Source organism: Ovis canadensis, chromosome 9 (genome assembly GCF_042477335.2).
Source record: "Ovis canadensis isolate MfBH-ARS-UI-01 breed Bighorn chromosome 9, ARS-UI_OviCan_v2, whole genome shotgun sequence".
NCBI lineage: Eukaryota > Metazoa > Chordata > Mammalia > Artiodactyla > Bovidae > Ovis > Ovis canadensis.
Genome location: NC_091253.1, coordinates 17,058,538 through 17,202,716, shown reverse-complemented (window position 1 = coordinate 17,202,716; position 144,179 = coordinate 17,058,538). Strand labels below are relative to the sequence as shown.

General features: G+C 37.3%; 1 pseudogene; it reads right to left on the bottom strand.

Moving 5' to 3' along the window:
* Positions 1-123,777: 123,777 nt before the first annotated feature.
* LOC138446273 (actin-related protein 2/3 complex subunit 2 pseudogene) lies at positions 123,778-126,224 on the bottom strand (annotated as a pseudogene).
* Between the last annotated feature and the right edge of the window lie 17,955 nt (positions 126,225-144,179).

The following is a 144,179-nucleotide window of genomic DNA, read 5'->3' as shown; positions in this document are numbered from 1 at the left end:
CTGCTTTAACAGAGCCTTATCTCACAGTGTCAAAAAGGTAATCACCCAACTCCAGATCTCTCTAGGCATCCTGTCTCATCTAAATGGGGAAGGGAGAAAAGGTAAGAAACGCTTGTTAAGGTTACAACCCGGAGACCATGACCAGTAAAAGACTAAAATTTAATCATAACATTATAGGCCTTTAATTTATTCAAGCATTATTTTGCATTCTTTATCATACATATCATGTACATATTGTATTGTGGCAAATATATTCCTAAATGTCATGTTTGGGGATACTATTTTCAGGCCAGTGTATTCTCCTCAGTTCTGTCTCGTCTCAACAAAAATTTGAAGTGACGGACATTAGAGCCCTCGGCGCGTCATAGCTCTCAGACAGACCATGTTATAGCTCTTGTGTCTTGGACAGACCGTGTTATAGCTCTCAGGTCTCAAACAGACTGTGTTATAGCTCTTAGACAGATCATTGTTACAGCTCCGTGTTACAGCTCTATTTTATTTAGAAAATAAAGGAAAATACATCCTCGAGGCATGAGGGCATGCCGGCCAAAAAGATTCAAAGAGAAGTGAGAGAGACAGAGAAAGAGAGAGAGCGTGAGTGCATGCATACACAGGGGAGAGACCACCGACCCTTTGGCTCCTCTTTTTACATTCTTTTGCCTCCCCACTGGGCCCGCTCTATGTAAATTAGGCTAGCCAGGAGTGCTGTTTGTTCTACCTGAGGTCCTCACTCCAGTCCTCAGATCTTCCTTTGACTTTCCTTTGTTCTATTTTCATGGGCTTTCCTCTTCCTTGTCTTCTAGCCACAACCATTTTGGACTCCTGTTTCCTATTCTAACTACCTAACACTATCATAAATATTATTTTAAAATGACATTTTCCAATAGTTTGCTGGTGAGAATCCAAATGCATTTCTTCATTACTTTGCATTCTGAATCTCATATAAATTTTTAAATTCTAGCCACTATTTTTGTAGATTCCTTAGAGTTTTCCCTGTAAACAACCAGACTGTCTGTGAATAGTCAGTTAAAATCATATTTCTCCAAATGTTTTAAGTACATTTCTCTTGACTCATTTCGCTGTTTAGAGTTAGTATAATATTGAATAGAAGTTATGAGAATAAATATCCTCTCTCTTCTTCAACTTTAGAGGAAGAATAATCAGTCTTTCATACTATATATAATAATAGTGTAGGAGTTTTGGAGAGTCCTATAATGGATAGAGGATATTTCTCTACATTTCTGGTTTGCTAAGAATTTATATTATGAATGAATGTGGACTTTTGTTAAATGATTATCCTACATGTAATGAAATAATCATGACTGTTCATTATCCTGTTAATATCATGAATTCCATTTATTTTTGCATGATAAACCAATTTTGCATTTGGTTATGAGGTAGTGTCATTTTTATTTGCTATATTTGATTTCCTAATATTTTGTTAAGGATTTTTGAATCTATATTAATGAAAATATTGATCACAAAGATTTCTTTTCTTATTTTAATGTGTTTTTATTGTTTTAGCATCTGGGTAATACTGGCAACTGTAGCAGCAGTCCTCAAGAATCTCAAGTTTTCCTTGTAATGTCATGATTTTTCCTCTACTTCTTGGGAGCACTTCCAGAATCACTATTGGTGATTTGCATGAGTCCTGCAGTGTTGTCAAGGTTTAAGGTATTTCATTATGATGAAAAATATGGAAAATAGTGAGCACTATGCAATTTACTGGTGAAACAAACTGCTCAAATGAAGATCACTAGCATCACAGGGTGTTTCAATTGAATAGTGGTAAAACATAGGCTCACTGCAATGGCAAAAGGAGATTGTCACAAAATTATTATGGTAGTACAGTATTTACTGCAGTTATTTTAGTGTAGTTATAATTTAATACTGCATTTTTCCACTTAAATTTCTCTTAACTTTGAATGGCACCCTGTACAGTCTGTGTTTGTGTGTAAGCTTTAATAAATTAACCTTTTTATACTAGATTTTTATGTAATAAATTATAGAGTATAATTTGCATATATTTATCTACATATGTTTTATGAAATTCATGATATATCTAAATTTTTTCTTTTTAATTTTTAGGCTATGTCATTCACCTGTGATTTTTTTGAAACTGTCATAAATCTCCCCAAACTTTTCTAAGCTGATTTGAAATAATCCATATATAAGTGGACCAGCACCATTGAAACTCATATATTTCAAGAATATTATGCACCATGTTTTAAAGAAAGTTTTAAATATGCAAGAAATCTCCATGCATATTAAGCATACCATAATTGCAAATTCCTCTATTTTTCCCCCATGGGCCACAAACTCGGAATCTCTCCATTCTTCCAGTCTCTAAAACTGGGAATACCTTAATGCTCGGGAAACTGGAGTAGATAGAGATCTCCAGTCCTAGATCATTTCTTGAACCCTTTATCCTCCCATTTGTAAATTCTTAAAATTCCTAATTTCTTCCTCAAAAATATCAGATATAGGCATGACCAATAATAATACATATTATGCATGGTGTTTAGGGACCAAAAATGTCTCTCAGAGATCCTGTTTGAATACACTTTCGATGATGTACTTTTGTGGTGACAACTAGGAAATTTACTGAACTTTTCTGTGCTTCTGTTTCTTTTCTGTAATTATGAGTATAATGATAATGGTCCTTATCACACAGGGCTAGTGTATTATGTCAGCTAATATGTACAAAGTGAAAGTGAAATCTCTCAGTCGTGTCCGATTCTTTGTGACCCGTGGACTGTAGCCCACCAAGCTCCTCCATCCATGGGATTCTCCAGGCAAGAATACTGGAGTGGGTTGCCATTTCCTTCTCCAGGGGATCTTCCCAACCCAGGGATCGAAACCAGGTCTCCCACATTGCAGGCAGATGCTTTAACCTCTGCACCACCAGGGAAGCCCAATATGTACAAAGAACTTAGAAAATTGCAAAGTGCATAATAAGCATTATCGCTATTATTACAATGCAAAGACCAACTGTTCTTAGAAGTGAAATGAAGTGAATGTCGCTCAGTCATGTCTGATTCTTTGTGACCCTATGGAGACTAGTACCTCTGTCCATGGAATTCTCCAGGCAGGGATACTGGAGCGGGTAGCTGCTCCCTTCTCCAGGGGATCTTCCCAACCCAGGAATTGAACCCAGGTCTCCTGCATTACAGACAGATACTTTACCATCTGAGCCACCAGGTAAACCCTATTCTTAAATGTGATACAATTGTAAAAAACAAATACCTTTTCAAATAATCACATTTTATAACAGAATAAAACATAGAGCGAGTTTTAACAATAGCTTTTTCTATAGTTATATACCAATGCAATACATGTACACATAAAATATATGCATATATATATACATTATTTTGTATATTTGCTTGCATTTACACTATTAGAAAACTAAACTGTAGAAAATTGTTATAGTAAAATTCTTATTTTGCAATAAGGAGCTTATGATCTGAGCCATGGTCTTCTCCCAGTCTTGTTTGGCTGACTGTATAGATCTTCTCCATCTTTGGCTGCAAAGAATATAATTAACCTGATTTTGGTGTTGACCATCTGGTGATGTCCATTTGTAGAGTCATCTCCTGTGTTGGAAGAGGGTGTTTGCTGTGAACAATGCATTCTCTTGGAAAAACTCTTGTTAGCATTTTTCCTCCTTTATTTTATAGTTCAAGGCCAAATATACCTGTTACTCCAGGTATCTCTTCACCATTCAACTTCAACTTCTTCAGCTTGAGTGGTTGGGCATAGACTTGGATTACTGTGGTGTTGAATGGTTTGCCTTGGAAACAAACTGACGGCATCTTGTCATTTTTGAGATTTCACCCAAGTACTGCATTTCAGAATCTTTTGTTGACCATGTGGGCCGCTCCATTTCTTGTAAAGGATTCTTGCCCACAGTAGTAGATGTAATGGTCATCTGAATTAAATTCACCATGCCCATCTACTTTAGTTCACTGTTTCCTAAAATGTCAATGTTCACTTTGCCATCTGCTGTTTGACCACTTCCAATTTACCTTGATTCATGGACCTAACATTCCAGGTTCCTATGCAGTATTGCTTTTTACAACATGGGACTTTGCTTTCACCACCAGACACATCCGCAAGTGGACATCATTTCTGCTTTGGCTCAGTCTCTTCCTTCTTTCTGGAGCTATTTCTTTGCTCTTCCTCTGACCTGGGGAGCTCATCATTCATTGTCATAACTTTTACTTTTTCATACTGTTCAAGGGGTTCTCAAGGCAAAAATACTAAAGTGGTTTTCCATTCCCTTCTCCAGTGAACCATTATTTGCCAGAAATCTCCACCATGACCTACCCATTTTGGGTGACCCTGTGGGGCATGGCTCATAGTTTTGTTGAGTTACACAAGCTGTGATCTATTTGATCATTTTGGTTAATTTCCTGTGATTGTTCCTTTCATTCTGTCTGCCCTGTGATGGATGAAGCTAAGAACCTTGTGCCAACTTCCTAATAGGAGGAAGGATGGAGAGTAAACATGCTAGCTTGGCTAGGGCAAGTATATACTTCTTTAAATAAATCTTGTTTAATTGATTGGATTTTAAATGGCAACCCACTCCAATATTCTTGCCTGAAAATCCCATGGATGGAGGAGCCCAGTAGGCTAAAGTCCATGGGGTCACAAAGAGCTGGACATGACTGATCAACTTCACTTCAAATAATTTAAAGCAGAAGAAACCTTTTGAAAATACAGCTAATATATACTGAAGACAAAATGAAACTTGAACTGTATATAGTGAGTTAAATTTTAGCTTTGTATTTTCATAGATAAATGGAAACCTACCACTTTTCTCTTTCTAGATTTATGTTTAGAAAAATAGTACCTGAAATACTTCCATGGAAACATTCAGAGACATTCTTCATTTTTTTCTTTTCTTTTTTTTTTTTAATTGAGCTGCATAATATGACATTGTGTGGATATTCCATGGTGTATATTGATATAATTAATTACCCATTGATTTTCCTTTCTATTCATTTCCCCTTATACATTGTAGAATTGTGTTTTTATATTTTTTCTAGTATATCACTGGGATAAATTATTAGAAGTGAGGTTGCATAATCAAAGGCACATGCATATATGATGTTAGTACATATTGCTAAATCCTCCGCCTGGTTGAAATATTTTACATTCTCTGTAACAATGCATAAAACAGCTTGTTTACCTAATGTCTCAACAGCAAAGTGTGTGGTCAAACTTCTGGATTTTACTTATCTGTAAAATGGAAAATGTTCTCCTAAGTATAGTTTCTTTTTGCATGTATATTACTAAGGATGTTATTACTCAGTTACTAAGTCATGTCCAATTCGTTCTAACCTCATTAACTGTAGCACACCAAGCTTCCCTGTCTTTCACTGTCTCCTGAGGTTTGTTCAGACTCATGTCCATTGAGTCAGTGATGCCATCCAACAATCTTATGCTGTGTCACCCCCTTCTCCTCCTGCCATCTATCTTTCCCAGCATCAGGGTCTTTTCCAATGGTGAAGTTAAGACTATTTCTATTTCTTTTTCTGAAGACTGTTCATATTTCTTAACTGCATTAAGTTTTTAAGGATTTTACCTCCATTTTTAGAAATATAGTAAGAATACTTACCATTGGTCTCTAATATCAATAACAAATAATATTTTCCTTATGGTGTTCTTAGCTATCCAAAATTGCTTACATTTGTACAAATTCATCAATCTTTATTTTGTTGCAGTTAGATTTTGAATCATCAGTAGGAAAATTTTATCCCCCTCCTCAGATAAAAGTCCCTACGTTATCTCTTATTACATGAATATTTTGTATATTTGGATTTAAATCTCTGCTCAATTTGGAATTAATTTCGTGTAGATTTTAAGAAATTTATCCAATTATATATTTTTCCTATAATAAGCCAATTATACCTATAGAGTATGTTAAAAGATTATTTTTCTTGCAAATCAAATTAGCTAACTTCAATGTATATTACATTTGTATAAAGCTTGGTTTGTCTATAATTTTTTTTCTCTGTTGGTACTCTTGTTTGTTTTATTCACTAACATCATATTCTTTCTAGTTGTGGAGGTTTTAAATGTGTTTGCATGTATGGTAAGACAGCGCCCTCCCATTAGTGCTCCCTTCCAAGTTTTTTCCTGGCTATGCTTGCTTGCTTGTTTTTCAAGCTGATTGTTATAATGAATTTGTCTGACTTGATAAAATAAGCATACAAATACTAAAAATAAAAACTGGAAGACTGTTCTATACATCTGTGTCTCTTTTTTTGTCTCACATGGTCTTTTGGATTCTGTGGGAGAGAGTGAGGGTGGGATGATTTGAGAGAAGAGCTTTGAAACATGTATAATATCATATATGAAGGGAATCACCAGTCCAGGTTCATTGCATGATACTGGATGCTAGGGGCTGGTGCACTGAGACGACCCAGAGGGATGGTACAGGGAGGGAGGAGGGAGGGGGGTTCAGGATGGGAAACACGTGTATACCTGTGGTGGATTCATGTAGATGTATGGCAAAACCAATACAATATTGTAAAGTAATTAATCTCCAATTAAATTAAATAAATTTATATTTTAAAAATAAAATAAATAGTATATCCACCATAAAAAAAAACTGGAATTTTTATGGGTTTTGCATTAACTTATGAAGGAATGACATACTTTTGGTGCTTAATTTTCTTATTCAAGTGTATATTTTTCATTCTATTAAAATACTTGTCTTTCAGCAGTTGTTTTACAATATTTCTCATAAGATACGGCAATTTTCTAAAGTTTATGGTTAGGCCATCAGATTCTCATTTCCATTATTTTCCTGGTAGTGTTACTATCAGTGATTTGGACTCCTCTGCATGCACTTTGGGGCTCTTAGAGTTACTGTGCACTTATTTTTATTACCTAAGTCGAATATAATACTTTTTTTTTTTTACAATTTTATAAACAATTTTGGGTATTTTTGTTATTTTTATAGGATGATTTAGGAATATTCATAAACAGCACTGTTGCCACTGTCACTTTGTCTGGAATTCTAGACTATTTTTGAAGCTACATATTTTCTAATATTCCCTTTTACCAAATATATAAAAAATAATTTCATAGATTAAGTGATAATTATCCCAAAGACATCTAATTACAGAAGCATTACAACATATATAACCCTGCCCTCAGGTGCTTACTAATTAAGATAGACAATACAAACACATTCTGCAAGAAACAGAATAATTAAATTGGAAGCAAAACTTCCAATTTGCTTTGTCCAGCTGTCCCTCCTGTTATGTGATCTTTGGTGCAATTACTAATACCCACTTCAATGAAAGTAGATTTTGCCTTTCTCAGCCAAAATTTTCATTTAATCCAAAATTTTCCTGTGCAGAAGAGATATTGTGAATTATCTTACAGCATTAGCCTTTCTGAAATTCAATTATGTCATGTAAATTCAACCACAGGTGAGGAATTATTGTACAATCATATGGATTATTCATTTACAATTATCTGCTGGGAGAAGGTAGGGAGTGAGTGCTCCCTGGGGCAGAACATGTGGAGGTCACTATCCTTCAGGGCAACATGGTTTCTCTATTTATGATGGGCCTGGACAATTTTGAGACAATTGAATGCCAAAAGAGCAATGCAACTAATTTCAAGAGAAACTTCCCTGTCTCAAAATTTAGAGTTATATAATACAAAAATTAAGTTCTGATGCTAGCAAGATGATTGTTAATTCCATGATTACACAAGTTATTTTTTTTTCTCATAAAGAATACAAAAGGAAGTCAGTCTATGGAAGTTCCTTTTTCTTTCTGCTCAGGCATCCGTAGTGTATGACTTCCTTACCTGAAGTCACCAAGTTGTCGCAAGATGCTTACTGAAGTCTCAACCACTATTTCTGGTATCAAAAGAGCAAGATCAAATAGAACGATAAGGAAAATAAGGAACTTATCTATATCATACCCCCAATGCCTTTGACTTATGTTTCATTCACTACTACAGGCAAAGGAGGCTGCAAAATATAATTTTTTAACAGACACATAGATAGATGAAGTAAAATTGGTTCTATGTGACTAAGGAAGTGGAAGATAATTGGTATTGAGTAGGTAGCCATCTTTCTCTACCATGGAATTAGATTGAATTTACCATCTGCCTTGCTGCAATCTTTTTGGTCTGCAGAGAAGGAATCAATCGTAATACTTGTAAGCTAAATTTTGAAGAAAGCATTGTAGCAGTTTTATTTTACCTTTATCCTTCTCTATTGGTGTCAGTAAAGTGCCTTTAAAATCAGATTAAACAAAATATAACAGAAGCGTTTGTTCTTTGAATATTGTTCAACTGATATTAAAATGGCATGCTCATCTGAATTTTTTTTTAAAAAAGAAATATTGACATTCAAACCTTATATAAGTAGAAATATTTTATTTGTCCATATTTCAAAATATTTTAGCATTCTACTGCTTTTTGTTTAGGGAAGCAGTTCAGCAACCATGCAAAGTTTAGCACCCAAGGCAGATCAAGAGGAATGTGGCCATTCTTGTTAAATAGGGCACTGTTTGCTCTATGGAAAAAAGATGTATTACCAGGGTGGAATGATATATATATTTCTGCAACATCTTGTAACCACATTCCATTAGAAATGATTACCAGCATAAATGCTGCATGGTCTGAATTAGGTTCATATTTCTTTAGAGCAGAAGGGCAAGAAAGAGGCCAACTTCCAGGACAGCATGACCCGGTCTGCAGCTCTGCCTGACCTGTGTCAGGGGAAATCTCAATCAAAGCTGTAACAGCCGCCATGTTAGCCAGGCACTTCTCGCACTGTGACTCGTTGTTACAGCACTAGATCTAAAAATAACAACAGTTCATCACTGTCAGTGCATGAAAAATTGAATTTCATCAGAATTTAAAAGAATTGCAGACTAGAATGAAACCTTAGAGTCAAGTCTTGTGACTATAATATGTTTTTTCTATTGCAGCAAGTTGACAGCCATCTGACTCCTTCTCTTACCAGAGGGGAAGTGACAGAACAATAGTTTCAAAAATATTTATCCACTCTCATCACAAATGCCTCAATATGCATTCAACAGTATTTTAAGTTTATAATGGTTTGGAATACTTTATCACTTGACAATTGCTCTTTTGACCTTTTGGATTCAACTAACAATGACTGTGTCTTAATATTCTTCTTTCATGAAGAAGAGATTTAGTAAAAGTCTATAGCTAGATTCTATGTTTCAAACATATTGAAGTCATTAGTTTATGTAGGGATGGAAACTTACTATTAATGAACCCAAATTTTAATCTTAAGAAAGCATAGAACATTTTACAAATGAATCTTCAGTGTGATCCAATTTGACTCATAGCTGTGATGGGGAAAACACAATAGTTCAAAGGCCTGCATGGAAATTTCTTTGCAACGTAGATTCACCAACCTGAGATTTTATTAGCTGGCTACTAGAGTAAATCTGCTTTAATAGAATTAGAAACCAATCAACCTCAATAATAAAGATGATTAACATAAATTGTCAAGCCAAATTTTTTTAAATGAATAATTTAATAATACTGAAGTGGTATTTTCTATTCATAGAAATTAAGTATGAATTTTCTTTTCAGTCAGTGTAAGATAAGGGTTGATTTTTGTCAACAGAAGGGACCTTGAAATAAAGCAATCTTTTTGTTCTTGGGGATATCTTTCTAAAGAGAGAAAGAGGTAGAGAAAATTATATGAGTAGAGGCAGTTCATTTTTCCTGAAAGTTTATTTCATTTATTATCAGTTTTGCAGATTTATATGCATCTATAGAGAGATAATGTAAAATATATTTTAATATGTTGAGTGTGTTAATACATCTTTGAAAACCTCTGGCTTGGAGAACTGATAACATACATCTTGACTATGACCCTAGGATAAAGCAATACAACGGAAAAGATCGAAAGACATGCAAAGAACAAAATAAAAACTGAATAAAAGCTGGCTTATCACAAAGTGATTTTTTTGGAAACTAAAAATAGGTCTACAAAATAAAATAAATACGATACAATCAAGGGCAGAGGTCTATCAAATAAACTAGATAAAATAAAAAATTTGCTATTCTTCCTTATAAATATGAAATCATATCTCAGTTATTATGCACTTTGCTGCTGTGCTGTCCTCAGTCACTCAATCACATTCAATTCTTTGCAACCTGCTGGATTGTAGCCCCCCAGGGTCCTCTATTCATGGGATTTTCCAGGCAAGAATACTGGAGTGGGTTGCCATTCCCTTCTCCAGATCTTCCCTACCAAGGGATCAAACCTATGTCTCTTGCCTCTCCTGCACTAACAGAAAAATTCTTTACCACTGAGACACCTGGGAAGCCCCATCATGCAAAGTATGCTTAACATAAATTTTAAAAAAGTATATATATATATATATATATATATATATATATATATATATATGGAAGAAGATGCTGAAAAAATAAAAGTGTAACAGAAGGCAGATTAATACATTAGTGACTGTGAAACTCTGACTCTTATTATTAGAATCTTGGATGAGGTAATTTTATAAAAAGTTTAATAAGTAATTAAGCACTGTAGGTTTCTCCTAGGAAAATTATTGTAATAGAAGAAAAAGGCCGATCCAATTACAATCAGAAAAAATACCAAAATTACTTAAGTATCTATGACTGAGACTTTCACTTTCCCCTCTTTTATACTCTATCTTCACACTTGTGTAAATGGTATCATAAGTAATTGTACTGATGTCCAGAATAGTTGCTTATTATTAACAATAAATCAGTAAATAGTTCAATTACACTTTCATCTTGGGTCATTCAATTACTTCTTTTGTTTATAATACTTTGAGTTGTAAAATTCCATTCAGGTTTGCCATATTAAGAACTCTTGAACATAACCATTCTAGAGCAACTTAGCACCTAGATTAATGTCTGATGAGGTTTGTACCAGCTTGCTTTTGCTTTTATTTTGATTTCTTTTCCTCACAAGCTAGTCTCATCAAAATAAATATTGCTGAACTTCTTAGACCTATGTAGGAAGAAATAAAATTTCAGTATTCTATAGATTTAGAAATCAGAGAATTTCAGGGCCAAATTTAGGTTCTGATCCTTACTAGTTAAACTGAGTAAACTTTACTCATTCACTCAACAAATATACATTAAGGAGCAATAATTCAGATGCTATTTTGAGCTTAGAGTACCAAAGTGAATAAAACACTTAACTTCCTACTCCTATTGACCTTATAGAAGGACAAGGTAATATTTTAAAAATGCATTTTAAATAGTAATATGACTACTCAGATTGAAGAAGTGAAGTGAAGTCTCTCAGTCACGCCTGACTCTTTGTGACCTCATGGACTTTAGCCCACCAGGTTCCTCCATCCATGGAAATTTCCAGAGTCTTGGAGTGGGTTACCAATTCCTTCTCCAGGGGATCTTCCTGACCCAGGTATCAAACCCAGGTCTCCCACATTGCAGGCAGACACTTTACCATCTGAGCCACCAGGGAAGCCCAGCCCAGCTCAACTCAGATTGATAGAGCTATAATTATATAGGTTGTAGAAACTTTTTAGTAGAGACAGAAAGGAAGTAAAAGAGAAGTTACATATATCTAGGAAGAGATCTTCTAAGTAACAGTCATGTAATGTTTAGAGGGAGAAGAGTGAATGGCAGATGGGGTGAACAGAGGTCCTGTGGGGCTGGTACATGAGTGAGAGAAAGAAGGTGCAGGAGGCAAGAGAGTCAGAGAGGCAACTGAAAATCATCCTTTGGAACTTAAGCTATAAGTACTTTGGATTTTGAATTTAGCTACAATTTTTTATCTAACTGTTTAAAAATGATTACTAGTTACTTCTCTTAGTCAATTACTAGTGCATTAAAAAAAAAAAAAAAACAACTCCATAGACTGGATGGCTTAAAGAGCAGATATATAGTTTTCATAAATATGCAAAGGCTGGAGATGAGGGGAGCAGCATGGTCAGGTTCTTAGTGAGGGCTCTCTAACTGGTTTGTAGATGTCCCTCTCTCACTGTAACCTCACATGGCAGAAAGATGAAAGATGAGAGACGGGGGGGAGGAAGAGGGACAGAAAGTTAGGGAGAAAGAGATTCTTTGAGTCTTGGCCTCTGTATAAGGACATTACTTCTATCATGGGGGTCCCACCCTCACAAACTCATCTAAACCTAATTATCTCCCAAAGGCCCCACCTCCAAATGCTATTACATTGGGGATTAAGGCTAAACATATGGATTTTGGAAGTAGACAAATTTTCAATCCAAGGCAGTGTTATAAGCAGATTATGAGAGAGTAGAAAGAAGTAAGTTTCAATGGAATAAACTAATCAAGAATGACTTTAATTGTCTAAACTCTAGTCAGTAAAATATAGTGGTATTAGTTACATTACAGTAGAAGTAGCGAGAATAGCCCAGGTTCTAGACCTCTGTGGAAGGTCCAGCTGACAATCTTTGCTAATTTATTGGCTGTGGGATATGAGAAAAAAATTGACCTCAAGAAAGACTTAATTATCTTCTACAAGCATTAACTTCCTCAAGTACACAACGGAGAACTTACTAATTATAGCATAAGATTGTTGGGAAAATTAAGTATCAATGAATGAAAGTAATTAAGGCAATGATTATATATTATGATAACAATATATATCATGTAAAATGCTTATATTATTGTGGATAATAAGGAGCAGCTTTATATAAGCCCTGGCACAAACTTCTCTAGCAAAAGGCAAGCTCAAATTGTAGAACTCAGTCTTTCTATATCTATCTGGAAACTTTCTACCCCAAGTACTTGGTTTATGTGCCTTTACTGGCAGTTCTTTATAGGAAGTTCACCTTCTTTATTAGGTAAGAACAGTTTTAATTCATGCCATGTTAAATTATTTAAAAAGTTACCTGGTTTTTCTTCTTTCTCTTCCTGTGATTTTGGAGTTTTTACAAACCACTGATGTAAATATTCTGTGCAAGTGTCCATCGTACAATCCTTATGTGGAGAGCTGTTGTCAGAAGCAGTTTCAAACAGAACAGATGAGGGATGAAAAGTTAGGTCTTAAGCTTCCCTTGTCCACAGACATTCAGTTCACCATGAAACCAGAGAACAGGGTGTGACTGCTTAGAACATTGTTTTCTATCTCTCTTCCGTTTAGTGGTGACACACTCAGAAATTAATAGCATCAGACATCATACTAATCAACTGTATTTTGTTTCCAAATTATTCAGAAAGCAAATAGTAAGGAAAATGAAAAGTACTTAATTTGTTTAATTTTTTAATAAGATATTTTCAAATTTCTAAAGAGATTATTGAACTTGCTTGCATGAATATACCAATACTTATATTGTAAGCCATATTTATTCAATATATATTTCTTTTTATTTAATATTGTTTTATGCTTGAAATGACTATATATAATTTCTAATTATGTTTTATTTTGCAAGTGAATTTCTTATTCTTGATAGAAATCATCAAGGAGAAATTTTTAAAGGGAGAAAATAGTTTACTTAGTCTGAAAACAGGTTATTTGGCAATCTCTTGCAGATAAGACTGTTTATCACAGTTATATACATGGCTTTATGTGAACATATGAACTTCCATTTATAAAGGGAATGATGACATTTCAAAATGTGAGAAAAACAAATAAAAGTAATGAGTTTTATAAATGCAATTTTCCTTTCTAGAAAGAGGGTTATAGATGTTCAAATGCTGTGCTTTTTTTAAAATTAAAATTTTATTTATTCATTTGAGCAAATACCACTTTTAAAATATCTTTAAAATTTATCTATATTAAAGTAAATGTTATTTACATAAAATGAAATTGGCTTTCATCAACAACTGAAAGATGTACAGCCCAGGAGGATCACTTATATTTAGTTTTAATAAAAAGTGACATGTAATTATATAATAGCTTTTTGTGCTTGAAAGGCACATTTCATCTTTAAAATTTCAAAAACCACAAAGTATAATATAATGGTATATATACTACATCCACTGGCACTAAATCTTTGAAGAGACAAATGTTCTTGTGATTAAATAATTTAAGAAGAACTCTACAAAAGCATATTTTATTTCGGTAGTTCAAAAACTTCAAAACATTGTAATTTTATAACACTGCTTACTCACAGGAGACTATTGAATCATTATCATTTTTTTATTGCAAATCTTTTCCAAACTGATATTTGTATTCCTATATGAACTAGCTGTGATAAATAAATAGATAGATAGGAGAAATCTTAGGTGCCTGCCAAGGGTAGAATCATTCTTTGATTATGCTAAAGATTTAGTGATACATTACAATTTGTTGGTGACCTGACAGATAATTCCAAGTATGGATATGTGTGTGGTAATATAACACTTTAACTCACAGATTTCCAAGAGCTTAAAACAGAAAAAGAATGAAGACAATTGTAATAGAAAATTTAAACATATTGATAAATCTTGCAAGATTGTCACATTTATACATTTTTACTTACAATGAAAAAATTTGTTTCTACTTCTAAATCAATATTTTTGACTAATATAAAATTTCAAAAATTAACCTATGGCTGATTCTTGCTGATGTATGACAGAAAACCACAAAATTCTGAAAAGCAATTATCCTTCAATTAAAAAAATAAAGTGGCAAAAAAACCCACATTATTATATGAAATACTCAGCAAATCATTTAAACATACAGATAATCTACAATGTCTCATGAAGTATTCTGGAGACTCCAACTAGCAAAGAAGATATTTCTAGTCTCCAGAGGTCAAAGACAAAATTTTACAACTTAGTCTGTCATAACTGCATTAGATCTCAATCTAGCCCAATTTTAGTTTGATGATTAGCTTGTTCAAAGATTTTAGACCATGAATCCCTAACCCTGAGCTCATGAATAGAAATTAGGAGACCTGCAAGTCAAATGAGAAATATAACTTTTTTTCCTATTTTCACTAACCTCAAATTCATCTTATACATTACACTCAACTTTGATTGTAGATAATAAGCCAGAGTAGTGTTGGCTGTACGTGAGATATGATGCTGTCACTTCCATCAAAATTGTTAGAAGTGTTAGTTGCTCTGTTGTGTCCAACTGTTTGTGATCCCATGGATTGTAGGCTCCTCTGTCCATGGAATAGTCCAGGCAAGAATACCGGAGTGAGTTGCCATTCCCTTCTCTGGGGCATCTTCCTGACACAGGGATTGAACCAGTGTCTCCTGCTTTGCAGGCAGATTCTTTGCTTCCTGAGCCATCAGGAGATACCTGAAAATACCTTTAATACATACTGTTGCTTTAAAATTATAGCAATCATTATATCAATTGCTAGAGACTGTTGATATTTTAGCAAAAAAAATGCTATATATATTAAGTCAAGTTGCTTAGTCGTATCCGACTCTTTGCGTCCCCATGGACTTTAGCCTAACGGGCTCCTCCATCCATGGGATTTTCCAGGCAAGAATACTGGAGTGGGTTGCCATTTCCTTCTCCAGGGGAACTTCCCAACCCAGGGATCGAACCCAGGTCTCCCGCATTGTAGGCAGACGCTTTACCGTCTGAGCCACAAGGGAAGCCCGCTGTATATCAAATATTTGAAATTATTTTATCAGCTGCATTTCAGTATACTTTATATTCTTGTTTCTAATATGAATTTAAAAACTTTACTCTTAGTAGAGATATAGATATTTCACTGAAACTCCCACAGCAAAAAGATTGTTAAGAAATTCTGTGTTAGGTGAGTTGATAATGAATTCTGTTTCAGTTATCTTTGTCATTACTGATTTTCTGACTGTATGGTGTATCAATTAGAGAGCAAGGGACATTGAAATCTCCAGAAATAATTGTAAATTTCTGTATATCTGTTTTCAGTTCCGAAAACTTACTTACTGCATCATGCATTTTGACATTCTTTTGTTACATGTATGGGTTTCTCAGGTAGCTCAGATGGTAAAGAATCAGGGTTTGATCCTTGGGTCGGGAAGATCCCCTGGAGAAAGAAATGACTACTGACTCCATTATTCTTGCCTGGAGAATTCCATGGACAGAGAAGCCTGGTGGGTTGCAGTCCATGAGGTCGCAAAGAGTGTCACATGTATACATATTTGATTGTTTACATATTATCAGAAGTTGTGCTAAATCACTTCTGTTATGTCTGACTCTTTGTGACCCTATGGACTGTAGCCCACTAGGTTACTCTGTCTATGGGATTCTTTAGGAAAGGATTCTGGAGTGGGTTGCCATTTCCTTCTCCAGGGATCTTTCCCATCCAGGAATCGGACACAGGTTTCCTGCATGGCAGGTAGTTCTTTACTGACTGAGCTATGAGGGAATCCTTTATACCAGAAATTATTCCTTTTTATTATTGTATAGTATTTTACTTTATCCCAAACTATCATCCTTGTTTCAAAGTCAGTTTTATCTGAAATTTCTACTACTTTTATTTTCTTTAATTAATTTCAGCATAATATACTTTTTTCCATCCTTTTATCTTTTTACTTTTATCCTAAATCTTTATATTTAAAGTAGTTCTTTATGTGTAAAGGGGGTCTTTTATAGACAGCATATAGTTGGGATCTTTTTTCTAAAAATCTAATCTGACAATCTCTGTCATTTAACTTCTGTGTTTATGTAATTTACATTTAAAGGAATTATTGATATAGTTAGATTGGAATTTGCCATTTTGCTATTTTATTTTAGTTCTTCATTGCTTAAGACTTTTCTTTTTTATTTATTTTTTCTGCCTTTGCTTATTTTAAGTGAGCATCTCTGACAACTCCATTTAATCTCCTATCTGAACATTTCATTTCTAGTTTTTAAGAAGTATTTTGGTTTCTGCCTTGGATAGACATTTTACCTTGGATTTTGCCTTGGATTTCCAATAACGTATATCCATTTTCATATATCTTATACTTCTTCACATGTAGTGCAAATGAATTTTAACAGAATAAATCCAATTGTTCCCTCTTGTTCCTTATGATATTATCCCTTTTTGTTGTGCATTTTACTTTTACATATGGTATAAACAATTACCACATTGTCATAGTTGTTGCTGCAAGTAAGTCATGTTTAAGGCAATTAAGTATAAGAAAAAAATTAAAATTTATATTTTCCTTCACATATTACCTTTCTGTTCTTCTTGTTCTTAGTCACTCAGTTGAGTCCGACTCTTTGTGACCCCATGGACTGTAGCCCTCCAGGTATTTCTGTCCAAGGGGATTCTCCAGGCAAGAATACTAGAGTAGGTTGCCATGCCCTCTGATGTTCTTCTTTATATGTATACAGTTTTCTAAAACTGCATCAACTTTCTTCTACTTCAGGAACTTCCTTCAACATATTTTGTAGTACAGTTCAGTGTGTATTGTGTTCAATCATTAAGTCGTGTTTCATTATTTGCAACCCCATGGACTGCAGCACACCAGGCTTCCCTGTCCTTCACCACCTCCCATAATTTGCTCAAATTTATGTCCATTTAGTCAGTGATACTATCTAACCACCTCATTCTCTGCCACCCCTTTCTCCTTTTGCCTTCAATCTTCCCCAGCCTCAGGGTCTTTTCTAATGAGTCCTCTCTTTGAATCAGGCCACGAAAGTATTGGAACTTCAGCTTCTGCATCAGTATTCAGGGTTAATTTCCTTTAGGATTGACTAGTTTGATCTCCTTGCTGTCCATGTGACTCTCCAGAGTCTTCTCCAGCACCACAATTAGAAAGCATGAGTTCATAGGCACTCAACCTTCCTTATGCTCCAACTCTCATATCCACACATGACTCCTGGAAAAACCATAGCTTTGACCATACAGATCTTTGTCAGTAAAGTGATGTCTCTGCTTTTTAATATCCTATCTAGGTTTATCATAGCTTTTCTTCCAAGGAGCAAATGTGTTCTAATTTTGTGGCTGCAATCATCTTCCACAGTGATTTTGGAGCCCCCCAAAATAAAATCTGTCCCTGCTTCCAATTTTTCCCCTTTTGTTTACTATGAAGTGATGGAAGCAGATGTCATGATCTTAACTTTTTGAATGTTGAGTTTTAAACCAGTTTTTTCACTCTTCCCTTTTGCCATCTTCAAGGTCTCATTAGTTCCTCTTCACTTTTTGCCATTAGAGTGATATCATCGGCAAACTTGAGATTGTTTATATTTCTCCTGTCAATCTTGATTCCAGCCTGTGATTCATCCAGCCTGGAATTGTGCATGATGTACTTCACACAAAAATTAAATACAGCCTTGTCCTACACTTCCCAATTTTTTACCCTTCATGGATCACAGCCTTATTGTGATAAAGGGGCTTGTGTAACTCAGTGAAGCCTTGATGCATGCTGTGCAAGGCCATTCAGGATGGATGGATCGTAGTGGAGAGTTCTGATAAAGCATGGTCCACTGATGGAGGGAATGGCAGACCACTCCACTATTCTTGCTGTGAGAACCCTATGAACATTAACATATTGAAAATGTATACATTTCCTGATTGAAATTCCTATTACTATTACCTGAGAAAATCTTTATCTTTCCTTCATCTTTTAAAAAGATGTAATATTTTAAGGTTTACAGTTACAGAAGAGTTTATAAAATAATACAGAGAATTATATATATTTAACTTCAAGTTTCCCTATTATTAGCGTTTTATACCAGTATGGTGCATTTTTGTTAGAATTAATGTACAAATGCATTTATAGTATTATTAGCTAAAATGCAAAGTTTATTCAGATATTTACTGTCTTTATCTGACTTTTTTAAAGTTTTGGGATCTTGTCTAGAATATCACATTTCACTTAGTTGTTATATCTTCTTCGGTTTCTTTTGTCTGTAATAATTTCTCAGTTTGTCCTCATCTTTGATGGAATTGGCAGCTTAAGGAGTATTGATCAGGTATAATATATAATGATCTTTGTTGGAATTTATTGAACTTTTCCTCATGATTATAACTAGAATTATGGATATGTATTATTTATTGGAATTATATTTTTTAGCACTTTCTTACTTACTGGTATATTATAAGATTCTTCAGACTCATTTTATATATTTCTAACCCAAGTCCTAGAATCAGCTATTTCTCCAAGGAACAATTCCTTTTCTTAAGAGTATGGCATTAGAAGCCAATATCTAGCTAGTAAGTGTGTTCATTGTTACTGGTGTGCCAACATATTTAAGCCCTTTCAGCTAGTAGGAAATATATGTATGTATAATAATCCATCTACATATACTTATCTAAATATTTGTAAACATATGCATTTATATTACATTATACATGAGTTTAAGCTGAATATCCACTTCTAGTCTATTACCACATGGTTCATTCTGGCTTCCCATTGCTTGTCTGAGGATATCTATTTCAAGAGTGAGAAACTCAGCACTTGCCATTCATTCATGAAATTGTTCCGGAGAAGGCAATGACAACCCACTCCAGTACTCTTGCTTGGAAAATGCCATAGACAGAGGAGCCTGGTAGACTGCAGTCCATGGGGTTGCAAAGAGTTGGATACAGCTGAAAAGACTTCAGCAGCAGCAGCATGAAATTGTTCAATTCAAAGTATATATATATATATATATATATATATATATATATATATATGTATATATATATACAATTATGACATTACATATATATATGTAATATCAGAATTGTTTTTCTTTACCCACATGGAAAACAACTTGATCAACTTCATCATATTGGGTCAAGGGTAATACTATCAATAACACATGTATTTGTGTAATGAGTATTTTGCTTCTATACGGTTAGTTGTTCCTTTTTTCTTATGGACTTCATTAATTTTCAAAGCTACTTAAGCCAGCTTTTCCCTCTTCACCTACAGTGTGGTTCTTTCATAGATAGATAATCTAGTTAATTTCTCTTGTCTCAGTCTTCAACTTCTCAAACAATTTTTTTTTAATTTGCATATATGAAGTTTCAAAACTGTGTTGTAAAGTTCTATGGGTTTTGAAAAATGCATAATATCATGTATTTAACATCTTATTACAGAGAAGGCAATGGCACCCCACTCCAGTACTCTTTCCTGGAAAATCCCATGGATGGAGGAGCCTGGTGGGCTGCAGTCCATTGGGGTCGCTAAGAGTCGGACAGGACTGAGTGACCTCACTTTCACTTTTCACTTTCATGCATTGGAGAGGGCAATGGCAACCCACTCCAGTACTCTTTCCTGGAGAATCCCATGGATGGAAGAGTCTGGTGGGGTGCCATCTATGGGGTCACACAGAGTCAGGCACGACTGAAGTGACTTAGCAGTAGCAGCAGCAGCAGCAACATCTTATTATCATACAGAATAGTTTTCCTGCCCTAAAACTCTCCTGTCCTTCACTGAGTTTAAAACTTACCCTCTTGCCCTAAGTCTCTGAAAGTCAGTTATGTTTTTACTGAATCTTTGTTTCTTTCTTTTCTCCTTTATTAAAATGTCATATTAGTAGAATCATATATATTTTAAAACATTTTCTAATTAACTAGAGACTATAGTATATTTAGATTTCCTTAGTTTTCACCTAGTCTATATTTTTTCCCCAGGATCCCATCTAGGTTCCATTCCAACCTAATATTTCATTGTCTCTTTATGATCCTCTTGGCTCTGAAGATTTCTCAGACTTTCTTGGTTTTATGATCTTAAAATTTTGAGGTATACTGATCAAATAATTAAGTTGTCTCTTTATTGATTTTTTTTCCTGATGTTTTTCTTGCTATTATACTGAGTCCATGGGTTTTTTATTGCAAGTCCACATAGATAAAGTATGATATTTATTCCATCATATCATAGTATTTCATATAAATATTCATTATGATTGTTGATATTGACATTAATCATGTGGCTGAAGTAGTGTTTGTTTCTCTCACTGTAAAATTACATTTTTTGTTTCCATTTATACTCTTAGGAAGGAAGTCCATATCTACAGACCATACTTGACAAGAGCCAAGTTCGCCATCTTATGGAGTGGATCTAGATTAATTATTTGGCACTGTTCTGAATAGGAGGTCATTTTTTTCAAAACATTAATTTAGTCATAAATGTATGCTCATATTTATGATATATTTGGGTTATAGTGAAAGTGTTAAAGTGTTAGTTGCTCTGTTTAGAAAAAGTATTAAAGTATCTGACTCATTGTGACCTCGGGGATTGTAGACCATCACGTTCCTCTGTCCATGTAATTCTCCAGGCAGGAAAAATGGAGTGGGCAGCCATTCCCTTCTCTAGGGGATCTTCCTGACCCAGAGATTGGGCCCAGGTCTCCCTCATTGCAGACAGATACTTTGCTATCTGATCCATCTATATGCTCTTATTTATCATGATTTGGGTTATAATCCAGTAGAATATTCTACTGCTGAAAGTATTCCTGTCAGCCACTGGGAACTCTTTCACAGGTGGCTCCTGTGTCTCAACATATCCCCATTAGCGATTTCTTTTTGTGTACGTTTTACATTGTGACATTATTAGCTATTTCAAACTCCTTTTGTGTGTTTACTGCCCAGTCCTAGAATCCACAAATTCTTCAAGGAGTCCCAGTTATATTTATTGGAGAATGGTTTTAGAAACTAAGATCCAGGAGTAAGTGTGCTGCTTGCTTCTAGAGTGTTTATTTTAGATCCTATAAGGTGAGAAAGCAAGCCAGAATGTCTATATACATATAAAATATCCCCTTCTATGTAAAACATTTTGCATATATATTGTTAAATTCCTTCCCAAAGGATGTATCCAACTACAATCTATTACAAAATGAATCATTCTACCCTACTTTTATTTATCTGTAAGTTCTTACTGCAACTGTGAGGAATCACTTTCAAATATTGTCAAACCTTTTATTTAATGTTCATTTTCAGTATACATATAAAGTAGTATCCAAAAAAAATTAACCCATGTTTGTTGCTCAGTCTTCCAATCATGTCCGTCTCTTCATGACACAAGGACTGCTGTATGCCAGGCCTCCCTATCCCTCACCATCTCCCAGAGTTTGCCCAGGTTCATGTCCATTGCATTTGTGATGTCATCAGCCATCAGAGTATCCCATACTTCTTTGGAAAACAACTTTATAGACTAAAATTCTTCAGTTCAGTTCAGTTCAGTTCATTTCAGTCACTCAGTCATGTCCGACTCTTTCTGACCCCATGAATCGCAGCACACCAGGCCTCCCTGACCATTACCAACTCCCAGAGTTCACTCAAACTCATATCCATCGAGACAGTGATGCCATCCAGCCATCTCATCCTCTGTTGTCCCCTTCTCTTCCTGCCCCCAATCCCTCCTAGCAGGAAGGTCTTTTCCAATGAGTCAGTTCTTCACATGAGGTGGCCAAAGTATTGGAATTTCAGTTTTAACATCAGTCCTTCCAATGAACACCCAGGACTGATCTCCTTTAGGATGGACTGATTGGATCTCCTTGCCGTCCAAGGGACTCTCAGAGTCTTCTCCAACACCACAGTTCAAAAGCATCAATTCTTTGGCACTCAGCTTTCTTCTCAGTCCAACTTTCACATTCATACATGGCCACTGGAAAAACCATAGCCTTGACTAGACAGACCTTTCTTGACAAAGTAATATCTCTGCTTTTCAATATTCTAAGTTGGTCATTACTTTCCTTCCAGGAGTAAGCGTCTTTTAATTTCATGGCTGCAGTCACCAGCCCAAAAAATAAAGTCTGACACTGTTTTCACTGTTTCCACATCCATTGCCCATGAAGTGATGGGACCAGATGCCATGATCTTCGTTTTCTGAATGTTGAGCTTTAAGCCAACTTTTTCTCTCTCCTCTTTCACTTTCATCAAGAGGCTTCTTAGTTCCTCTTCACTTTCTGCCATAAGGGTGGTGTCATCTGCATATCTGAGGTTATTGATATTTCTCCTGGCAATCTTGATTCCAGCTTGTGCTTCTTCCAGCCCAGCGTTTCTCATAATGTACTCTGCATATAAGTTAAATAAGCAGGGTGACACTATATTGCCTTGGCGTACTCTTTTTCCAATTTGGAACCAGTCTGTTGTTCCATGTCCAGTTCTAACTGTCCCTTCCTGACCTGCATATAGGTTTCTTAAGAGGCAGGTCAGGTGATCTGGTATTCCCATCTCTGTTAGAATTTTCCTATGAGCAGTTAATTTTGTCTTTAATGTTCCAGACTTCATTCATTTGCAAAAATTCTTACAGCAGCACATTTCCTCAGCACATTCAGTAGGTTTCTTTCATATACTTGTAGTTCAGTTATGTTTTCTTGCCACATTTTCTTCTCTCTGCTCCTGGAGGATAGGGATAAGAGGCTTGTTCAAGCTTCCTGATGGGAGGAGCTGGCTGTGTGGAAAATTGGGTCTTGTTCCCATGGGCAGGGCCTTGCCTATAAATCTTTAATCCAATTGTCTGCTAATGGGTGGGGCTGCACTCTCTCCCTTTTAGTTGTTTGGCCTGAGGAAAACCACTCCTGGAGGCCCTATGGTGGAGCTACTGGTGAAGTCCAAAAGGGCTTATACCAACATGCATATGCCAGAACCCTGCTGCCAGAGCAACTGTCCCTGGAACAGGCTACTGCTGACTCACACCTCAGCAGGAGACTCTCAAATGCTTACAGGTAGGTCTGTCTCAGTCTTTTGTGGGGTCACTATTCCTTTCCCCTGGGTCCTGGTACTTACAAGGTTTTGTTTTTGCCCTCCATGTCTCTGTTTTACCAGTTTTGTGGAATTTCTGTAATCAAATTCCTCTGTCCTTCAAAGTCAGATGTCCTAGGGATTCTCAGTCCCTTTGCAAGATCTCCAGGTCGGGAAGTCTGATTGGCAGCCTAGAACCTTCATAACAGAGTGAAAACTTCTTTGGTATATGGTTCTCCAGTTGCCCACCTGGTAAGTATGGGGTTTGATTTTAGCATGATTACATTCCTCCTGTCTCATTGCAGCTTCTCCCTTGTCCTTGGATGTGGATAGTCTTTTTGTTTGTTTGTTTTGATGGGTTTCAACATCCTCTTATCAATGGTTCTTCAACAGTTAGTCATGATTTCGCTATTCTCTGGACCTTACCTTTCTCCTGAGAAACCTGTATGCAGGTCAAGAAGTAAAGTTAGAACTGAACGTGGAGCAACAGACTTGTTCAGAATTGGGAAAGGGATATGACAAGCTGCATATTGTCAGTCTGTTTATTTAACTTATCTGTACAGTACATCATGTGAAATGCTGGGGTGGATGAATCACAAGCTGGAATCAAGATTGCCAGGAGAAATAACAATCTCATATATACAAATGATGTCACCCTAATGGCAGAAAATGAAGAAGTAAAGAGCCTCTTGATAAGTGTGAAAGAGGAGAGTGAACAAGCTAGCTTAAAATTTGACATTCAAAAAACTAAAATCATGGCATCTGGTCCCTTCACTTTATGGCAAATAAATAGGGAAAAGTGGAAACAGTGGATTATTTTGTATTCTTGGGCTCCAAAATCACTGCAGATGATGATTGCAGCTATGAAATCAAAAGATGTTCCTTGGAAGGAAAGCTGTGACAAACCTAGACAATGTAAAATAATTAGTCTCCAATTAAAATAAATAAATTTATATTTTTTAAAAAGCAGAGACATCACTTTGCTGATGAAGGGCTGTATATTCAAAGCTATGATTTTTCCAATAGTCAACTATGGATGTGAAAGTTGGACCATAAAGAAGGCCAAGCACCCAAGAATTGATACTTTTGAATTTTGGTGCTGGAGATGACTCTTGACAGTCCCTTGAGCAGCAAGGAAATCAAACCAATTCATTGGAAGGACTGATGCTGAAGCTGGAGGTCCAATACTTTGGCACCTGATGTGAAGAACTGACTCATTAGAAAGACCCTGATTCTGGAAAAGACTGAGCACAGGAGGAGAAGGGAGTGACAGAGGATGAAATGGTTGGATGACACCACTGTCTCAATGGACATGAACTTGAGTAAACCCTAGGAGATAGTGAAGGACAGGAAAACCTGTTGTGCTATAGTCCATGGGGTTGCAATGAGTTGAACACAAATTTAGGACTGAACAACAACGTGTGTGCTGTTGATATGTATGTTTATGCAATCAATTTGCCATTGTTTTAATTTGCAATGTGTTAATGACCAATTACGTTGAACATTTTTCCATATTTTCTGTTGATATTTTTGTTGTTTTTTGGTGAGGTATGTGTTCAAATTTGTTGTCCTTTTTAATTGGAGTTTTCTTTCATCTTGTTCTAATTTGTGTTCTTTGAAAATTGTATATGCAATTACTTAATCAGATATGTATCTTAAAAGTAATTTACCTTAGTGTGTGACTTATCAATTCTTTCTGAGGGTCTTTCACACAGCAGAATTATTAAATTTTAATGAGTCCCTACTTGTCAATTTTTTCTTACTTGAATAGTGCTTTTTGTGCTGTTGTTAATATCGTATCATCAAACTCAAGCTGATTGAGATTCTCACTTCTGTTTTATTTTTCTCCAAGTTTTATATAGTAATTTGAAGTTTTGCATTCACGCCTATCATATAAGTTGAGTTAATTTTATGAATGGTATAGTCTGTGGCTAGTTTTTGTTTGTTTATTTGTTTGTTATGCTCTTCACTTGTATGTCCAATTGTTTCAATGACATTGACGAAAAATTATTGTTTCTAAATTGAAATTAGCTGGCTCTTTGGCAAAGATCAGTTCACTATGTTTGTATGGTTCTACTTCTAAGATCTCTATTCTATTTCTTTTGCTTATGTGTTCAATCTTTCAGCAGTGCCATGGTCTCTTTTTACTGTAACTTTATAGCAAATTTTGAATTTGCTAGTGTTAATCATCCGACTTTGTTCTACTTCTTTAGAGATTTTTTTTTTCACATACACTTTTACTTCATTTTCTTGTCTCATTGCTCTACTACAACTTCTAGTATGAAGTTGAATAGGAATGGTGTAGTGTTTTTGGTTTTTTGTTTTTTTGTCTCCAGTTTTAGGACAAAATCATATAGCTTCTAACTATTAAATGTGTTTATACCTGTTGACTTTCTCATATATTTTTTTAAATTGTTTCAGAAGTTTATATCACGTTTTATAAGATTTTTTTTAAATCATGTATAGATGTCAGGTTTTCTCCAATGCTTCTTATGCATGGATTACATGATTTTTCTTTAAAGCTATTGATATAGAGAATTGCATTAAATAAACTGTGAATGTTGAATTAAATTTGCATGTTGGGATAAATTTTATTTGGTCAATATAGTTCAATTGATACAGTGCTGAGTTCAATCTGTTGATATTTTGTTGATAATTTTTGCACCTATTTTTATAAGAAACAGTGGTCTGTGCATTTCCTTTCTTATAATGCCTTTGCTAGTTTTGATACTAAAGTAATTGTGGCCTAAGAGAATGAGTGAGAAAGTATTCCTTCTGCTTGTATTCTTATGGAAGAGTTTTCCAAGAATTGGTATCATTTATTCTAAAGTATTTAGCAAGAATCACCAGTTAAAATACTTCTACCTGGTGCTTCCTTTCATGGAAACTTATTAGCTATTGGTTTACTTTCTTTAAAAGATATAAACCTATTAAAATTATACATTTCTCCACTATTTATTTTGAAGTGTGTGACAATCAAGAAATTGGACCATTTCATCTAGGTTACCAAATTTGTGGGCACTGAGTTAACGGCATTGAAATATGTGTAATATCATCTGTGAAACGAATCGCCAGTCCAGGTTCGATACATGATACTCGATGCTTAGGGCTGGTGCACTGGGATGACCCAGAGGGATGGTATGGGGAAGGAGGAGGGAGGGGGGTTCCGGATGGGGGACACATGTATACCTGTGGCAGATTCATGTTGATGTATGGCAAAACCAATACAATATTCTAAAGTAATTAACCTCCAATTAAAATAAATAAATTTATATTTAAAAATAAAATAAATGAAAATGGCTTAATGCAGTCCAAGATCACTGTAGATAGTGGCTGCAGCCATGAAGTTAAAAGGCGCTTGTTCCTTGGAAGGAAAGTTATGACCCACCTAGACAGCATATTAAAAAGCAGAGATGTTGCTTTACCAACAAAGGTCCAACTAGTCAAAGCCATCTTTTTTCCAGTAGTCATATATGGACGTGAGAGTTGGACTATAAAGAAAGTTGAACGCTAAAGAATTGATGCTTTTGAACTGTGGTGTTGGAGAACTCTTTAGAGTCTTTTGGACTGCAAGGAGATTCAACCAGTCCATCTTAAAGGAGATCAGTCTTGGGTGTTCATTGGAAGGACTGATGTTGAAGCTGAAACTCCAATACTTTGGCCACCTGGTATGAAAACTGACTCATTGGGAAAGACCCTGATGCTGGGAAAGATTGAAGGCAGGAGGAAAAGGGGACGACAGAAGATGAGATGGTTGGATGGCATCACCTACTCGATGGACATGGGTTTGGGCGGACTCTGGGAGTTGGTGATAGACCAACTTCATCCAACATGCCAGGAAAACCTGGTGTGTTGCATGCAGTCCATGGGGTCACAAAGAGTAGGACCCAACTGAGCGACTGAACTGACAAACACTATAAATTATTTATTATATAATTAAAATTGTATGGATATATTTTGATATTATCTAAATTAAAATGTCTACTTTTATTAAAATTTATTTTTGTTGCCCTTCAATCAATTAATTCTTTTTCTTCTCTTTTTAATGTCTTCAAGCTTACTGATATTTTTGTTTTTGTATGGTTAGAATCCTATATAATAGTGCAAGTTACTAAGTATTTATTCTAGAATACTAGAGTGGATAGCCATTCCCTTCTGCAGGGGATCTTTATGACCCAAGGATTAAACCCAGGTCGAATTGCAAGTGATGCATTTACTGTCTGTGCCACCATGAACACACAAACACATACAAAATACACATATGGATAAAACTAGATATGGAGTGGGAGATAGATAGTCGTAGATAGATCTCTGTCTCTCTTCCTTGTTGACCCTTGACTAACACAGATTTAAACTATGTGGGTCAACTTAGAGTTTTTTCAATAAATATATACTGTAGAACTACATGATCTGTGGTAGGTTGAATCAGCAGATATAGAACCACAGATCAGAGGAATGGCTGGAAAGTAATACATGGATATTTCACTAGGGGTGGAGGTGGAATCCATAGTTACTGTATCATTCAAGGTTCAAGAGTCAATTCTCTCTCTCTTTATATATATGTGTGGATATATATATATATATATATATATATATATATATAGCATTAGCATATGCCAAAAGACTAAGGTATTTTGCTTTTCTTAAGATGAATATGGGAGGAGAAAAAGATGGCAGAGGAGTAGGCGGATGTGGAGTACATCTCTCTCTGAGGATGCATCAGTAATACACCTTCAAACACAGAAGTTCATGCAGAACACCAGCTAAGAGTTGACAGGAGTAGTTGACCAGCAGAAAAGAATATATAGACCTACACAAAAATCAGTAAGACAAAGGAACTAGGGGGGAAAACAGAAATATTAGTAGTATTGGGCTTGCCCTCGGGGAGTGTGGAAATTGAAGAAGGGGTCCAATCCCCACATTGGGGCAATTGTCTGAGACAGACGAGAGACACTTAAGGCTGAGAGTGAATCAGCTGATCTGCAGCAGCCTAAATTTAATGAGAATCAGACAGTCCTTGTCATAGCCATATGTACCTCAGATGGGTTCCCAGGTCCCCTAAAAGGTGCAGCAGCTGGGCCTGGAGCATAGGGATTGTGGAGCAATCCCAGGGTGAAGGTTGCTGTTGACTGCGGAGAGATGGACCAAGGGGATGTGAGGGAGAAGATTGTGTTGGGAAATGCCTGTGGAGGAAAGCCAGGCAGCCATGGAAGCAAGGAGATACTGCTGAGTCACGCATAGAGGGTGGAGCCATCACCATAGCCTCTCTCTCCCTACAAGCCAGCATCAGCAGCAGAACAGTAGACAGGCTGGCCCATCATATGCCTTACACACCAAACTACGTAGTAGGATCCCACACAAGGTGCCCTTTTAAGTGTTTGATCCACCAATCTATAGAGTAGGACCCCAGTCCAGGGTTGGAAGGGCCCTCTTTGTGCTTGATGTGCCAAATAACAGAGAAAGACCCCAGGCAAGGGAGCCCTCTAAATGCCTGAATGGGCAGAGGTACAGAGAAAGATTAGCCAAAGAGGCCTTCTGATTGTCAGCTACCAGAGACTTGAAAAAAGGTTTTGATAGGCCCTTAACTGCAGCGGCTGAAGCAGTCACTGTGGCACCACCAGGGTCCCCACAACCCAAGTGGCCGTGCCATCTTCATGCTCAATCTTCACTGGGGCCGAGCTGCCACAGGAAAAATAGTCTCGTGTCTGTGCATATGGGGTCACTTCGGGCATGTCCAACTCTTTGCGACCCTGTGGACTGTGGCCTGCCAGACTTCTCTGTCAGAAGATTTATCCAGGCAAGAATACTGGAGTGTATTGGCCAATACTTGTTGCCATACCCTTCTAGATCACTATATTTCCTGCTGCCCTAGCTGCCAACTCCCCTGAGTACCTGGTGCTGCCAAAACTCCTGCACCCCAAGCAGCTGCAACACCTCTGCCCCTGATCTTAACTGGAGCAGACCCAAGTCCTCCAGGGCAGCCTCAGGAGCAAACCTACGTGTACAGTTGACATGCAGAGGTGGAAATAAACCACAATTGATACCCAGGGGGCAGTGTGGCTAAGGAAGAAAACCCCATATTTTCCCACCAGTTGTATAAGCTTCAGCTTAAATCCACATGATCAGAGAGGCAAAAGCTGTGTTTATAGAATATACAAAAGGACAAAGAGAGCTCTCGCAAAACGAAGCACACTAGTTCTGATAGCTGTGGACTTTGGAGGCAAGAACACACAGGAATAGGAACAGATTAGAATCTGAGATGTTCCCACAGCAGGTCCAGGGACCAGCACAGTGTTGCAGGGCATCCTAGGAAGGTGAGTGGTATGTGACCCCAGCAAGGAAAAGGACCCTGACAGCATTGACTCAAGAAAAACATTTCTTATTCTTATGTTTTGACTTATTCTGTAGTTTCTTTTGGATTTTTTTTTCATTTCTATTCTTTTTTGTTCCTCTCCCCCACCTCCGTTGTAGTAGTTGATTTTATTGGCACTAGGAGATCTAATTAAGCTTTTGATTTTCTTTTCAATCACAATTTTTATTGTTGTTCTAAACATCTGCCTCAACATTGGACTTTTGCAGTTCTGTGGAGTTTTTTTTTTTTTTTTTTTAATCTTTATTCCTCTTCTTCTTTTATTTTCTTTTCTCCCTGTTTTTAAATTTTTAAACCTATTATTGCTTTTTATGCTCTTATTACTTTGTTTTCTCTTGCTTCTGTCCTTTTCCCCTTGCAGTTAATCTTAATGTATATAAATCTTCATCTACCTCTGTTTAACTTTGCATATCTATTTTTTTCTTTCTTTCTTTCCTTTTCTCTCAACATATTTGTTACTTTTGTTTTCATTGCTTTATTCCCCACTTGGCACCTTGTATTAGCTTTGTTTTCCAATTTGTGCTTTAGTTAGTTTTTTTCTTAACTGGTGGATAAAATTTTTGGTTTCCTCTGTTCGCTGGGTCAACATATTGTACTTTATTTCTGTTGGACGGTTTGATTTTAATTATGGGTGTATATGTAAATGGGTATATTCAGTCAGTTCAGTTCAGTTCAGTCACTCAGTCGTGTCTGGCTCTTTGCGACCCCATGAATTGCAGCACACCAGGCCTCCCTGGATTTCACTCAGACTCGCGTCCATTGAGTCAGTGATGCCATCTAGCCATCTCATCCACTGTCGTCCCCTTCTCCTCCTGCCCCCAATCCCTCCCAGCATCAGAGTCTTTTCCAATGAGTCAACTCTTCACATGAGGTGGCCAAGGTACTGGAGTTTCAACTTCAGCATCATTCCCTCCAAAGAAATCTTAGGGCTGATCTTCAGAATGGCCTGGTTGGATCTCTTTGCAGTCCAAGGGACTCTTAAGAGCCTTCTCCAACACCACAGGTCAAAAGCATCAATTCTTCGGCGTTCAGCCTTCTTCACAGTCCAACTCTCACATCAACTTTATTATAATTATTATCTGCCTGATTTTATAACTTCCATTTGTCTGGGGTTCATCTTTGCTTTCTTATTTGGGGGTATGTGTTTTAATCTCACTTAATGCACTCATGGAATCTCTGTTCCCAACTAGAGATCAAGTCCTGAGCCTTTGGAGTGGGAGCACTGACTCCAAAACCCTAGACTACCAGAGAACTAACCCTGGAGTTCAAATAGAGAGAGTATTGCCTCTACATTGGGCTTTTGTAGTTCTGTGGAGTTTTCCTTTTTTTTTTTTTTAAATCTTTTTATTTTTTAAATTTAAATTTAAAATTTGATAGGAAGTATCAAATAATGAGAACTCACATAAAACCACTTGCATACCAGACCTGCATTCACCCAAACACAGTCTACTTTGTACACTGCACATTGTACAGGACACCTTATCTAAACAACAAACTAAACAAAAATACAAACTCAATTATCAGTAGACAGGATTGCCACCTCAGTCTTGCTCATCAGAACATTAACAAAGACAAAAACAAAAACTCAGCACAAATCTCACCGTACACAAAACTTACACAAACCACTGGATCAATCTTAGGAGGGCAGAAACCAAAAAGAAGAAAGAATTCAGTCCTGAAGCCTGGGAAAAGGAGATTTCAAACACAATAAGTTTAAAGAAAATAATAAAAAGGCAGATGAAGGGAAAAAATGAAGGAACAAACTAGAAACACAGAAGTCCAAATAAATTCAGAAGAAATAGGCAAATTCCCTGAAAAAGAGCTCAGAATAATGATAGTGAAGATGAACAAAAACCTTGAAAACAGATTTGAGAAAATGCAAGAATCAATTAACAAAGAATTGGAAGAGTTAAATAATAAATAACAGAATTGCTGAAACCAGAAATACTCCAGAAGGAATCAATAGGACAATATCTGAAGCAGAAGAATGAATAAGTGAGCTGGAAGATAGAATGGTGGAAATAACTTCTGAAGAGCAAAAAAAGTAACAAGAATGAAAAGAACTGAAGATAGGCTCAGAGATTTTTGGGACCATATAAACACAGCAACATTTTAATTATAAGGGTCCCAGAAGAAGAAGAGAAAAAGAAACAATATGAGAAAATTTTTGAAGAGATTATAGTTGAACATCTTCCCAACATGGAAAACGAAATAGTCAATCAAGTCCAAGAGGCATAAAGAATCCCATATAGGATAAACCCTAGGAAAAACATACCGAAGTTCATGCTAATCAAGGTAACAATGTTTAAACACAAAGAATATAAAAAGGAGCAAGGGAAATCAACAAATAACATACGAGTGGAAAGCCCATGCTTTGAACAGCTGATCTTTCAGCAGAAACTCTGCAGGCCAGAAGGGAATGGCAGGATATATTTAAAGTACTGAAAGGGAAAAATCTACAACCAATATGACTCTATCTGGTAAGGATCTCATTCAAAATTGATGGAGAAATCAAAAGCTTTTCAGAGAAGAAATTGTTACGAGAATTCAGTACCACCAAACCAGCTTTACAAGAAATGTTAAAGGAACTTATATAGTTAAGAAATACAAGAGAAGAAAAATATCTACAAAATCAAACCCCAAAGAATTAAGAAAATGGCAATAGGAACATATATATCAATAATTACTTTAAATTTAAATGGATTAAATGCTCCAACCAAAAGACACAGATTGGTTGAATGGATATAAAAGCAAGACCCATATAATATAAATGCTGTCTACAAGAAATCCAGTTCAGACCTAAAGACACATATAGACTGAAAGTGAAAGAATGGAAAATATATTCCATGCAAATGGAAAACAAATGAAAGCTGGAGTACTAATCCTCATATTAGAAAAAATAGACCTTAAAGAAGATTACAAGAGATAAGGAAGAGCACTACATAATGATCAAGGGATCAATCCAAGAGGAAGACATAACAATTGTAAATATCTATGCACCCAACACAGGAGCACCTCAATACATAAGACAAACACTAACAGACATAAAAGGAGAAATTGATAGTAACACAATAATAGTAGGAGACTTTAACACCTCACTCACACCAATGGACAGATCATCAAAACAGAATTAATAAGGAAACACAAGTCTTAAATGATACATTAGATGATATGGATCTTATTGAAATCTTCAGGACATTCCATCCAAATGCAGAAGAATACACCTTCTTCTCAAGTGCACATGGAAAGTTCTCTAAGATAGACCACATTTTGGGTCACAAATCAAACTTCAGTAAATTTAAGAAAATTAAAATCATATCAAGCATCTTCTCTGTCTACAACCATATCAGAAAAAAAAAAACTGAAAAACCACAAACACATGAAGATTAAGCAATAGTTTTATGAATAATCAACAGATCACTGAAGAAATCAAAGGGAAATCAAAAAAATTCTAGAAACAACTGACAATGAAAACATGACAATTCAAAATTATGGAATGAAGCAAAAGAAGATCTAAGAGGGAAGTTGATAGCAATACAATCCTACCCCAAGAAACAAGAAAAAAATCCAATAGACAACCTAATTTTACAACTAAAACAGCTGGCAAAAGAAGAAGAAGGGGAACAACAACAGCAACAACAACTAGGAGAAGGAAAGAAACCATAAAGATCAGAGCAAAAAAAAAAAAATAATAGAAAGAAAGAAACAATAGCAAAGATTAAGAAAACTAAAAGCAGGTTCTTTGAGAAGATAAACAAGGTAAACAAAACTTCAGCCAGATTCATCTGGGAAAAAAAAAAGAGAGAGAGAGAGAAGAATCATATTTACAAAATTAGAAATGAAAAAGGAGAGGTTATAACAGACAATGCAGAAATTCAAAGGATTATAAGAGACTATTATAATCAACTATATGGCAATAAAATGGATAAGTTGGAAGAAATGGACAGATTTTTAGAAAAGTTCAGTTTTTCAAGATTGAACCAGGAAGAATCACAAATTATGAACAACCCAATTATAAGTAACTGAGGCTGTGATCAAAAATCTTCCCCCAAAACAAAAGCCGAGGATGAGATGGCTTCACAGGAGAACTCTATCAAACATTTAGAAAAGAATTAATGCCTATCTTTCTAAAACTCTTAAAAATTGAAGAGGAAGGAACACTCCCAAACTAATTCTACCAGGCCACCATCACCCTGATCCAAAAGGCAAAGACAACACACACATGAAAGAAAACTACAGGCCAATATCACAGATGAACATAGATGCAAACTTCTCAACAAAATTTTAGTAAACAGAATTGAGCAACACATAAAGTGCTCATACGCCATGATCAAGTTGGGCTTATTCCAGTGATACTATATAAGAAAATTGAAAAATAAGAACCATATGATAATCTCAGTAGATGAAGAAGGAGCCTTTGAGAAAACTCAGCACTCATTTATGATGAAAACTCTTCCAAAAATGGACATATAAGGAACCTACCTCGACACAGTAAAGGCCATATATGATAGTCAATCAGTTTAGTCATTCAGTCATGTCCAATTCTTTGTTACGCCAAGGACTGCAGCATGCCAGGCCTCCCTGTCCGTCACCAACTCCCTTACTCAAACCCATGTCCTTTGAGTCAGTGATACCATACAACCATCTCATTCTCTGTCGTCCCCTTCTCTTCCTACCTTCAATCTTTCCCAGCATCAGAGTCTGTTCAGATGAGTCAATTCTTTGCATCAGGTGGCCAAAGTATTGGTTTCAGCTTCAAAATCAGTTCTTCCAATGAACACCCAGGACTGATCTCCTTTAGGATGCACTGGTTGGATCTCCTTGCAGTCCAAGGGACTCAAGAGTCTTCTCCAACATCACAGTTCAAAGGCAGCAATTCTTTGGCATTCAACTTTCTTTATAGTTCAACTTTCACATCCATACACGACTACGGAAAAACTATAGCTTTTAAAAGAAGAAGCTTTCTTGAGAAAGTAATGTCTCTGCTTTTGAATATGCTATCTAGGTTGGTTATAACTTTTCTTCCAAGGAGCAAGTATCTTTTAATTTCATGTCAGCAGTTGCCATCTGCACTGACTTTGGAGACCAAAAAAATAGTCTCACACAGTTTCCATTGCTTCCTCCATGTATTTGCCATGAAGTGATGGGACCAGATGCCATGATCTGAGTTTTCTGAATGTTTAGTTTTAAGCCAACTTTTTCACTCTCCTCTTTCACTTTCATCAAGAGGCTCTTTAGTTCTCCTTCACTTTCTGCCATAAAGATTGTGTCATCTGCATATCTGGAGAAGCCAATGGCAAACCACTCTGGTACTCTTGCCTAGAGAATCCCATGGATCGAGGAGCCTGGTAGACTGCAGTCCATGGGGTGGCTAAGAGTCAGACACAACTGAGCGACTTCATTTTCACTTTTCACTTTCATGCATTGGAGAAGGAAATGGCAACCCATTCCAGTGTTCTTGCCTGGAGAATCCCAGGGATTTGGGAGCCTGGTGGGCTGCCGTCTATGTGGTCACACAGAGTTGGACACGACTGAAGCAACGTAGCAGCAGCAGCATCTGCATATCTGAAGTTATTAATATTTCTCCTGGCAATTTTGATTCCAGCTTGTGTTTCGTGATGTATTCTGCATACAAGTTAAATAAGCAGGGTGACAATATACAGCCTTGATGTCCTCCTTTCCTGATGTCCAATTCTAACTGTTGCTTCCTGACTTGCATATAGATTTCTCAGGAGGCATTTTAAGTGGTCTGGTATTTCCATCTCTTCAAGAATTTTCCACAGTTTGTTTTGATCCACATAGTCAAAGGCTTTGGTGCACCCAGTAAAGGTAAGAAGATGTTTTTCCGGAACTCTGTTGCTTTTTTTGATGATCCAACAGATTTTGACAATTTATGGAAGCTTCCTGGTGAGATGTCTATATGATAAGCCTACAGAAAACATTATTTTCAATGGTCAAAAACTGAAAGCTCCATAAGATCAGGAGCTTTCTTCTCCGTAAGAAGATATGGGTGTCCACTTTTACCACTATTATTCAATAGTTCTGGAAGTCCTAGATAAAGCAATCAGAAGAGAAAAAGAAATGAAAGGAATGCAGGTCAGTAAAGAACAGGTCAGTAACATCTTCACTGTTTGAAGATGACATGATCCTGTAGAAAACCATAAATATCCTATTGGAAAATTACTAGAGCTAATCAGTAAATTTAGCAAAGTTGCAGGATACAAAATCGAGTCACAGAAATCACTTGCACTTCTATATACTAATAACGAAAAATCAGAAAGAGAAATTAAGGAATCATTCCCTTTTACCATTGCAACAAAAAGAATAAAATATCTAGGAATAAACTTACCTAAGGAGACAAAAAACTTTACACAGAAAATTATGACACTGATTAAAGAATTCAAAGATGGCATAAACAGGTGGAGAGATATTCCATATTCCTGGGTAGGAAGAATAAATATTGTGAAAATGATTATGCTACCAAAATGCAATCTACAGATTAATGTTATCCCTATCAAATTACCAATGACATTTTTCACAGAACTAGAACAAAAAATTTCACAATTCATATGGAAACACAAAAGACCCCTAATAGCCAAAGCAGTCATGAGAAAGAAGAGTGGAGCTGGAGGAATCAACCTTCCTGACTTCCGTTTATATTACAAAGCTGCAGTCATCAAGACAGTATGGTACTAGCACAAAAACAGAAATATAAACCAATGGAATAAGATACAAAGCCTAGAAATATATCCATGAACATATTGATACCTTATTTTTGATAAAAGAAACAAGAGTATACAATGGGGAAAAGACATTTTCAATAAATATAATAAATTTAATAAATGTATTCAATAAATTGTGCTAGGAAAACTTGATAGCTGGGTGTAAAAGAATGAAATTAGAACACTTACTAACACCATACACAAAGATAAACTCAAAATGGATTAAAGACCTAAATGCAAAACCTGAAACTATCAGACTCTCAGAGGAAAACATAGGCAGAACACTCAATGACATAATCAAAGCAAGATCCTCTATGGCCCACTTCCTAGAGTAATGGAAATAAAAACAAAAGTGAACAAGTGGATCCTGATTAAACTTAAAAGCTTTTGCACAGCAAAGGAAACTATAAGCAATTTGAAAAGACAACCCTCAGAACGGCAGAAAATAATAGCAAATGAAACAACTGACAAAGGATCAATTTCCAAAATATACAAGAAGCTCATACAAACTCAATACTCAGAAAAACAAGCAACCTAATCAAGAAGTTGGAAAAAGACCCAAATAGACATATCTCCAAAGAAGACATACAGTTGGCTAACAAACACATGAAAAGATACTCAACACTGCTCATTATTAGAGAAATGCAAATCAAAACCATAATGAGATATCACCTCCTACCAGTCAGAATGGCCACCATCAAAAAGTCTACACAACAAATGCAGGAGAGGGTGTGGAGGAAAGGGAACACTCTTGCACTGTTGGTGGGAATGTAAACTGATACAGCCACTGTGAAAGATGGAATGGAGATTCCTTAAAAATCTAGGAATAAAACCACCATAGGACCCAGCATTCCCACTCCTATGCATATACCCTGAGGAAACCAAAATCTAAAAAGACACATGAATCCCATTGTTCATTGCAGCACTATTTATAGTAGCTAGTACATGGAAGCAACCTAGACTTCCATTGATGGATGAATGGATAAAAAAATCGTGTTACATATATACAATGGAATATTACTTAGCAGTAAAAAGGAATACATTTGTGTTTGTTCCAATGAGGTGAATGAACCTAGAGCCTATTATACATAGTGAAGCAAGTCAGAAAGAGAAAGAGAAATATCATATACTAACACATATATACGAACTCTTGAAAAATGGTACTGAAGAATTTATTTGCAGGGAAGCAGTGAAGAAATGGACATATCGAATATACTTATGAACATGTGGAGAGGGGCAGAGAAAATGAGATTATGGAGAGAGTGACATGTAAACTTACATTAGTGTATGTAAATTAAATAGGCAATGGGAATTTGCTCTATGTCTCAGGAAACTCAAACAGGGGCTCTGTATCAACCTAGAAGGGTGGGATGGGAGGGAGACAGGAGGGAGGTTCAAAAGGGAGGGGGAATATATGTATACCTATGGCTGATTCATGTTGAGGTTTGATAGCAAGCAGCAAAACTCTGTAAAGCAATTATCCATCAATTAAAAAGTAAATGAATAAAAACAATAAGGGAATATGACAGATTAATGCAAAGGGATAGTATGGAGGGCTATACAAAAAACATTAAATAGAAAAATTAGGTAATTTATACCTAAAAATTAGGTATAAATTAGGTCAGTAGCAAATAACAGAGAATACAGGGCTTCCCAGGTGGCCCTAGTGGTAAAGAATCCACCTGCTAATGCAGGGGACAGAAGAGATGTGGGTTCAATCCTTGGGTCAGGAATATTACCTGGAGGAGGGCAGGACAAGCCACTTCAGTATTCTTGGCAGGAGAATCCCATGGAGAGAAGAGCCTGGCAGGCTAGAGTCCATAGATTATCACAGTCAGATATGATTGAAATGACTTAGCATGCATAGAGAATACATCTTTATTTAACAGCTTAAACTGAAAGCAATGACATTTATGTGAGGTGGTCAAGGATTCCGTCTTGAAAAATGTGCAGTTATAATACAATAGCATTCATGATAATAGTTTTAAGATAATAATTGATGAGTTTAAACATGTAAGAACTTTTCTTAGATATTTACATACATTATTATGTTTATTCCTTATAAAAGCCCTGTGAGGGCTATTTGAATATAGACTTGATACTGAAGATACATAAAAATAATCATAGAAAATAGATTTGAAAAAATGCTGTGAAGTCAGATTTTCAAGGAGATTCAATTCCTCACTTTTAGCATAAACAAAAATGGCTCTGTGCATATGTGTAATGTATGTGAGCTCCATGATTCATTTCTATACTTAATTTACATTCTTGTGCTGATTTTATTTTTACTCTGTGTACCTCCCACTTTATATTATTTTCATAAACTCATTTATGTTATTTACAAAAAACTAGTGAGGAAATTATAACATATTTCTTTGGATTTCTTGTAATGGTCATTTTATAGTATCAGGTTAATATCTGCTCAGTTCAGTTCAGTCACTCAGTCGTGTCTGACTCTTTGCAATCCAATGAATTACAGCACGCCAGGCCTCCCTGTCCATAACCAACTCCCGGAGTTAACTTGAACTCACCTCCATTGAGTCACTGATGCCATTCAGCCATCTCATCCTCTGTCGTCCCCTTCTTCTCCTGCCTCCCAGCATCAGAGTGTTTTCCAATGAGTCAACTCTTCACATGAGGTGGCCAAAGTACTGGAGTTTCAGCTTTAGCATCATTCCTTCCAAAGAAACCCCAGGGCTGATCCCCTTCAGAATGGACTGGTTACATCTCCTTGCAGTTCAAGGGACTCTCAAGAGTCTTCTCCAACACCACAGTTCAAAAGCATCAATTCTTCGGCATTCAGCTTTCTTCACCGTCCAGCTCTCACATCCATACATAACCACTGGAAAAACCATAGCCTTGACTAGACAGACATCTGTTGGCAAAGTAATGTCTCTACTTTTGAATATACTATCTAGGTTGGTCATAAGGTTCCTTCCAAAGAGTAAGCGTCTTTTAATTTCATGGCTGCAGTCACCATCTGCAGTGCTTTTGGAGCCCCAAAAATAAAGTCTGACACTGCACTGTTTCCCCATCTATTTCCCATGATAGGACCGGATGCCATGATCTTCGTTTTCTGAATGTTGAGCTTTAAGCCAACTTTTTCACTCTCCTCTTTCACTTTCATCAAGAGGTTTTTTATATCCTCTTCACTTTCTGCCATAAAGGTGGTGTCATGTCCATATCTGAGGTTATTGATATTTCTCCCAGTAATCTTGATTCCAGCTTGTGCTTCTTCCAGCCCAATGTTTCTCATGATGTACTCTGCATATAGGTTAAATAAGCAGGGTGACAATAAACAGCCTTGATGTACTCCTTTTCCTATTATAGGCAACCTCTAATATATTGGAGATTTGGTTACAGACAACTAGAATAAAATAAATATCACTATAAAGCAAATCATCCAAATATTTTTTTGTTTCCTAGTGCATATAAAACTTATACTTGCATTTTGCTGTAGTCCAGTAAGTGTGCAATATCATTATGGCTAAAATATGCATACTTTAGTTTAAAAAATTTTATTGCTAAAAGCTGCTAACCATCATCTGAGCCTTTGGTGAGTTGTGATAGTTTTGCTGGTAAAGGTCTTGCCTCTTTGTTGGCGGGTACTGACTGATCTGGGTGGTGCTTGTTGAAGGTTAGGATGACTGGTAACTTCTTAAAACTGATGATGATGAAATTTGCCTCATATATTGACACTTCATTTTATAAATTTATTTCCTCTTTAGCATGTAAAATGATGTTTGAAAACATTTTACTGGCAGTAAATCTTCTTTCAGAATGATAGTATTCTCAAACCCTGCCATTAGTCAACAAAGTTTATATATTCTGAAACTTGTAATTTCAATAATCTTCATAGTGTCTTTATCAGAAATAGGCTTCATCTCAAGAAACCACATTTTTCGCTGATTCATAAGAAGAAATTTCTCATCCATTCAACTTTAACATGAAATTGTATGTGAGACAGCAAAAGAGACACACATATATAGAAGTCTTTTGGACTCTGTGAGAGATGACGAGAGTGGAATGATTTGGGAGAATGGCACTGAAACATGTATATTGTCATATGTGAAATGAATCACCAGTCTGGGTTCGATGCATGATACAGGATGCTCGGGGGCTGGTGCACTGGGATGACCCAGAGGGATGGTACAGGAAGAAGGAGGGAGGGGGATTCAGGATGGGGAACATGTGTATACCTGTGGTGGATTCATGTTGATGTATGGCAAAACCAACAAAATATTGTAAAGTAATCAACCTCCAATGAAAAAAATAAATTTATATTAAAATAAATAAATAAATAAATTTATATTAAAAATAAAATAATAATAATAAATAAAAATAAATTTTAAAAAGGAAGAAAATAACATGAAATTGTAGCAATTTATTCATACCTTCAGGCTTCAATTCTAATTCTAGTTATCTTACTATTTCCATCACATCTGCTGTTATTCTTCAGTTGAAATTCTGAATGCTTCTAAGTTATCCACAAGTGTTGGAATCAACTTCTTCCAAATTCCTGTTAATGTTAATATTTGAACCTCTCTCCATGAATAAACAATGTTCCAATGCCATCTGGAATGGTGAATTCTGTCCAAAATGCTCTCCACAGCCTTAGAAAATGTATTTATTAAGTAATAAGACTTCAAAGTTGAAATTATTCCTTGATCCATCAATAGGCTGCAGAATAGATGTTGTATTAACAAGCAAAAGAACAACATGAATCTTGTCCATCTCTATCAGAGCTCTTGGGTAGCCAGGTGCATTGTCAATTAGCAGTAACATTTTGAAAGAAAACTTTTTTCTTCTTCTTCTCAACAAGTAGGTATCAACCGTCCACACTGAGGAAACCAGAATTGAAAGATACACGTGTACCCCACTGTTCATCACAGCACTGTTTATAAAAGCCAGGACACGGAAGGAACCTAGATGTCCATCAGCAGATGGATGGATAAGAAAGCTGTGGTACATATACACAAAGGAGAATTACTCAGCCATTAAAAAGAATACATTTGAATCGTTCTAATGAGGTGGATGAAACTGGAGCCTATTATACAGAGTGAAGTAAGCCAGAAAGAAAAAACACCAATACAGTATACTAATGCATATATATGGAATTTAGAAAGATGGTAACGATAACCCTGTATGTGAGACAGCAAAAAAGACACAAATGTCTGAAACAGTCTTTTGGACTCTGGGGGAGAGGGCGAGGATGGGATGATTTGGGGAATGGTATTGAAACATATATAATATCGTATAAGAAACTAATCACCAGTCCAGGTTCAATGCAGGATACAGGATGCTTGCGGCTAGTGCACTGGGATGACCCAGAGGGATGGTACGGGGAAGGAGGTAGGAGGGGGGTTCAGGATGGGGAACACGTGTACACCCGTGGCAGATTCATGTTGATGTATGGCAAAACCAATACAGTATTTTAAAGTAATTAGCCTCCAATTAAAATAAATAAATTTAAATTAAAAAAATTCAGTAAACCATGTTGTAACCATATGTGCTGTCATTCAGGTTTTACTATTCCATTTATGTTGTACAGACAGAGTTGATTTTGCATAATTTTTAAGGGCCCAAGGATTTTCAGAATGGTGAATGAGCATTTGTGCCAACTTGAAGTCATCAGCTGCATTAGTTCCTAGCAAGAGTCAGCCTGTCTTTTAAAGCTTTAAAACCAGGCATTGACTTCTCCTTTATACCTGTGAAAGTGCTAAATGTCATCATCCCAAAAGAAGGTTAATTTTATACATTGAAAATCTTTTGTTTTGTGTTGCTACCTTCATGAACTATCTTAGCCAGATCAACAATAAGCCTGTTTTGTTTTCTTATCAAGTATGTTTTCCCTGGAGCAGAACTTTTAATACAATTTAAGAATGTTTTTTATTTTTATTTTTTTGCATGCACCTGTTGGCTAACTGTTGATAGGTTTATCATAGCTTTTGACATGCCTTTCTCACTAAGCTTAAATTTTCTAGCTTTTGCCTTAAACTGACTGAGTGAAATTCTTCCTTTTTTCTGGAACACTTAAAAGCCATTTTAGGGTTATTAACTGACTTAATTTCAGTATTATTGTGTCTCAGGGAATGAGAAGGCCTGAAGAGAGGGAGAGAGATGGAGGGACAGCAAATGGATGGGGCAGTCAGAACACACACAACCTTTATCTATTAAGTCTGGCTGTCTTTTATGGGTATGGTTTGAGGTGCTTAAAAAACATCACAATAGCAACATCAAACATTACTGATCACCATAACAAATATAGTAATGGAAAAATTTGAACAATTGTGAGAATTATGAAAATGTGAGACAGAACAGAGTGAGCAAATGCTTTTGGAAAGATGGTACTGATAGACTTGTTCTACTCAGGGTTGCCACAAATCTTTAATTTGTAAAACTGTCACCATATCGAGAAAATGCAATAACGTGAAATGCATGAAAGGAAGGCCACCTTATTACTGGTAAAAAGGAAGAATGATGCAAGGTGAGGCTGAAAAAAATGCACAGTGAGATTATGATAAAGCTCCATGGCCGTGGTAAGAAATCTGGATTGTGTTTGAAATATGATATGAGACCTTTTGAGACCTTCGAACCAAGCGAGTCACATGCTTCAAGTTATGTCTTAGAAATTTCTATGTTAAATTTTGGTATTATCAGCTAAAGCAAAATTAGAAGTGTTAGGTTAAACAGTATGATGCAAGCATATATTTTATGAAAGGAAACTTCCCAAGGTCATTTGGCCTTAGGGCATGTTTTGCAAAGGCAGCACTAGATTGGGAATCAAGGCATCTATTATATAGGGTGGATAAATAACAAGGACCTACTGTATAGCACAGGAAACTGTATTCAATATCCGGTGATGAATCTTAATGGAAAAGAATGTGAAGAAGAATATTCATTGTGGTAAATATTGCTGTTGTTTAGTCACTAAACCGTGTCTGACTCTTCTGAGATCCCATGGATTGTAGACTGCCGGACTTCTCTGTCCATAGTATTTCCCAGGCAATAATTCTGGATTGGAGTGCCATTTCTCTCTCCAGGGGATCTGCCTGACCCAGTGATGGAACCTGCTTCACTTGCATTTGCAAGTGGATTATATATATATATATATAATCTCTGGGCTTCCCTCATGGCTCAGTGGTAAAGAATCCACTTGTAAATGCAAGTGAAGCAGGTTCGAGATATATATATATATATATATATATATATATATATATATACACACACACATATATATATAATATTGTATTAGTGATAATATATTATTGCTTTTAATTAACTGTATATTAGTAATATTATATATTATGTTATTTTTATATAATATAATATATTATATATAATATATAATCAATTTTATGTGTAAAAAATTGATACAAAGTTATAAATAAATTATACTTCAATAAAATAAAAAATTTTAAATGACCCCTGTGTTTCAGGTATGCCTGGTTATATATTGAAATCAAAGGCATGTAGAGATATATGTGAATGCTGAAAAAGGCTTGAAAAAGACTATGAATGCTGCTTTTGAGGTAAAGAAAGCTAGGAGGTAAGTGTAGGGAAGGAACACTGAGTTACCTAAGGCATCATCTAGAATTTAACACTCTACTTATACTGTTAATCATTCTATCTCCAACACTGTGCTTGGCATTTATAAGGCATTTGATAACTCATTTTGGATGAATGGATCAGAAAATGTAGCTCGTATTTAAACCTCATCAGAAGGAATGAGTAATAGATTCTACTTGAAGAAACCTGATGATAAATAAGTTTTAAAAAGAGTGAAATTTTCCCAAGAAGAGAACACTTTCTAGAGAAAGAAAGTGTTAGTTATTCAGTCATGTCCAACTCTTTGTGACCCCATGGACTGTAGCCCACCATGCTCCTCTGACCATGGAATTCTCCAGGCAAAAATACTGGTGTGGGTTGCAATTCTCTTCTCTAAGGGATCTTCCTGACCCAGAGATCAAACCTAGGTCCCCTGCATTGCAGGCAGATTCTTAACTGTCTGAGCCACCAGGGAAACCTGAACATGGACATGTGTTGGGAACTAGGGAAAGAATAAAATCATATTATAAGACCACACAGTCCTTAGCAAGGAATGGTAAAATGGAGATGGAAAACGAAAGTTAGAACTCAGGGAAGAATTTTATATTTCTCTGTGTGAGTGTGTGCATGCTAAGTTGCTTCAGTCATGTTTAAATTTAAAATTAGACCTAATTTTCAAGAAAATTGCCCATTGATGTCATCTTGTTCCCTGTGGAGCAGAGGTACTTGCTATTCAAACACTATAAAACTCAATAGCAAGACTGTCAAATTTGTTTCAATGTCATAACATCAGAATTTTAAGATATTACTTTTGATATTCATTATTTATTACAGACCTTACAGTTTAGTGCTTGAAATTTTATCTTTCATTCAGTCACAACTGGATTTGACATCTAGTCATGTTGTTTAGAATCTAAGCTTGTTGGGGGTCAGGTTTTGTTTTATTTATTTATTTTTTTGTCTTTTTTAAAATCTGTCTTGTGTTTTCCCTTTCTGTGAGAAATCAATGCCTACTCAAAGAGTATATTCAGTAATACATGTGCAAAAGTTTATGAAACATAGTAAGTGTTTAATGAAACAGGGCTATTAGAACATTACAATTTTAAAATATGTCATAATCTCCTGAAAGATATCCATTTTTTCAAAACATAATTTTTATTGAAGTCTTTTTGTCTTTAGATAGTGTTGTATTCCCTATATACATTTCAAAGAGAAGTTGACTGAAGTGAAGTGAAAGTCGTTCAGTCATGTCTAACTTTTTGTGACCCCATGGACTCTAGCCTGTCAGGCTTCTCTGTCCATGGAATTCTCCAGGCAAGAATACTGAGTAACTGGGTAACTGTTTCTTTCTCCAAAGGATCTTCCCAACCCAGAGATCAAACCGAGGTCTCCCACTTGCAGACAAATTCTTTACTGTCTGAGCCACTAGGGAAGTCCAAGGATACAGGAGTGGGTGGCCTATCCTTGGAATCAAACTGGGGTCTCCGGCATTGCAGGCAGATTCTTTACCAGTTGAGCTACCAGGGTATAAAGTGATGGAATAAATATTGGCACTTCCCAGGTGATTCTAGTTATAAAGAACCCGACTGCCAATGCACATAGATGTAAGAGATGCAGATTTGATTGCTAAATCAGGAAGATCCCCTGACAGAGGGCATGGCAACCCACTCTAGCATTCTTGTCTGGAGTATCCCATGGATGGAGGAGCCTGGTAGGCTAAGTCCATAAGATCACAAAGAGTCAGAAATGACTGAAGCAACTTAGCACACACTCATACACATATATATATATTTCAATGCTCTTCAGAGAAGAGATAGTAAGTGTAATAAGTATAGCAATAGTAAATATAGATAACTGTACCAGACCACCTGATCTGCTTCTTGAGAAACATGTATGCAGGTCAGGAAGCAACAGTTAGAACTGTACATGGAACAACAGACTGCTTCCAAATAGGTAAAGGATTAAGGCAACACTGTATATTGTCACCCTGCTTATTTAACTTATATGCAGAGTATATCATGAAAAACACTCGGCTGGATGAAGCACAGTCTGGCATCAAGATTGCTGGGAGAAGTATCAGTCGTCTCATATATGTAAATGACACCACCCTTATGGCAGGAAGTGAAGAAGAACTAAAGAGCCTCTTGATGAAAGTGAAAGATGAGAGTGAAAAATTTGGCTAAAGCTCAAGATTCAGAAAACTAAGATCATGGTATCTGGTCCCATCACTTCATGGCAAAGAGATAGAAAAACAGAGGAAACAGTGGCTGACTTTAGTTTTTAGACTCCAAACTCAATGCAGATGGTGATTGCAGCAATGAAATTAAAAGACGCTTACTCCTTGGAAGGAAAATTATGACCAACCTAGACAGCATATTAAAAAGCAGAGACATTACTTTGTCAACAAAGGTCTGTCTAGTCAAGGCTTTGGTTTTTCCAGTAGTCATGTATGGATGTAAGAATTGGACTGTAAAGACAGTTGAGTGCCAAAGAATTGATGCTTTTGAACTGTGCTCTTAAGAGAAGACTCTTGAGAGTCCCTTGGATTGCAAGGAGATCCAACTAGTCCATCCTAAAGGAGATCAGTCCTGGGAATTCATTGGAAGGACTGATGTTGAAGCTGAGTCCAATACTTTGGCCACCTGATGCAAAGAACTGACCCATTTGAAAATACCCTGATGCTGGGAAAGATTGAGGGCAGGAGGAGAAGGGGAGGATAGAGGATGAGCTGATTGGATTGCATCACCGACTCAATGGACATGGGTTTGGGTAAACTCCGGGAGTTGGTGATGAACAGGAAGGCCTGAAATGCTGCGGTTCATGGGGTGGCAAAGAGTCAGACACGACTGAGCAACTGAACTACTACTACAACTAGTATGCATGTCCCAAATCGCAAAATAGTATGTGAGGAAAGGGTCCTATGATCAATAATTGTATTAAACAACATATAAAGTCTCCTCCTCCAGAACATTAGTATCTTAAATTGTCTCAGAATTCTTGCTATAAATAAAGATTTTAAACCTGAATTTCTGAAAACTGTTTATCCAATGAACTTCTTCTCCTATTTTACATTGTGTGTATGTGTGTGTGATAACCGTTGTAGCTATTTTCCTAGATGGACATGCTAAAAACACATTTCATTATCCTGCTTTCCTACTCCTTACCTTCAAGGTATTCTCATCACATCAGAATAAAATCCAAAATCCCCTCCATGGTTTATAAAGAACCACATGTCAAACTCCTGATCTATGTTTATCTTCTCCCTGGTTTCCCTCAAGATTATTCCATTTCAACTACATAAGTGTGTTTCTTCCTTAAAGATTTTCCCTCATTGTTATTAATGCCTGAAATACATTTTCTCAGATGACTGCTGTTTTATTCAGATCTCTCCTCAATATTCATTTCATCATCTTGTTTATAATAACTCTCAAGTTCCTTTGTCTTCTACCTTCCCTTTATAATATTTATCACATATTATCTGAAAATATGCCCAATATTTTTTTTCATTGCTCTCTGCCTTAAACCAAAATCATAAGTATAAATTCCATGAGAACAATCACTCATGGATATCTTGCTCATTGCTATATTCATCAGTATCTAAAATGTGAATAACACATATTAGAACTGAGACATTTATGAATTATTTGGCAGTCAGCCCATCAAAATTTATAATTTATAAACAGTTACTCCTGAATCAACTAAATCCACAATTTAAAGGGATTTATATGAAGTGAGTTTAGAGTTAACTGTATTTTAATTTCTCTATGAATTAAGGGTGATACAGATAACTTAGAACTCATTAAATTTGAGGTGGTAAAAATGTCTCTTTTTATCAATTTTACCACATGAGAGAGATTATACTGAGTGAAAGGAGGGAAGTCATGCCTTGGTTTATTCCTAATATGACATAATGTTAGAAAAATAATGCAGAGTGCTAGAGACACTTGACATCACAAATGCATTTTTGCTTGAAGGGTTCAGAAAGGGTTTTTGGTATTCATTAGTGGAAATCAAATCTAAATTATTTGTATCTGTATCTCTTCTCTTACTGACAGCTTTTGTTTTGGTAATTTGTACAATTACCTAGCTCTTAATTGCTCTTATTCCCATCCCAGACAACTCAGTATTATTAGAAAATACACTTTAAACTCTTATTGAAACAAAATCAGATAATTATTATTATTATTATTATTATTTACTTTCCAACATACTATGGTGCAGTTGAAGTAAGTTGTTTCAAACGCCAGCTCCATACATCTGATTAATCTAGGGATATAAACATTTATAGCAAACAGACATATTCTTATAAAGTACAGAATGCACAGTCTTTTTACCCAGTATTTACTCAAAGGATAAGTTTTGCAATTGTGTTTTCAACACTAAGTGAAGTTGATTTAAGAGACAAGAGGCTTTTTTTTAAGGCATGACTTCCATAATAATTGATGCAAGAGAGACCCCTAGCAGTGTCCACACAAGCTGAACTCTTAAATCAAGGATACTGGCTTCATTCCCAACTAAAGGTTACATCTACATTGATTAATCATTTTTTGCCTCCAAGGAAAGGAAATATTACACAAGGGGCAGTCACCCTGACTTTTCCAAATATTCATGAAATGATGTAATGTGTGTTTAAAATATAGGAGTAGTGCTTCATTTATTCACCCTGTGCTTCCCAACAAACACAAATGTAAGGGGTCATTGGTGGCAATAAAGTATATTGGGAATGTTAAGATAAAATAATACTTGGCTGGGAAACACAAACCTGAAAACCCAAATAACTTACAATTTGCCTCTTCCTGCTACAAATTCACAAAAGAGATAAGCAGAAAAGGTGCACAAGACAAAATCTCCTTAAAATTAATTCTAATTTTAGAATTAAACATGATACATCAATCTTGTTGGCAAGCTTTGAGTTACTACTGCATGCAATTGGCAGAGATGAATTGAGTGGTCTTTGGGCATCCAGAATCTGGATTCTTTAGATTGACACAAGAACAACAGAAAAAGCAATTCCAAGAAATAAAGATAACAAGGAGGAGGAAAACACTGAGATACACATTAAAACCAGTAAGGCATATACCCTAAAACTTCCCCAGGAAGAAATTTCTTCCCAAGTAGTAAAGAGCAACCTGGAACCTTCTTGTCATCCTGTCCAAGGGTTTGATACAAGGATGTTACAAAAAGATATGGGAGAATGAGTGGCCCAATGTTTCCCATTCCCCTGGGAAAAAAATCCATATTTCCAACAAAGGGCAAAATTTAGAAGAAACCTTGCACTCCCCTTGAAGCCAAATTTTCCCCACTTATTATTCTTAATTTTTCTGTCACTGGCCTTAAAAGTCAAACTGTGTTCAACCAGGAATATACCTTTATCTGTAAAGCAAGGCAATCAGCTGAGTCAACAGCCAGAAGGGTCTTTCCTAAACCTTCCCAAGTTGTTTCCTCTTTATTCTCATTAACCTAAAATGTATCTTCACCCAGGACAATGATATATACAGTATACCCCCTGAAGCCTCTGAAATGGAACACAAGACAACAATTGAGTTTACTTCAGGAACACTCAAGTTACAGTCACTCTATTTTATTAATTTTAATAAATTAAATTAATTTATTGAAATAAAATAAAAATTAAATTAAATAATAAAATTAAAATTAAATTAAATTAAATTAAAATTTCATTAATTTTAATCTTTTAGCTTCTGGGACTTCCCTGGTGGGCCAGTGGTTAAGAGTCTGCCTGCCAGTGTGAGGGACATGGGTTCTATCACTAGTCTAGAAGATCTCAAATGCCCTAGGGAAGCTTGACCTGTGTGCCATGACTATTGAGCTCTGTGTTTTAAAGCCTATGCTCTGCAACAAGAGAAAGTGAAAATGAGTAAATGCAAAAGTTGCTCAGTTGCATCTAACTCTTTACCACCCCATGTATACAGTCCACAGAATTCTCTAAGCCAGAATACTGGAGTGGGCAGACTTTCCCTTCTCCAGGGGGTCTCCTCAACCCAGGGATTGAACCCAGGTCTCCTGCATTGCAGGTGGATTCTTTACCAGCTAAACTATCAGGGAAGCCCTGCAACAAGAAAACCATCACAATGAGAAACCTGCTTACCACAACTAGAGAGTGCTCTCTGAAGCTAGAGAAAGACTATGCACAGCTATGAAGACCCAGTGCAGCCAAAGACAAATACATAAATAAAACTTAATCTTCTAGCTATTGTCTTGATTTATGCCAACTCACTTGTCTACCCCAACTCATTCCGTAGGGGCTATACACCTATATGTGTATAGAGGTAATGGAAACCTTACAACAGCAAGATGCCAACAGCATACAGTGCTTCAAATCTGTCATTACTCCATAAATTTTGACAGTGGGAACTTCTGTTAACCTCACGGAAGTTGGAAGTAGAATCTATTTATTCTATCATAAAGTTAGTGTTCCACAATAAATGTAAAAGCATCTCCCTCATTCAACTTTCTTCTTTTCCTACTCTTTATAAGCCAGAGGTGGTATCTATTTGGAGTCTGTGTCTCTCAATCAGCACCCTTCATCAGTTTTTGCAGAGCACACTCCCTCCCCCTCTTCCACCACCGACTTACCCAATTTCAATTTTCTCATGTGGTCCTCATGAGGGGAAGAAGAAACATAAGAATACAGCAACATCAGCTCTTCATGAAAAACTTAGAAAAATAAAATTTCAAAATTGTATGCAGTAAAAGATGCTTATAACCCAAGCTCCAGTGTCTTCTTAAAACTGAATTTTCCAGCAAGTCAGTATATTTAGAACACAAAACAATTCAATGTAGAATAGTACAAGGAAATTTACCAACTATCAAGATTTATTAATAATTTTAAGAATCATGGCATCCGGACAGAAAAGGGAGAGATCTGACGTGGGAAGAGAGCAAATTAGCCAAGACGGTGTGTTCAGGCTTCCTCGCCCCACTTTTTGTAAATAATGACTTTATAAGAGCTGAGATCGTATATAGCACCGCATCACATGCGCATCACATAACATGCCCATACTTGCTTGGCCACTGGCTACTTTGCACAATGTGCATATGTGAGCTCCACCTAGAAGGTGGCAGCCTTTGCTGCTGCTTCCTGGCTGTGTCCATTGGGTCAGCAGCGAGAAGAGAGAACTGTGCTACCGCTGCGCTAGCCAGGAGAGAGGCTTTGTGCCAGACTGGAAGGAGTAAATGTGTCTGCAGTTCCTCCAGCTCTTCCAGTCTCCTTCCAGCCTCTCAGCTCACACCTTGTCTACCCTGGGTTCAGTGAACAGTGTGCACAGTGTGCCAAGTGAGACAACTGGAGCTGTGAGCAGGATAGGCAATACCGTTTGCATCATGAACAGGAAGAAGAGCCGTACATCTGGGCTGTCCCATGTGGCTCCCTGGACCCTTGCTTTGCACATCAGATAGGTCACCACCTAGAGCAAGAAGAGTGAGGCTATGAAACACATGTGCCCTATGACCCAGAGAGCTGTGTAGTTTATGTGACAGTATTGACAAATTGTTTACTTAATCAATTCTTGGTGATGGACAGGGAGGCCTGGTGCACTGCATTCCATGGGGTTGCAAAGAGTCGGACACAGCTGAGCAAGTGAACTGAACTGAGCTGAAGCAATTCTAGTCTATGCATAGATAATGAATTATATCACTAATTTACTTACCCATTCAATTATCATATTTACAGTCAATTATACCTTTACCTACCTAATTTCTTCTCCCAGTATTCCCTCATTCACCAATCATGGAGACAACTGAAAATAGGCCATATATTATGAATTTGTTCTTACTTAGTTTACCATCTGATCTTATCACAGTATTTAAAAAATATTATACAATGTTTTTAGCGATAATTTATCCTAAAGAATATATCTACTACTTCCAGTGAACTTCCAGATGTTCAAGCTGGTTTTAGAACAGGTAGAAAAACCAGGGATCAAGTTACCAGCATCCGCTGGGTGATCAAAAAAGCAAGAGAGTTCCAGAAAAACATCTATTTCTGCTTTATTGACTATGCCAAAGCCTTTGACTGTGTGGATCACAAGAAACTGTGGAAAATTCTGAAAGAGATGGGAATACTAGTCCACCTGACCTGCCTCTTGTGAAACCTATATGCAGGTCAGGAAGCAACAGTTAGGACTGGACATGGAACAACAGACTGGTTCCAAATAGGAACATCATGAGAAAAGCTGGGCTGGAAGAAGCACAGCTGGAATCAAGATTGCCAGGAGAAATATTAATAACCTCAGATATGCAAATAACACTACCTTTATGGCAGAAAGTGAAGAGGAACTAAAGAGCCTCTTGATGAAAGTGAAAGAGGAGAGTGAAAAAGTTGGCTAAAGCTCAACATTCAGAAAACTAAGATCATGGCATCCGACCCCATCACTTCATGGCCAATAGATGGGGAAACAGTGGAAACAGTGGCAGATTTTATTTTTCAGGCCCCAAAATCACTGCAGCTGCTGATTGCAGCAATGAAATTAAAAGATACTTACTCCTTGGAAGGAACGTTATGAGCAACCTAGACAGCATATTAAAAAGCAGAGACATTACTTTGACAGCAAAGGTCCATCTAGTCAAGGCTTTGGTTTTTCCAGTAGTCATGTATGGAAGTGAGAGTTGGAATATAAAGAAAGCTGAGTGCCAAAGAATTGATGCTTTTTAACTGTTGGTGTTGGGGAAGACTCTTGAGTCCCTTGGACTGCAAGGAGATCTAACCAGTCCATCCTAAAGGAGATCAGTCCTGGATGTTCATTGGAAGGACAGATGTTGAAGCTGATACTCCAATACTTTGGCCACCTGATGCGAAGAGAGGACCCATTTTAAAAGGCCCTGATGCTGTGAAAGACTGAGGGATAGAGGAGAAAGAGATGACAGAGGATGAGCTGATTGGATGGCATCACCAACTCAATGGCCATGAGTTTGGGTAAACTCCAGGAGTTGGTGATGGACAGGGAGGCCTGGTGTTCTGTGGTTCATGGGGTTACAAAGAGTCAGACACGACTGAGTGACTGAAATGAATTGAACTCCCAGAGGTCCATCAGGATCTGAACCCCCCAATGGGAATAAGGTTTTCTCTTTATGAAGCATGACATTTATTCCCATATCACTTCATAACATCTGATACTTTCTTTGACTGGCTCACTTACATTTTTTTTCCACCATCATTCACAATAATTTGATCCTATGAAGAGATAAGAAAGCCTTCTTCAGTGATCAATGCAAAGAAATAGAGGAAAAGAACAGAATGGGAAAGACTAGAGATCTTTTCAAGAAAATTAGAGATACTGAGGGAAAATTTCATGCAAAGATGGGCTCAGTAAAGGACAGAAATGGTATGGACCTAACCGAAGCAGAAGACATTAAGAAAAGGTGGCAAGAATACACAGAAGAACTGTACAAAAAAGTTCTTCACGACCCAGATAATCATGATGGTGTGATCACTCATCTAGAGCCAGACATCCTGGAATGTGAAGTGAAGTGGGCCTTAGAAAGCATCAGTATGAACAAAGCCAATGGAGGTGATGGAATTCCAGTTGAGCTATTTCAAATCCTGAAAGATGATGCTGTGAAAGTGCTGCACTCAATATGCCAGCAAGTTTGGAAAAGTCAGCAGTGGCCACAGGACTAGAAAAGGTCAGTTTTCATTTCATTTCCAAAGAAAGGCAATGCCAAAGAATGCTCAAACTACTGCACAATTTCACTCATCTCACATGCTAGTAAAGTAATGCTCAAAATTCTCCAAGCCAGGCTTCAGCAATACGTGAACTGTGAACTTCCTGATGTTCAAGGTGGTTTTAAAAAAGGCAGAGGAACCAGAGATCAAATTGCCAACATCTGCTGGATCATGGAAAAAGCAAGAGGATTCCAGAAAAACATCTATTTCTGTGTTACTGACAATGCCAAAGCCTTTGACTGTGTGGATCACAATCAACCGTGAAAAATTCTGAGAGAAATGGGAATACCAGACCATGTGACCTGCCTCTTGAGAAATCTGCATGCAGGTCAGGAAGCAATAGTTAGAACTGAACATGGAACGACAGACTGGTTCCAAATAGGAAAAGGAGTACGTCAAGGCTGTATATTGTTACCCTGCTTATTTAACTTCTATGCAGAGTACATCATGAGAAATGCTGGGCTGAAAGAAGCACAAGCTGGAATCAAGATTGCTGGGAGAAATAGCAATAACCTCAGATATTAAGATGGCACCACCCTTATGGCAAAAAGTGAAGAGGAACTAAAAGGCCTCTTGATGAAAGTGAAAGAGGAGAGTGAAAAAGTTGGCTTAAAGCTCAACATTCAGAAAATGAAGATCATGGCATCCAGTCCCATCCTTCCATGGGAATTAGATGGGGAAACAGTGGAAACAGTGTCAGACTTTATTTTTGGGGGCTTCAAAATCACTGCAGATGGTGACTGCAGCCGTGAAATTAAAAGACTCTTACTCCTTGGAAGAAAAATTATGACCAACCTAGATAGCATATTCTGGAGAAGGCAATGGCACCCCACTCTAGTACTCTTGCCTGGAAAATCCTATGGGCGGTGGAGCCTGGAAGGCTGCAGTCCATGGGGTCGCTGAGGGTCAGACACGACTGAGTGACTTCACTTTCACTTTTCACTTTCATGCATTGGAGAAGGAAATGGTAACCCACTCCAGTGTTCTTGCCTGGAGAATCCCAGGGACGGGGAAGCCTAGTGGGCTGCCATCTATGGGGTTGCACAGGGTCAGACACGACTGAAGTGACTTAGCAGCAGCAGATAGCATATTCAAATGCAGAGACATTACTTTGCCGGCTAAGGTCTGCCTAGTCAAGGCTATGGTTTTTTCAGTAGTTATGTATGGATGTGAGAGTTGGACTGTGAAGAAAGGTGAATGCTGAAGAATTGATGCTTTTGAACTGTGGTGTTGGAGAAGACTCTTGAGAGTTCCTTGGACTGCAAGTATATCGAACCAGTCCATTCTGAGGGAAATCAGCCCTGGGATTTCTTTGGAAGGAATGATGCTAAAGCTGAAACTCCAGTACTTTGGCCATCTCATGCGAAGTGTTGACTCATCGGAAAAGACTTTGATGCTGGGAGGGATTGGGGGCAGGAGAAGAAGGGGACAACAGAGGATGAGATGGCTGGATGGCATCACTGACTCGATGGACATGAGTCTGAGTGAACTCTGGGTGTTGTTTATGGACAGGGAGGCCTGGCGTGCTGCGATTCATGGGGTCACAAAAAGTCGGACATGACTGAGCGACTGAACTGAACTGAACTGATATGTCTTATGAAGACTCACTTTTTTCAGCCAAATTCATATTAGCCTGTTGATTCATTTCCATTCTTTCTTAATAAAATGGGAGCTTCAGTAATATTCTTAATAAAATCAGAGCTTTAAATAAGCTCCTATTGTTTATCAAATATATTCTTATCCTATGGTTAATCACTGACACAGTTATGCATGCCTGCATGCTACTTCACTTCAGTCATGTCCCTATCTTTGTGACCTCATGGACTATAGCCCACCAGGCTCCTCTGCCATAGGATTCTCCAGGCAACAATACTGGAGTGAGTTGTCCTTCCCTCTCCCAGGGGAATCTTCCAAACCCAGGGATTTAATTTGCATTTCTTATCTCCTGTATTGACAGGTGGATTTTATATCACTAGCACCCCCTGCTGCTGTTTCTGCTAAGTCACTTCAGTCGTGTCCGACTCTGTGCGACACAATAGATGGCAGCTCACCAGGCTCCCCCGTCCCTAGGATTCTCCAGGCAAGAACACTGGAGTGGGTCGCCATTTCCTTCTCCAATGCATGAAAGGGAAAAGTGAAAGGGAAGTCGCTCAGTCGTGTCTGACTCTTCACAACCCCATGGACCACAGCCTACCAGGCTCCTCTGTCCATGGGATTTTTCAGGCAAGAGTACTGGAGTGGGGTGCCATTGCCTTCTCTGAGCACCACCTAGGAAACCTATATAAATATAGTAGGAGCATTAAGATGTATGTATACACTATGTATATGTTTACTACTGTATATGTACATATGGGCTTCCCTCATAGCTTAGTTGGTAAATATGTACATATATCAGATGTATAAACATATTTTAATTTCCTTCTTATTCTCTACCTTTGCCCTTATATTTGCAATCCCAGATTAAATTAAACACAAGCTTTGCCTTGGGACTACTTCCAATTTTGCAGGTTGTGCACATTTATAACAATAAACTTTCCATTCAAACTTCATATCCTAACAGTTCCCCTACTTTCAACTATCTGTTATCTCTCAGTATTTCTTTATTCCCAGCAATGACTCAAACTGTCTTTTTTAATCTTGTGCTGAAATTTATTTTCCAGGATCTGGTGTTCCTTAGGCCTTTAAATCCTACTTTCGCAGAGACTTGTCCTGGGTACCCACAGTGGACTAAGGCTTGTAAACTGTTTTAAAAGATTTGAAGGTAGCTGCTCATCTGGTTGATGTTTCTAAGCCTATTCTCTCAGATTCTCAATGCACTCCCAGTCAAAGAATACATGTCTAATTAATGTTTCTGAGAAAATGCCACGAGAGTAAAAGAGAAAGCACAGGATTATCTGCCCAAGTAAATGACCCTGAGGTTGGAGGTGCTATTAAGGGCCACGTGGAACTGGTAAGTGAGATTGAATGATGACAAATTGGTTCAGAGTGATTATTGCACAGTGATGGACATCTTGATCTCTCAACTGAGAATATTCTTGTGACCTAGCAGTTTCTTAAGAGAATGAGGGTGAATAATGAAACATTGAGAGCTGTTCAAGTCTTCTCTGAGAGCAAGGGAAATTCCTTTTACATAAGCTTTTAAATGGGAATGGGAGCTCATATCAAGAAGAGCTTGTTCAGCAACCTGGTTTTAATGCCGATGGTATTTATATATACATGTGCGTGTGTGTGTGTGTGTGTGTGTGTGTGTATGCATGTTCCCTGAAAGAGACCTTATTAATGTACAGAAAGGAATACAATAAAGCAAGTACCCTTTGTATCAATAATCTGTATATACTTGTTTAAATGTTGTCCTAGTGATAACAAAAACCTTTAGAAAGACTTATAGGTGTATATGATTAGAATATTGCAAGAAGATCCAGCCAGCCAACGCTAAAGGAAATCAGTCCCGAATATTCATTGGAAGGACTGATGTTGAAGCTGAAACTCCAATACTCTGGCCACCTGATGCGAAGAACTGACTCATTTGAAAAGACCCTGATGGTGGGAAAGATTGAAGGTGGGAGGAAAAGCGGACAACAGAGGATGAGACGGTTGGATGGCATCACCGACTCAATGGACATGAGTTTGAACAAATTCCGGGTGTTGGTAATGGACAGGGAGGCCTAGTGTGCTGCAGTCCATGCAGTCAGAAAAAGTTGGATGTGACTGAGTGACTGAACTGAACTGAACTGAACTGAATTAGAATATTATTTCCAATGTCCTGCCCACTGAGAATACATTACAAATAATTAGATGTTGATTGACGCATTTACCAAGCACATTGCATGTTTTTTTTTAGTTTAGTGTTAATTAATCCATTTCATAGAAGGAGAAAGTGAAGTATAATGTGAATAAACTGTTTATCTAAAATGCTTCAAGAGTAGTAGGCATAAGCTCAAGAAACCCAAATTTCAGGCCATAATCCTAAAGAGTAAATAAAGATAGAGCAGCATGATCCAGGAAACTTTGGGCATCCAGCCCATTGGCTGTATGCTAATTTAACTCTTAGAGCCATTTCCAGAAGAACTTGTAGCTGGACTGGGAAATACTTGGGCTGTGCCTCCACAAGCCTAGTTTACCATGCTTTTTAGACATCTGGGAAAAGATCAATCAGACTTGGGAGGAATTTCTTCAAATCCTAGTAAACACTAAGTCTTGTTTTATCATATAAAACAAGATTTTCAAAGGCAGTAGCTAAACACTACTGTCCTTTTTCTGCATTTATGCTATTCATGAAACACAGAAGTGTTAGAGAATATAATATGTGTGATCCCTGAACACATTATTTTTGTTATGAACAATTAATATTTGTATAGCACCTCAACCTATATACACTCCAAAACATATCTGTGTTTGTTTATTTCAGTAGCAATTTTCCAGAAAGCCTAGCTTATTATTCATGTTTCCTGTAGAAGTAATTAGAAAGAAAGGAGTTTGACTTGGGCCAAGATATTTTCATTTATACAAGCACTTACTGTGCAATCCTCAAATGCAGACAAAAAGGAGATAGAGAAAAAAAAAAAAGACTTTCATTGTTATCAAGTGCTCACAATAAATATTGAAACAGCTACTATAAAAGACTAAGTGTTACTTGCTCAGGTGTCTCTGAGTCTTTGAGACCCCATGGACTGTAACCCCTCAGGTTCCTCTGTCCATCAGATACTCCAGGCAAGAATACTGGAGTGGGTAGCCATTCCCTTCTTTTGGGATCTTCCCAACCCAAGGATTAAACCCAGGTGTCCTGCACTGCAGGAAGATTCCTTACTGTCTGAGCTTTCTGGGAAACCTAATGTAAGTGCCAAAAAGAGAGTTCGATGAAAGAGAATGGAACTTAGAGGATGTTGTGTGGACCTAGAAATGTATTCAAAAGAATGAAAAAAAGTTGCAGAGAAGCAGAGAATAAGGAAAGTCAAACATTTCAGGTAGAGGGAGTCCCACTCTCCACTCTCAGAATCAGGAAGTTCATGGCACATACCTGGAGGACAGATATTCTGATGTAGTGAGAGCCCAGATCTCCTAGATGAACTCCTGTTGATTGTTTCTACAACGTCATGTTCTTTCTGGGTCCAGGGAGAATTTCTCCAAATTGGGAGCTATCAAGAGTTGAAAATAAATTAAGCTCAGTCCCCTGGAGTTCAATTAGGGTCCCCCAGTGTGTACTTGGAAGAGAGAGTCTTGGAAAAGTCTCAACACTGAGATTCTATCTGGAGGCACACCATGGGGCCTGAAGGATTACACCCCAGAGTCATCTTTCAATCAATTTTCATCTTCTACGAGCTATGGTTTTTCCAGTAGTCATGTATGGATATGATAATTGGACTATAAAGAAAGCTGAGCACTGAAGAATTGATGCTTTTGCTGTTTGGGGTTGCAGAAGACTCTTGAGTGTCCCTTGGACAGCAAGAAGATCCAAACAGTCCATTCTAAAGGAAGTCAGTCCTGAATATTCATTAGAAGGACTGATGTTGAAGCTGAAACTCCAATACTTTGGCCATCTGATGAAAAGATGACTCATTTGGAAAGACTCTGACACTTGGAAAGATGGAAAGTAGGAGAAAAAGGGGATGAGGGAGGATGAGATGGTTGGATGGCATTACTGACTCAATGGACATGAGTTTGGGTAAACTCTGGGAGTTGGTGATGGACAGGGAGGCCTGGTGTGCTACAGTCCATGGTGTTGCAAGGGGTAGAACACAACTGAGCGACTAAACTGAACTGAACTGAGGAGCTGAATGTAGAGGAAGAAAGTAATCAGGTACTTGTAGGGGCCCACATTTTGAAACTTCATTGTTGATAAGTACTTAAATACTTGATGGTAATAAGGAGAAAAGACAATCAAGTCACAAGGAAAACCAGAACTGAGAATCGCTAGATAAGATGAAAAGCTCTTGGCATCCACATTTGTATTGTATAGAAACAGTTGCTATTTTCTATTAACTCTGGTCTTAATTTTTATTTACTAAAAGATAATCTGAGACAATATGTAAGATAGTAATAATTACTTAAATCTTGGATGAGAAATTTGTGAATTTGTTATGTTGCTCTCTGTACTATTATATATGCCTGAAATAGTTTGTACTAGAAAACCAAGGAGAAATGGTGTTAAAATACAATAAAACTCTAAATTTTGTTTAAAAAAATTGCTTTTCTTCCTCCCCATATCTCTTCAACCTCACCAGTATATGTCTTAGAGAATAAATATTACATTTATTTTCTTGAACAAGATAGTAAATTCAGACATTTTGGTCCTTAGAATAAATATTTCAATTGGCAATTTTTTTCGATTTGTGAAAGTCATTTCCTATTGTTTTTAAAGTTTTGATTTTCTATGATTTTCATCAAAAATCATGGAAAAAGAAAAATGTAAAACTGCATATCTCTTTTTTCAGAATTATTTTCAATTCAAATTTTACCTTCACTGCTTTATGCAAGGAATAAAATAGTTTTTAGCAAAATAATAAGAGTTGATATAGGTCAATCTTAATTAATTTCAGTAAATATTATAAAATACTTACTATGTACTAATAGAATTCTATATACTAATAGAATTGAAATTGAGCATTTCAGACCATTCATCATTTTCATTAAAATAAACAAATTTTACTTTTCATACAGTAAAGTGGTACTTACTTTATTTTTCTCTTCTCACTTCCTTCTACATTTACATAAATAATATTAATTTTAAAATGTTTTTGTTTGATCACTTGGATGATTTTGATATAGCTTAAGATTTTATATGAAAATGTACCCTTTATCTTAGACCCATGACATGTAAAATTAAATATATACATATAACATTAAAATATATATTATAGGATTAAAAAAATATATATATATATATATATATATATAGCCTTCCAAAGCGGCACTAGCAGTAAAGACACTACCTGACAATGCAGGAGACTTAAGAGACACGGGTTCAGGCTGGGTTGGGAAGATCCCCTGGAGAAGGACATGGCAGCCCAATCCAGTATTCTTGCCTGGAAAATCCAATGGACACAGGAGCCTGGTGTGCTATAGTCCATAGATTTCCAAAGAATAGGACATGACTGAAGCGACTTAGCACACATGCACACATACACACATATATTGGAATCAATTCAAATGACTGTATAATTAAACTACTGATGACAATGCAACAGTTACCTTACAATGTATTCAATTTTTAAAGTCAAATTTTTCATAATTTTAGTTTTAAAATCAAATGAGTCTTTAGCTATAAGGAAAATATTTTTCTTCAACAAATAAGCACAATCTTTTGACACACATTCAATTTCTTTCTAACAGTCTAAGCATTGATTTAAGTAAGATGAATCAAATTTCTCTGGGACAAAGCAATTATTCTATGGGGTTGGATTTATGCATTACACCAAGTAGACATTTCACCCAATTTCTGTTCAAAATATACTCAGAAATAGAGATTTAAATGTGTTATAGGGATTGATTATTTCTCATAAACAAAGAAACATCAGAGTAGACAAAGCTCTACCTATTTGTGGTCTGACCCTGAGTCTCATTATCTCAAGAAGGCTGCCAGGTATCTGGACATCACATCTTTGTTTCAAACTAGAAGAAAAAGAATAAAGGTTTAAAAAGATATGTGTAAAGCCACCCCAGAATCCCATCCAACCGCGTCTGTTTACCTCTTGTGATTTGAATTTGTTCACTTAACTGTGGATCATTATGAGGAAAACTGGAAAAATGTGTTCTTTTTTAGCTAGGCAAATTGTCATCTCTATGCAATTAGATTATATTAGTAAGCAAGAAGGAGTGAATACCTACTGGATAAATAATTAATCAATGTTTTCCTCCTGCATATTTTAAAACTGTCCCTAAATGGTAATTCAGGATTGATTTACACAATATGGGAAGAATGTTGGCCTGAATGTCAAGCCAAAAGGACACTCAAAAAGAGTAAAATTAAATACTTATATAATATTTTATGAGCTGCATCGTAGGAGTGAAATCATTAAGACTTGGAATTTAGGTCAGTCAAATCTGAATCTTATTTCTAGCATACTATGACTTGTAAACTGTGCAAACTTGAGAGGCTTTTTTTAACTTGTCATCTCAATTTCTTCCACTGCAATACATGAAAATAAATTTAGATACCATATAAGGTTTTAAAAGCATTATGTTTATACACGATATTATAAATGTTTCGCCAGTCCAGGTTCGATGCATGATACTGGATGCTTGGGGCTGGTGCACTGAGACGACCCAGAGGGATGGTATGGGGAGGGGGTTCAGGATGGGGAACACGTGTATACCTGTGGCTGATTAATGTTGATGTATGGCAAATCTAATACAATATTGTAACGTAATTAACCTCCAATTAAAATAAATAAATTTATATTAAAAAATAAAAATAAAACCATTATGTTTAAGTTAAGCCATAGAAGGTGCCAATGCAGAGCATAGCGTAGAAAAGTTACCAAATACAGCAAAGCTATTATATAACAATATGATTAAAAATTTCAGATTATAACTGAGCTTTGTAGAAATATAAGGATGATACCCTCCAGTTCAGTTCAGTTCAGTTGCTCAGTCGTGTCCAACTCCTTGCCATCCCATAAATTGCAGCACACCAGGTCTCCCTGTCCATCACCAACTTTGAGTTCACCCAAACTCATGTCCATCGAGTCAGTGATGCCATCCAGCCATCTCATCTTCTATCGTCCCCTTCTCCTGCCCCCAATCCCTCCCAGCATCAGTTTCCAATGAGTTAACTCTTCACATGAGGTAGCCAAAATACTGGAGTTTCAGCCTCAGCATCATTCCTTCCAATGAACACCCAAGACTGGTCTCCTTTAGGATGGATTGGTTGGATCTCCTTGCAGTCCAAGGGACTCTCAAAGAGTCTTCTCCAACGTCACACTTCAAAAACATCAATACTTTGGCAATCAGCTTTCTTCACAGTCCAACTCTCACATCCATACATGACTATTGGAAAAAACATAGCCTTGACTAGACAGACCTTGGTTGGCAAAGTAATAACGCTGCTTTTTAATAAGCTATCTAGATTGCTCATAACTTTTCTTCCAAAGAGTAAGTGTCTTTTAATTTCATGGCTGCAGTCACCATCTGCAGTGATTTTGGAGCCCCAAAAAGCAAAGTTTGACACTGTTTCCACTGTTTCCCCATCTACCCCCAGGAAAATATAAATTTCTAGGAAGATTGCAGGAGTATTCTCATATTTTTCTTCTGTAATTCACAAGTTCTGTGGATTTAGATGTGATATCCCATTAAAATGGCAATGTGTTCTTTAATAATTGAAAATGGCATGTGCATGAAGTGTTCTTTTTTAACGTGAAATTTCAGCTACTTTAAATATTAATAATGTTTAAAAATGAAGTGAAGTTTTGAATGCTTTAATACGTTCTTATCTACTTTAAACTGGGAAAAGAAATAAAAATGTAATTCACAATTTCCCTTTCCTTGCAATAGAAGCAGGTTGTACTATGTACACATGATACAGTTGGGGTTTTTTCAGCACTTGGATGGAGCTTAACTACTGAATGATGCCTCCACATGTACTTTTGAAATATGCAAGGAGTAAAGAATTTTTCCAGAATAAACATGGGAGTGGGATCCAGCAATCCCTTCTTAGCAAATCCCTGCTAGATCCTAGAACACCATTCTGTAGTCACATTTGAAAGGACACAGGAAAGTTCCCATTCAGTTATTTTCATGGGCTCACAGAATCTAGGGAGATTCCTTCTACCAAGTGTAAAAATGAACTATAGAAATATGTTTTCCTTGTTTTGTTTTGATGTACTGAACTCAATATTATTGAAAATGAGACATTCAGGAATGAAAAGTAGAGATCTGCACTCATCACTGACCGTGGACGAATGACTAAAAACTATCTGTATCTCAGGGCTGCCCTGGTGGCTCAGGTGGTAAAGAGTTGGCCCACAATGCAGGAGACCCAGATTCTATCCCTGGGTTGGGAAGATCCCCTGGAAAAGGGAATGACTCCCCACTCTAGTATTCTTGCCTGGATAATTCCATTGACAAAGGAGCCTGGCAAGCTAAAGTTCACTATGTTTCAGAATCAGACACTAGCAGGTGACTAACACATTCACTTTCATCTGTATCTCAAGACTCCACATGTGGGAATAATAGTGTGTTAAATTTCTGACTCAGGAAGTTGCTGAGACCACAGATAAGAAAATTAAGATATTCTTTATTTGGGCATCCCATAGCATTCAGTGTTACTTTGAGTTCATTAATATTTGAATGTCCTTATCAAGGCCAGAAGTATAATTATAAGTAACAGAAAAAAAAGAAAGGCACATGGTTTGGGGTAGGGGCAGGAAGAATGACTAGTCGTTTGCACATTAAAATACATAATCGTTCCATGTGACATGAAAAATAGAAAGGTAGAAGGTTCTACTACTATAATATACATTATACATTCTAATTTTCATAGCATCAGTTCAGTTCAGTCGCTGTCATGTCCGACTCTTTGTGACCCCATGAATAGCAGCACGCCAGGCCTCCCTGTCCATCACCAACTCCCGGAGTTCACTCAGACTCGCGTCCATCGAGTCAGTGATGCAATCCAGCCATCTCATCCTCTGTCGTCCCCTTCTCCTCCTGCCCCCAATCCCTTCCAGCATCAGGGTCTTTTCCAATGAGTCAACTCTTCACATGAGGTGGCCAAAGTACTGGAGTTTCAGCTTTAGCATCATTCCTTCCAAAGAAATCCCAGGGCTGATTTCCTTCAGAATGGACTGGTTGGATCTCCTTGCAGTCCAAGGGACTCTCAAGAGTCTTCTCCAACACCACAGTTCAAAAGCATCAATTCTTCGGCGCTCAGCCTACTTCACAGTCCTACTCTCACATGCATACATGACCACTGGAAAAATCATAGCCTTGACTAGACGGACCTTAGCCGGCAAAGTAATGTCTCTGCTTTTGAATATGTTATCTAGGTTGGTCATAACTTTTCTTCCAAGGAGTAAGCATCCTTTAATTTCATGGCTGCAGTCACCATCTGCAGTGATTTTGGAGCCCAATAAAAAAATAAAGTTTGACACTGTTTCCACTGTTTCCCCATCTATTTTCCATGAAGTGATGGGACCAGATGCCATGATCTTTGTTTTCTGAATGTTGAGCTTTAAGCCAATTTTTTCACTCTCCTCTTTCACTTTCATCAAGAGGCTTTTCATGGCATATTAATATATATTTTATTGTTTTCATTTAAAACATTTTTCCTGGTGAAGAAAATTCATTCCACATGTAAAGAAATTGACTTTTTTTCTTTGCAAATCAAAGTTGCACATAGTTATATTATCATAAACAAAGATAGTAAACTGGTAATCAATTTTACCAGAGTTTATACACGTTACTGGAGAACAAGACCAGTATTTCACGGACTTTATTTGTGAAAGTACACTTACAGAAACTTTTTATTGAATGTGATATTTTTCAAATGTACAAAATTTACAGAGGAATCTCTGATACTTCTGCCTGTCCAAGAAACATTTTTTTTAATACATGTCACAGTTATTTATACTGTCAACAATCTTTTTTATTCCATTACTAACAAAATAATCCCTAACTAACCCAAAGCAGATAGTTTCTAAAGTTACTTTAGAATTTGCCACATCCTTATTTCCTTATAACCTATAGTTGGATATGCAATGTTTTAAAATTACATGGTTGTAAATTTATTGACATTTCATTAAGCTAGAAAGTGATTCCTTTCCTCTTAACCAATGTCAGTGTTTTCCCTTTCCAGACTATAGCCTTTCTGCTGTTTTGCCAATCTTAAATGTTATTAAAACTCACATCAACATTGCTAACTCCTTTTTTATTGTATATTCTACTTTCAATTTTAGAAATATCCTAATGTTACCCTCTGTAATCTGAAATGGACCTGCTCACTTATTGGAGAGACCTGTCCTCTCTCCCTGCAACAGTATTTGGGTTCTAACACATCACCATCTATGTATTCCATTCCTCCTGTGCTGTAGAGTTCCACTCTCATGGGCCCTGAAATCAGCTGCTACACCAACGGAAGGCTGCTGACCTTCCCAGGAGAGGTCCTGTCCAGATGCATCTGTCATAGGAGATAACTACCTTCATACCTAACTGCTTTGTAGGGGCCAGTTGCTTACGTATGTAGAGTGCTATTTTGAATCTTTTTTGTCATTTTCTGAGATGATTTTCAAAATCAACACTATTCTTTGAATGGGGACAATTCATCTATTCTAAGTGATTTGTATAGTTAATTGAAGAATAATTTAAAATCAATTTTAAAAACTTAATGACTTGAAGTATCATGACATTAGTATCAGTTCAGTCACTCACTCGTGTCTGACTCTTTGAGACCCGATGAACTGCAGCATGTCAGGTTTCCCTTCTATCACCAACATGCGGAGCTTGCTCAAACTCATGTCCACTGATTTGGTGATGATATCCAATCATCTCAACTCTGTCATCTCCTTCTTCTCCTGCCTTCAGCCTTTTCCAGCATCAGGCTCTTTTCCAATGAGTGACATTGTTTTCATCAGGTGGCCAAAGTATTGGAGCTTCAGCTTCAGGATCAGTTTTTCCAATGCATATTCAGGCTGATTTCCTTTAGAATCGATTGGTTTGATCTCCTTGCAGTCGAAAGGACTCTCAAGAGTCGTCTCCAATATCACAGCTCAAAAGGATGAAGTCTTCAGTGTTCAGTTTCCTCATGGTCCAACTCTCACGTTCATACATGATTACTAGAAAAACCATAGCTGACTATAGGGACATTTGTTGGTAAAGTAATGTCTCTGCTTTTTAATATGCTGTCTAGGTTGGTCACAACTTTTATTCCAAGGAGCAAACATCTTTTAATTTCATGGCTGCAGTCACAATCTGCAGTGATTTTGGAGACCCCTCCCCCCCCCCACCCCAGAAATGTCTGTCATTGTTTCCATTTTTTCCTGATCAATTTGCCATGAAGTGATAGGACCAGTTGCCATGATCTTTGTTTTTTGAAAGTTGAGTGTTAAGCAAACTTTTTCATTCTTCTCTTTCACTTTCATCAAGAGTCTCTTTAGTTCCTCTTCACTTTCTGCCATAAGTGTGGTTTCATGTGCATATCTGAGGTTAGTGATATTTCTCCCATCAGCCTTGATTGCAGTTTTTGCTTCATTCAGCCTGGAATTTCTCATGAGGTGCTCTGCATATAAGTTAAATAAGCAGGGTGACAAGTAGGCCTTCAGTTCAGTTCAGTCACTCAATCGTGTCCAACTCTTCGTGACCCCATGAACTGCAGCACACCAGGCTTTCCTGTCCATCATCAACTCCCAGAGTTTACTCAAATCATGTCCATTGAGTTAGTGATGCCTTCCAACCAGCTCATCCTCTGTCATCCCTTTCTCCTCCTGCCTTCAATCTTTCCCAGCATGATGGTCTTTTCCAATGAGTCAGCTGTCCCATCAGGTGGCCATAGTATTGGAGTTTAAGCTTCAGCATCAGTTTTTCCAATAAATATTCTGGAATGATTTCCTTTAGGGTTAACTGGTTTGATTTCCTTGCAGTCCAAGGGACTCTAAAGTAAGCCTTGATGTACTCCTTTCCCAGTTTGGAACCAGTCTGCTATTCATTATCTGGTTCTAAATGTTGCTTCTTGAACTGCATACAGGTTTCTCAGCAGGCAGGTAAAGTGGTCTGGTATTCCCATCTCTTGAAGAATTTTCCACAGTTTGTTGTGATCCACAGAGTTAAATGTTTTAGCATAAAATGGAAGTAGATATTCTTCTGGAACTCTCTTGCTTTCTCTGTGATCCATCAATGTTGGCAATTTGATCTCCGGTTCCTCTGCCTTTTCTAAATCCAGCTTGAACATCTGGAATTTCTCAGTTCACATACTGTTGAAGCACAGCTTGCAGATTTTTCAGCATTACTCTGCTAGAATGTAAGATGATTATAAATGTGTGATAGTTTGAACATTCTTTGACATTGCCTTTCTTTGGGATTGGAATGAAAACTGACATTTTCCAGTCCTGTGACCACTTCTGTGTTTTCCAAATTTGCCAGTGTATTGGGAGCAGCACTTTCATAACAGCATCTTTTAGGACTTGAAATAGCTCAGCTGGAATTCCATCACCTCCACTAAAGCTAGTGGATGTTCATAGTGATGCTTCCTGAGGACTGCTTTACTTTGCATTCCAGGATGTCTGGCTCTAGGCCAGTGATCACACCATCATGATTATCTGGGTCATGAAGATCTTTTTTGCATAGTTCTTATGTGTATTCTTGCCACCTCTTCTTAATATCTTCTGCTCCTCTTAGGTCCATACTATTTGTGTCCTTTATTATGCCCATTTTTGCATGAAGTATTCCCTTGATATCTATAACTTTCTTGATTGATCTCTAGTATTTTCCATTCTATTGTTTTCCTCTATTTCTTTGTACTGATCACTTTAGAAGCCTTTCTTGTCTCTCTTTCCTATTCTTTGGAACTCTGCATTCAGATTTTTCCTTTTTTCCTTTGCCCTTTGCTTCTCTTCTTTTCTTGGCTATATGTATGTGTGTGTGTGTATATATATATCTATTAGATTTTATATTGTATTTTTTATTATATATACATTTTTTAATTTTAATTGGAGGTTAATTACTTTACAATATTGTGATGGGTTTTTCCATACAGTCACATAATCAGCCATGTGTTCCCATCCTGAACTCGCCCCCCCCCCCACCCCGCCACACTTCCCTCCCCATCCCTCAGGGTCATCCCAGTGCACCAGCCCTGAGCACCTTGTCTCATGCATTGAAGCTGGACTGGTGATCTATTTCACATATGATAATATACATGTTTCAGTGCTATTTCTCAGCTATTTTTAAGGCTTTCTCATACAACCATTCTGCTTTTTGCATTTCTTTCTTGGGGATGGTTTTGATCACCACCTTTTATACATGTCATGAACCTCCATCCATAGTTCTTCAGGCACTCTATCAGGTCTAATCCCTTGAATCTATTTGTCACTTCCATGATATAATGATAAAGTATTTGATTTAAGTTATGCCTGAATGATCTAATGGTTTTCCCTACTTTCTTCAGTTTAAGTTTGAATTTTGCAATAAGGAGTTTATGATCTGAACCACAGTCAGCTCCCAGTCTTGTTTCCACTGACTGTATAGAACTTTTCCATCTTTGCTGAAAAATATATAATCATTCTGATTTCAGTATTAACCATCTGGTGATGTCCATGTATAGAATCATCTCTTACAATTTGAAAGAGGGTCTTTGCTTTGACTAATGCATTCTCTTGACAAAATTCTGTTAGACCTTCTCCTGCTTCATTTTGAACTCCATCCTGTTACTCCAGGTATCTCTTGCTTTTCTACTTTTACATTCCAGTCTCCTATGATGAAAAGGCGATCTCTTTTGTTGGTAGTTCTAGAAGGTCTTGTAGGTCCTCGTAGAACCATTCCACTTCATCTTCTTTATCAATTAGTATAGCTACACCTTATATTGCATATTAAAAATATTTAAAATATTAAAAACATTACTATGCCAACAAAGATCCATCTAGTCAAGGCTATGGTTTTTCCAGTGGCCATGTATGGATGTGAGAGTTGGACTGTGAAGAAAGCTGAGCACCAAAGAATTGATGCTTTTGAACTGTGGTGTTGGAGAACACTCTTGAGAGTCCCTTGAACTGCAAGGAGATCCAACCAGTCCATTCTAAAGGAAATCAGTCCTAGGTGGTCATTGGAAAGACTCATGCTGAAGCTGAAACTCCAATATGTTGGCCACCTCATGTGAAGAGCTGTCTCACTGGAAAAGACCCTGATGCTGGGAGGGATAGGGGGCAGGAGGAGAAGGGGACGACAGAGGATGAGATGGCTGGATGGCATCATTGACTCAATGGACATGAGTTTAAGTAAACTCCGGGAGTTGGTGATGGACAGGGAGGCCTGGTGTTCTGCGATTCATGGGGTCACAAAGAATGGGACACAACTGAGCGACTGAACTGAACCGAACTGAACACTTTATGTTATAGATAAAGGATCCTTGATGACATGTACTATTTCTTCTCATGGAAGAGGTAAGTATGCATGTAGTATGACATAATTAAATTTGCAGTTAGGTATTATTGGTCATAATAAGAAAATATAGATTATAAAACATAACAATTACAGTTTATAACACCATATTATATAATTGGAATTTGTTGAGAGTAGTAATTAAATATTCTCACCAAAAAGCAAAACAAAAAAATCAGATAATTATATGAGATGAAAGTTGTGTTTATTATCTGGTTGGGAAGAATTCTTGCATAATACATACATATGCCAAATCACCACATTATTCACTTTTTTTTTTTTTTAATGGACCTGTGTAAGTGGCAGTTTGATGTCTGGTCTTGTGAAGTGAACATTGTAAACAAATTCAAATCTGTTGAAATTCCCAGGTAATCAAATCAAAGTCCTTTTATCCCATAACCCTTATTATTTGCTTATTTTGTGAGAGTGGGTTTCCCATGTTCAGAATTTAGAAGTATATGTCCAAGGTGCAATTGTTTTGGAGGAGATAGTACATTAACATCATACAAGTATTGGCTCCAAAATTCTACTTACATCTATCATAAGCCACGAGGATTCTGAAATAAGGCTCAGGTGTCAGGACCCAGTCCTGCAAAACACTGGTGTTCATACTTGATTTCACATTGGAATCAGCAGAGGAGTGTTTAAAAAAACACTGATGTCCAACCTCCCCTCCCCCATCAGTTCACGTAAAGCAGAAAATGTATCTTAAGTTCTTTTTAAAAATTGTAACATAGTTGATTCACAATGTTGTGTCTTGATATAAACTTTAAATATTCTACAATTTCATTTATCAATTATATCTCAAAAAAGCTGAAGAATCTTTAGACTTTTTTTTTTTTAATTTTTATTTTGACTTTACTTTACTTTACAATACTGTATTGGTTTTGCCATACATTGACATGAATCCACCAAGGGGGTCCATGAGTTCCCAAACATGAACCCCTCTCCTTCCTCCCACCCCATATCATCTCTCTGGATCATTCCCATGCACAAGCGCCAAGCATCCCGTATCCTGCATCAAACATAGACTGGCGATTTTTTTCTTACATGATAGTATGCATGTTTCAATGCCATTCTCCCAAATCATCCCACCCTCTCCCTCTCCCTCAGAGTCCAAAATTCCTCTCTACACATCTGTGTCTCTTTAAAATGCTAAAGAATTTAACTTTCAAAATGAAACTACTTCTACTACTTCTCTGACTTTTTCCAGAGATCTTTTCATAGTATGTTTTGTTTTTCTACCTGTTGTTTTGAAGTTAAAATGGACCAGTCATATGATTATGCAACGGAGAAGGAAATGGCAACCTTCTCCAGTATTCTTGTTTGAGAAATCCCATTGACAGAAGAACCTGACAGGCTACAGTCCAAAGGGTCACAAAGAGTTGGACACAGTGGAGTAATAAAGCACACACAAACATGATTACGCATATGCATCAAGCAGAAACAACCCAAAGATAAAAATATTAGTGTATCATGATAAAGCCACTTGTTAAAGCTAACATATGTCATCAAACATAAAACACTATAAATTCAATAATTGTTTATTACCAGTCAAATAGTAAATCTCTGTAAGAAAAATTTCAGTGCAATTGTAAAGAATGTTGGAAGATTAAAGGAAATCAGTTTAAAAAAAAAAAAAAAAACTGCCAGAAAGCCAAATCCCAGCACAGGACAATCACTGTCTCTAAACAGTAGTAATATTTAAAAGAAGAGATACAAATATTTCAGCAAATCCCTTTTCTTATGGCTGTGTACCATTAAAGAATGTTGAATAATAATTTGTTTTCAATCATTCATATACATCAAAATTCAAAAAATATACATGCTAGAAAAAAAGATTTCTACTACTCTAGAATAATCTTAATAAAATACCATATTGATAGGAAGAGTATAAAAGTTCATTTTAGAGAAAAATATTAAACCATTTAAAATGGTGCAGGAGATAAGACACAAGATGGCTTTTACAACCTCACGGCTGGCTTTGCAGGTTTTCCTGATATTAACAGCAACTTTTCTGTTCAAAGTACAACCTTAGAATAAATTTAAATGAACATGGATTATGATCTTAGTTCATAGTTGGAGAACCTTGTGACCTCAAAAATTAATATCATGTAATCCTAGAATAAGGAGCTGATACAGCAGATATTATGATGACAGGCACACCTTGTACCTAAAACTTTAGGGTGTCCAGATGTCTAAGATCTTATGCTCAATGTAAATGTGGGAAGTTTGCGGGTATAGAAGACATGTATATACGGGGGTTCTTTCTACAACATCTTTTGTTCTACCCTTATCTCTCATACAGGAGAGAACACAGCGTAACACTTCATACCCCAATATCTGGCCTGCAAGTAGCACTTCAAATGTCCTTACCACCTACTTGATAGGTTACCTAGCCAGCTACTTAACATTTCTGTGCTTTGTTTTCCTCATCTGAAAAATGGAGAAAATAGGACTGGCTCTTTGGCATCAATGTGAAGACTAAAGGCAATAATACATGTAATGCTTCTAGGGAGGACCTGGGATGTAATCAATGCATAAAAGTCTTCACTGTTAATAGTCTTACCCCCGTTCAAATTGGGAGCACATGCTATTTCACTTTAGAAAGAGTAGAAGAGGAAGTGAAGTAACTAGGGTTTGGAGGTTGACCAAAGGTGGTAGTGAATGAATGAAAGGAGTCTGTGTTCACTTTCTTCTTTGTGATTTGGAGTACTGATGTGCAGTTACTTATATCACTGACTCAGATGAATCAGTGCATCAACATCCTCCCCTCTTTACAAGACATCTCGATTATCCTTTGTTCTTATCAATTTAAATGACAAAGCCACATTAGAGTAAATTTTGAAGAAAAAAAGGAAACATCCATAATTGTGCCACATATTTTACTGCTGCATTTGCAGTCAGGAACAAGTTTTAAAAGTAATTATGTTAAAGCTATAAGTGTTGAGACTGCTCACTTACAAACTGAGAACCATGCTCACTCACATCAGAATTTATAATTTCCAAAATAATGGTTGTTCCTTTTGAGTGATCCAAGGCCCATTGGATGCGGTGAATAGATTTTCCCAACTTTGAGTTCACAGAAAGTGTAGTTTTAGATAAAATAGCAAAGATGCTAAAGAAAAAAATTAATCCTATGCTAGGGTATTTAAATTCTCATTGCTCTGCTTGTGCTATTTGGTTAATTCAGATAATCTCTGAATTCTTATGTATCGAGTCATTCACCTAATAATCAGTTTAAAAAAATAATTCAAACATTTCCAGAAATACTGCATATGATTTTAGTTTTGAGTATTAAAGAATATAGATATTTTGATTTATCTACCTGAGTTCTACATTTATTACCCTCAGTGTTTTTAGGACATATTTAGGAGCTTTAAAACTAGAGTACAGATTTAGTGTTCATATTCTCTATGAAATACATATTCAGTGTTCGTATTCTCTATTTTTGTTTTGTTTTGTTTTTCATTTTCTTTTGTTTCGACTTCTCTTTGGCACCAATAAAAAAATCCTTTACTTCCAAATGTACTTCACATGTTTCAATTATTTACACAAATAATTATATTTTATTTCACTATGATTCATTTAATGTGGTGGTTTTGTCACTGAGTTCTGTCTGACTATTGTGACCCCATGTACTATAGACTGCCAAGCTCCTCTGTTTATGGAATTCTCCAGGCAAAAATACTGAAGTAGGTTGCCATTTCCTTCTCCAGGGAATCTTCCTTACCCAAGGATCAAACCTGGGTCTCCTGCATTGCAGGAAGATTCTTTACTCACTGAGCTACATGGGAAGCCCTATGATTCACTTATAGTTTTACCCAAAATCATATGGTTCACTCTAATGAAGAAAATACTTTTATTTACAGTAATAATGAATAAAAATAAGAAGAGTCACTCTCACTGTGGATTTTCATAAGTACAGTTTTTCAGAAAAAAAAATGTGAATATAGTGAACTAAAACTCTGCAAAATAGTACATGTCATTTGATAAATGAAAAAGATGGCTGTGTTCACCGATCCTCACAAAAAGTTAGGCTGAGCAGAATTCTGTAATAAAATAAGTTCAAATATAATTTTCACTCATGAATGCAAAAATGCTGAAAATGAAGAGAGAAAGAAAAGAAAAAAAACTTGTGGCAAGAGTATTCTTGAACAATCTGACTTACTCAGTTTTAATAGGCTGCTAGAACAAGTGTGCATTAAAACAATACATCAGTAAATGTAGGATGTGAAAGATTACAATTAAAAAGTTTTAAAAGGTTGGAATATTATATTCTTCCTGGAATAAACAAGGGAAACATTTATTGTAACTATTGTATGTGTCAAAAAATACACTTAGAAATATGAAACCCTTGCCTATCATGCGATGTGAATTCAGCCTTCAGGGAAAATCACCAATGTTTCTTTACTTCAGGAGAATGAAAATAAGGAAGTATTTTGATTTATTTGTGGATTCACAGAGAGCCTTTTATTTTTCCTCTTTTCATTGAACACAGACATAAGTTAAAATGAAATCTAAGGTGTACCACTCAGAAATATATGCAGACAATGTCATTCTGAAGATTATTGATGGCAGTTTGTTATAAGCTGTCTGTCTTGGTGTTACTAGGCCCATTTTTAGGGAGCCATTGACTATAGTATTTGTTAAAATATTCTTTCCACATTGCTTAGATGTAGATATAATAGCTAAAGAAAAAAAACATCTTTAGGGCAAAAAGAAAAAAAAATGTACGGAACTTTGAAGACACATAGTTTATTAAAACTGAAAATGAGTATTTGGTGATGTTAATGACCACCGCATGTTTTTAGATAATAGACTAGTACCTTCCCTCAAATTAAAGGAATCATGCACCAGCAATGCATTATAAAAGCCTTTAAGACAAAACTAGTTTGTGTTAAAGCTGAATTGCCTACCGTTCTTATTAATGTTTGTATAGATCTGTAAAGCTTGGTTTTTTAATCTATTTTCAGCCAGCCTCCTGGCTAACACAGTTGGTAAAACATGACACTCTTAAGTCTATTTTCTGTGAGCTTAAATTCTTACAAAATTAGACATATTTATAAATAAATTTATGCTAAGGTAAAAACATATTCAACAACTAAAATTTCTACATGCATAATAATTTTGTACTGACTTCAAATCATAAGTAATCAGACATTTTAAAAAATGATTCTTGGGGCTTCCCTGATGGTCCGGTGGTTGAGAATCTGCCTTTCAATGCAGAGTATGAAAGTTCGACCTCTAGTCTGGGGACTAAGATCCCAGGTGTGCATGGGGCAGCTGAGCCTATGTGATGCAACTAGAAAGAAGCCTGTGCCCCAGTGAAGATCCCACATGCCACAGCTAAGATCCATTGCAGAGACAAATAAATAATTAAATATTAAAAGATAATAATGATTGTTTTCAATTATATAATTATGACTAATTGGTAACATGATTTAATAACATAAGACTTGAAAAAACATTTTTATGCATCTGTATGACCACATCTTGAATTGGACTTATTTATGAATTCTATATGTAGGAACTCAGAAGCTAATTCACAGATTGATTAGAATGTAAAGTAGGTGCTTAAAGTCATTAATAATACTTTTACTCCTTTATCCTTTTTAAAACTCGAATCCAATTGCGTATGTACAGATCCAGTCAAAAGGTCAAATTAGATTGCCAACATTGGTTGTTACTCTAGTTAAATATATTCAGATAGCAAATATTAAATAAATACATCACACTGCAATAACAGCCAGTAGCTAGAATTTCAGTATAGTCATAAAGGAAGTCAAGAAGCAGACAAGGAAGTGTATGGGAAGAGAACATCTCAGCAAATGAAACAGTATGTTTAAAAGCTCCTGCAGGAAGAGACAGCATGGCTGTGTTTAGGGAGATGATCAGGAAGAATTTTCCAGCAGTTTGACCCTGGAACTGGACCCGGGGAATTGAAGGCTCCCTACCCACTCCTCTGTCCTTGGAATGTGCATTCCACTTCACTTTTCTGCTCCCAGGAGCCACCCCATTGTAAACTTGAGACAATGATCTGTGGCTGAGACCATTTAGACTGTGTAGGGGTCTGGTCCCTGTTGAGATGTCTACATAAACTTTTATGATTCTAAGTGGCAAGTGGGGAGATCTACTGGTCTTCCAGCACCTAAGACAAGCCTCGTATGTAATCTCCCTTGCTTAGTAAACCTGCCACCTGCCCATCTGGTGTGGTGCACGTTTTCCTTGATCTCCCCTTTCCCTCTGCATACTGAGGCCTGGTTTGGATTTTACCCAGGTACTTAGGAAGAGGTTGTGAACCAACAGACTGAAGTGGAGAGAACAAAAAAGTAGATGAAAAGAAATGAGACCAGGATGTGATGCTCTCCATCACTGAGAGCTCTTTGGTTCCTATCGGTGTGATATGCTATATTTGGACTCATTTCATTTCTGAGGGGAGAATAAATTAGATCACAGGGACATAAGAATGGGAGCGGGAACACTAGGTCATCAGAAGAGATCACAATAATCCAAGGGCTAGCTACTGCTGGTCCTGAGTGGCGAGGGTGGAAGTGGTCAAACAGTAGCTAGCCCTTGGATTATTGTGATCTCTTCTGATGACATAGTCTGAAAAACTGGGTGCGTTGAGTTCATTATGTTTATGAAAAAAATGCCTTGAATACTGGAAACCTGCTCATTTGAGGTCTATCTTTCTTGACATGGATTTTCATGCAAACTGTCTTCTATAGTTCTTCTGCTGAAATGACAGGATCATTATGATTCAAAAACTGAGAAAAACAGTTTCATGTGACAGCTGACTCTCAAATAAGAAATGTGAAGATTATCCACAGTAGGGTTATAAAAATAAGCAGGAGAAAATTAGACAAAGTAAATTGAAACCTGGTACATATGGAGGATAACTTTAAAACTCCTCATTATTATTAAGGCTCCTAATTTTCTATATTTTCTCTTTCTCTAGCCATTCTAGTTAATATTCTAGATTTCCCTAGGTTCCCTTCATGCTCCTTCTGGGAAAGACATAAAGATAAGTATTTCTTGAATTTACTTACTTAATGAATTTTCTCTCTCTCTCTCTCTCTCTTTTTTTTTTAATGGATTATACCTCTCTTACCTATCAGACACATCTATTTTAAAATCTTTCTTCCATGATTTTCTCTCATAAAATGGTCTATTGACAACATTTATTCATTTAATACTTGAAAATATCACTTTATGATTTTGTTATTTTTTAACAAATTTTATACAATATGTTAAAGTTTATGCAGCATTTCCTAATGGCCTTAATTGAAATACGTATCTCTGAGGTCCCTACATTAATTTAATGACTTCATGGCATCAAGTGCTTTAATTTCAATTTTCTATCGTCACTTGATTAATATCAAATTCAGGGCAGAATTGAACAGATAACAATATCTGTGAAAAATATGTCTGGCCAGATTACTGAATATCAGGCTTTACTAAGTCATTCTGTCACAGACATTTGAGTCTTACAAAGCTGAATGTTGATCCACTCAGAGATTCCACACTGACTTGAGTCCTACCTCAGTGGATACACACTGGCCCTCCATCATTCCCGTACTTCTCATACCCAGCACCTCTTAGCTGTGTGCTCATTTATCTGCCTTGTGTGCTCTCACCGTGTCATTCCTGGATTCCCTTTGTCATGTGTGGACTTGCCTTGTACATGTTGTTCAATGAATGTTAAATTGGGCAAAGGCTGGAGGGCCCCCTACAGTACACACAGAGAGGATGGACTTGCATAGTGACAATTTTCCAATCTTATCTCTGTCCAGCTTTGAACATTTCTAGCTTTCAGCTGCCTCTTGTGGTTTTATTCTTACTAATCCTTCATCCAAAACAGTCCAAAGTACTTTATGTGGTTATGTAATCTGGCAAAGTCGCTTGGAGGATCCAGGAAAGAAGGGCCCCATGCATATACAATCTGTATTTAGTATGTGTGTACAATGTGTATTCAATACTTTTTAAATGTACAAAAAGTAAATTTTACTATTATCAATTAAAGCTTATTATAACACCTGAATAATCTGAATCCCTGAAGAGGACTATTGACACTTTAAAAAATATAATTAACCATTCAAATCCTAAAATATGTACAACAATTTTACACAGGAAAGACAAGCAACCTCTTCTGGGCCCACAACAACTCTTGAAAATGAGCATCTTTCAGTTTATACAGGTGGATTTACTCCTGAAACATGGCTTTAAATAATGAAGATTACTACAGACAATATATTCACAAGCAAAAACACATTCATTCTAATAGCTTATGTGCTATTCACATTCATTCACATCGCTTATGTGTCACAATAATCAGGGCAATGTTTTAAGTGTGTGTGTGTGTGTGTGTGTGAGAGAGAGAGAGAGAGAGGGAAATTAATGAAGACTTTGTAAAAAAAAATTGAGAACCAGATTTCAAATTATATTCTCTTTTTTCATCAAACTTGATGAGGTACAAGTGACAGGATTTATGTATTGTCTTTTATTACAGTTGTTTGAGTCTTTTTAATTGGACATCCTTTCTGTTTTTCATTTTCATTCAATATCGCATCAGTACGACACGAGTAACTGAAGGATACACTGGGATGTTTTCATGCCTGAAAGAACCATAACCTGGTTCCTGGTAATAGGACTCATTTAAATTCCTCAGTGATTGATTTAGGTGGGAAGAGGGAGTGAGACAATTGAGAGATGAAATGAGAATAGTGTGAAAATTGAAGAGTAAAGGAAGAAGATAAGCTGATGGAGTTGGAGGAAAGAATCACAGATATAAGCCTAAACAATGAATGAATGTACAGAACAGATATGCCTGTTTCCGAGTACCTGGGTCAGTTTCCAGTCTACTACACGGTTTAGCAGAGTAGGTATATAATCAAGGAGAAACTTATGGCAGTCTCAAAGACAAAAATAATTAGTTCACAATGTTACTGAATCTGGCATTGGAATTCTGGGCGAGTAGTCAACATTATGTCTACTTTGACACTGTTCATCTTGAAAACTGTGCTGTTCTAATTTGTGGTTTTGGAATCCTAATGAATCACTTGTTTTAAAGGGGTACTGCATTTTTAAATCACCCTAGATCAATAAAAGGCATACAGAAATAAAATTCCTTGATGTTGATTCCACATGTTTTCCATAGTTTCTGGAATCAGCATTCTGCTATGACCACAACTCTTCCTTTCAAAAGGAACACATACATATTAGTATCTATAGATCTGCTTGCTTTCCTCTATCTTATCTATATTATTTGCCATAATTCTATCACTTTGATTTCTTCTTTTAAAGAAAAACATGCTAATATCAGATGGAATGACCTTGTGCAGGATTACTGTGGCAGGAAAAAACAAACAAACAAACATATTTTCTGTGTTTTCTGGACTGTACCAAAAGCATTTGAAAATATGCAGGGCTTCAATATTATTATAGGAAGCCCAAATTGCTTTGATTTGAAATGTCATCATCAAGGAAAAAGTCAGAATTAATAATCCATGGGCCCAATGCACATGCAGGCTAATCACATTCAGTACTTTTGAGGTCAGGATTCCTATCTGAGTCTGAATCAATATTAATATTTCTTCTCAGCACTTGATAGATGAAAAATGTTTTCTGCAAAAGGAAGAGATTCTATTACTTTTATTAAATAGTAGTTGGCTGTACTTTCCCTGGGTTTATTAAAAAAAAAGATAGTGTAGGAATGGCTGTGCTTATAGTTTTCATAATTTTCAAAAATTGCTTTTGAGAAGTGATATTTTAACTTTATGGGATTCTATGATTTAACATTAATAGTATTTTTGGTCACTTCTGTCTGCTTCTTCCATTGAAATATGAAAGTGCTAAAGTATCAATATACCATCTCAATGGTCTTTATAACCATTCTATTGGATGTCATACATTTATATTTAATAATTCTTTGAGAAACCTGCTTCAGATAAAACATCCTTATTGTTCTCCAAAGCATTGATTAATTCAATCCTCAACCAATCTCTTTTATGAGATTGGGAGCACATGAATCACTCTTTCTAAATCTAAGTTTAGAAATAGAGCTTATCTTTTAACTTATATGGATTTTTCCCTCCCAAGGAGTAATCATTGCAGAGTCCTAAGGCAGTCAGGGTAAACTGTACAGAGAGTAGTGAAATCAGTTTCACCAATCTTCCTGAATTCACTCAGCAGTTGTCTTAACCTCTTTAAAAAGTGCAGTTTTGTGAATAAAAGGAGAGAAAACAGAGAAGGAGAGAAATGCCAGAGAATTTTTTTTTCTTTTTACTTTCTGAAGCTAAAGACAATTTTCAGCTGAGATAATTTTAGAAACATTTCATTGCTTATAGAAAAAAATCCAAGAAGCCTATTAGAACAGTCACATTTTCTCATTGTGCATCAGGCAATAAAGTATATGTTTCATTGTTTATGAAAAGCCTCTCCAGTTGTGTCTTGTTGGAGAGCATGCACTTATTTAAATATTATTTATGTTGTCTAAATGTTCACAGCTGTCACCCTAGTCACCCAGTGGCATACAAAATGCTAGTCCTTGTAAGACACACTTGGCTTAACTATTGCTGCCTCTAAGAGTATATAAAGAAGATAAGATTACTTCACAAATAAGTGAAACCCAGTGACTTGAATGACAAATCTATATTTCATTAAAGAATACTGTTTAAATATCACTTAAAACAAGCTTACTGCTCAAAACATAAAGTGAAATTTTACTTTTTATTTTTTAAATATAAGTATAGTATAACAAAATAATAGTTGATTACATAATGATAGTGAACAGCACCAAATGTTAGATTCTTTATGTAGATTTTTGTTTGTTTGTTATATGTTAAATTCCAGGGAGAACAAACATTGTCCCCCTGCAATATTGTTTTCAGTCTCTTGGTAAAAATTTGATTATTAATCAGGCCAAATGGCATTACCTGTCAAAAAATTCTGTATTCACATTTGTTTTTCTTTCTACTTTACCCCTCAGTAAAGGTTTGTAGTGATAAGAAAAAAGTCAGGAGGCCTTTGAGAATTATTCCCTCCTATTGCTTGTGGCTAAATTTTAGTCATATTTAGTTTTTGTCCCCATGGCCTAAAGTTCTATCCCCTGCCCTAGTTTTCCAATTTCCACTCAGTCCCACAATAACAGATCCTTATTGTTCAAAGTAAGACAGTATATTTTTGATTTATTCATTAAAGCAACCCTTTTATTTCTCACATCAGCAATTTGTATGTCGACTTCAATATATGTGCTATACGCCATAGAAATTGTGTTCACAATCTTAAAGTAAACCGTTTGGGAGAACATACCTTAGAATTATACCAGATATACTTTTCAGCACATAGATTTTCTTTTGAGTTTGCTATGTAATGCAAGAGCAGAGACAAATTGAGTAAGTCTCCTTAGTACAGACTCTGAAAGCACTGCTTTGCTATCATTGAAGACAAGAGCTGTCAGGAAGCAAACTCTGTAAAGATGCATGCTGCTCTCTGCTCAGTGATGTAAGTAAAACAATTTTGGACAGAGGGACCAATATCAGATAATAGAACAGCCAGCACAGAGTGGCAAAGGAATTAATTTCTGAAATGCTAATTCAGTGTCACAAGGAAGGAAGGAAGGAAGGAAAACAACAGAGCCATGGCAATCTTGTAAACATTATGTAGACAATGAATTAATACAGTATAAGAAAAATAGCAAGGAGAAATATACTTTGGTTCACCTTATGCTGAATGTGATTGTAAAGAACATAATGCTGCAAAAATTTCTCTCTTTATTTTTTGGAATGGAAGGAAAAGTTGGTATTTCTACCATGTCATATAAATCAATCATTCATCTAACCAGCCAACATGTTGAGATAAAAGTGTATTGCAGGAAAAAGATTATTTAAGATTTATATTTCCTTATAAGATAAATCAGTAGTTAGTTTGTGTGCATGTGTGTGTGTGTGTGTGTGTGTGTGTGTATTCAGATGCTAAATCATGCCCGACACTGTGACCGCATGGACTGCAGCATATCAGGCTTCAGTTTGCTCAACTTCATGGCCATTGAGTCTGTAATGCTATCTAACCATCTCATCCTCTGCTGCCCCCTTATCCTGCCCTCAGTCTTTTCCAAAATTAGGGTGTTTTCCAATGAGCCAGATCTTCGCATAAGATAGTCAAAGTATTGGATCTTCAGCTTCAGCATAAGTTCTTTCAATGAATATTCAGGGTTGATTTCCTTTTTTTTTGTTTTTTTATGGTAAGAATACAATTTTACTTTGTTTGCATTTGGATAATCACATTGTCCCAGAGCTACTAACTGAATAATACATTATTTCCCCATTGATTTGTAAAGCTGCTTCCTTTTTATATGAAGATCCTGCTCTGATCCTGAGAATCTGATTCTGAGCTCTCTTTGCTATTTCTTTCCTCTGTTTGTCAATAAAACCATAGTTTTAATTTCTATAACTTTATAACTGTTTTCACTTTTTGATTCTTGTTAAATAAACTTTGTTCTTCTTCAAAACTGTTTTGGCTATTTATGGCCACTTTTGCTTCCAAAGGAATTTTAAAATCAATTGTGTAATCATAAATTAGGGAATTTTGACATCTTTATGAAATCTTCTCACCCATTGACATATAATTCTCTGTTATTTTAGATACTTTAAAATGATTTTTGATAATTGACTGATTTGATCTCCTTGTTGTCCAAGGGACTCTCAACAGTCTTCTCCAGTGCCACAGTTCGAAAGTATCAATTCTTCAGTGATCAGATGTCTTTATGGTCGTACTCTCACATCCTTATATGACTACTAGAAAAGCCATAGCTTTGATTCTATGGACCTTTGTCATCAGAGTTATGTCTTTGCCTTTTAACACACCATCTAAGTCTGTCATAGCTTTCCATCCAAGGAGGAAGCACATCTTTTAATTTCATGGCTTTGGTCACTGACTACAGTGATTTTGGAGCCCACAAATACAGAGTCTGTCACTGCTTCCAATTTTCCCTTTTATTTCCAATGAATGTGAGAGTTGGACTGTGAAGAAGGCTGAGCACTGAAGAATTGATGCTTTTGAACTGTTGTGTTGGAGAAGACTCTTGAGAGTCCCTTGGACTGCAAGGAGATCCAACCAGTCCATTCTGAAGGAGATCAACCCTGGGATTTCTTTGGAAGGAATGATGCTAAAGCTGAAATTCCAGTACTTTGGCCACCTCATGAGAAGAGTTGACTCATTGGAAAAGACTCTGATGCTGGGAGGGATTGGGGGCAGGAGGAGAAGAGGACGACCGAAGATGAAATGGCTGGATGGCATCACGGACTCGACGGACATGAGTCTGAGTGAACTCCGGGAGATGGTGATGGACAGGGAGGTCTGACGTGCTGTGATTCATGGAGTCTCAAAGAGTCGAACACGACTGAGCGACTGAACTGAACTGATGGGACCAGTGATGGGGCCATGATCTTACCTTTTTGAATGTTGAGTTTTAAACCAGGTTTTTCACTCTCTTCTTTTACATTCATCAAGAGGCTCATTAGTTTTTCTCACTTTCTGACACTAGAATGGTATCATCTGGATATCTGAGATTGTTGATATTTATTCTGGCAATCTTGATTCCAGCTTGTGATTCATTTAACCTGGAATTTTACATAATGTATTCTGTATATAAGTTAAATAAATAGGGTGAGAGCATACAGCCTTGTCATACTCATTTCCCAATTTAGAACCAGCCCATTGTTCCATGTAAGGTTCTAACTGTTTGTTTCGGTAATTGCTGACAGCCCCAGAAAGAATGAAGCAGCTGGGCCAAAGTGGAAATGTTCATCTGTGCATGTGTCTGGTGGTGAAAGTAAAATCAGATGTTGTAAAGAACAATATTGCATCGTTCTTTACAACATCTGATTTTACTTTCACCACCAGAACAATATTGCATTGTTCTTTACATTGTTCTTACAACAATATTGCATTGTCCTAACACGTGGAATGTTAGGCCCTTGAATCAAGGTAAACTGGAGGTGATCAAGCAGGAGATGGCAAGAGTGAACAACTACATCTTTAAGAATCAGTGAACTAAAATGGATGGGAATGAAAGTTAAAGTATTCATTGCTCAGAAGTGTCTGACTTTTCACAACCCCATGGACTGTAGCCTGCCAGGCTCTTCTGTCCATGGGATTTCCCAGGCAAGAATACTAGAAATAGTTAACTTTTCCTTCTCCAGGGGATCTTCCCGACTCAGGGATCAAACTCAGGTATCTCAGGTTGCAGGCAGATTATTTACCATCTGAGCCACCAGGATTTAATTCAGATTACCATTATATCTACTACTGTAGGCAAGAATCTCTTAGAAGAAATGGAATAGCCCTCATAGTCAACAAAAAGCTTAAAATGCAGTACGTGAGTGAAGTCTCAAAAATGACAGAATGATCTCACTTTGTTTCCAAGGCAAAACATTCAGCATCACAGTAATCCAAGTTTATGCCCCAGTAGCTAGTTGAATGGGCTTCCATAGTGGCTCAGATGGTAAAGAATCCACCTGTAATGCACGAGACTTGGGTTCGATCCCTGGGTTGGAAAAATCCCCTGGAGGAGAGCATGGAAACCCACTCCAGTATTCTTGCCTGGAGAATCCCCGTACACAGAGGAGCCTGGTGGACTACAGTCCATGCAGTCACAAAGAGTCAGACATGACTGAATGGCTAAGCACCGCACAGCACAGCACAGCTAATTGAATGCTTCTAATTCAACAATATAATAAAGGTGGAATTTAAATTAAAAAGCAAGTTCACTGTAATGTGACTTAGAGGGCAGTGACTTGGGTAAATAGAATCAATAGTCAAGTAAGATTACCTTCATAACACAGACAAATATCATGTGGCTGGTTTGAAATTAGCCACACCTTTCCTCCCAAGGACCTGTGCTATGTTGTGCTAAGTTGCTGCTTTTGTGTCTGACTCTTTGAGACCCTATGAACTGTAGACCTCCAGGCTCCTTTGTCCATGAGATTCTTCAGGCAAGAATACTGGAATAGGTTGCTGTGCCCTCCTCAAGGTCCTATGACTACTCACATTTTAGGGGGTTATCCAGGTAACTTCACATTTTGTCCTCATTTTTAAAGCCAGAAGCAACCTAACTGCTTCATTTTCATATTTCAAAACAGAAATGTAAATTGTATTAAAAGCAGAGCAGTTCCATCTGAAAAGAAGAGGTAATCAAGTCCTTTGGAATCAAATCATCTCCTTGACCTCTCCAAGTGTCACTAGGTTTCAATTCAGCTGCTACACCAGCATCCGCTGTTTCCAGGACCACTAAGAGACAGGTTAGAGTTAAGATGGTGAAAATAATTAGAATCGTTGTCTTCAGAATTAATGAACCAGACTTTGTTGTCTATTGAGTCAGCTAAACAAATGATTGAAGACAGATAAACGACCATTTGAAAGAGGGCAAAATATGCTGTCAAGCAAATATTCTAATTGCTGAAAGTAGAAAAAGGCTCCACCCACTTGAATTGAATTTTTATCCAACATTGATCAATTCTTTATTCTCTCTCCTCAAATTATTACAGATGTTTCCTCTAAAACTAGGCTTGAGGCACCTGAGATACAAGCTGTTCCATGTGCAAATCTCAATCTTAAAAACCTAATAGCAAATAAGGAAATAGCAGAGACAGGAACTCATATTCATTCCTTATGGTCATTATTAGCTTACAAGTTGTCATTTTTTTCATCTTTCTGTGATTCATATGAAGTGATAAAAATCACTTCTAAAACTAGTTAAATCAAACTTGGAAGCCAATTAGATCATTCAGAGAGCCACAAAGTGTCCTGAAATTTTGGACTTAACTTACCCAGTAATTTTTGCAGTTACTTTGTACAGAAACTGGGAGCTTTATAATGGAATATAGGAGGTAAGTAATGAATTCTCTCAGCTATCATTATCAGTGCCTCTTTGGCTTATTAAGTCAAAAAGGTTTATGGTTTATGCACTCTACACTATGGGTGTGAGGAAGTAGTATACTATTGAATCATTTATTTCAAATTAAAAAATTCTCTGCATGACATTCTTAAATGCATATAGTCTGCTAATGTTTAAGTTGTGTTGAGAACACGCTTTTCAACTATGCAATTGCATGGTAATACTGGGATTGGCTTCCAAGTTCTAAGGATGTTTTCTGAAGCATGCAAATAAAAACCTATCAAGATCTCTGAAAGGAGTGAAAGGCTTGATGAGAGCTAATATTGATTATCATAAGGATGGCAAATTCAATCTGCTTAAGCAAAATCATTTTAATATCCTTTATCTTAACCATAAGTGCATAAAATGGAAAAAATGCAAAGCTTACTATAATATAATGTGTTAATATTTAATTGTTTCATTTGTTTAAAGGAAAAAGCACATAGTGCTGACAGTTAATGAATATAACATTGTTACTTGATTTTACTTTAGTGTCGTATTAATATACAGCTCAGGCAAAAAGGAAAAAAAAATCCATCAGCCCTGGCTTCATGCATCATCAAGCAGCAAAGGCATTTATTAGCAGAGCATTAAAATTCCCACGCCATGTTTATCTTAATTTTTTTGCAATATAGGTGTGCTTGTCTCTGACAAGTAGTCGCTCTGAAAAAAGCCATTAATCAAGTTGATTATAAATGGTCCAAATGCTGCAACAAGAAATGTAATAGGAGAAAACATCCTTCTTCAACTTCAATATCTGCTTTTGATTTATTTCAGTATCTTTGGGCTTATTATTTCCACTTATTCTTCTTATTATGTCTCCATAATCCACTTGAACTTAATGAACAATGTAGATGTTTATTGCTACCAGTCAGTTCAGTTTAGCATAAGGTGGCCAAAGTGTTGGAGTTTCAGCTTCAGCATCAGTCCTTCCAATGAATATTCAGGATTAATTTCCTTTAAGATGGACTGGTTGGATCTCCTTGAAGTCCAAGGAACTCTCAAGAGTCTTCAACACTCCAGTTCCAAACTATCAATTTTTTGGCGCTCAGCTTTCTTTATATTCCAATGATCATATCCATACATGACTACTTGAAAAACCATAGCTTTGACTAGACAGAACTTTGTTGGCAAAGTAATGTCTCTGCTTTTTAATATACTTTCTAGTTTGGTCATAACTTTTTTCCAAGGAGCAAGTGTCTTAATTCCATGGCTTTAGTCACCATCTGCAGTGATTTTAGAGCCCCCCAAAATAAAGTTGGTCACTGTTTCCTTTGTTTCCCCATCTATTTGCCATGAAGTGATGGGACCAGATGCCATAATCTTAGTTTTCTGAATGCTAAGTTTTAAGCCAACTTTTTCATTCTCCTCTTTCACTTTCATCAAGAGGCTCTTTAGTTCTTCTTCACTTTCTGCCATAGAGGTGGTGTCATCTGCATATGTGAGTTTATTGATATTCCTCCTGGCAACCTTGATTCCAGCTTGTGCTTCATCCAGCCCAGGATTTCACATGATGTGCTCTGCATAGAAGCCAAATAAGCTGCATGACAACATACAGCCTTGATGTACTGCTTTTTCCATGATCCAGCACATGTTAGCAATTTGATCTCTGGTTCTCTGCCTTTTCTAAAACCCACTTGAACATCTGGAAGTTTACAATTCACATATTGCTGAAGCCTGGCTTGGAGAATTTTGAGCATTACTTTGCTAGCATGTGAGATGAGTACAATTGTGCAGTACTTTGAGCATTCTTTGGCACTGCCTTTCTTTGAGATTGAAATGAAAACAGACCTTTTCCAGTCCTGTGGCCACTGCTGAGTTTTCCAAATTTGCTGGCATATTGAGTGCAGCACTTTCACAGCATCATTTTTCAGGATTTGAATTAGCTCAACTGGAATTCCATCACCTCCACTCGCTTTGTTTGTAGTGAAGCTTTCTAAGGCCCACTTGACTTCATATTCCAGGATATCTGGCTCTAGGTGAGTGATTACACCATCATGATTATCTGGGTCATGAAGACCTTTTTTGTACAGTTCTCCTGTGTATTCTTGCCACCTCTTCTTAATATCTTCTATTTCTGTTAGGTCCATACAATTTCTGTCCTTTATTAAGCCCATCTTTGGATGAAATGTTCCCTTGGTTTCTCTAATCTTCTTGAAGAGATCTCTAGTCTTTCCCATTCTGTTGTTTCCTTCTATTTCTTTGCATTAATCGCTGAGGAAGGCTTTCTAGTCTCTCCTTGCTATTCTTTGGAACTCGGTATTCAGATACTTATATCTTTCCTTTTTTCCTTTACTTTTTGCTTCTCTTATTTTCAGTTATTTGTAAGGCCTCCTCAGACAGCCATTTTGGGGTTTTTTTTTGCATTTCTTTTCCGTGGGGACAAACCAACAAATATTAAATCTCTACCAAATGCTAGTCTGAGTCCTCTGAGAATCAAACACTGTATTAAGACAGGAGATTTATTAGGGAGATACTAGAGAATGACAGTGATCAAGAACTCAGAAAAAGCTGAGATATCTTCTGAGTGTCATTTTTCTCCTCCAGGAGGAGATCTGAATGGCAAATTTCCATTGCTATCAGAGGGCACAACTGATTGGAATTCAGGACACCTACCATATACTCCTTGAGGACCTCCCTCCCTGAGAGAAACTGAAAGAAGAATGCTGACCCACAGTCCATATTGCCTTCAGTCTCAGGCTAGAAACCCTCTCCCTCCTTTCTCTGCAACCCTTTTCACATGCTTCTCACTGTCAGCGCTCAAGAACTAGAAGTTCCTCATGGCTAGCTTTCATTTATGAGAGGTGAAAATCTTTGGTTATCATATCTTCCTCAGGTCAGGACTGCTGTGTGTATCTCTTCACAGATACAATGAGGAGAACCAGTAGCAGAAGATAGTCAAGTGGAATAGCAAGGTTCCAAATGTCTATCACCATCCTGTTGTGAAGTTTAGTACTGACTTCTTCTACAGACAAGAATAAATTATACTTGTTGTAGGGAAACTCCACTTCCTGGTTTCTAGAAACAAGATGTCCCAAATGCCCTAAAAACTTATATCATTCAGTTTAGTTCAGTTCAGTTCAGTTGCTCAGTCTTGTCCGAATTTTTGCGACCCCATGGTCTGAAGCACTCCAGGCCTCCCTGTCCATCACCAACTCCCAGAGTTTACTCAAACCCATGTCTGTTGAGTCGGTGATGCCATCCAACCATCTCATCCTCTGCCATCCCATTTTCCCCCTGCCTTCAATCTTTCCCAGCTTACGGGTCTTTGCCAATGAGTCAGTTCTTCGCATCAGGTGGCCAAAGTATTGGAACTTCAGCTTCAGCATCTGACCTTCCAATGAATATTCAGAACTTATTTCATTTCGAATGGACTGGTTGGATCTCCTTCAGTCCTATCATTCAATAGGACTTTTATTGTGTAACCATGGGACCAGCACTTCAGGGACAGGAGCCCAAGATCCTGCAGTGAGTCACTGAAATTGATGACAGTGTTATCACCTCTACTTCCCACTTGATTACCAGCTCTATATATCTGTCCTTCTGAGACTACTGGACCATCCTCAGATTTTTCAGTTAATGTATATACTGCATCTTGAAGGGTGGTGTTAATTCTTCCCGAGTGTTGCCTTTCAATTGTCAGTTCAGCTGCCCTATGTCAGTCCAGTTCAGTGAAGTTCAGTCGCTCAGTCGTGTCCGACTCTTTGCAACCCCATGAATCATAGCATGCCAGGTGTCCCTGTCCATCACCAACTTCCAGAGTTCACTCAGACTCACGTCCATCAAGTTGGTCATGCCATCTAGCCATCTCATCCTCTGTCGTCCCCTTCTCTTCCTGCCCCCAATCCCTCCCAGCATCAGAGTCTTTTCCAATGAGTCGACTCTTTACTTGACGTGGCCAAAGTACTGGAGTTTCAGCTTCAGCATCATTCCCTCCAAAGAAATCTTAGGGCTGATCTCCTTCAGAATGGACTGGTTGGATCTCCTTGCAGTCCAAGGGACTCTCAAGTGTCTTTTCCAACACCACAGTTCAAAAGCATCAATTCTTTGGTGCTCAGCTTTATTCACAGTCCAACGCTCACATCCATACATGACCACTGGAAAAACCATAGCCTTGACTAGACGGACCTTTGTTGGCAAAGTAATGTCTCTGCTTGTAAATATGCTATCTAGCTTGGTCATAACTTTTCTTCCAAGGAGTAAGTGTCTTTTAATTTCATGGCTGCAGTTACCATCTGCTGCCCTATATAGGCTCTCCTAATTCTATAAAACTTGCTGCTTCAGTATGGTGTGGTGTACAATACAACCAGAGGATCCCATGACTGTTTCCCTCCTGAAAGTCTTTCACTATGAAGTTAGCCCCCTGGCCACACTCTATGATATATGGGGTCTGCTTCTGTGGACCACTCCCTCTGGATATCACTGAAGGCTGAAGTTCAGTAAGAAAGACAGTTCTTTACGTAGAATAGATATATGTCCTTAGGAGGACAAGCTGAGGGCCAATCCTGGATAGAAGGGGTTCAGTAGAATTGACTTGTGGAGTTTGCCATAAACACATTATGTATCTTTTCTTCTAATAACATCTCCCATGCCTTCTTGTTTGCAAGATCATATGGTCCACGCAACAGAGCTTCTTGTACTTCAGATTATAACTTCCAAAAAGCCCTTTCTCCTTCAAATATTACTAGAATTGACTGACTTCTATGATACCCACAATCAGTGTGCTGGAGCAATATATCAATGTGTGGAATATGTTGACTCCAGACTCCAGAGTGCCTACCTGTCCTGGGCTTTCTTCTATATGACAGGAAACTAAACTAAATCTATGCTAGTCAAAATTCTCTGGAGGAAAAGAACCAACAGGATATGAGATGTATTAAAATGAATTAATGGGATTACAAGTTGGTGGAGCAGTAGGTGGATGTGGAGTAATTCTCCATGGATGAATCAGAAATATATCTTCAGATGCAGATCTCACAGAGAACCTGCTAAGCTCTGGAAGGAGACTCTGACGACTAGAAAGGAATATATAGATCCACACAAAATTCATGTGCAAGTTTCTTTGGGTCCTCTGGCTATTGAGTGTTGCTTTTACCATTAGTCTTGGGGTTTTGTCTTCTGTGCTTGTGAGGCCTGTAAAGTCTTGCTGATACAGTAACGGATCAGGCCTGAACCACAGGTGGGAGACCACCAGAGAATTCCTGACACCATGGAACATTAATTGATAAGAGCTCTCCCAAAGGGCTCCTTGTCAACACTAAGACCAAGCCCCACCCAAGGTCCAGGAACTCCAGTGCTGGACACCTCATGCCAAACCAATAGCAAAACAGAAACACAGCCCTGCCTATTAATAGAAAGGCTACCCATAGCCATATCAAGGCCATAGACAACCTAAAACACACTACTGGACATGGCACTTCCCTGCAGCTATAAAAGATGTGGCTCCATCCACCAAAGAACAGGTAAAAGTCCTCACAACCAGGAAAAGTTCATGAGGTCCTGGTCGAGCCCCAGCCACAGAGGGCAGACTTCACAATTAAGAATCATGACCCTCCAGCTTTCAGAAAGGATACTCCAAAAACAGTAAAATAAACAAAATGAGAAAACAGAGAAACATGCAGCAGATGGAGCAACATGGTAAAAATCCATAAGATCAAGCAAAGGAAGAGGAAATAAGCAGTCTATCTGAAAGAAAAAAAAAATCAGAACGATGGTAGCAAAGATCATCCAGAATCCTAGAAATAAAGTGGAGGCATGGGTTGAGAAGAAACAAGAAGAGTTTATCAAGGACCTAGAAGAATTAATGTATTGACAGTCTGCAATAAACAATATAATAACTGAGATTAGTTATATATTGTCTGAGGCAGAACAGATAAGTAAACTGGAAGATAGAATGGTGGAAATAAGCAGAGCAGAATAAAGAAGGAAGAATAAAAAGTAATAAGGACAGTCTCAGAAACTTCTGGGACAACAGTAAGCATATCAACATTAGAATTATAGGAATCCCAGGAGAAGAAGAAGAGAAGATATGAGAAAATGTTTCAGATTCTAGTTGAAAACTTCCCTAACATGGGAAAGAAATAGCCACCCAAATCCAGGAAGCTCAGAGAGTCCCATGTGGGATAAACTCAAGGAGAACCACACTGACACACATTAGTCAAACTAATGAAAATTAAGCATAAAGAACAAATATTAACAGCTGCAAGGGAACAATAACAGATTAAAAAAAAACAAGGATATCCCCATAAGGCTAAAAACTGACCTTTCAATGAAAACTCTGCAGGCCAAAAGGCAGAGGCAGGATACACTAAAGTGAAGAAAGAAAGAAAGAAAGAAATCTACAATCAAGATTACTCTATCCAGCAAGGATCTCATTCAGATTCAAAGGAGAAATGACAAACTTTACACACAAGCAAAAATTAAGAGAATTCAGCAACACCTAACCAGCTTTACCACAAATGTTTTAGAAGTTCTCTAGACAGAGAACACAAGAGAAAGAAAAAAAAAAAGTCTACAAAAGCTAATGCAAAACAATAAAGTAAATGAATAGTATCATACATATCAATAATTACATTAAATGTAAATGAACTAAATGCCCTAAGCAAAAGACAGATTGACTGAATGAAAAAAAAAAAAAAAAAAAAGGAAGGCCCCTATATATGCTGTCTACAAGAGATCAGCTAAGAGGTAGGAACACACATAGATTGAAAGTGAGGGGCTGGAAAAAGTACTCCATGCAAATAGAAATCAAAAGTAAGAGGAAATAGCAATAACCATATCAGATAAAATAGACTTTAAAATAAAGACTGTTATATGAGACAAGGAAAGACACTACATAATGATCAAATGATCAGTTTAAGAAGATATGATATATATATATATATGCATGCTGCTAAGAGGCTTCAGTCATGTCTGACTCTGTGCGACCCCAGAGATGGGAGCCCACCAGGCTCCCCCATCCCTGGAATTCTCCAGGCAAGAACACTAGAGTGGGTTGCCATTGTCTTCTCTGGTACACCCAACACCCAGCATAGGAGCACCTCAATACATAAGGCAAAAGCTAGCAATTATTAAAGAGAAAATTGATGGTAACACAATAATAGTGGGATTCTTTAATGGCCCACTCACACCAAAAGACAGAGAATGAAGACAGAAAATTAATAAGGATATACAAGCTTTAAATGATACATTGTACAAGTTGGACTTAATTGATATCTACAGGGCATTTCACCCCAAAACAGCAGATTATACTTTCTCATGTGCACATAGAGTATTCCAAGGCTAGATCACATCTTGTGTCAAAAAACAAGTTTTGATAAATTTTTAAAAATTGAAATTATTTCAAGAATCTTTTCCAACCAAAATTCTATAAGATTAGATAATCTACTACAGGGAATAAAAAATTCTACCAAAAAAATAAAAAAAAACACACACACAAATATATGTTAGCTAAACAGTACACCTCTGAATAACCAGCAGATCACTGAAGAAATCTAAGAGGAAATCAAAATATATCTAGAAATAAATGACAATGGAAACAAAGCAACTCAAAACCCCTGAGATGCAATGAAAGTAGTGCCAAGAGGGAATATTATAGAGAAACATCAAATAAACAACCTAACCTTACACCTAAAGCAACTAAAAAAAGAAGAACAAAAATAATCCAAAGTCAGCTGAAGGAAAGAAATTATAAAGATCACCACAGAAATAAATGAGAAATAAATGAAGGAGACAAGAGCAAAAATCAATTAAACTAAAAGCTGGTTCTTTGAGAAGATAAACACAATTGACAAACCATTAGCTAGACACATGAAAAAAATAAAGAAGACTCAAATCGATAAAATTAGAAATGAAAAAAGAAGTCACAACAGACAATGCAGAAATACAAAGGATCATAAGAGACTATTATGAGCAATGATATGCCAATAAAATGGGCAACCTAGAAGAAATGGACAAGTACTTAGTAAATATAACCTTCTGAAACCAAACCAGAAAGAAATAGAAAATAAGAATAGATTAATCACAAGCTTGGAAATCAAAACTGTAAAGAAAAAAATCTTCCAAAAAGCCCAGGGCCAGATGGCTTCACATGCAAATTCTACCAAAATTTTGCAGGAGAGCTAAAACATATCCTACTCAAAACCTTCCAGAAAATTTCAGAGGAAGAAAAACTCCCAAACTCTTTCAACAGTGTTAACCATCTCCCTGATACCTAAACCAGACAAAGATGCAACACACAAAAAAACAGGAAGTTACAGACAAATATGACTAATGAACATAGATGTAGAAATCCTCAACAAAATTCTAGCAAACAGAATCCACCAACACATTAAAAGTTCCATACATCATGATCAAGTGGACTTTAACCCAGGGAATAAAGTATTCTTTAAAATATCTGAATCAATCAGTGTGATGAAGTGAAAGTGAAAGTCACTCAGTGATGTCCAATTATTTGCCACTCCATGGGCTTCTCCATGGAATTCTCCCAGGCCAGAATACTGGAGTGGGTGGCCTTTCCCTTATACAGGAAATCTTCCCATCCCAGGGATCAAACTCAGGTCCCCCATTGCAAGGGGTTTCTTTACCAGCTAAGCAATAAGAGAATCCCAAGAATACTGGAGTGGGTAGCCTATCCCTTCTCCAGCAGATTTTTTCCTAACCCGGGAATTCAACATGCATGGCAGGTGGATTCTTTACCAACTGAACTATCAGGAGATCCCAATTAACAAGATAAAAATCATATGATCATCTCAATAGATGCAGAGAAAGTGTTTGACAAATTTTAACATCCATTTATGATTAAAAAAAAAAAACTCTCCAGAAAATAGGCATAGAAAGAGCATACCTCAACATAGTGAAGGCCATATATGAAAAATTCACAGGAAACATTATTTTCAGAACTGAAAAATTGAAAGTGTTTCCTATACGATCAGGAATAAACAATGGTACACACTCTTGCCATTATTATTCAGCACAGTTTTGGAAGTCCTAGCTTCAACAATCAGAGAAGAAAGACAAATAAAAGAAATCCAGATTGAAAAAAAGTAAAATTCTCACTATTTGAAGATGACATGATACTATACATAGAAAATCCTAAAGAGGCCACCAGAGAATTACTAGAGCTAACTGAATATAGTGAAGTCATTGGATAGAAAATGAATACACAGAAATCATTTGCATTCTTATACACATATACACTAAAAGAAATTAAGGAAATAATCCCATTCACCATTAAAAAAAAAAAACCTATGAATAAACATACCTGAAGAGATAAGAGACCTGTATGCAAAACCTATAAGACACTGGTGAAAAAAAAAATCAAAGGTGTCATAAACAGTTGGAGAGATATACCTGAAAAAGACTATACTATCCATAGAAATCTACAGATACAGTGAAATCCCTAGTAAACAACCAATTATATTTTTTTCACAGAAGTAGAACAATGACAAAAACAAGTCATGATTTTCATGGAAATACAAAAGACTCCAAATAGTCAAAACAATCTTGAGAAAGAAGAATGGAGCTGGAGGAATCAACCTTCCTGACTTCAGATTATACTACAAAGCTACAGTTATAAGGATAGCATGGTACTGGTACAAAAACAGAAATATATACCAAGTGAAGAACATAGGAAGTCCAGAGATAAACCACACACACATATCTTTGACAAAGGGGGCAAGAATATACAATGGAGAAAAGATACCCTCTTCAATAAGTGGTACTGGGAAAACTGAACAGTTTCATGTAAATTAGTGAAATTAGAACACTTCCTGATGCCATAAACAAAAATAAACTAAGAATGGATTAAACACTTAATGTTAGACTAGAAACTACACAACTCTGAGAGTAAAACATAAGCAGGATACTATTTGACATAAATCACAGTGAGATCCTCTATGATCCATCTCCCACAGTAATGGAAACAAAAACAAAACTAAACAAATGGGTCCTATTTAAACTTAAAGACTTTGCACAATTAGTTCAGTTCAGTGCAGTCGCTCAGTCGTGTCCGACTCTTTGCGACCCCATGAATCGCAGCACGCCAGGCCTCCCTGTCCATCACCAACACCCACAGTTCACTCAGACTCAGGTCCATTGAGTTAGTGATGCCATCCAGCCATCTCAACCACAGCCATCCCCTTCTCCTCCTGCCCCTAATCCCTCCCAGCATCAAAGTCTCTTCAAATGAGTCAACTCTTAACATGAGGTGGCCGAAGTACTGGAGTTTCAGATTTAGCATCATTCCTTCCAAAGAAATCCCACAGCTGATCTCCTTCAGAATGGACTGGTTGGATCTCCTTGCAGTCCAAGGGACTCTCAAGAGTCTTCTCCAACACCACAGTTCAAAAGCATCAATTCTTTGGTGCTCAGTTTTGTTCACAGTCCATCTCTTGCATCCATACCTGACCACTGGAAAAACCATAGCCTTGACTAAATGGACCTTTGTTGGCTAAGTAATGTCTCTTCTTCTCAATATGCTATCTAGGTTGGTCATAACTTTTCTTCCAAGCAGTAAGTGTCTTTTAACTTCATGGCTGCAGTCACCATATGCAGTGATTTTGGAGCCCCCAAAAATAAAGTCTGACACTGTTTCCACTGTTTCCCCATCTATTTCCCATGAAGTGATGGAACCGGATGCCATGATCTTCGTTTACTGAATGTTGAGCTTTAAGCCAACTTTTTTGCTCTCCTCTTTCACTTACATCAAGAGGTTTTTTAGCTCCTCTTCACTTTCTGCCATAAGGGTGGTGCCATCTTAATATCTGAGGTTATTGTTATTTCTCCCAGAAATCTTGATTCCAGATTGTGTTTCTTCCAGTCCAGCGTTTCTCATGATGTACTCTGCATAGAAGTTAAATAAGCAGGGTGACAACATACAGCCTTGACATACTCCTTTTCCTATTTGGAACCAGTCTGTTGTTCCATGTCCAGTTCTAACTGTTGCTTCCTGACCTATATATAGATTTCTCAAGAGGCAGGTCAGCTAGACTGCTATTCCCGTCTCTCTCAGAATTTTCCACAGTTTATTGCGATCCACAGTCAAAGGCTTTGGTATAATCAATAAATCAGAAATAGATGTTTTTCTGGAACTCTCTTGCTTTTTCCATAATTCAGTGTATGATGGCAATTTGATCTCTGGTTCTTCTGCCTTTTCTAAAACCAGCTGGAACATCAGGGAGTTCATGGTTCACATATTGCTGAAGACTGGCTTGGAGAATTTTGAGCATTACTTTACTAGCATGTGAGATGAGAGCAATTGTGCAGTAGTTTGAGTATTCTTGGTATTGCATTTCTTTGGGATTAGAATGAAAACTGACCTTTTCGAGTCCTGTGGCCACTGCTGAGTTTTCCAAATTTGCTGGCATATTGTGTGCAGCACTTTCACAGCATCATCTTTCAGAGATTGAAATAGCTCAACTGGAATTCCATCAACTCCACTAGCTCTGTTCATAGTGAAGCTTTCTAAGGCCTACTTGACTTCACATACCAGGATGTCTGGCTCTAGGTGAGTGATTACACCATCGTGATTATCCGGGTCGTGAAGATCTTTTTTTGTACAGTTCTTCTGTGTATTCTTGCCACCTCTTCTTAATGTCTTCTGCTTCTGTTAGGTCCATACCATTTCTGTCCATTATAGAGCCCATCTTTGCATGAAATGACCCCTTTATCTCTAATTTTCTTGAAGAGATCTCTAGTCTTTCCCATTCCATTCTTTTCCTCTATTTCTTTGCATTGATCACTGAAGAAGGCTTTCTTATCTCTTCTTGTTAATCTTTGGAACTCTGCATTTAGATGCTTATATCTTTCCTTTTCTCCTTTGCTTTTTGCCTCTCTCCTTTTCACAGCTATTTGTAAGGCCTCCCCAGACAGCCATTTTGCTTTTTTGCATTTATTTTCCATGGGGATGGTCTTCATCCCTGTCTCCTGTACAATGTCATGAACCTCAGTCCATAGTTCATCAGGCACTCTATCTGTCAGATCTAGGCCCTTAAATCCGTTTCTCACTTCCACTGTATAATCATAAGGGTTTTGATTTAGGTCATATCTGAATGGTCTAGTGGTTTTCCCTACTTTCTTCGATTTAAGTCTGAATTTGGGAATAAGGCATTCATAATCTGAGCCACAGTCAGCTCCTGGTCTTGTGTTTGTTGACTGCATAGAGTTTCTCCATCTTTGGCTGCAAACAATTTAGTCAATCTGATTTCAGTGTTGACCATCTGGTGATGTCCATGTGTAGAGTCTTCTCTTGTGTTGTTGGAAGGAAGTGTTTGCTATGACCAGTGCATTTTCTTGACAAAACTCTATTAGTTTTTGTCCTGCTTCATTCTGCATTCCAAGGCCAAATTTGCCTGTTACTCCAGATGTTCCTTGACTTCCTACTTTTGCATTCCAGTCCCCTAGAATGAAAAGGACATCTTTTCTTGGGTGTTAGTTCTAAAAGGTCTTGTAGGTCTTCATAAAACCGTTCAACTTCAGCTTCTTCAGCATTACTGGTTGGGGCATAGACTTGGATTACCGTGATTTTGAATGGTTTGATTGGAGATGAACAGAGATCATTCTGTTGTTTTTGAGATTGCATCCAAGTAGTGCATTTCAGACTCTTTTGTTGACCATGATGGCTACTCCATTTCTTCTGAAGGATTCCTGCCCACAGTAGTAGATATAATGGTCATCTGTGTTAAATTCACCAGTTCCAGTCCATTTTAGTTTGCTGATTCCTAGAATGTCGACGTTCACTCTTGCCATCTCTTGTTTGACCACTTCCAATTTGCCTTGCTTCATGGACCTGACATTCCAGGTTCCTATGCAATATTTACAGCATCGGACCTTGCTTCTATCACCAGTCACATCCACAGCTGGGTATTGTTTTGGCTTTGGCTCCATCCCCTCATTCTTTCTGGAGTTATTTCTCCACTGATCTCCAGTAGCATATTGGGCACCTACTGACCTGGGGAGTTCCTCTTTCAGTATCCTATCATTTTGTCTTTTCATACTGTTCATGGAGTTCTCAAGGCAAGAATACTGAAGTGGTTTTTCATTCCTTTCTCCAGTGGACCACATTGTGTCAGACCTCTCCACCATGACGCAGCACAGGTGGTTGCGACTGGCACACTAAGTGTGGCCAAGAGGAGCTACCCCACCTCCGAGGTCAGGGGCAATGGCCAAGAGGAGCCACCCTGCATCCAAGGCCAGGGATGGCGGCCAAGAGGAACCACCCCATGCCCGAAGTCAGGGGCAGTGGCTGGGGGGAGCCACCCTGCGCCCAAGGCCAGGGGCAGCAGCATGGAGGAACAATCCACATCCAAGGAGCAGTGCCTAAGCGGGCACAGGAGGGCCTAGAGGAGCCGTCCCATGTTGAAGGTCAAGAAGGGTGGCAGTGAGGAGATACCCCTCATTCAAGGTAAGGAGCAGCAGCTGAGCTTTGCTGGAGCAGCTGTGAAGAGATGCCCCACACCCAAGGTAAGAGAAACCCAAGTAAGATGGTAGGTGTTACAAGAGGGCATCAGAGGGCAGACACACTGAAACCATACTCACAGAAAACTCAGTTCAGTTCAGTTCAGTCACTCAGTCATGTCTGAAACTTTGCGACCCCATGAATCGCAGCACGCCAGGCCTCCCTGTCCATCATCATCTCCCGGAGTTCACTCAGACTCACATCCATCGAGTCCGTGATGCCATCCAGCCATCTCATCCTTGGTCGTCCCCTTCTCCTCCTGCCCCCAATCCCTCCCAGCATCAGAGTCTTTTCCAATGAGTCAGCTCTTCGCATGAGGTGGCCAAAGTGCTGGAGCATCAGCTTTAGTGTTATTTCTTCCGAAGAAATCCCAGGGCTGATCTCCTTCAGAATGGACTGGTTGGATCTCCTTGCAGTCCAAGGGACTCTCAAGAGTCTTCTCCAACACCACAGTTCAAAAGCATCAATTCTTCAGCGCTCAGCCTTCTTCACAGTCCAACTCTCACATCCATATATGACCACAGGAAAAAACATAGCCTTGACTAGACGGGCCTTAGTTGGCAAAGTAATGTCTCTGCTTTTGAATATACTATCTAGGTTGCTCATAACTTCTCTTCCAGAGTAAGTGTCTTTTAATCTCATGGCTGCAGTCACCATCTGCAGTAATTTTGGAGCCCCCCAAAACAAAGTCTGACACTGTTTCCACTGTTTCTCCATCTATTTCCCATGAAGTGATGGGACCGGATGCCATGATCTTTGTCTTCTGAATGTTGAGCTTTAAGACAACTTTTTCACTCTCTTCTTTCACTTTCATCAAGAGCCTTTTTAGTTCCTCTTCACTCTCTGCCATAAGGGTGGTATCATCTGCATATCTGAGGTTTTGATATTTCTCATGGCAGTCTTGATTCCAGCTTGTGTTTCTTCCAGTCCAGCGTTTCTCATGATGTACTCTGCATATAAGTTAAATAAGCAAGGTGACAATATACAACGTTGACCTACTCCTTTTCCTATTTGGAACCAGTCTGTTGTTCCATGTCCAATCCTCACTCTTGCTTCCTGACCTGCATACAGATTTCTCAAGAGGCACGTTAGGTGGTCTGACATTCCCATCTCTTTCAGAATATTCCACAGCTTATTGTGATCCACACAGAATACTAGTCAATCTAATCACTCTAGGACCACAGCCTTGCACAGTGAAGGAAACTATAAAAAAGGTGAAAAGATAACTGTCAGAATGAGAGAAAATAATAGAAAAATAATTGAAAATGAAATAACAAACAAAGGATTCATCTCTAAAATATCAAGCAGCTTATTCAAAATACCAGAAAAGCAAACAGTCCAAACAAAAAGTGGGCAGCCTATGTAAACAGGCATTTCTACAGATGGCTAAAAACACGATTTCTTTCAACATTGCTCATTATTAGAGAAATGCAAACCAAAACTACAATGAAGTATCACCTCACACCAATCAGAGTGGCCCTCATCAAAAAGTCTACAAACAATAAACGCTGGAGAGGATGTGGAGAAAAGGGAACTCTCCTACACTTTTGGTGGGAATGCCTATTAAAACAGGCACTATGGAGAACAGAGTGGAGAGTCCTTAAAAAGCTAGGAATAAAACTACCATATGTTAGTCATCCAGTTTTGTCAGACTCTTTGCGACCCCATGAACTGTAGCATGCTGGGCTTCTCTGTTCATGGGATTTTCAGGCAATAATACTGGAGTGAGTACTACTATTCCCTTCCACAGATAATTATCATGTGAACCAACAATCAAACTACTGGGCATGTGCCTTGAAGCAATTATAATTTAAAAAGACACATGTATCCCTAATATTTAACCCAGCACTATTTTCAATAGCTAAGACATGGAAGCAAACTAGATGTCCATTAACAAATGAATGGATAAAGAAGCCATGGTACATAAGCACAATGAAATATTGTTCAGCTATTAAAAGGAACATATTTGACTCAGTTGTATAAGTTTGATGAACATAGATGAACCTATTATATACTGTGAAGTAAGTCAGAAAACTAGTGGAGTTGACGGAATCCCAGTTTAACTATTTCAAATCCTAAAAGATGATGCTGTGAAAGTGCTGCACTCAATATGCCAAAAAGTTTGGAAAACTCAGCAGTGGCCACAGGACTGGAAAAGGTCAGTTTTCATTCCAATCCCAAAGAAAGGCAATGCCAAAGAATGCTCAAACTACCACACAATTGCTCTCATCTCACATGCTAGTAAAGTAATGCTCAAAATTCTTCAAGCCAGGCTTCAGCAATATGTGAACCGTGAACTTCCAGATGTTCAAGCTGGTTTTAGAAAAGGCAGAGGGACCAGAGATCAAATTGCCAACATCCACTGGATCATAAAGGAAGCAAGAGAGTTCCAGAAAAAACATCTATATCTGTTTTATTGACTATGCCAAAGCCTTTGACTGTGTGGATCACAATAAACTGAGGAAAATTCTGAAAGAGATGGGAATACCAGACCACCTGACCTGCCTCCTGAGAAATGTGTTTGCAGGTCAGGAAGTAATAGTTAGAACTGGACATGGAACAATAGACTGGTTCCAAATAGGAAAAGGAGTACGTCAAGACTGTACATTGTCAGCTTACTTATTTAACTTATATGCAGAGTACATCAAGAGAAACCCTGGGCTGGAGGAAGCATAAGCTGGAATCAAGATTGCCAGGAGAAATATCAATCACCTCAGATATGCAGATGACACCACCCTTATGGCAGAAAGGGAAGAAGCACTAAAGAGCCTCTTGATGAAAGTGAAAGAGGAGAGTGAAAAAGTTGGCTTAAAGCTCAACATTCAGAAAACGAAGATTGTGGCATTCATTCCCATCACTTCATTAGAAATACATAGGGAAACAGTGGAAGCAATAGCTGACTTTATTTTTCTGGGCTCCAAAATCACTGCAGATGGTGATTGCAGCAGTGAAATTAAAAGACACTTAATCTTTGGAAGGAGAATTATGACCAACCTAGACAGCATATTCAAAAGCAGAGACATTACTTTGCCAGCAAAGGTCTGTCTAGTCAAGGTTATGGTTTTTCCAGTGGTCATGTTTGGATGTGAGAGTTGGACTCTAAAGAAGGCTGAACGCCAAAGAATTGATGCTTTTGAACTGTGTTGTTGGAGAAGACTCTTGAGAGTCCCTTGGACTGCAAGCAGATCCAACCATTCCATTCTGAAGGAGATCAGCCCTGGGTGTTCATTGGAATGACTGATATTGAAGCTGAAACTGCAATACTTTGGCCACCTTATGTGAAGAGTTGACTCACTGGAAAAGAGTCTGATGCTGGGAGGGATTGGGGGCAGGAGGAGAAGGGGACAACAGAGGATGAGATGGCTGGATGGCATCACTGACTCGATGGGCATGAGTTTGAGTGAACTCCAGAAGTTGGTGATGGACAGGCCGGCCTGGCATGCTGTGATTCTTGGGGTCACAAAGTGTCGGACACGACTCCCTGACTGAACTGAACTGATGGAGTAACAAAGGTTCCAGAGACAATTTAGCATCTAAACAGCAACAAATAGGAATTAAATACAGAAATATAATTCTGAAAACATGCAACTATTGATAAAACACAGTCTTATAAGTTCAATGAATATTGTTTATCATTTGACTTATTTGTCTTTGTTATAATTAAATAAGGAATCCTGACGTGGTGCTAGAAGTACAATCTAACAAAGGTGGACAGAAGTTGAAGATGTATTTCCATGATAGTAACAAAAGTTCCATTCACCAAATTACTATGGAACATGTATGATACTTAAAATGCCAATAGTTTCTATATTATTATACAGCAAGTGTGAGGTAAAATAATGTACTTGAGTAAAACTAGGATTTGGTATCGGACTTTCAGGGCAATTATTATAGAGGTCAGTATGTGTTCAGTTTACATGACTCTAATATATTTGGGTGTGAATAAAGTATATATTTATAACACTTCTAAGCAAAGTGTCATAGTGGGCATTGCATTGGACAAGACATATAATCTTGGGGGTATAAATAAAGGAAAAAGAAAAGAAAAAAATAGTGAAAGTTAAAAACTGGTTCAGAAGTGATGTCATTGTCTGGTGACCAAGAAGGCCTTAATAATCTGCTCTGCTTTTTTTAGATTTTAGGTAGATTTCTTCCTGACTATAGGCCCTGATTTTTTAAAAAAACATTTACTTTAGAAAGCTTGTAGTTGTAAACGAATTTTCCTACCCTCTGATGTATGTTTTTGTACAACCCAGGAATGTCTTTCTAAGGATCTAGGTGTCACCTCTTTGAAATATCATCATCATAAAAATAGTATGTTGTTTCCCAGTCTCCTTGGGATGGTAGGAGCATAACATAGATAGGCATGAATGAACAGACAGACTGACAATTACATTAACCAGCCTTCCCCCATTGTCTTCTAGTACTTTTTCACTTGCTCACAGAGCACTTAAAATCTCTCTAGTCCTCTGTTTTAGGGCTCTCCTTCTCCCTTATTTAAAAATATAGGTTTACATGTTTTTTTCTTGCCTGTTACCTGACCTCGTGCATTTTCAAAAGCATTGGATACAGATTGCTATAGAAAACAACCACCTTCTCTTCTTCTGTCTCTCAGTCAATGAAAAAAGGTTTAAATCAGTTATATGGGAGAACATAGGCAAAACACTCTCCGACATAAATCACAGCAGGATCCTCTATGATCCACCTCCCAGAATTCTGGAAATAAAAGCAAAAATAAACAAATGGGATCTAATTAAAATTAAAAGCTTCTGCACAACAAAGGAAAATATAAGCAAGGCGAAAAGACAGCCTTCTGAATGGGAGAAAATAATAGCAAATGAAGCAACTGACAAACAACTAATCTCAAAAATATACAAGCAACTTCTGCAGCTCAATTCCAGAAAAATAAATGACCCAATCAAAAAATGGGCCAAAGAACTAAATAGACATTTCTCCAAAGAAGACATATGGATGGCTAACAAACACATGAAAAGATGCTCAACATCACTCATTATTAGAGAAATGCAAATCAAAACCACAATGAGGTACCACTTCACACCAGTCAGAATGGCTGCGATCCAAAATCTGCAAGCAACAAATGCTGGAGAGGGTGTGGAGATAAGGGAAACCTCCTACACTGTTGGTGGGAATGCAAACTAGTACAGCCACTATGGAGAACAGTGTGGAGATTCCTTAAAAAATTGCAAATAGAACTACCTTATGACCCAGCAATCCCACTTCTGGGCATACACACCGAGGAAACCAGAATTGAAAGAGACACATGTATCCCAATGTTCATCGCAGCACTGTTTATAATAGCCAGGACATGGAAACAACCTAGATGTCCATCAGCAGATGAATGGATAAGAAAGCTGTGGTACATATACACAATGGAGTATTACTCAGCTGTTAAAAAGAACTCATTTGAATCAGTTCTGATGAGGTGGATGAAACTGGAGCCGATTATACAGAGTGAAGTAAGCCAGAAAGAAAAACACCAATACAGTATACTAACACATATATATGGAATTTAGAAAGATGGCAATGACGACCCTGTATGCAAGACAGGAAAAAAGACACAGCTGTGTATAATGGACTTTTGGACTCAGGGAGAGGGAGAGGGTGGGATGATTTGGGAGAATGACATTCTAACATGTATACTATCATGCAAGAATTGAATCACCAGTCTATGTCTGATGCAGGATACAGCATGCTTGGGGCTGGTGCATGGGGATGACCCAGAGAGATGTTATGGGGAGGGAGGTGGGAGGGGGGTTCATGTTTGGGAACACATGTAAGAATTAAAGATTTTAAAATTAAAAAAATAAAAAACTAAAAACAAACAAACAAACAAACAAACAGAGAATAAAAGAAAATACAGGCAACATTCCTGGATCTCACCAAATTCAATGTAACTCAGCAGTTTTTCATAAGTGGAAGATTGTTGAGGAACTAAGAACTGAATCTAATTTTTTTTTCCTTTGTATATACATATATATTTAAATAATCAACACAAATACCCTAGTGGGTTAGTGGGAAGAATGAAATTTGAGGTAGTTTATCAAAGGCTTAAGAGATACCATTCAGTGCTTGATGAGTGACTTAAGTAGTTTTTGAATACCTGAAGCGATGCAGACAGTTGTGCACTGCAACCAATTATTTAATATATAAGACTACCACTGAGAGCCCTGTTCCATTTTTATTGACTTCAATTCAAGACTGCAAAAATTATCCTTTAGCCTTTCCTGGGAATGTTTCTTTTTAATTTTTTTCATATTTTCTTTTTAATTAATTTTTATTTGAGGATAATTACTTTATTTTATTTTTTTTAATTTTTATTTTTACTTCATTTTACTTTACAATACTGTATTGGTTTTGCCGTATATTGACATGAATCCACCACGGGTGTACATGCATTCCCAAACATGAACCCCCCTCCCACCTCCCTCCCCATAACATCTCTCTGGGTCATCCCCATGCACCAGCCCCAAGCATGCTGTGAGGATAATTACTTTAAAATATTGGGGGTGATTTTGACATAATTGACATGAATCAGCCATGCATACATATCTGTACCCTATCCTAAACCCTCCTCCCCTGTTACTCCTCATTCCATCCCTCTGGGTTTTCCCAGAGCACCAGCTTTGAATGCCCTGCTTCAGGCATTGAACTTGCACAGGTCATCTATTTCACATATGGTAATATACATATTTCAATGTGATTCTCTCAAATCATCCCACCCTCGCCTTCTCCCACAGAGTCCAAAAGGCTGTTCTTTACATCTGTGTCTCTTTTGCTGCCTTGCATAGAAGATCCTTGTTACAGTCTTTCTAAATTCCATATATATGCATTAATATATAGTATTGGTGTTTCTCTTTCTGACTTACTTTACTCTGTATAATAGGCTCAAGTTTCATTAGAACTGACTCAAGTGTGTTCCTTTTCATAGCTGAGTAATATTCCATTGTGTATATGCAAAGTTCATATTCTAAAGCTTATCATCTTACTTATAGAAATGTCTTCTGGTGTTCATCCACCCTTCGCTTGATCTTTCTTTGACACACAATGCTACTAAACTTGGCAGTCTGGTTTCCTTGATTGTAAGATGAGCAAAAACTGGTAGTGCCAGAATTGAGACAAAAACTTGACTGAAAACAAGCAAAGCAACAAAACACTTAGTAAATATTTGGAGTTATTTCTTGTAGAAGCAAGGTGCTTACTTGTTTCTGTCCATGTTTAAGTTCATCTTTTAATTAGACCACAGTTCATAAATGAAGTTATTGACCCTGAGTTCATAGACAGTCTTAGGTTTTCAATCAAAACGATTGGATCAGTGTTTCTTGGGGGTGGTTTTGATCATCGTCTCCTGTACATTGTCATGAACCTCTGTTCATAGTTCTTCAGGTACTCTGTTTGTCAGATCTAATCCCTTGAATCTATTTGTCACCTCCACTGTGTAATTGTAAGGGATATGATTTGGGTCATACCTGAATGGTCTAATGGTTTTCCCTACTTTCTTTAAGTCTGAGTTTTTCAATGAGGAGTTCATGATCTAACCTACAGTCAAGTCCCAGATTTGTTTTTGCTGACTGAATATAGTTTCCCCATCTTCAGCTATAAAGAATATAGTCAGTCTCATTATGGTACTGACCATCTAGTGATGTCCACGTGTAAAGTCATCTCCTGTGCTGTAGGAAGAAGATGTTTGCTATGACCAATGCATTCTCTTGGAAAAACTCTGTTAGCCTTTGTTCTGCTTCATTTTGTACTCCAAGGCCAAACTTGCCTGTTTGCCAAGTATCTCTTGACTTCACTTTTGCATCGAGTCCCCTATGATAGAAGGTCTTGTAGGTCCTCATAGAACCATTCAACTTCAGCTTCTTTGGCATTAGTGGTTGGGGCATAGACTTGGATAACTCTGATACTGACTGCTTTCCCTTGGAAATGAGCAGAGGTCATTCTGTCATTTCTGAGACTGCACCCAACTACTACATTTTAGTCTCTCGTGTTGACCATGAAGTGAAGTGAAGTAAAATGAAGTCACTCAGTCATGTCCAACTCTTTGCGACCCAATGGACTGTAGCCTACCAGACTCCTCAGTCCACGGGATTTTCCAGGCAAGCATACTGGAATGGGTTGCCATTTCCTTCTCCAGGGGATCTTCCCGACCCAGGGATTGAACCCAGGTCTCCCACATTGTAGGCAGACGCTTTACCATCTGAGCCACAAAAGAAGCCTGCTATAGAACTTCCATAAGACTGGGGAAACCAGAGACTCCAATCTTGGAGGACACAAAGAAAATCTCACCAAAACTCAGAGGAAAGGAGTGGTGACCCCACAGGACAGTGAATCAAAACTACCTGCTACTGTTGGAGGGCCTTCTGTAGAAGTGTGGGTCAGCAGGGACTCACCACAGGGATGGGTGCACTGGCAGCAGCAGCCCGGGAAGGTGCCTCTTGTCATATGACCTCTTGGAGGTCATCTTTAACCTTAATATAGAGCCTGTGGAGAAGGAAATGGAATCCCACTCCAGTATTCCTTCCTGGAAAATGCCAGGACAGAGGAACCTGGCAGGCTATAGATGAACAGTTGGACATGAGTGAGTGACCAAACACAAGAGCCTGTAGACCCCAGGGCTGGGTTGCCTCAGGCCAAAAAACTACCAGGGAAGAAATGTAACCCCACCCATAAGCAGAAAATTGGGTTAAAGCTTTACTGATCAAGGCCCTGCCCACTAGAGCAAGACCACGTTTTTTCCATTGCCAGTCACTTCCATCAAGAAGCTTACACAAGCCCCTTACCTCCATTAGAGAGAATACAGAAGGAGCAGGAAGAAATATTGTCCTTCCTCAGCTCAAAGAAAAACCATATTACAGAAACTTAATCATGATGATAAAGCAGAAATTTATGTACTAGATGAAGGGACAAGATACAATCCTAGAAAAACAACTAAACAGTGGAAATAGGAAACTTTCCAATTAAAGAATTCAGAATAATGATGGTGAGGCCAATCCAGGATCTCAGGAAAAGAATGGAGGCAAAGATTGAGGAGGTGGAAGAAATGTTTACGAAATACCTACAAGAACTAAAGAACAAATAGGGGTGAATAATATACTGGAAGGAATCAGTAGCAGAATAATTGAAGCAGAAGAGCAGATAAATGACCCTGAGGACAGAATGGTGGAAATTACTGCCACAGAACAGAATATAGAGAAAGAATGAAAAGAAACGAAGACAACATAAGGGACCTCTGGGACAGCATTAAACACAGCAAAATTTGCATTATTAAGGTCCCAGAAGGAGAAGAGAGAAAGGACCTAAGAAAATATTTGAAGAGATAATAGCTGAAAACTTCCCTAACATGGGAAAGGAAATTGCCAACAAAATCCAGGAAGCACAGAGAGCTGCAGGCAGGATAAACCCAAGAAGGGCCACACCAAAACACATGTAAGCAAACTGACAAATATTAGACAAATATAAAACATTAAAAGCAAAATGGGAAAAGCAACAAACATAGAAGGGAACTCCCATGAGGCTATCAGTTGATTTTGCAACAGAAACTCTACAAGCCAGACGGGATTGGCATGATATATTTAACATGATGAAAGGGAAGAGCCTACCACAAAGAATACCCTACCCAGCAGGATTTTCATTTAGATTTCATGGAGAAATCAAAAGCTTTGCAGATAAGCAGAAGTTAAGAAAATTCAGCATCACCAAACCAGCTTTACAACAAATTCTGAAGGAACTTTTCTAAGTAGGAAATACAAGAGAAGGAAAAAACCTACAGAAATAAACCCCAAACAATTAAGAAAACAGCAATATGATCATATATATTGATGATTACATTATATATATGAATTAAATGCACCAACCAAAAGACAGACTGGCTGGGCAGATAAAAACATGCTCATGTATGCACTCCCACTTCTGTCACTCTAAACTTTCCAAATTGCATGTAATTATTTTGTAATTTTAAGCTAATCATGTTCCAATTATGGCTTGCAATTATAATTATCTTCTATATTTTGTCTGGCTATTGATTGTGAAAACTAATAGATATCTATCAATCTTGACTATGTAACTTAACAATTATGATTATTCACTTAACACCATTGCATCATGATTGGTCAACAGAAAAATAATAGAACTCTATGTCATCAAAACTACGATCTAATAGAAAAACCTGTAATCACTTTTAAGATTTTAAATAGCTCAGCTGGAACTCCATCACTTCCACTAACCTTGTTTGTAGCAATTCTTCCTAAGGCCCACTTGACTTCACACTCCAGGATGTCAGGCTTTAGGGGAGTGACTGCATCATCATGATTATCTGGGTCATTAAGATACTTTTTGTATAGTTCTCCTATATATTTTTACCATGTCTTTTTAATATCTTCTGTTTCTGTTAAGTTCTTACATTTTCTGTCCTTTATCATGCCCTTCCTTGCATGAAATTTTCTCTTGATACCTCTTTTTCTTGAAGTGATCTCTAGTGTTTCCCATTCTGTATTTTTCCTCTACTTCTATTTTTCCTCTACTTCTTTGCACTGTTCATTTAAGAAGGTCTTCTTATCTCTACTTATTATTCTCTGAAGTTGTATTCAGTTGGGTATAGCTTTCCCTTTTTTTTTCTTTTTTCTCTTGCTTTTTGCTTCACATCTTTCCTCAGCTATGTGTAAGGCCTCTTCAGACAAAAACTTTATTTTCTTGCATTTCTTTGTTTTTTTTTTCTCTCTCTTTTTTTGGATGGTTTTGGTTACTGACAGGGCTTCCCTGGTGGTTACTGACTTTTGCACAGTGTTGTGAGCCTCTGTCCATAGTTCTTCAGGCACTGTCTCTACCAGATCTAATCTCTTGAATCTATTGATCACCTTTACTGTACTATCCTAAGTGTTTTGATTTAGTTCATACCTGAACGGCCTAGTGGTTTTTCCTACTTTCTTAATTTAAGCCTGGATTTTGCAATAAGAAGCCAATGATCTGAACCATGGTAAACTCCAGGTCTTGTTTTAGCTGACTGTATACAGTTCCATCTTTGGCTGCAAATAATCCACACACACCCTGCCCTTTTGATCAGACTCACACCACAACTGGGAGAAATGATCAAAATGTGAAGCATCAGCATCAACCTCAGCTATGCTTTGCAGCTTTGCTCATCTTTGATATGATGTCCATAGGGCATGGTATTTTTGCTTTATCCCTATGACATTCTCAGATTATGGTCCAGGTTCACAATGTTTGTTTCCTTTTGTTCCTTGTCTGATATTCCAGTATTACGGATGTAATTTGGTCAGTAGTTATCACTTATGAACATGAATTTGAAGTTTTTGAGACAATACAACAGATCAGGGGTATTATTATAATATGTGGATAATCCATAATTTTTGAGTGTACATACTTTGGAGTATATAGTGCTCAAGACCAAAATCAATCAAGAAAGACCTCATTGTGGGAGCAACACTTAACTCCTGCTGAATGATCTTATATAAAGGAGTTTCAAGTTTCCCAAAAGAGTCAATCAGGTACAGATGGTATTGGCTATAACATATACACTTTAACTAACTAAAAGATAATCAAAGACTATCCTATTATCATGAACAGCCATTGTCAGAATGCAAAGATTTTTCTGGGCAACTAATATCTTAGCAGGGAAATCTATAATATATTGAATTGTTAAGGAGAGATTTCTGATAATAGCCTTATTTATATTTAGTCTTAATAAAGGAAGTAGGGCCCTGACAAAGAAAATAAGCCCTGAATCATGAGAAGCCTCTGAGTAGGTCCTTTTTGGAACAGTTAGGGCACAGTTAGGTAATCTAAGAGGCATTGCCCCATTATTCACAAGACATCTAGGCATTTGTGGGCCCAAAGAGGAAGATATATTCCATAGACAAAGCAAATCCTTTAAGGGCACATTTACCCATTCAGGCCAGGAGTCATCCAGCAATTTAGAGCATGTGGGAAGAGAATCTTCTAGCCTGAAGTAAAGAGTCATCCTAAGTTGTTGATGTTACTCCCATCCCCCTCCCCTCACCTTAGCAGTGATTTGAGAAATACCTTTCTAGGCTAATGCCGGAGGAAAAGAAAAAAAATAATAATAAGAAGAAGAAAATGTTTTGCATTTGCTTAAAGTGTGAAATCTTGATCTTATGTCTTGGATGGAAGCAGTCTACTTCTATGTCAGCTATTTATTTCCTCATCAATTTGATTCAGAGTCTCCAACATTTGTTCAGAATGAGCATTTGTTAGATTCTTCCTTGGTTGTGACGTGTGTCCTCCAGGCTCAATACCTTCCACCTTTTGTCAGTGTCAGTGTTTAAGAACACTTTACAAGATCCTTCCCAATTGAGCTCAAGTGCTGCATTTGTTCTTAACAATTCAAATAAGAAGGGAAGGAGAAAATGAAAAATGTTAGTTTGGTGAGCTGTAGTTAAATATTTGTGGAAATTAGAAGAATTCAGGACCCAGACCAGTTTATAGATATATGTGCATGCTAAGTCGCTTCAGTTGTGTCCAACTCGTCCAACTCTTTGTGATCCTGTGGAATTATAGCCTTCCAGTATCTTTTGTCCATGGGATTATCCAGGCAAGAATACTGGAATGGGTTGCCATGCCCTCCTCCAGCGGATCTTCCCAACCCAGGGGTTGAACCCATGTCTCTTATGTCTCCTGCATTGGCAGGGAGGTTATTTACCATCATTGCCACCTGGGAAGCCCTTATAGGTATAAGTATACCTAAAATGAAATTTACAAGACCAGAATCTAATGTTGAAAAAAAAATTCAAATATTTATTTTTCTCTACAATTACCCCCCGTTTTTACCAAAGAAAAATCACAGTAAAATTCATTTGTTTTGTATTAAACTTGATCTGATTCCTTATAAAAATGCAACAAGAACAGTGATTGACTATATAAGCTCATTTCTAAAATTGCTTTGTTGAAACTTAAAGTTTCAGACTTTCTCTTCAATGCCATTTCAATTTTTTTTTTTTTTTCCCAATCAATGCCTTGGTAATGTATCTCATGTTTCCAAATGTGTTTTTTTACAAGATGGATGAAAATAAAAATGCTACCTAAGAGTTTTTAGATTTTAGAGGGACCAGGTAGGAGAAAAATTAAATGTTTTAACTTTGTTCACAATGGCATATTGATAGAGTCAGTTCCTAGGCAGATTGATAAGAAGTCCGGGTATCCCCAAGGAGAGGTGTCTGGAATTCCCAAGGAGGAGAAAGGGGTCTGGGGCTCTCAAAGTGGAGATAGGGGTCTGGTATTCTCAAGGAGGAGGAAAGGACAAACTTTTTTTGTCTGCATTCCTTCAGTTCAGTTCAGTTCAGTCACTCAGTCATGTCCAACTCTTTGCGAACCCATGAATTGCAGCACACCAGGCCTCCCTGTCCATCACCAACCCTCGGAGTTCACTCAGACTCATGTCCATTGAGTCGGTGATGCCATACAGCTATCTACCCTCTGTCGTCCCCTTCTCCTCCTGCGCCCAATCCCTCCCAGCATCAGAGTCTTTTCCAATGAGTCAACTCTTCCCATGAGGTGGCCAAAGTACTGGAGTTTCAGCTTTAGCATCATTCCTTCCAAAGAACACCTAGGACTGATCTCCTTCAGAATGGACTGGTTGGATCTCCTTGCAGTCCTTAGTTTCAGTCAATTACACAACTCAGTTTAAACTTTGTACTAGGGATTATATAACAGCAATGTATCATGCTTGAGAACAGTTTCTCCTTCCTGAAAACCTTCTGGTTAATTCTGTTATCTTAAAATGTAAATTATGGGAGTGGGTCTAGTAAGATCTTTACAACCTCCAGACATTTTTTTTTTTGATTCATTGTAATAACTAATTAAAAGGTATATAACTCCATTGCTAACACTAGCAAGGGGACACTCTTTCTGCCCCTTTCTGATGTCTATGTCAGAAGCTTTCTTTATCTCCTTTATACTTTAATAAAACTCTATTAAACAAAAGCTCTGAGCAATCAAGCCTTGTCTCTGGCTCCAGATTGAATTCTTTTCCTCTGGAGGCTAAGAATCCCAGCATCTTTCATGGTTCAGCAAAAATCTTTTAATATCTTACAAAATTTGAGAGAGTAAGAGAAAAAGCTATTTAAATATGGAAAAAATCATTAAAGAGCCAGCAATATTTTAAACGTAATGTCATAAAAATATCTTCATCAGTTGACCCAGTCTCATGTATTAATTTTTGTTCTGCTTGAAACAGGTTTTTCTATTGCTTCTCTTAACCTTGCCCAGTGACTGAGTAAAGTAAGAACAGCGAAAATCCCAAGAAGTCTACAAGGTTCTGTTAAGGTTTATTTAATTTGCCCAGTGAAGTGTGTGCCTTAACCACAAGGGATTGTGGAAGGTATACCCCACATGGGAAACATATTTTCTAATAGTTTCTTTCCTCTGTGAGTGTGTCAGCATTGTGAAAGGGGAAGTTTTAAAATAATTTAGAAAACACAATAACAAGGACATACTGAAAACCATACTAAATGATAGTTCAGTGAATCCAGATGGAGTTATTCAAGGATCAGAGGGAGGAAGTCTGACCAACAAAATAGAAAAACAAAACTAGTTTCTTAACTGTTCTGTGATGGGTAAAGATATTGAGGGAAAAAAAAAAAAAAAACCTGAAAAATGGAGTCTGCTATGGAGCCAGGAAGATCCCAGAAGCCATCTTGTTTCCCACCTAAATTTTTCTGATTCATAAGCAGACTGTTGTCATGTAACAAGAACATCAGGATGGCAAAAGTCTAGCAAAAAGGGTCATGTTTGCAGAAGCAGAATGGATTTTATATACATGTGCCACAGTCCTTACAGATTCGGTTGATACTGTCTTTGCTTGAAAGTCAGCTAGAACTTTGACCTGATGCTCAAGTTCAGCTTCAGTGTCTCAATTTTGACAAAACTAATTTCTGCAGGTAAAAAATAGCAATAGATGTCCATCACCAGATGAATGGATAAGAAAGCCGTGGCACATATACACAGCCATTAAAAAGAATACATTTGAATCAGTTCTAATGAGGTGGATGAAACTGGAGCCTATTATACAGAGTGAAGCAAGCCAGAAAGAAAAACACCAGTACAGTATACTAACTCATATATATGGAATTTAGAAAGATGGTAACGATAACCCTGTATGGGAGACAACAAAAGAGACACAGATGTCTAGAACAGTCTTTTGGACTCTGTGGGAGAGGGCGAGGGTGGGATGATTTGGGAGAATGGCATTGAAACATGTATAATATCATACATGACTAATTTCCAGTCCAGGTTCGATGCATGATACTGGATGCTTGGGGCTGGTGCACTGAGACGACCCAGAGGGATGGTATGGGGAGGGAGGAGGGAGGGGGGTTCAGGATGGGGAACACGTGTATAGCTGTGGTGGATTCATGTTGATGTATGGCAAAACCAGTACAATATTGTAAAGTAATTAACCTCCAATTAAAATAACTAAATTTATATTAAAAAATAAAATAATTTACTTCTTGATATTTTAAAATTGTGATCTCAGAGGACATTGTAGAACATTTTAAGATAATTAAAATTAAGAATGATAACATTGTTTTTGAACTCAAGTTCAGTTATCCTCCACTCAAAAGCCAGTATTCCAGAGGCAAATGTTGGTGGAAGGTAAGCTCTTCTAATCAGAAATCTGGCCATTGAGGAAGAAGTTGGGCTCATATTCCCAAAAGCCAACATGAGATTCTGCTCATCCATAAGTTTTTAGAAGGAAAAAGGCGAAGTAATTTCAGGTAACCATTGAGGCAGAAGGTTAGGTTCTACATCACTTTTTATCATGCACAGTCTGGCTGATTCCTCGTGAGCTTTCTTCAGACATCATCTTGCCCACAAGGTCTGCCTACAGGATTGCTAAGGAGACTTCTAGCGGGTAGAGAGCCACTCGTTCTTTAGCTAGTAATTCTTCATTTTGACTTCTTTTAGGGGAAAATCAACAGTTTAGACAATGCATTGTGTGCATTTAGTAGAACAAAAGTCAGGAGATAAGTAAAAAATTTACCTAGAGATCTCAAGTTTACAATTAAGGTGTAAGGTGAACAGAAATAGAGAAACAGGAAAGGGCCAAAATAGTTGCTTACAGAATTATAATGGGACATCTCAGATTTCTAAGAATTTCACAATGTCTAGGATATTCACATTAATAACATATATCTATTCAAATATAATCAAAGGTTTAGAATCACTTATGTGACAATGCAAGTAACCCCTAATTAGTTTAATAGTCCTCTTCTTTTAAAGAGGAGAGAACATATAGTTTGAAATGTTCTAGGGTACCTGCGGAACATTCCAAACTTACATTGCAGTCAAATTGATTTATTTAGAATTTGATTTTGGGAATTTTGTCAAAAATATTTTTTCAAGTTTTAAAACTCTTAAAATCCCACGGAATTATAGATCATTATGAAATTTAATACTTCATTATCTACTAGAAAAACATCTTTTTTAATATTAAGCAAATTTGTTCTACTTAAATAATCAAAGACTTCAGTAAGACAACATAAAATAGAATAAAAATAGCTTTCATAAAAACAGAATCTTAGTTTTCTAAACAGATCAGTTAAAAGTAAAGAAAAGCCTTCTTATAATTTCTTATTGTAAAGAGCAGACCACAAAAATTTGTCCTTTTAGAATATGAAAGGAAATTAGATTCTAGTTTTACATAAGTACATTATTGATATTAAAGATTAATTTTTAAAACCCTTAAATGGCAATTCTATTTCAGCAAGCTTGATTATGCAAGGCAAAATTTTCTCTACGTCTTTTTCTTTTCATATATATTTAATTTGTCTTTCATTTTCTTCCTTGTCTTTCTTAGTAACCAGAAGTTTTAGTTTATATAAAATCAATCTTATTTCCTTTAACAATAATACATCTTCATTTCTCATACTTTTCTTAGCCAAAACACATTCTATTTTTCTTCACTTATATATATTAGAACTTTTATCTTTAGACACCTTAAGTTTTAATGAAAAAAAAAAGAAATAATGAACTGTTCTTTACATTAGCATTCTTTAGATTGGAAATCATGTACTTTTTTAAAAAATAATTTCCAGAAACGTACTTTTTCATGAATAATTTCTCAGACAGTACAATATATGTTTTCTATAAGATCCAAGTATCTGTTTCCTCTGTAATAGGACATCAAGAGTAGAAAAGCCTATATTCTGTAATTAATAGTTCACTATTTTATCTTTTCCTATTTGGAATGATGTAGATGTCAAAAAAAGAATGTCACTCACCATCCAGCTGTACAGGGATTAGGTAATTAACCACTGGAGTTACTGACCTTCAACAGCCCCTGAAAAGAGTTCAGGGTGGAGATCAGGAATGAGGCACAGTGTGCTTGAGAAAAAATCAGCAGAACATATTTCAGATAGTATTAAATAATTTCAGGAGAAATTTTTATAAGCTCAAACTTTTGCATCTTTTCATACTTAAAACAGCACTAAAATTATTAACGCAGACGTTTGTTCCTTGTGACTACCAATAACCTTCGACCAAGATGTATGTTTTATTTCAGGTACCCCCTTCACCAAAATCACATATATACTGTCCTCTTCCTCTGCTTCTTTGGAGCAGTTCCTCAATGCTATCTGAGAGGTTGTCTCCTGATCGACAATCCTCAGTAAGACCCAAATAAAAATTAACTCATAGCTCTTAAAGTTGCTCATTTTCTGTTTGTTTGTTTTTGTTCAGTTTGAAAGATGTATAATAAATTTCTATCATTGAATTTAGCATGACTCACTGACTCGATGGGCGTGAGTTTGAGTGAACTCCAGAGTTGGTGACGGACAGGGGAGTCTGGCGTGCTGCAATTCATGAGGTCGCAAAGAGTCGGACACGACTGAGTGACTGAACTGAACTGAACTGACTGAAAGTCAATTTACCAAAATGATTTTGGAAGCTATTGTAAAGAACATGTACCATTAAATATAATTTTTGATAAATTTTTCTGTCTATAAACTCTTATCCTACTAATATCTATCTAAATTATTTGCTTCCAATAATTGTTTAGATTACCCAAAAAATCTTTATGAGAAAGAAAAAATCATCCTCCATTCTAAGTTATTTTTGCTGACAAATTTTCTAACAGAGATAACTTGAACTCATTACTTACAATAAAAGTTGTTTATTTGTATTATATTCACTATTGATAACTTTAAAAGTGTGTGCTTCGATTAAACCAACAAATTTAACTTTTTAAATTATTTATTTATTTGGCTACTTTGGATTTCAGTTACAGCAAGTAGGATCTCTGTTGCATCACGTGGAACCTTTTTCACACTGGTGTATGGACTCTCCATTTGTGGTGTACAGCATTAGTTGTCCCTGGATGTGAAGAGTATTAGTTCCCTGACCAGAGATCAAACCCTCATCCCCTGCATTGTGAGGTGGATTCTTAACTACTGGACAACCAGGGAAGTCCCATACAAACTTTTGTTTACGGAAAGATTATCTCAAATCACATGAATTTCAAAAGCATTTTGGTTAGTTGCTGTTGATGCTCCATTCTCACAAGATCTAGCCTTCAACTAGATAGAGCTCTTCTTAAATTAATTTCAGCAATATCGTCCAGAAGTAGGAAAATATAACTTACATCACACACACACACAACATACAAACTGATGTACATAGATACTTGGGCCTTTGGAATGGATTTGTAGGATTTCTCACTGGCCCAGTTTTCAAATACCTCCTTTTTATTTTTTCCTGTCTGATGAGAACCTTCACCCTGAAGTTTGCTTTCTAAAGAATGACTCTTAGGTCTTAGAGAAGATGTGGATAGAAAATGTACATTACAAAAGAACAGATTAAATGCAGGGCAATTCAGTTTCCTATGTCCTTATCTTTTCAAACATTTTGAGAGGAAAAGTTGAGAGACTGACCAAAACAAAACAAAAAGCAGATGAACAGTGAACTTCTAGAGCTACATCTTTGGCTCTGCATAGATTTACAACAAAAATGCAGTTGATTCCAGCTCCCTAAAAAACTGAGTTGTAACTTTGGTGTTAAGTACCTTTTATCTAATTTATTTTTTACCAGAGATATGAAATAAATCTTTTAATTGGGTTATTTTGGAGTGAGAGATGCAGGAAGTGTAATTTTTTTTTTCTTGTTTTGCTTCGTTTTTCTGAATGGTTGGTGTAAATCAGCAGAGTGGTGCTCCAGGAACCTTGTACTAAACCTGAAGTTACCATCTTCTACCAGAGTTGAGGCATTAATTCCCACAGAAGAACCCAGATATATCATGTATATATCCCTCAAGGAGATTTCAAGGAGAAACTGAAATCTTACTTTTCTTAGAGTTTCTTCTTTGTTGAACTATTTCTGGAAGTTCCTTCTTTGTTTCTGCATTTCTTGTCTTCCCTAAATATTAACTGCTAGAATCTGTCCTTTAGAACTCAGGGAAGTTCTAGAAGTCTGAAATCTTTTTCATACAATGAAATAAGGGATACAGAAAGGCTATTGTACCAGGAGAAGACAGTAGGATCCTATTAGTCTTCACCAGAAGCCATCATAAACTGGGCGATGCAGACTGAACCTAAGGGAGCGATTCTGATATAAAATTCAGCACTAAAAGAAGGGCTAGGAATTCTGGTTTTGGATGGAACCACTTGCTGGCTCCAAGTTGACCTGCTAAGCCCTGAACTAGGAAGGTTAAGCTGATGGGAGCTAAAATGGAAAAAAAAAAGAGAGAGAGAGAGAGAGAGAGAGAGAAAGTAATACAGAGGAATTTACCAAGGGCCGTCTGAAACAATGGGAAAGACAGGGAACTCAAAATAGGCTTTACTGGTACAATATCTATGTTTTTCATTGTCCCAAAGGCCATCAGAAGTTTTCTTTGATCCAACTTGGGGCAAGTGATTTTTTATTCAAGCAGTTTGGATATTTTATCCCAGTCATACAAACCTAATAATTGTTTATCTTCATTGTTGCTAATTAGCTAAGCTGAGGCCACAAATTTTTATTTTTCACAGAGTTAAATATCAGGAAAGTCTTTTGGGGAAGTTTTTCCAGAAAAGGTAAGGGAAAGGTATTTATTTTGTAAATATATACTTATACCTTTCTTGAATATAGATTTTAGTAACTTGATATTATTAAGCTGGTATTTAATATTGTATAATTTCTTTATCCATTGTTTACTGAAAAAAAATGTACAACCTAAAAGCTGAAAATTATGTTTTATTTTTTAAACAAACCTGAGGGCTTAAACTCAGGATGCAGCCTCTCAGATAGATCTAAAGTACTGCTCTAAAGATGTAAGGGAGGAGCCAGAATGTACAGGAGATTTTGCAAAAAAAACCAGGTGGTTGGAACATCAAAATATTTTGTTAAAGAAAATCAGATATCTCAAGAAAACCAGGTATTCTCTTAAGGTGTTTAACATTTATCTAAGGGGAGTTGCAGGAGTCTGGTCTCGTTGAAATCATTCCTATGATTTGCACCTCAGCTATCTGGAGGCCAGTATCTTGTGCTTTTCTATCCATAGTCCCCTCAGGGTGCACCATCAGAGGTTGTTACAGCAGTTGAGTAGAATGTTGCTACCGTTGTTATTTGAGCTTTCCTATACATTGCAATTAGTGATAGACAGACTTACAAAGCAAGAGAAGTTGAGTTTGGCTTAGTTGACCATGTAAAAGAATGGATATTCAATGGTTGCCACTCTGAATCATTCTGACATTTGAACTGTTTGTTCAAGCCAAAATTATTTTCGAGCAGATACAAAAACTTTTATTTACCTGATAAATGAGATCTTCTTTTTCTCTTGTCTTTCATTAATTATCCTTTAGCATATGTCTCTGAAAAGTGAAAGTGAAAGTTCCTCAGTTGTGTCCCACTCTTTGCAATCCCATGGACTATACAATCCATGGAATTTTCCAGGCCAGAATATTGACTCTCAATTCTCCTAATCAGAGAGTTGGCAAGAGAAGAAAATCAGTGGACCTGTTATTACATGAGAGTACTAAAGGCTACCTCATTTATTTTTTATGGGGACATTCCTATCTATGTTTTGTAATTGAGACTGCGCAAACTTGCCATGAGAAAAAAACTTTTACTAAAAAGTCTTATGTCATAAAGAAACTGGTTTTAGCAAAATTTTTTGTTTTTAATAGAACTTCACTAATATATCCTCCTAATGTCTGTGGGGAAAAAGATATTCTTTTTTTTTTTTAATATTATTTGGGCTTGTGTATCCTTGATGCTGAAAAAGTGGCCCTGTGCACTGGTGTTGAATTGAATCTCAGAAACAGAGTTTTGGGTGAAGTATGAAAAAACAACTTTACTGCTTTACCAGGCAAAGGGGGACACAGTAGGTTCATGCCCTCAAAAACTATGTCCCAAACCAGGAGGATTTGTTAAGGAGTTTTATAGCTGTGGTTCAAAGGTAGGGTAACTGGTAATAATCAGTATGTACTGGGTGTGCATTCCTTTAATCTGGTCTCAGGTAGTCTCCTGATGAATTTATGTGGTTTTCAAGGTTACCAAATTGTGACTTTTTCTTCAGAATGAAGAATGCTTCATCAAGCAGTTAACATCTTTCATTTGTTGGGGTTTTAATTCCCCAGAAAAGCTCAAAAATACTGTTGTGCGTATCCCTTGAGGCAAAATCAGGATCCTGTTCCAAGGCCACACTATTATTTCTTTTCTTTTCTTTCTTTCTTTCTTTTTTTTTTTTTTAACTTTATTTTACTTTACAATACTGTATTGGCTTTGCCATACATTGACATGAATCCATCATGGGTGTACATGAGTTCCCAAACATGAACCCCCCTCCCACCTCCGACCCCATATCATCTCTCTGGATCATCCCCTCACACTATTATTTCTTGACTGGTCTTCCCCTCCCTTTCCTGATTAGCAACTTGTTTGAACTTGCCATTTGGGATTCAGGTAATGTCTTGAAAGTTGAAATCTATTTCCAGCAAGCAAGAAACAGCGGACACAAAAAGGCTTCTCTGTGTGAGCCCCACAGTGTCCTGCTTGGTTTCATCACCAAGTAGGTATATTTTTCAGTTATATACACTGAGTAGAAGATGCTCAATAAATATATGTGATTGAATATATATATTTTGAATATATTTTATATTCATTATATATATATTATGAATATGTATTTTTTAATTTATTTTTAAATTTGAACACTGCCTCAGAATTAGGTTCAGATTTTATTGTCTTTATTTGAACCCTTCTATGAATCATATAATTTTTAGGTACAGTCACATACATTACTCTTTACATCTCCCAGATATACCATGAGAGGGAGGAAGACATTTCCTTACATCTTTCTTTGTACTTCTGGTGGTCTACAAGTAAATTGTTATGAGATTGATTAACAGGAGAAAATCAAATGAAAGTTTAATAATATGTATAAATGGGAGAGATCAAGGGAAATTGACGAATTCACCAAAATAGCTAAAGTTCTCCCATTAAATACCATCTTTAATAAAGACAAAAGAAGATGTTGGGTATGAAGAGAGTCAGTTTTGAGCAGTGACCAGGAAACTCACAATAAAGAAGGGCAAAGTTGTTAAAAGATTCCTCATTCCTTTTTCCATTGATAAAAGGAGTTTTTCTCATCCTTCACTTCCTGGTATGGGCTTCCCTAATAGCTCAATTGGTAAAGAATCTCCCTGCAATGGGGGAGACTTTGGTTCAATTCCTGGATTGGGAAGATATGCTGGAGAAGGGATAGACTACCCACTCCAGTATTCTTGGTCTTCCCTTGTGGCTTAGCTGGTAAAGAATCTGCCTGCAATGGGTAAGAGCTGGTATCAATCCCTGGTTGGGAGGATCCCCTGGAGAAGAGAAAGGCTACCCACTCCAATATTCTGACCTGGAGAATTCCATAGACTCTAATATCCATGGGATTGCAAAAAGTTGGAGATGACTGAGCAACTTTCCCTTTCATACCTGGTATAGACAGAAACACTTCCAACTAGAGATTTCCCTTTCAAATGCAAATATTTCTTACAAAAAGATAACTCCTACTTGGTATTCACAATTTTCCCCACATCTGCTGTAAGAAAATTAATTAGTTTAAAATTATTAAAATGCCAAAGATATATTTGAGGGTGGCAATTTTGCTCCCCTTCAAATGTGAGGAAGTATGTTTTCAAGTTAAGATTAAAAATATGAAGCACAATTATACTATGTGATGACCTCAAGTAACCATAGTCAGGATACAAACACAGGTTATTTAAATCAGTGGTTCATAGTCAAGCCTTCAGTTCATTTAGTTCAGTTCAGTCATTCAGTTGTATTGGATTCTTTGTAACACCATGGACTGCAGCATGCCAGGCTTCCCTGTCCATCACCAACTCCTGAAGCTTATTCACACTCATGTCCATCAAGTTGGTGATGCCATCCAAACATCCCATCCTTTGTCATCCCCTTCTTCTCCTGCCCTCAATCTTTCCCAGCATCAGGGTATTTTCCAATGAGTCAGTTCTTCACATCAGGTGGCCAAAGTATTGGAGTTTCAGCTTCAGTATGATTCTTTCCAATGAATATTCAGGACTGATTTCCTTTAGGATTGATTGGTTGGATCTCCTCTCAGTCCAAGGGACTCTCAAGAGTCTTCTGCAACACCAGTTTAAAAGCATCAGTTCTTTGGCAATCAGTTTTCTTTACAGTCCAACTCTCACAACTGTATACGACTACCAGAGAAACCATAGCTTTGACTATATGGACTAGACTTGGCAAAGTAATGACTCTGCTTTTTAATATGCTGTCTAGGTTAGTCACAGATTTTCTTCCAGATTTTCTTTTCTTTTCTTTTCTTTTCTTTCTTTCTGTGCCTTTTAATTTTGTGGCTGCAGTCAACATCTGCAGTGATTTTGGAGCCCTCCAAAATAAAGTTTCTCACTGTTTCCAATGCTTCCCCATCTACTTGCCATTAAGTGATGGGACCAGATGCCATGATCTTCATTTTTTGAATGTTGAGGTTTTTGTTTTTTGTTTTTTTTTTTTTAAGATAGAACGATTTTCTTTATTAATGACCCCAGAAGTATTTTTTTAGATATAGGAGTTTTGAACTCAAATACTTAGAGAAAACAAGTTAAGATTGCATTATCCTGCAACTCATTACCAGTAACATATTGCAAAGCAAAACAGCTTGGAAAAGAAGGGGTGGGAAAGGGGAGTGAGGGAGGGAAGATAAGGAAAAGGAATTAAGTTGATCAAGTGGAATTCTTCTTCTTCTTTTTTTTTTTTTTAATTCTTGGGAACCATGAAGTCCTTGCAAGCACAGCTCGTTTTTGCAGATTATTTTCCAAACATGTACAAAATGGAACCAAAATGGAGAATCCCTTAAGAACCTGAAGAGATGCAACATTAAAAGCTACGATTATCCAGTAGCAAGTGTTCCAGCCTTCAGTTGCCAGCCGCTTCTTCTTCCTGTTCCCAAGAGTTAGCAGGATGAGAACATCTTCCCTATGATTGTTTTCATTTCCTTTTTCTTGGCATCTGGGCGTGCACGGTGCAGCACTTTCAGGAAGTTGGACGTTTTTGCCCTCACACGTGTTTGAATATAGGCCTTTGAGCACTTGATGTGGTAGTGCAGGTAGCCTTGAAACGTGTGGATCAGGTTGATGGTGAGGGAACAGCAGGAAGGTAATATAGCCGATTGTCACCCATGGCGGCATCAGTATCTTTCAGCTCTAGGGAAGGTTCCCTGTGGCTGAAGATCTGTGGGGCTGTGTGGCTGGCTCTGCATCCTTCTTTGAACTCCTGCATGAATACCTTTCCAATGACCACATTGTCGTCATCCTTAAACACTGTGCTGAAGACTACTGTGACTGTCTTTTTTTGACTCAACATGCATGGTCTCATCATCCCTATAATGAATAACTGCCCTGTTCTCTCCTTCCTTGCCCTCTTCTTGGAACTGGAGGTATTTCTCAAAGATAGAGGCAAAACAGTTTCGTTTCAACACACCAGCCTGATGCAGGATGGAACATTGGATACAGGCAGATTTTCAAGGTCGTATAGCAAAAAGACATTGTATCCTGATTCTGGATTTACCAAGTAACTTCCATACACCCTCTTTAACAACTCATCAGCATCATGTGCCTGAAGTTCCTTGAAGAATTTCAAAGAAATACTGACCATCACTTTTGTTTCATCTCCATTAGGATTTGAAATATGATAGAGGACTCCATCAAAATCTGCAAATGTTATTTCAACAGATTCTGGTTTGTTTCCGGCGGCCACGTTCTTGAACTTGAGCACAAGCATCTCCTCGATGATGCGGTTGTTTACCTCCAGCAGGATAATGGCGGTTGCTGGCCCCTGAAGCCTGAACCCCCCTGCCAAGCCGCCACCACCGCCACCTCACTGACCATCTGTTTCACTCTCCTCTTTCACTTTCATCAAGAGGTTCTTTAGTTCCTCTTCACTTTCTGCCATAAGGGTGGTGTCATCTGCATATTTGAGATTGTTTATATTTCTCCCACAATCTTGATTCCAGCTTGTGATTCATCCAGCCTGGCATTTTGCATGATGTACTATGAATATAAGTTAAATAAGCAAGGTAAGAATACACAGCCTTGAAGTACTCCTTTCCCCATTTGGAACGAGTCTGTTGTTCCATGTCCGGTTCTAACTGTTTCTTCTTGACCTGCATACAGATCTCTCAGGAGGCAGGTTAGGTGATCTGATATTCCCATCACTTGAAGAATTTTCCATAGTTTGTTGTGATCTACACAGTAAAAGGCTTTAGTGTAGTCTATAAAGTGGAAATAGATGTTTTTTTTCTGGAATTTTGCATGATCCAACAGATGTTGGGAATTTGATCTCTGGTTCCTCTGCCTTTACTAAATCCAACTTAAACATCTGAAAGTTCATGGTTCACATACTGTTGAAGCTTTACTTGGAGAATTTTGAGCATTACTTTGCTAATGTTTGAGATGAGTGCTATTTTGTGGTAGTTTGAACATTATCTGACATTGACTTTCTTTGGGATTGGAATGAAAATTGAACTTTTCCAGTCCTGTGGCCACTGCTGAGTTTTCCAATTTGCTGCCATACTGTGTGCAGCACTTCAACATTATCATGTTTTAGAATTTGAAATAGCTCAACTGGAATTCTATCACTTCCACTATATTTGTTTATAGAGATGTTTCTTATTTTAAAATAATTAAAATGACAGAGATATACTTGAGGGTGGCAAATTTGTTCCCTTTCAAATATGAGGAATTATGGTTTTCAATTTAAGATTAAAAATACGAAGCACAGCTATACTATGTCATTACCTCAATCAAACCTTAACATGTTTTAAAGAAAGATAACTAGAACAAGGAAAGATCATTATTTTACTTATTTCTATTGTGGAATTGGGGAAAAACAAAGATGAAAAACATAACATAAAAGCTGAGAATTTTGTACTATTTGACAGACTTTCTCTGGACTTAAGCTCAGAAGACAGCCTCTCCTTTAGCTTTGAGGAACTGTGATATGAAAAGGGCCAAGATATACAGAAATTTTTGCAACATGGGCCAGGTAGTCTACACATCAAGTTATTACTGTTAATGTTACAGAACTGGTTCTTGTGTGTCACACAGTGAGACCAAACAAACCAAAACAAAGTTTGGAGTGGAAAGAAATTTGTTGTTGGGCCAAGCAAGGAGAACAGATGCTCTTTCTCAAAGTTTCCAAACTCCCAGATGGTTTTCAGGGAGCAGTTTTGAAAAGTAAAATTTGAGATGAGGGCTGCAGACTGTAGGACTTCTGATTAGTTGGTGGTGTGATAACAGGTTAATGCTCCAGGAATCTTGTGCTCAGCCTGAAGGTACCATCTTTTACCCAGACAGGGGCCTTAATTCCTAAAGAAGAATTTGATGATATTGTTATGTACATTTCTCGAGGAGTAACTAAGATCCTGCCCCAAGGCTGCAGTATTGTTTCTTGACTACTCCTCCCTTGTTTCTACATATCCTCCTTTCCCTTATTAGTAGCTGTTTGAATTTGTCCTTTGTAACTGGGGTCTTCCCTGATGGCTCAGATGGTAAAGCATCTGCCTGCAATGTGGGAGACCTGGGTTTGATCCCTGGGTCAGGAAGATCCCCTGGAGAAGGAAATGGCAACCCCCTCCAGTACTGTTGCCTGGAAAATTCCGTGGATGGAGGAGCCTGGTGGGCTACAGTCTATGGGGTTGCAAAGAGTTGGCCATGACTGAGCGACTTCACTTCACTTTGTAACTAGGGAAAAGCTTGTGTCGTGGTCTGGGTGCAGGTTGGAAAAGAATTTTCAGATGTGAAACAGAATGAGAGGAAAATATAGTTTATTGCAATGGGAGATGCTGTTAGAACGGGAGGTCAGCTCAAGGGAGAACCGGTGCTGAACAAGGATCCTTAGTCCACTTTTATAGTTAGCGTACAAGGAATGGGATTGGGGATCTTGCAGGTCATTTTCTGATTGGATGAGGCACGTATACTGGGTGGGGCAAGAGTAGGGCAAATACCTTCTCCATGTAGGGTAGGAGGGGAGACAGGTTCTATTGCTCAGGAGGACCTAAAATCCATTAATTGTTACAATGTGAGGGCAGGAAAGATGATAAGGGTCTGTTTTTTCCATTCCTGCATTCCAAAACCCTCCTTGGTTTTATCTACTTCTTTGTCCTTGGGTCATCTTGGAGGCTGAATGAAGCCTATTTCCCACAAACAAGAAAATGGGAGACACAGAAAGGCTTTTGTTTCCAAGAAGGCCCCCACAAGAAACTGCCCCCCCCATCTCTTGCTCAGTTTGATTAATTAAAGAAAAACACACACCTCAATTTATGGAATTTTGTGCTTCTGTATCTAATACAGGAAAATGCAAGGGTCTGGGTTCCTTTATTGCAGAAATCAGTAATTGAGAAACCTAGCATCTCACTCAGAGTTGGAGAATTCAGGTTTCTTTACACTGGCTGGCCCAGAGAAGTTAGCACTCCAAGCTCTAAGCCTTGAACAAAGGGGCCCAAAGTTTTTATAGGCAGTGTATGACATCAGATTATAGTGGGCAATGCTGATTGTTAATAGGCTAGTTTAAACTAGGGATTTGCTGTGAACATGGGAACAGTGGTTAGGACATGGCAGGGGAATGCCTGACCTATACATAGACAAGCATGGTTAACCAGGATTACAGGGGTTCAGTTTCGTTCAGTCTCTTAGTCATGTCTCACTCTTTGTGACCCCATGAATCACAGCATGCCAGGCCTCCCTATCCATCACCAACTCCCGGAGTACATCCAAACTCATGTGCATCGAGTCAGTGATGCCATCCAGCCATCTCACTCTCTGTTATCCCCTTCTCCTCCTGCCCCCAATCCCTCCCAGCATCAGGGTCTTTTCCAATGAGTCAACTATTCACATGAGGTGGCCAGAGTATTGGAGTTTCAGCTTCAGCATCAGTCCTTCCAATGAACACCCAGGACTGATCTTCTTTAGAATGGACTGGTTGGATCTCCTTGCAGTCCAAGGGACTCACAAGAGTCTTCTCCAACACCACAATTCACAAGGATCAATTCTTCGGTGCTCAGCTTTCTACACAGTTCAACTCTCACAGCCATACATGACCACTGGAAAAACAATAGCCTTGACTAGATGGACCTTTGTTGGCAAAGTAATATTTCTGCTTTTCAATATGCTATCTAGGTTAGTCATAACTTTTCTTCCAAGGAGTAAGTGTCTTTTAATTTCATGGCTGCAATCACCATTTGCAGTGATTTTGGAGCCCCCCAAAATAAAGTCTGACAGTATTTCCACTGTTTCCCCATCTATTTCCCATGAAGTGATGGAACCATATGCCATGATCTTCATTGTCTGAATGTTGAGCTTTAAGCCAACTTTTTCACTCTCCTCTTTCACTTTCATCAAGAGGCTTCTTAGCTCCTCTTCACTTTCTGCCATAAGGGTGGTGTCATCTGCATATCTGAGGTTATTGATATTTCTCCCAGCCATCTTGATTCCAGCTTGTGCTTCTTCCAGCCCAGCGTTTCTCATGATGTACTCTGCATATAAGTTAAATAAGCAGGGTGACAATATACAACCTTGATGTACTCCTTTTCCTATTTGGAACCAGTCTGTTGTTCCATGTCCTGTTTTAACTGTTGCTTACTGTCCTGCATATAGGTTCCTCAAGAGGCCGGTCAGGTGGTCTGGTATTCCCATCTCTTTCAGAATTTTCCACAATTTCTTGTGATCCACACAGTCAAAGGCTTTGGTATACAGGAGTTGGGCAATTGCAAAAGCAGAGCAAGTGTAAGTGAGTTAAGGTTAAGTTCCTAGCGTTGTTGTAAGTCTCCATTTTCCCAAGACTATGTGACTTATGTGATTTTGCAAGGAGCAAGCTGAGTTACAGAAGAAGCATGAAGCTATTGTAAGTTTTAACTCTTCTTCTTCACCTTGAAATCATTCTGATGATATGCCTCTCAATTATCTAGTCAATATTCAGTTTTTTTCTCCATCCTGCACCCCACCAGGGTGCACAGTCTGGGAGGCTATGTGGCTGAAGTCATGATGGCCACAACATCCTTTGCTTGTTGATATGGCAGGAGTCGTATTTCCTCCACAGGATTAAGGAAATAAATATTTCATGATGCCAAAAGCTCAGCTTCTGTGTACACTGGTGCCAAGTTGAATCTCTAATACAGAGCTTTGGTTGAAGTAGAAAAGGATAGCATTATTGCTTTGTCATGCAAAGGACACAATGGGTCCTGTATTGAAAAACTGAGTCCCAACCCAGGAGGATTTGATGAGGAGTTTTATAGCAATGGTTCAAGGGCAGGGTTACTGATAATACGAGGGCAAATACAGGGTCTCATGTGGCCAGTTTCCTAAATTTGATGAGCTTTTCTGATTTCTATAATATTGCTTCTGGTGATTTTTTGGCTGCTTCTCCCTTGATTAGCAACTGTTTGGAATCCAGGGAAGGTCACAGAGGCTAGAGTGTGACCTACAGGAAACCGGGAACAAAGAAAGGCTTCCAGGCCCAGCAGATCCACAGAGTCCTACTCAGATTAAGTAGTAAAACTAAGTTAGCAAAAGATAAAATCTTGATGGGGTTAGATTTTGAACTGGAGAGAAATTATAACTATGTGTATTTGAACTGCATGCCATGTAAGAACTCCAACAGTTTAGTACTCTGATAAATTCCAAGTTTCAAATTATGATGTTGTCATTGCCTAAGTGTTTAAATAAAACACTAGAGAATGTGGCTGTGTCAAATAATCTCATATATAATCCCAACTACCTAAACTTTCAGTCAAAATAAAATGAGTACCATGAGCATTTCCAACTCTATTAGGGCCTCACCTTTATTGCAATGAGGTTGCTTGGCTGCAATGCTTTACATCCAATATAGGAAAATGTCACAGATTTCAGTGAATAAATCTGTTTAGATGCATGATGGAAATCCTAATATTGGAGGCAAATAGAGTAAAGGGATTCAGAGGCACCATAAAAAGTATGCATGCATGCTAATTCACATCAGTCATGTCTGACTCTTTGGAGCACCAGGCTCCTCTGTCCATGGGATTCTGCAGGAAAGAATGCTGGAGTGGGTTGCCATTTCTTATATTCCAGGGGATCTTCTCTACCCAGGGATCAAGCCCACATCTCTTAAATCTCCTGGATTGGCAAATGGGTTCTTTTCTACTAGCACCACTTGGGAAACCCCTAAAAGTTAAGAGGTAGTAAGTTAGTGATGGACAGGGAGGCCTGGCATGCTGCAATTCATAGGGTTGCAAAGAGTCGGACACGACTGAACGACTGAACTGAACTGAATGAATATCAAGGTATTCTGTTATTGTTCTCATTCAGAACACCATGTAAAATCTTGCCTTAAATGTTTCTCTATTTCAGGATCTGAAATCCACTTTAGAAAATGTTTTAAATTATATATCTAGGAACTGGCTAACAATTAACTTGTTGATGTTATAGATTCAGAGTTTCCCACAGATAAAAGAATCTACATATATGGTAACTGACCTGGACAGTCCCATCCTGCAACTCTGCTCCTGTAGTCACATCATATGCAGAATTTCTTGTAATTTTTTTCAAGTTTAACAAAGTACTTTCATTTATAATAATAGTAGAGTTTTATGAATTTCCACTTTATGCTTCCAACTTCTGCCATAGTCTTACTAATAACGTGAAACATTTGTACACCAAACAAATTTCTCAATTTTACAACCAGTCAAAATAAAGATAAAAACTATCAGTTCCAAATTTTCTAACTCTTTCTAGACATAAAGACATGTCTTTCAAGAATGATGTGAATGTACACCCGTGGTGGATTCATGTTGATGTATGGCAAAACCAATACAACATTGTAAAGTAATTACAATTACTCCAATTAAAATAAATAAATTTATATTTTAAAAAGGTAAAGAAAAAAAAGAATGATGTGAAAGATTCTTACTTTTACAAAGTGATTTCTACTCAGAGGTGAGCCTCTTAGTACACAGCTAAGTGCTTCTATTCTTTAGGTCAGTAGGAGAAGTATTTTATGCTGTGGCCACTGGAGGAAATATGCTATACTAACCAGCACATGCATAGACCCTGACTTAGCATTTGAATTACAGGAAGCACCAAGCCTACAGCTGAGAGAGTCAGAGAAAGCATGAGAAATTATAGTCCAGGTGTACATGGAACACCTGGGAAGTGTGGCTTCAGTAGTCCTGTCTTTGAACCTCTAAGAATCTAAATTTTTTAGGTATTATAACCAAAGTAAGTACCTAAATACTATTGCTTCAGGGGTTTTGTCTTTTACTCAATGATATAAGATTACTCATTTACTTTTACTGATTATAAAGTTCTTAAAAAAGATTACAATAAATCTATCAGACAGTAAGGTGCTAAAATTACAAATGTGAACATTTGTAATGCAAAATAACACGTGCGTTTGTTTCTAAAAATGTTGAGGATAAATGAATAACTTTCTCCAAATGTATGCTGAAATTGATCATCCACCATGGACATCAAGTTACATCACTGATCACAAGCCCACAAGAAACAAAAATCTCAAATAGACAATATTAATATCTAATTCCTATTAAGCATTACTTTAAAATGATTGTACTTAAAGGATTTAGTATAGGGATTTGCATATAGGGAAAGCATGACTTTTCATTGGGATCAAATTACTATTCTAAATCAACTCTATTTATTTTGATTAAAAGGTTTTCTTTTAATCAATTTACAGAATTAGAAGTGATGGCTGCTAGGTGTTAGCTTCATGAGCAGCAGAGTACTTCTGCAAATAGTTGTATTTGTCAGGCTTATATTCATATCACCACATAGTTAAATAGAAAATTAGAGATTTCTAATTTTGGCTATATTTTATATTTTGAAATTCAGTGTGGTTAATATAATCTTCAGATATTACTGTAATAGTATACTTTAAAAAAATTGAAGAGAAAACTATCTTTATAGTGACTGCATGAATACATGCTTTATTAAGGCATACTGTAATAGTAAATGCAATGATACTCTTGAATTAAGAAACCTCCAGAGCAGAAATGTACAAGCAATTGATAAATAATCAGACAACATAACCTTTTTTGCATCACAACAACCTCAGATTGTAGAAAAGTATGGAAACTTCTCAAATTCATTTAAATGTCATATAGGGAAATGATCCCCTTTGGACCTATATATGTTCTCTTCGGAACTTAATTCTTCTAATTGACTGGGTGCACGTGGGGTGCTCTCACTTCAGTCGTGTCCAACTCTTTGCGATGCTGTGGACTCTAGCCTGCCAAGCTCCTCAGTCCATTGAACTCACCCAGCAAGAATACTGAAGTGAATTGCCATGTCCTCCTCCAGGGGATCTTCCTGACCGAGGAATCAAACTTGTGTCTCCTACTGCAGGTGGATTCTTCACTGCTGAGCCACTAGGGAAGCCAATGAACCAGGTACTTTATATTTAAAATATTAGACTTAACCATTGATATTATAAGCCCTGAATTCATTTACTTTTGAGTAATGAGATGTTAGAAGTAGTTGATTATAAGGATGCCAGTTTTATTCTCATCTAATTGCAGTTCCATAGACTTTTAGCCATGACTCTTGAGTCCTTGGGCTTCCCTTGTGGCTCAGCTAGTAAAGAATCTGCCTGCAATGCGGGAGATCTGGGTTCGATTCCTGTGTTGGGAAAATCCCCTGGAGAAGAGAAAGGCTACCCACTCCAGTATTTTAGCCTGGAGAATTCCATGGACTGTATAGCCCATGGGATTGCAAAGACCTGGGCATGACTGAAGGACTTTCCCTTCACTCACTTCTGTCCTCATGGGCTCCAATACTATCATTAAGGATGAGAATTTAAGATTTTATTATTAAAAATCTCAGAAAGAATTTATTCATCTTTTTTCTTAGAAGCCCCTCGTGTATTTATAATTTAAATATTCTCCTTTACCCTCAGTGACATAACACAGACCATTGCTTTTTCCATACTATGGTCCTCTCATACAAAGATAGCTTTATGCCTAATCATATAAGCAATTTTCCACATCTTGACTGGTAAACTAGATTTCCTCAGCTAACTCATCAATGAGATTTTCTAATATCCCCTGCTCACTAACCAGAATGCTTCAGCATATGCACACTGCCCTGAAGAGCCTCAAGGACCAACAGTTATACTTATCTGAGGGTGATCTAGCTACAACATTTGGAGACTGCTGATCCATAACATTTCTTGTATGCTCATTTGGAACAATTCTGGTCAATAAAGACTAAGCTGAAATCATTAATATATGGATCAGTCCCCACCCCCTGCCCCAGAAGCCCTAGAATTGAAAAATCCAACATGACTAAACGAAAGCCCCAATCTTCATTTGCTGGAGTCCCCATGACCAATGGCAAAACAGTCCTGGATATTCCCCTGATACAGCAAGGAACTCTCACCATTGGACAGTACATGATGAACATGAAAATATACCTGAAACAGAGGCTTTCTCTTTCATTCATCCACTTAGTCATCCAGAAAACAAGGTTTATAAAGCATCTAAAATTGTCATTTACTGTGTTAGAACTAAAGATATTATATTGAATTAGACAGAATGGTTCCTATCATTCTTATTTACAATTGTTGTTGTTCGATTGCTCAGTTGTGTCTGACTCTTTGCAATCCCATGGACTACAGCACACCAGGCTTTCAGGTCCTTCACCATCCCCCAGAGCTTGTTCAAACTCATGTCCATTGAGTCAGTGATACCATCCAACCATCTCATCTTCTGCCGTCCCCTTCTCTTCTGCTTTCAGTCTTTCCCAGCATCAGGATCTTTTCTAATCAGTTGTCTCTTCTCATTAGGTGGCCAAAATATTGGAGCTTCAGCTTCAACATCAGTCCTTTCAATGTTTAGTAAGAGTTTCCTTTAGGATGGACTGGTTTGATGTCTGTGGAGTCCAAGGGACTCTCAAGAGTATTATCCAACTCTAAAGCTCAAAAGCATCAATTCTTCAGCACTCAGCCTTCTTTATAGTCCAATGCTTACATCTATACATGACGACTGGCAAAACCATAGCTTTGACTAGACACTCCTTGGTCAAAAAAAAGTGATGTCTCTGCTTTTTAATATACTATCTAGGTTTGTCATAGCTTTTCTTCCAAGGAACAAGTATCTTTTAATTTCATGGCTACAGTCACCATCTGCAGTGATTTTGGAGCTCAAGAATGAGAAGTCTGTCACTGTTTCCATTGTTTCCCCATCTACTTGCTATGAAGTGATGAGACTAGATGCCATGATTTTAGACTTTTGAATGTTGAATTTTAAGTCAGCTTTTTCACTCTCCTCTCTCACCTTAATCAAGAGGTTCTTTAGTTCCTCTTCATTGTCTGCCATAGAGTGAGGTCATCTGCATTTCTGAGGTAATTGATATTTCTCCAGGAAAAGTTGATTCCAGCTTGTGCTTCATCCAGCCCAGCATTTCTCATGATGTACTCTGCATATAAGTTAAATAACCAGGATGACAATATACAGCCTTGACGTGCTCCTGTCCCAATTTGGAATCTGTCTGTTGTTTCATGTCTGGTTCTAACTGTTGCTCCTTGACTTCCATACAGATTTCTCAGGAGGCAGGTAAGTGGTCTGGTATTACCATCTCTTTAAGAACTGTCCACAGTTTGTTGTGATCCACACAGTCTAAGGCTTTAGCGTAGTCAATGAAGCAGACGTAGTTGTTTTTCCAGAATTTTCTTGCTGTTTCTGTGATCCACTGGATTTTGGCAATTTGTCTCTGGTTCCTGTGCACTTTCTAAATCCAGCTTGAATATCCGGGGGTTCTGGGTTCACATATTTTTAAAGCCTAGCTTGGAGAATTTTGAGCATTACTTTGCTAGCATGTGAGATCAGTGCAATTTTGTGGTACTTTTAATATTCTTTGTTATTTCCCTTCTTTGGAACTGGAATGAAAACTGACATTTTCCAATCTTGTGGACCCTGCTGAGTTTTCCAAATTTGCTGACATATTCAGTGTAGTACTTTAACACCATCATCTTTTAGGATTTGAAATAGCTCAGCTGGAATTCCATCACCTGCAGTAGCTTTGTTCGTAGTGATGCTTCCTAAGGCCCACTTGACTTCGCACTTCAAGATGTCTGGCTCTAGGTGAGTGATCACACCTTTGTGGTTATCTGGGTCATTAAGATCTTTTTTTGGTATATTTCTCCTGTATATTCTTGCCACCTCTTCTTAATATCTTATGCTTCTGTTAGGTAGAAACCATTTCTATTCTTTATTTTGTCCATCTTTGCATGAAATGTTTCCTAGGTATCTCTAATTTTCTTAAAGAGATCTCTAGTCTTTCCCACTCTATTGTTTTCCTCTATTTCTTTTCATTGTTCACTTCAGAATGTTTTCTTATCTCTCCTTGCTAGTCTTTGAAACTCTGCTTTCAAATTGATGTATCTTTCCTTTTCTCCTTTGGGTTTCACTTATCTTTTCTCAGCTGTTTGTAAGGCGCCCTGAGACAGCCATTTTGCCTTTTCGCATTTCTTTTTCTTGGGGATGGTTTTGATCATCGCCTCCTGTACAATGTCATGAACCTCTATCTGCAGTTCTTCAGGCATTCTATTTATCATTTCTAATCCCTTGAAGTTTTTTGTCACTTCCCCTGTATACTCATAAGATATTTGATTTAGGTCATACCTGAATGCTCTAACAATTTTCCCTACTTTCTTCAATTTAAGTCTGAATTTTGCAATAGGGAGTTTGTGATCTGAGCCACAGTCAGCTCCTGGTCTTGTTTTTGCTGACCATATAGAACTTTTCCATCTTTGGCTGCAAATAATATAATTAGTTCAATTTCTGTATTGACCATCAGGTGATATCCATGTATATAGTCATCTCTTGTGTTGATGTAATAGGGTGTTTGCTATGACCAGTGAGCTTTCTTGTCAAAACTCTTTTAGCCTTTTTCTTGCTTCATTTTGTACTTCAAGGTCAAGCTTGCCTGTTACTCCAGGTATCTCTTGACTTCTTAATTTTCATTCCAGTCCCCTATGATGAAAATTACTCTTTTTTTTTTTTTTTTGGAGTTAGTACTAGAAGGTCTTGTAGGTCTTCATAAATCTGTTCAGTTTCTTCAGCATTGTGATGGGGCATAGACTTGGGTTACTGTGATATTGAATGATTTGCCTTGGAAATGAACGGAGATAATTCTGTCATTTTTGTGATTGCATCCAAGTACGGCATTTCAGACTCTTGTTAACTAAGCGGGCTACTTCATTTCTTCTAAGAGATTCTTGCACAGTTCAGTTCAGTTCAGTCACTCAGTTGTGTCCGACTCTTTGCGACCCCATGAATCGCAGCACGCCAGGCCACCCTGTCCATCACCATCTCCCGGAGTTCACTCAAATTCACGTCCATCGAGTCCGTGATGCCATACAGCCATCTCATCCTCAGTCGCCCCTTTCTCCTCCTGCCCCCAATCTGCCCCAGCATCAGAGTCTTTTCCAATGAGTCAGCTCTTTGCATGAGGTGGCCAAAGTACTGTAGCTTCAGCTTTAGCATCATTCCCTCCAAAGAAATCCCAGGATTGATCTCCTTCAGAATGTACTGGCTGGATCTCCTTGCAGTCCAAAGGACTCTCAAGAGTCTTCTCCAACACCACAGTTCAAAACCATCAATTCATCGGCGCTCAACCTTCTTCACAGTCCAACTCTCACATCCATACATGACCACAGGAAAAACCATAGTCTTGACTAGATGGACCTTAGTCAGCAAAGTAATGTCTCTGCTTTTGAATATTCTATCTATTATGTAATAGTCCTCTAAATTAAATTCACCCATTCCAGTCCATTTTAGTTCAGTGATTCCTAAATTCCTATCACATAAAAGCCCAAAGAGTGATAACAGAAAATATTAAAATCTAGTATTGCATTTGTTTGTAGGAAGGCAGTAACCTTAACACTAAGTGATGGTAAAGATAATGTGATAGTTAAGCAGGGAAGTGATGTGAAGTTGTTCACATTTAAAATATTCCTTATTGTTAGTTAGGAAGTTAGACATGAGTGTTGGCCTAGCTGAAAAAGATACAAGCTGATCCCAGGAGAGCTCACAGATACAGAAATAACCACACAGATTTTTCCAACTCCTGCACTTGCATCCTAGGCACACAGTGGATACAAATAAACAACTACAACTGGTGTTTCTCCAAGTAACCTTAAGCACCAAGGAGCCCACTAATGGTTCATAAATATTCTACATATATATGCATCTTATTGTAACAGACTGAATTATGGGAAGACATAAACAACAGAGTCTGCTGTTATTTAACTTGCAATTGTCAATCTGCCTTTAGCATATGCTCATTTATATTCCCTTTCTTTGGTTGGTGGTGGGTACAAGATCTGTATTGCACAGGGCAAAACCAAAAGGAGGAGATGGGAACTATAAACAGGGGAAGCCAAGAAGAAAGAGGAGGAACTCCTCTGGGGTCAGCCTATTCCGATGTCTTGGGAGTGTTTATCTAATAAAAGATTTGTCTGCTAGATTTGAACTGGCCTGTAACTTGTCTGTTGTCTTAAACCCTTAGTCCAACATTCCAAATTTCTATTGTGATAAGATAAGAAACAAGGAAGAAAAATTAACCAACCTGGCATTTCTACATGGAAAGTTAGCTAAGGAAGAGCACAGATAGGGGAGCATAATGGAGACTTAACAGCATGAGTCAGTAAAGGGGAACATCCCATCTACCTGATGATGTAAAAGAGATCTAATCTCTCCACTTAAAACAAAACTGAGAATTAATATTCCATTTTGAGACATGATGAGTGATAATTTATGTATTTATATATCAGGTAATACACAATTAAAATAATCAAAATTGAAATTGAAAAAATATAATTTCCACATTTTTACTTATTTATATAAAGAGATCTTTGTCACAAAATGAATGTTAGAAATACAGGCAGTGGTATTTTTTTCTATTTCAAAAGCTTTGTAATTCAAGCATATCTGATTTATATTGATTTTAAATTTAGCACTGAGAGAAAACACTTACATGCTCTATAACATTGTTAAACATCACAAATAAAATTAGAAGATGAATTATTATTGGTTTTAAGTTGCAAGTTAGATGACTCATCGGTAAGAAAAATAACTCCATGATGATTGACTAGTTTATAATTTGAATTGTAAGATAGGCATTATGATGTGTTTCCTGTCACAAAATTTGTGGTCTAGCATTAGATTATGCATTTTTCTCTTGAGCTCAGTTAGGCAACAAAGTATTGAGTCACTTAGTGAATAAAATTCAGGAAGCTGCTGTTGGCATTTTTTCAAATTCTACTCGTTGTGTATTACGCTGTATCTCTCACTACAGAACTTTATGTTTCATGACCTGCTTATTACAAACCATGTAGCACCAAAGTTTCCCCACTGTTATGTCCAAACACTGATTTGAATTGTATTTTACAAGTCCTCTTTCCTTCTAGAATAAAAGGTTGATAATAGACAGGGGAGGTAGTCAGAGAGCTTTAATTAAAGTAGTGGTTCTACCAAGTCCTAACTCTCTTAAGTCTTGTCATCATGAGAATGTCTAGTGTTTATTTAATGTAGATTTTTAAAAAAGATATTGTTTTATCAGAAAATTGAGTATATATCTACCCAATGGTCTTATAGACAAATGGCTTCCTTCATAATCACCAATATTTATGCACTGCATACGATCAGATGGGAAATCTCCAAAATATTGAACTTGTCCCATAACCTCTAACATTCTTAATTTTGATAGAGATAATAGCTCTTTGCACACATACAATATCAATGTATGTTATTTGTAGGTTGTATATTGAATAAGATATATTTGCTTATTGCTGTTTTCCTCACTATAAGCTTCATGAAAGTAGTAATGATTTTTTCTTTTTTAACAAATCACTAAAACCCTAGATCTATAAGCATTATTTACACTCAGCACAAAATGGACATCCCTAAATTGGGCTAGATGCTTAAGGAAAGTATTTTCGAGAACTTAGAGCAAAATAATACATTAAAAAAATACATTTTAGCATACCATAGAATCACATAGTCTACAAAAAATTATTTAGTGGAAGTTCTGTTTCTTAAATCTGAAAATAGAATAAATGCAGAAAAAAATGTTCTACTACATATACAAAGGTAAAAATATATAAAACTAATGTTTTCAATTTGAACCATTGTAGGCCTGGAACTGTGGGCAGAAAAGAGAAAAATAAAGCATTGATGAATGCAAGAAAAACTTTTAAAAATAAAAATAATACGTTAACAGAACATTAAAAAGTCTCCATCCGTATTTCTAGGATAAAATTTTGTATAGATTTTCGGTGAATAAAAATGAAAAATGCATCCCAGTGTAAGGTATACATGCTTAGGTTAAAATATTACACGTGGTATATATTCTACTACTGAAATAAGACTTCATCTTTTTTATATGTAAATGATCTGCTTAAGGAATATCCTCAGTTATTGTTCCAATAGATATTTAAGCCTAATGGAAGTGTTCCACCAATTCTTATACTTGGAATAAGTAATAGTACCTACTGTCAGCCAAGTCAACAATATTCCAGACCTTAATGAAAAATGACTTTTAACCACAGACACACTCTAAAGTGCTGATGGCAGCATAACATTAGAAACGAGGGCTTTGAGAAACCCAATAGTGCAAAGAGCAGTGAGATGATGCAAAGCAACCTAACTAATCATATCAACAAGAAATGGAGGAAAATTATGCGAGGTTAGACAAGCCTTGAGTTGATACCCTTTGGTCAGATGCATCCCTCACTGTAATGGTTAAGTGAGGATGGAAAGACCATAGGGAAATATGGTAGACTGAACAATGGTCTCCCATTTCCTATCCTAATCTTTGGTACCTGTGAAATCGTTACTTTAAATGACTTTGCATATATCCTCAAACTAAGAATTTTGAGATTGGGAGATTATTGTTATGGGTTATCTGGCTTGACCCAATGTAATCAACTATGTCCTTATAAGACAAAGTTGGGAAGGTCCAATAATAATAATAATAATAAAATCCTAGGCTTTTTCTAGTTGCAGCAAAGGGTGGCTACTCTTCATTGCACTTCATGGGCTTCTCATTGGAGTGATTTCTCTTGTTGTGGAGCACAAGCTCTAGGTAGGCAGGCTCAGTAGGGGTGGCACACAAGCTTTGTTCTCCCAAGGCATGGGGAATCTTTCTGTCTAAGGATCAAACCTGTGTTGCCAGCTTTGGCAGGCAGATTCATATCCACTCTACCACCAGGGAAGTCTTGAAAATTTTGACCTGAAAATTATGCAGAATAATTGCAAGGAAACCAACTTTAAATGAGTTAATAACTGAAAATGGCAGTTATTATGGGAAATATTCCAAGTATTCAGAAACTAAAGCATAAATAATATCTATCATAAATATACATTGCATTCCCTTCTGCCTTGCCCACACAAATAGACAACTGACAAATAATGATGAACCACTGGACATATATCTGGAGAAATCCGACATCTGAAAACATACATGCACCCCAATGTTCATTGCAGCTCAATTCACAGTAACCAAGATATGGAAAGAACCTAAAGAAGATTCTGTACACATACACAATGAAATGTTATTTTGTTTACATTTCATAAAAAATGAAATAGTAATTGCAGCAGTTGGACTATAAAGAAAGCTGGGTATCAAATAATTGATGCTTTTAAACTGTGTTGTTGGAGAAGACTCTTGAGAGTCCCTTGGACTGCAAGGAGATCCAACCAGTCCATCCTAAAGAAGATCAGTCCTGGGTGTTCATTGGAAGGACTGATGTTGAAGCTGAAACTCCAATCCTTTGGCCACCTGATGTGAATAGCTGACTCACTGTAAAAGACCCTGATGCTGGGAAAGATTGAGGGCAGGAGGAGAAAGGGACAACAGAGGATGAGATGGTTGGATGGCATCATCGACTTGATGGACATGGGTTTGGGTGGACTCTGGGAGTTGGTGATGAACAGGGAGGCCTGGCGTTCATGGGGTCCCAAAGAGTCAGACACGACTGAGTGACTGAACTGAACTGAACTGAACAGAACTGAACTGAATTGCAGCAGCATGGATAGTCCTAGAGATTATCATACCAAGTGTAGTAAATCAGATAGAGAAATATGAATATCATATGATAACCCTTACATATAGAACCTGAAAAAAATTATACAGATGAATTCATTTACAGAACAGAAATAGACTCAGACATAGAAAACAAATTTATGGTTAGCAAGGAGGAAGGAATTGGAAGGATAAGTTAGAGATTTGGAATTAAAATATATATAATACCATATATTATACAATGTATTGTATACAATATATTATGCAACACAATTATCCATTTGAGTGCAGAGTTCCAAAGAATAGCAAGGAAATATAAGAAAGCAAAAAAAAAAAAAAAAAAAAAAGGCAAAGAAAGAAAGAAAGAGAAAGCCTTCCTCAGTGATCAATGCAAAGAAATAGAGGAAAACAATAGAATGGGAAAGATTAGAGACCTCTTCAAGAAAATTAGAGATACCAAGGGAACATTTCATGCAAAGATGGGCACAATAGAGGACAGAAATGGTATGGACCTAACAGAAGCAGACGATATTAAAAGGAGGTGGCAATAATACATAGAAGAACTACACTAAAAAGATCTTCATGACTCAGATAATCACGAGGGTGTGATCACTAGCCTAGAGCCAGATATCCTGGAATGTGAAGTCAAGTGGGCCTTAGGATGCATCACTACAAACAAAGCAAGTGGAGGTGATGGAACTGCAGTTGAGCTCTTTCAAATCCTAAAAGATTATGCTGTGACAGCATTGCACTGAATATGCCAGCAAATTTGGAAAACTCAACAGTTTTCACAGGACTGGCAAGGTCAGTTTTCATCCCAATCTCAAAGAATTATTTATATATTGAGGGCACTCAGTCGTGTCCGACCCTCTGTGACCCTATGGACTGAATATATAGCCCACCAGGCTCCTCCATCCATGGGATTCTTCAGGCAGGAATACTGGAGTGAGGTTGCCATGTCCTTTTCCAGGGGATTTTCCTGGCCCAGGGATCGAACCCAGGTCTCCCACATTACGGGCAGACAATTTACCCTCTGAGCCACCAGGGAATCCTGAAGAAAGGGAATGGCAAAGAATGCTCAAAATATCGCACAATTGCACTCATCTCACACACTAGTAAATAAATGCTCAAAATTCTCCAACTCAGGCTTCAACAATATGTGAACTGTGAACCTCCAGATGTTCAAGCTGGTTTTAGAAAAGGCAGAGGAACCAGAAACCAAACTGCCAACATCTGCAGGATCATGGAAAAAGAAAGAAAGAAAAAAAAAAAAAAACATCTATTTCTGCCTTATTGACTATGCCAAAGCCTTTGACTGTGTGGTCCACAACAAACTGGAAAATTCTTCAAGAGATGGGAATACAAGACCACCTGACTTGTCTCTTGAGAAACCTATATACAGGTCAGGAAGCAACAGTTAGAACTGGACATGGAACAACAGACTGGTTCCAAATGGGGAAAGGAGTAAGTCAAGGCTGTATATTGTCACCCTGCTCATTTAACTTATATGCAGAGTACACCATGAGATACTCTGGGCTGGACAAAGCATAAACTGGAATCAAGATTGCCGGGAGAAATATCAGTAACCTCAGATATGCAGATGACCTCTCCCTTATGGCAGAAAGTGAAGAGGAACTAAAGAGCTTTTTCATGAAAGTGAAAGATGACAGTGAAAAAGTTGGATTAAAATGCAATATTTAGAAAACTAAGTTCATGGTATCTGGTCCCATTGCTGCATGGCAAATAGATGGGGAAACAATGGAAACAGTGACAGGGTTTATTTTTGGGGACTCCAAAATCACTGCAGATGGTGATTGCAAGCCGTGAAATTAAAAGATGCTTGTTCCTTGGAAGAAAATTTATGACCAATCTAGAGAGCATATTAAAAAGCAGAGATGTTACTCTGCTAACAAATGTCCGTCTAGCCAAGGCTATGGTTTTTTGAGTAGTCATGTATGGATGTGAAAGTTGGACTATAAAGAAAGCTGAGTGCTGAAGAATTGATGCTTCTGAATGGTGATGTTGGAGAAGACTCTTGAGAGTCCTTTGGACTGCACAGAGATTCAAGAAGTCCTTCCTAAAGGAAATCAGTCCTGATTATTCATCGGAAGGATTGATGCTGAAGCTGAAACTCCAATACTTTGGCCACCTTGATACAAAGAACTGACTCATTGGAAAAAACCCTGATGCTGGGAAAGATCGAAGGCATGAGGAGAAAGGGCAGACAGAGTATGAGATGGTTGGATGGCATCACCGACTCGATGAACATGAGTTTGAGTAAACTCCAAGATTTGGCGATGGACAGGCAGGCCTGGTGTGCTGCAGTCCATGGGGTCACAAGAAGTTGGGCATGACTGAGATACTGAACTGAACTGAATACCATGTATAAAAAGAACCTACTGTATAGGACAGTGACTCTACTTTATATTATGTAAAATATATGGAAAAATATATAAATAACTGAATAACTTTGCTATAGACTTGAATCTGACAAAACATTGTAACTCAACTGTATTGAGTTGTCTATTGTAACTCAACTATATTTCAATTTAAAAAAAATGATGAGCCAGAAATTCTCTAATTTTCATCATGGCATTCATGAGGAACTCTCATTTCATTCCATTTTCCTCCTGGTTCTTGATACTTAACTTAGTTTTTCATTTTGCTTCTGATTCTTCCCATAGGGCATTACATTGACATTTGCCTTCTGTATTTTATTCTCAATGCTTTGCTTCCTGAGTAGACTGAATCTATTTAACCATTCCAGCTCTTACTACAGTCACAGTACTCTGTTCCATTTTAAAGCCAGACCTCAAAGATTCCAAGATCCACTATCCTTCATCCTTCATTAAGGAGACTTCAGGCAAGTAGTGTATGTGTAAAGCTTAGAGGACATTTTTTTCTTAACTCCAGCATAGGTCAAATATTTATTAGCACAGTGGGTTTCATTTGGCATTCCTAACTGTATCATGATAGAGAGAATTTGGAAAGAGACCAAAGAGAAGTAATAAAAATGATTAACAACCTAGGAGAAAAGACCAAAGAAACCAGGTCGCTAGAGCCTGAGGACAAGAATGTTAGTGCTTAGGCAGAGATGGAAATAGCATCAACAGTGATGAAAAACAAGTATTCTTTCCAGGATGTACACTGGGTACAGAATTCATGGCAAAGTGCCTGGCTCAAGAAATGATGTCTTGATTTAATGGATTGTGAGAGTTAGATCTCTTTGTGTGTGTGTGTGTGTGTGTGTGTGTGTGTGTGTGTGTGTGTGTGTGTGTGTTTG